General features: G+C 37.4%; 8 protein-coding genes across 16 annotated transcripts; 2 read left to right on the top strand and 6 right to left on the bottom strand.

The window, feature by feature from the left end:
• Positions 1–4,569: 4,569 nt before the first annotated feature.
• LOC306873332 (cysteine-rich hydrophobic domain-containing protein 2) lies at positions 4,570–9,479 on the bottom strand. Its single transcript, XM_079422564.1, has 6 exons — positions 9,169–9,479; positions 7,966–8,020; positions 7,457–7,612; positions 6,537–6,593; positions 6,401–6,460; positions 4,570–6,307 (listed from the first exon to the last, which is right to left on the bottom strand). Exons 1-6 carry the CDS (start codon positions 9,300–9,302, stop codon positions 6,257–6,259), a joined length of 513 nt encoding a protein of 170 aa, XP_079278690.1. The 5' UTR covers positions 9,303–9,479; the 3' UTR covers positions 4,570–6,256.
• A 595-nt stretch (positions 9,480–10,074) lies between these two features.
• Positions 10,075–21,582, bottom strand: LOC306872434 (pre-mRNA 3'-end-processing factor FIP1-like). Of its 8 annotated transcripts, none has more exons than XM_079420984.1 (17): positions 21,276–21,582; positions 20,466–20,523; positions 19,722–19,827; positions 18,881–18,987; positions 18,143–18,207; positions 17,908–18,015; positions 17,695–17,825; positions 14,873–14,988; positions 14,639–14,692; positions 13,125–13,224; positions 12,873–13,020; positions 12,631–12,657; positions 12,395–12,449; positions 11,988–12,046; positions 11,666–11,846; positions 11,311–11,457; positions 10,075–10,560 (listed from the first exon to the last, which is right to left on the bottom strand). In XM_079420984.1, the coding sequence occupies exons 1-17, from the start codon at positions 21,352–21,354 to the stop codon at positions 10,419–10,421; spliced, it is 1,683 nt and encodes a 560-aa protein (XP_079277110.1). In that variant the 5' UTR covers positions 21,355–21,582; the 3' UTR covers positions 10,075–10,418. The 8 variants fall into 8 exon arrangements, with proteins under 8 accessions (XP_079277110.1, XP_079277109.1, XP_079277112.1 ...); XM_079420983.1 differs by having other exon boundaries at positions 10,078–10,560; positions 17,908–18,018; XM_079420986.1 differs by having other exon boundaries at positions 10,078–10,557; positions 17,908–18,018; positions 21,276–21,560.
• Positions 21,583–25,531: 3,949 nt separating this feature from the next.
• LOC306872322 (D(1) dopamine receptor-like) lies at positions 25,532–26,710 on the bottom strand (the record flags this gene model as incomplete). The annotated part of the gene is made up of 1 exon (XM_079420824.1): positions 25,532–26,710. The coding sequence occupies one exon, from the start codon at positions 26,708–26,710 to the stop codon at positions 25,532–25,534; it is 1,179 nt and encodes a 392-aa protein (XP_079276950.1).
• Positions 26,711–29,088: 2,378 nt separating this feature from the next.
• LOC306872130 (dihydropyrimidinase-related protein 1-like) lies at positions 29,089–40,994 on the bottom strand. 2 transcript variants are annotated; one of them, XM_079420542.1, is made up of 14 exons: positions 39,141–39,335; positions 38,208–38,296; positions 36,662–36,846; positions 35,939–36,103; positions 35,224–35,285; positions 35,053–35,133; positions 34,909–34,977; positions 34,694–34,814; positions 33,968–34,124; positions 32,298–32,439; positions 32,046–32,216; positions 31,619–31,798; positions 30,743–30,908; positions 29,089–30,619 (listed from the first exon to the last, which is right to left on the bottom strand). In XM_079420542.1, the coding sequence occupies exons 1-14, from the start codon at positions 39,186–39,188 to the stop codon at positions 30,528–30,530; spliced, it is 1,728 nt and encodes a 575-aa protein (XP_079276668.1). In that variant the 5' UTR covers positions 39,189–39,335; the 3' UTR covers positions 29,089–30,527. The 2 variants fall into 2 exon arrangements, with proteins under 2 accessions (XP_079276668.1, XP_079276667.1); XM_079420541.1 differs by lacking the exon at positions 39,141–39,335 and adding an exon at positions 40,238–40,994 and having other exon boundaries at positions 29,090–30,619.
• LOC306872727 (wolframin-like) lies at positions 40,620–49,415 on the top strand (the record flags this gene model as incomplete). The annotated part of the gene is made up of 10 exons (XM_079421488.1): positions 40,620–40,800; positions 42,204–42,776; positions 43,355–43,431; positions 44,553–44,697; positions 44,844–45,017; positions 45,223–45,300; positions 45,488–45,642; positions 46,109–46,246; positions 46,389–47,077; positions 48,242–49,415. The coding sequence occupies 10 exons, from the start codon at positions 40,620–40,622 to the stop codon at positions 49,413–49,415; spliced, it is 3,384 nt and encodes a 1,127-aa protein (XP_079277614.1).
• Positions 49,416–54,251: 4,836 nt separating this feature from the next.
• LOC306873132 (serine/threonine-protein phosphatase 2A 55 kDa regulatory subunit B gamma isoform-like) lies at positions 54,252–62,105 on the bottom strand. The gene is made up of 8 exons (XM_079422196.1): positions 61,902–62,105; positions 60,764–60,861; positions 59,862–60,036; positions 59,395–59,507; positions 58,523–58,700; positions 57,645–57,809; positions 56,474–56,643; positions 54,252–55,562 (listed from the first exon to the last, which is right to left on the bottom strand). The coding sequence occupies exons 1-8, from the start codon at positions 61,963–61,965 to the stop codon at positions 55,467–55,469; spliced, it is 1,059 nt and encodes a 352-aa protein (XP_079278322.1). The 5' UTR covers positions 61,966–62,105; the 3' UTR covers positions 54,252–55,466.
• A 9,020-nt stretch (positions 62,106–71,125) lies between these two features.
• LOC306872248 (cGMP-specific 3',5'-cyclic phosphodiesterase-like) lies at positions 71,126–99,524 on the top strand. Its single transcript, XM_079420740.1, has 22 exons — positions 71,126–71,566; positions 72,682–73,297; positions 75,245–75,334; positions 75,500–75,574; positions 75,763–75,852; positions 76,243–76,380; positions 76,561–76,628; positions 76,809–76,893; positions 78,600–78,653; positions 85,782–85,860; positions 93,154–93,323; positions 93,570–93,620; positions 93,904–94,050; positions 94,166–94,291; positions 94,507–94,601; positions 95,029–95,116; positions 95,762–95,862; positions 95,975–96,052; positions 96,365–96,428; positions 96,579–96,653; positions 96,846–96,929; positions 97,080–99,524. The coding sequence occupies exons 1-22, from the start codon at positions 71,238–71,240 to the stop codon at positions 97,182–97,184; spliced, it is 2,808 nt and encodes a 935-aa protein (XP_079276866.1). The 5' UTR covers positions 71,126–71,237; the 3' UTR covers positions 97,185–99,524.
• Positions 99,525–102,739: 3,215 nt separating this feature from the next.
• Positions 102,740–103,807, bottom strand: LOC306872410 (permeability factor 2-like). The gene is made up of 4 exons (XM_079420942.1): positions 103,630–103,807; positions 103,377–103,509; positions 103,159–103,245; positions 102,740–103,036 (listed from the first exon to the last, which is right to left on the bottom strand). Exons 1-4 carry the CDS (start codon positions 103,691–103,693, stop codon positions 103,024–103,026), a joined length of 297 nt encoding a protein of 98 aa, XP_079277068.1. The 5' UTR covers positions 103,694–103,807; the 3' UTR covers positions 102,740–103,023.
• Positions 103,808–105,150: the final 1,343 nt, after the last annotated feature.

Here is a 105,150-nt window from a genome sequence, read left to right on the forward strand (position 1 = left end):
AAGTACTTTCACTAAGCATTGACTGTGACTTTAGATATTAGCTTAACCTACTAAAATAACTAGAAGTAAAACTGAAATAGGGTTATGATTATGGTTATGAAATGACAAAAGCACAGAACAAAATTACTTAAACTTTAACAAAAATGAAACTAAAAATATTAAAATAAAATCTAGTGCTGGGCAATGATTAATCAGATCCAAAATAAAAGTTTTTGTTTATATAATATATATATATGTGTGTGTGTGTGTGTGTATTTATTATGTATCAAGGCTATGTATAAAGAAATATATACATGCATGTGTGTGTATTTATATATAAATAATAAATATACACAGTATACACACATATATGTGACCCTGGAACACAAAACCAGTCTTACGTCGCTGGGGTATATTTATAGCAAAAGCCAAAAATACACTGTATGGGTCAAAATGATTGATTTTTCTTTTATGCCAAAAATCATTAGGATATTAAGTAAAGATCATGTTCCATTAAGATATTTTGTAAATTTCCTACCATAAATATATCAAAACTTAATTTGCAATTAAGATGCATTGCTAAGAACTTTAAAGGACAAATTTAAAGGCAATTTTCTCAATATTTAGATTTTAGTGCACCCTCAAATTCTAGATTTTCAAAGAGTTGTATCTCGACCAAATATTGTTCTATTGTACTATTCACCTGTCTCCATGATAGGTGACGATATATGCATATTTGAGTCCCAAAGGCATCAAACAAATCCTTTGCATTAAAATGAAATGAAATGATAAAATGATATAATTCGCCATATTTACAGTAAAATAATTCAATTAATGTTTCTCCACCATAAAAGGGTCTAGGAGAGGCCGTATCCCCAAAAACCAAAAAGCCCAGAATTCCCTCTTTAACCATTATTTAAAACTCTGGCATATACTTCAATACATATAAAAGCATAATGTCCTCTGCAGAGAACAAAAATGAACTGCTGGTTCTCAGGAGAGTATGTGTGTGTGTGTGTGTGTGTGTGTGTGTGTGTGTGAACCCTGAATCTAGGGCACTGATCAATACATGAACATTCCTGTTGCCCTGCATCTGCACTGGATCACATGACAATCAGTTTCTGAATGAATGAAATCATTATTATGACGGTAGGGGAAACATCTATCCATCAATTTTTCAAATTGCTTGTGGTTGTGCGGATGCTGGAGCCTATTCCAGTATCTTGGGCCATTTACGGGGAAACACCCTGAACAGATGGACAGACCATCACAGGGAAATGGGGAAAATATCTGCCCTAATATATTTATATATTAAATGTCATATTAGGAGATATAAGATAGAATATAATAAATAGTTGTAAATGAAACTTGTATTGCAGATGTATTTCTCAGTTTTATCCCCACTTCAAACCTTTGAATGAAAAGGAAGTTGACTGCAGAGTGAAACAGTGCTCTCTGCTGGTGTAAAAGCACTAGTTAAGTAAGCATCAGCTTGTTTAGTCTTTTTTCGTTTATTTTTTATTTTTTATTTAAGCTATTAAACCATAATAAATAATAAAAGAGAGTTTTGAATTTGGTGTGTGGAAGTTTTATACAAATTTATGTTATAGACTTAATTATTTAGTATGGTATACGAAACATTCCTTTAAGACAATTATAAAAATAAAAGCTATAGTCAGACATATAGATTCATTTTTAGAAATATTAGATATTTTGCATAGTTAATTTATTTTATTTACCAATACTGTATCCACAGAAAACAGTGAATTAAAACAGCTTTTCCATTGAAATGAACACTAAGACAAAGACTTGAATAAATAAATATATATATCATACGATATATTTACATATATACATTATGTAAATGTCATAATGTTTAGTATATTTTTCTAATACTGTTTGTTATGCTGATAATGTAGTCAGCCTACATAGTACAAAAAGTTGTGAATATAACAAAGATTGTTGGATTATACATATTATAAAAAAAACTGTAGTCTTTCTGTTCTTAAAATGTCACATTGTTCCATTTGTTACTTGCATTTCTTTGCAATTAACTGTGAAATTTATTAGCAGTTTCTGCACCGATTTTCCAGTCTACATACAAACAGACGGACCCTGTGACCTTAAAAGAGACAGAAGAGAAGCAATACAATTCTGATCGATCACTACACTGAATAAATGATTTGCCCAGTTTAGACTAATGGAGCCACCAACTGTTTTCAGTCCAGTTATCTTCACTTCTAAAACCACCAGTTTTAAAACCACTGATAATGAGACAGAATAGAGTACATAAACATATCTAGCTTACTTCAAGTGACATATTTCACCATAAGTAATCAATTATCTAAGATTGAACTGTGAAAACAGCATTAAGTGCTTTTTAAGTGCACTTACGTTAATCATTTGAAGTGCCTAACTTATACTCTAACTGTTATGGGCCCCCATAATAACTTTTCTGTCAGGCTATTTATGGTCTCAAGTTCTTTTGGAGCTCACAGTCACTTAAACCATATAATTTATCATCAGTGGTCTGATAATCTATAATCTCATATGCAAAATGAAGACACACTGGAAAATCAATACATACTCAACTTTAAGTCTAACACACAAAGACAAGACGTGGGTGCAGTAAACTACCTCAGATCACGCACAAAAGCCAAGGCCTATCATGCTCAACAATGATTTGCATTATGGAACACAAGGTGTCAAAGAAATAAAAGATGTAAAAGAAAAACATACTATTTGTCAGAAAACTACAATTTTCTTCACCTTTTATGGGCCTAGAAAATCACATATCGTTAATGTGAAAAATAACTATTTTTAGCAATCGTTATTCATTCAAAATCAAATGTTTGATCATGGTAGAGTAAGGGACTGTCAGAAGGTAAACGTGATATACATTACCAGTCAAGATGTTTTTATGTTTTTTTTTTTTAAAGAAGTCTCTTCTGCTCACCAAGCCTGCATTTATTTGAGCCAAAATACAGCAAAAGCAGTAATACTGTGAAATATTTTTAGTATTTAAAATAACTGCTTTCCATTTGAATATATATTTCAAATGTTATTTATTCCTGTGATCAAAGCTAAATATTCAGCAATATTACTCGAGTCTTCAATGTCACATGATGCGTCAGAAATCATTTTAATATGCTGATTTGCTGTTCAAGAAACATTTATTATTATTAATATTTAAAACAATTGCGTACATTTTTTCCAGCATTCTTTGATGAATTGAAGAAGAAGAAGAAGAAATGTTTTTGAGCAGCAAATAAGTATATTAGAATGATTTCTGAAGCATTTAAGTGACTGGTGAAATGATGCTAAAATTCAGCTTTGAAATAACAGGAATAAATTACATTTAAAAAAATCTAATTTATTTTAAATATTAAAAAATGTTTCAAAAGTTGACTGTTTTTGCTGTATTTGGCTCAAATAAATGCAGGCTTTTTGAGAAAAAGAGACTTCTTTAAAAACATAAAACAATCGTACTGTTCAAAAACGTTCGACTGGTAGAGTAAATGTGGTTTAATAAGACTGATATGTAGGCTAAAGTGTTTCATTATGATTATGAATTTGTTAGTATAAATGATAAATGAAAGAGTGATGTTGCCAGGTTATGCACTGTAATGCTGAATGCAGCTGGTCATTTTTTTTTCCATTACAACAACAAAAAGAATTGTATTGTAGCACAGGGGTTGCTTAAATGTTATTTATTCAACAATCATGATCAATAAATTTTCATTTATTGAGATTCATGTTTGGTTTTATTAGTTTGTCACTGAGAAGGCAGCAAGTAGTGATGTCTTAAGGGACACAGACTGGCTGTACAGCTTTAATTTGAGCAGAATCTTTTTACTCTGAATATTAAAAGAGTAGTTCACCCCGAAAATAAAATGTGATTTATGTCATTTTAATTGGTATTTAAACACATCCCTCTATTTCAGCAGAACCAACTTACGTTGAGGAGGATGTACAGAAGAAACACATTCTGTACGAGGAGCTACGGAGTAAGAACAGGGAAGTTACGACTCAGAAACCATAGACACTGTTGAAGCCTTCACCTGAGACCACCCCAGCCAAGAGAGGTGAGACCTGACGACCTACTAACCCATGTCCAAAACAGTTGTGATGCGATTATATATTTCTTTTTTGTAAACAAGGAAGAAGAATATATATGGAGACACATGGGAGGAATGAGAGCTGCTTCAACACTGTAACTGATGTCTTTTACAATACAGATGTCTAACTATGTCTGAGAAATGTCTGTCATTGACTGTGTACCTATATCATTTGGTTAAAGACTATTTTTATCTTTACACTGTGTACAGCTTACAACCTTCAGTTGCTGGTCCCCATTGACTTCTATAGTATGGGGGGGGGATTAATATGCAAGTCATTGGGGACTAACTGAAGAAGAACTATCCCTTTAATACATTATCTAATAATAGCAGCAAGATTTTTCTACATTCCTTGAAGACCATTTTATTGGTGCTTTCCTACTCATTCCATTAGCACCAGTTTTTAGCACATCATGAAATTGTAATTACTGTCTTCCAAACTGTATGATGTTAGTCCCTGATTGTTTGTTTTCTCAGTCATTTAATTATTACAATTGCAGGAATCATTTAGGTCAGTGGCACATTTGTCTCAAGAATGAGTTATATGCCATCTTTAATACCTGAGATTCATAACCCCCTAATTAGAAGTATGAGCAATTATTAGCAGACACAGTTTTGCTAAGACAGACTAAAGCACAATAATTGTGGTAAAATAATTTTGCATTAAATGCTTTGAATTTAAACAGTCGTCACAATATAGGCATACAACAATCAGAATCGAGGGGAAAACCCCCGCCCCCACGAAAATCAAGTTGGGAATATTTTATTTCTGTACACACATTGTACATAAATACACTGAAATTACTTTTTGAAAAATAAAAACGATGTCCCTGGGATTTGGGATGACATCAGACGAGAGATAGAGAATTGTAATATCAGTAATAATATCAGTAATCACACACACACACACACACACACTTCATAAATTTCAAGTTTTGAGATCTAATAGGACCAAGAGTATCGGGATGTAACTGTTTTATTAACCTACAATTGGATACATTTACACAAATGTAGTCCACTAAGAGAAAATGCCTGCATAGGACACCTGACCCAGTATTTAATCAATGAAGAATAAACAAAAAAAAAAAGGAATTAAGAGAAATATTAAATAAAAAGTCTTTCTGCTCTGGAGAAACTCCAATATTTGTGGGTTCATATATATATATATATATAAGAAACAAACAAAAAAAAACAGAACTTTTTAAAATTTAGTTTGACCCCCAAATAATTTGTTTTAAAGAACCGTTTAACTTTAACCACACAAACCTATAAGTGTTGATTTGTTTCGCTTGTGAACCAAATGACAAACAAAATACCTCAGGGACAGACAGAAATAATCACCCACACACACAAATCAAGAAACAAACATTTGCTGCTCTTCTTTTTAAACTGAGCAAGTAAACAAGGATAAAAAAGTACTCAAAAACAAAAACAGCAAAACAAATCTAATCTGTGCTGCATCACTACCCATAGGTGCACCTGGACCATATCAGGTCCGTGACTTCAACTAGACTCCAAAGTCCTGTCAGAGTCTAGATGGTGCATGGCACAGTCAGTGTTTGATTGTCTTTGTATATAGATGATCATTTGTGAGGAGAGATGGGAACTATGTATTGTGCATTGACCGTGTCCATTTGGCTCTCAGCTAACCGAAAATCCATATTAATCATTCCTACCATCCATCTTTTTTTAATTAATACAATAAAAGAGTTTAATACTACAGTTGTCACTTCTTCAAGCCATTCTGCACTGATCCGTTCCACAGTGTCGGCAACAGGAAGTCACTTAGCTAGTGCACACTGTGCAGCTTGTGTGATCTAATTAATGTATAGTAGACGTTCCAGTTCGGAGCTTCAGAAGTTACTTCCCGTAGCCTCCCCGCAGACGCCGTGTAGTCATGTGACATGTCTCTCTCTGTGTGTATTCAGAAACAGAACGGCACCGACGTGTGCCTTGGTCTGTGCGTATGTGTGTGTGTGTGGGTTGTAAACAGTGCTTTCTCGTGAGGAGTGCTGTGAGTGGCGCTCGGACGTGAGGTGAGTCTCTTGCTCAGAGTGTGGAGGGAAAAAGGACGAGGCCACATGATAAGACCATGACAGTACCGGAGAAAGGCACCTCAGGAAGACCAAGCCGGAGGGATGAGCTCTGGCCCGCCACTGCTAATCCGGCCTGAAGATGGGAATCTTGGGTAGAAACTCTATTAGGATGACCTAGAAATAGGACAGAGAGAAATGATGAATATGAAGTTGAATGTGAAACAGTCACTGTGCAATTAGATTAGGGTGTGTTTGTGGTTGGCTTACATATTCCATCATGTTGTTCGTTTCACACTTTCTTTTGCTGAGCCTCCAATGCAAACACAGCTAAATGAACAGAGGGCACGTAGTAAAATTAGCACCAGACAGGAAAATACAAACAGCAAACAAGCAAGCAACATACCTTGTGATACAATCTGCTGTTTTCCCACTCCAATAACTTCTCTATGGATCTGCGTGTCTATAGGTGAAAAAGACACATTATTCAATATATGATAAGTACAATCACTAGAAAAGAGCGTTTAATTCATGTCCTTTAATATACATTACTGTTCAAAAATTGGGGTCTGTAACATTTAATCTCATATGATCATGAAGGCTGCATTTATTTGATCAAAAATACTGTAAAAACAGCAATATAGTGAAATATTATTAAATTAAAATAACTTCTATATTAACTTTTTTATATAATAAAATTTACTCTTGTGATGGCAATGCTGAATTTGTAAATACAGTTTTTGTGTTGCTTGGTCCTTCAGAAATCAGTCTAATATGCTGATTTGGTGCATAAGGAACGTTTATTATTAATATCAACGTTGCATGTATACATTTAAGAAAAATAGGTTACGTTTATATATTAAATATATGTATACATAATATAAATTATATGAATATAAATATATACATGCAAATATTTTAAATATATATACTGTATGTGTGTGTATTTATATATACATAATAAATATACACAGTACACACAGATGTATTATGTAAATAAAAACATTTATTTTGGATGTGATTAATCGCAATTAATCATTTGACAGCACTAAAAAAAAAACCTGACCAGGTCTAATGTTGTCAATTATCCAAGAAAATGTTGTCCCTCATTTTGTCAAAAAAGGAAAAAAATAATAAAAAGACATACTATGTGTTTAAAATTTAACGTTTGTATTTCTATTAAAGCACTTGTTAATTCTTTTGAATTAAACAGTTATTTAAACTGCAAAACTGTCTGTATTAAATGCAAAAATGACATGATAAAGGCTAAAGCTAAACTCCTATTAAGCGAGGAGCCTTCCTCGAAGTGACTCTGAACACACTCACCCTCTTGCTCAGACAGATGACTGGCCACAGACTAAAGCCCAGGGTACAGCAACAGCACAGACAGCCACACAGCAGCCAGCGCACATTGACTGGGAGAGCCTTCCTCAGACAGCCGTTCACACGGTTTATGCTGGCTTTGAACTCCTCCGGTGCGACCTGCCAATGAACAAATGAAGCAGTATATTCTAATAACCCATATCTGACCTCAAGATTACACATGGTACTCGCCACATTGGGTAATATACACTTTTTGGAGGCTTGACAACCAGTTGCCATGAAAAAGAGTAGCTTGAACATTCTGCTAAACATCTCATTGTTAGCTCCACAAAAATTTGGGGAAAATAATTTCTTTACCCATTATATAAAGTAACAGCATTAACAGAACTATTTCCTTTCATTTCTGATTGCCTGTAACAACGCTTTTCACTTCTTCTCATAGGGATTAGTGCATAATTATGCATTTAACAGGTTTTTCTTCATACGGAAAAAAACACTAAAATTACACCTACCTTTCCTGTAAGGGCTGAGGGAAATTCAGACTCAAATTTATTGCTCAGTCCAAACCTGCAGGGAAGAAAACAACTATTTAAAATGTTTTGATTTCAATTTCTCAAACTTAAATGTCCACAAAGGCATAAGTAGATTTACTGTATATCTACTGCAATACTCTCTCTCTCTCTCTCTATATATATATATATATATATATATATATATATATATATATATATATATATATATATATATATATATATATATATATATATATATATATATATATATATATATATATATATATATATACTCTACATTTTTAATATATCAAATATATTTGTTAATTGTATTATACAAGACCAGGGGCCGCAAATAGTGCTAGGAGTGCTAGGTGTAAAAGTGTAAAAAATATAAAAATAAATACATAATATTTTATTAAAATAAATACAAATTCATAAGTGAATAAATAAGTAAATAAATGATAAATCTAACAGTGCAGTACTGCATGTAATGTAATTGTTTAGAAGGAAATATCTGGAACATATTTAGTTTCTGTTAAGCCTCATTGCTTAATATTGATTTAGACATTTTAGATGTATACATTTTTCACAGTATAGCTTAAGTCTACATGCCAGAAACTATATAGATGCCTTTTAAGTATTTTAGTATCCCTTGCATAAATCATATTTGAGGATGTGCGGCATCTAAAAGATAAAAACCCAGATACTAGACACCAACGTTTCGCTAACGTTAACGTTACAAAACTTACTTTCTTCTATGTAACTAACACACACACACACACACACACACACACACAATGACAGCCTCAGTCACCAGCTCCTACACAGCATAGAGAAAAATGTAAACGATGACTGAGGCTGTCAAAATAGAAAAGCAGAAAGTAAGTCGCAGGTTTGGAACAGCGAGGGGGTGAGAAACTGAGGGACTTTCATTTTTGGGTGAAATATCCCTTTAAATGTACAATATATAAGCTGCCCTGTCAAAACCGAGTAAACTGCCTTTTAGACAGCATTGTATGTGCAACTGAAGATTTAAAATGCTTAACTATGAGTAGTCTGAGACGACTATAAGTCTAGGACACTAACGTTACCACTATTTTCGTGGTAGTTGTAATGACACTTAGCCCGTCTCATGCGTTTCTGAACCAATAGTGGTTGATGATCTGTGTACGAATAGCTCCAGAGCTGCCGGTGTCTTACACAGTAACGTGCCCGGATCCGCGCACTACCACCGGGTCCGGAGCGTATTTGAGCAGCTGCTCCTCCGCGGCCCTGTCCTCGTCCTCTTCTTCCTCTTCCTCCTCCTCGTAAATCTCGTCAAAGTCCTCCATCATCGCCCCCCGCCTCGGCCTCTTTGCTTCCCGAAAGAAGCGCCGAGAAAGACCGTGTTTCGCTCACGTTAAGCAAATACTGGCATTAACGCAGATCGCACGGCCGAGATGAGAAACGACGGCACAGAAACCCGGAGCAAAACATCAACATCCGCCGAAAATCTCGTGCGGGTTGATCTCGGGATACATCGCGAGAGTTTGTAAATCACATTCACAATCATTGGGGCTTCCTCATCTCAGAATTTATCGGGGGGGTGATTCAGCACTTTGAAAGGATAAAGTTTAAGGAGTTAGTACCTCAATTCAAAACGTTTCCCTTTTGGTCTGCATTTGCTATTTTCAGAGGTACATATAAATATACGCAAGTACCATTTTATTATATACACTATAGTAAATATAATCTACCAAGCTTTTTAATTAAATATTTCATTAAACAAATCCTAATGTTTCTAAATATTTGCACATTTTAATATTTAGTATGTAATAACACATAACTTGCCAAGAAACGGATCATTTTATTCAGCAAGAATGCATTAAATTGATCAAAAGTGACAAAAATAACTGCTGAACTTTATCAATGCATTCTGAAAAAAGTATCACGGCCACTAAAAATATTAAGCATTTTTAAAATATTAATAAAAAAGTGTTTCACGGCCACCAAACCAACAACACATGAAGGATCATGTGACACTGAAGATTGGAGTAATGGCTGATGAAATTTTTTAAATATATTCAAATAGAAAAGTTATTTTAATTTGTAATAATATTTCACAATCTTACTGAATTTATTTATTTGAGCAAATAAATATAGGCATATCGAGTGTAAAAGGCTTTTTGTAAAAACATTTTTAAAAACTGTACATTGCTCACAATGTGAAAAACAGCTCATTTACAAGATATGAAAAGACACAACAAACATTACCAAATGCACTTTTTTTTAATCCAACAAATTAACATCTACATGGTACAACTGCACTGGGAAAAAAAACAACAACAAAAAAGGGAAACATGAAAACAAAAAGGAAGGTAAACTGGATTATAATTTCATAACGCATGATTTGCTTGACAACCAGCGCTCTGATGATAAGAAGGAAGGAGAGCGGAGAAGACAGACAGGAGTTACTCCATGGTCTCCTGGTTCTCCTGGTCAGCAGAACGCTCCTCGCTGGGCTCCTTGCCCTCTTTGCTCCTCTTGGACTTCTTGTGCTTGTGGCGCCGGTGACTGTCACCCTCCTCGCTGTCATGTCTCCGTCTGCTACTGCTGTGACAGAAGAGGAGAGGGGCAGAGAAACAAAACAGGTTCGTAAAGAGAACATCGAGAACTTCAGATCGTGTTACCCCTTTAAATTGATTTACAGAGGTATTTTTCTCTAACATATTAAACGTGTCTTACAAGAGTCATCTTACAATTGCGTAAATAATGAGATGAATGTTTTCAATTAAACATTTATTTATAAATGTGAAATTATGGGAAAAATTAAGTATACTTTTAAATATGAATATTGTCATGTGACAATAACATGATGGCTAATATTGTATGAATTTAATCCAGACATACTACATAGAACTTTTTTTTTAACACTCACAAATCAAGTCATTCATTCGGCAGATTTGTTCAAAACGGCGGAGTAGTAATGAAAGTAATGAAAGAATTTAGTAATGAAACAAGTGACTGTCTTATGAATGGGCCATTGAATCATTCACTCAACCAAATCATTCATTCTCTTGAACACAAACGATATTTTGAAGAATGGGTAACCAAACAGCTGATGGTTCCCATTGACTTCCATAATATTTTTTTCCTACGGAATTTTCATTTTTGAGTGAACTATCCCTTTATTCAGGAAACAAAACATTTCTGTGTTCGGCTATGTGCAGCTGTGGCTTTGTTTCATTGGCACTCGAGAGCAAAACATATTGCCCTATATCTTAAAATTTGTGGGCATTTTTATTCATTTTGGTGCCATTTTTTTCCCCAAGCATCCGTTAATTTCCAACCCTTGTATAGTACCTCCGTGATGACTTGTGCCTCCCTTCTTCTTTCTCTCTGTGTCTCCTCTCCCTGTGACGCTCCTCCTTCTCACGGCTCGATCGCTCCCGATGCCTCTCATACCCTCTGTCTCCGTAGTCACGGTAAGAACGATACCGTTCCTCATCACTGCAAAATACCAAGTTGAATTAATCAAGAGCTTAAAAACAGAACCTGAGAAACCAGGACTAATGATTTAAACCTTGAGAGGGTTAAAAAAATCCCCCAAAAAATCAGAGATGTCTACAGTTGTCAGTTTATCAATAATTCTACATTTTCAAACTGAAAAACAGAGTACATCTGTATAGTGAATGAGTGGGTTGGTATCATCTTTCACCTGTTATATGCCACAACGGAGGGACTATGGTCTCTCTCGTGGCCCCTTTCCCTCGGCCTGTCTCTCTCTCGCTCTTTTTCCCTCTCTTTGTCTCGCCGAGGGTAGTAGTCCCACTGTTTAGGGTTGTCCATCAAACCAGGCCAGGGGTTAACAGCTCCTTGCATGGGTGGAGGAAACCCACCTGAAACAATCCCCAGTGCGCATGCTACTTAATTGAGCTTAATAAAGCCTGGAAAGTATTTAAGCACTTGTGAGCTGTACTGAGACCTAAATTAAATGGGTTTTACAGGTGAATAGACTGGGGAGTAAGTCACACACTTACCTGTAGGAAAAGGGTATGGAGGAACAGGACGTCCATCATATCCTCCTGGGTGCCCACTGCTAAATACAACATGCAGGCAATTAATGAAGTGCCAATTAAGGGTAGAGACATAGTGTAACAGAAAATTACATTTCAAAAACTGTATTTAAATCTAAATACAGGACCCTAAAAGCAAACAATTACATTAATATACATTAATAAATATTATGACAACTTTAACAGTCTACAATATCTAATTTCTACTTTAATATATTGAAAAAAAAGTTTGTTCCTGTGATAGCAAAGATGAATTTTCAGCAGTCATTACTCCATTCTTAAGTGTTTTGTGACAGCTTAATAGTCTTAGGTCAGTGAACTATTAGTATCACTTGAAAAAACTATTAGCTGAACTCAGAAGAAACACCTACTTGTCCATAGTAGGGATAAGTGAAGGAGGAGGTCCTCCAGTAGGAGGGGGAAAATCTACAACACAAACAGAAACAAGATTTAAGAAGAGACATAGTAAAAAACACAGTAATTCTTATTAGATTTTACACACAGTCAGTATGTTTACAGTTTCAGTACAGGTGCTTTGGAAACATTTGGGAGGTTTATCATGAGTTATTTTTGCTATGTTTGTTATGTTATTGCGCACTCAACTTACTGGGTGGAGGAACAGTGATGGGCATCCCTGTTAAAAAAATATAAATAAGAAAGAGATGAAAACACTGCTTACATAACCATACAGCCAATGACAAATACATACAAATGACAACAACAACAAAAGTTAAATATGCTATAAGAAGCCACAGTTTCAATGGTGTTGAAAGTGATTTTTTTTTTCATACATTCATCATGGATTTAAAATAAGAAATAAAATAAATTCTACAGAGTCATCAGACTTACGTGGAGGTGGGATCAGAGGTGGAGCCTGACTGACAGGAGGAGGGAGGAATGGAGGAGGTGGGATGTTTGGAGGCAGTGGTCCCGGGGGAAAGAAAGGAGGAGGCATCTTGGCAGGTTCAGCCTCAGAGCTGGGATGTTCGGAGATCACCTACAAGTGTTAAAGTCACATGATTCGGTTCACAGATACGTTTCCAGCATGTCAGTTTTACAGGGGAGACTGAGGAGAGCATGTGAGCATGTCATGTGTGTAACCTGGATGTTATTCCCCTCCAGATTGTGGCGACGTCGTCCTTCCACCCTGCTAATGGTGGCAGTCTGCCCGCCAATCACATCTATGGTCCCGGGCGTCTTCCTACAACAAATACAAACATACACATACAGCTTCATGAAGGTGTACAAACATTTCTGTGTTTTTCAACTCTGGATTCCAGATGCATACATAACACACACACCTCAGTAGGGCTGGGCGATATGACTGTACAGATGATATATTTTTGCATCAAGACTGCTTTGTCATTTACACAAGAGGGCAATGAAGAAACATGTTTGAATTCAGAAATGCAGCGCAGGATGTGTCAGGACAAGCCCAAATGAGGAAGAACAGGTAATTGAGGGGTGTAATGCAAATTTAATTAGTTACAGTTGCCAGACAACCAGTGTAATTATTATAGTATCATTTATATACTATTATAGTATTTATTAATATATTGAATTTTGTTATATGCTTGGCAAGTATGTTTATTTAGTTTAATTTATATTTCAGTTTTACTTTTTATTTTGGTTTTGTTTTGTAATTTAAGTAATAAGTTTTTCATCTAATATCTGTACTTCATTTTATTTGTTTTGTTTCAATCAATTAATATATATATTTTAAGTTTTAGTTAAAAAAAAAGCACTGCAGTAAACGTTGTGACTTGCAACATTTATTTTGAATTCAACTGATGTTTAGTTATTTTGAATGTGGCTTTTTTATCATATCAAAATGTTTTCTCATTTAAAAGTGAAGTGTGTTTGTGCAACACCACTTTATTACAAATGATTTGGTTAATTAACAGAAAATAAATCAAATATATATAAATATATTTGATACTGATATACATTTAATTCCTGGCTTTGCATAGAATCATTTTTGTGATCAGAGCAAAAATAGACTGGCAATATTGTGTCTAAAATGTAAGTTACTCAATATTAGCTTTTATACATTTGTACTCATAAACTATGTTGTCATTCCGAATATCAGCACATATTTTGAAAAGCAGTTTTGTAACACGGTTATTTCAAATATAATATATATATATATATACACACACACACACACACACACACACGTATAAGCATGTATATATGTATGCATGTTATATATATATATATATATATATATATATATATATATATATATATATATATATATAGTAATTCAAAATGACATAAAATTTTGGTCATATCGCCTACCCCTACCAGCATGTTGTGCCCAACTTTATTAAAAAAAACAAAAAAAAAACAACATATGAACCCAATATAACATACCGCTCTAATGACTACACAGTTTTGCAAAGAAAAACGGTCCAGATTGCTGAGTCTGTTGTCAAAGCAGCAGATTTTTGCATTTTTCATAATGCTTTGTTAATTAAAACATCACCAACAGAAATTAACTGTGGTCATCAATAAAAAAGAAAAAGACAATAAATGAAGCCCGTTTAGTTTCATATATAAATGTCTACTCAGGCCTTGTAAAACAAACCACATCCATGTCACCTCCCACTTACGTATAATAGGACATTTCTTGAGAGGCAGGCCCTGCCCACTGTGGAGGGGATATCCTATGAGGGCATGGGTAAGGGGAGACAGGCAAAAATGAGTTACTAATCCCCTCTCCCACATGACAGATGCGGGACAAACACAGTACATGCATTCCCAAACATAAAGACTCTGAAACTGGAGTGTGGAAACTCTGAAATGAATGAACTCCCCACAGTGGATGTGTGAGAGAACATGTTTACCTCGCTGGGTTGAGACCTGCTTTATACAGGTTAGATGGAGAGGAAAAGTCTGCTTTAGCTGCATGAGCTGCAACTGTGATCTCCTTCTCACTGTTACCTGTGCGACCCTGCTGAACCTGAAAGAAGAAAGAGGTGGAAAAGGTCAAATGTTAATCATGAATATATAAACATGCACACTTGACTAATAATTACTCATTTTATTACTACTAACATGAGCAATTTTTTTTTTAATACTTCTTTCAGCAAGGATGCATTAAATTGTTCAAAAATGACAGTAAGACCCTTCATAACACAGAAGATTTGTTCTTTTAAACTTTATATTCATCAAATAATCCTGAAATGTACCACTGTTTCCACAAAAATATTAGGCAGCACGACTGTTTCCAACATTGATAATAAGAATAAATGTTTTTGAGCACCAAATCAGATTAAAATAATTTCAGAAGGATCATGAGACACTGGAGTAATGGCTGCTGAAAATTAAACATTGCCATCGCAGGAATAAATTGAATTTAAAATATAAAACAGTTACTTAAAATTGTGATAATATTTCACAATATTACAGTTTTCAAGCACGTGATCAGCTAGAGTAAAAAAAAAAGAAGGAAAATCTGACCACACCCCAGCACTTAATATTAAAAATATATATTTTAGCACATTAAAAGATATATCTTATATTGCAATAATACATACTATTTTCCTGTAAAAAATAAAAAGCAGCATTTAATAATCATGATAACAATACAATATAACATAATATAATAAAGTACTATAATATACTATAGTTAAGTATACAGAATTGTTATTAAGCACCTGAAAAAAGTTAAATTTTTCAGTTATTAAGGATTAAGAAACATTACAGTTATTAATGATTTGAAATAAATATATTCTGCTCATCAAGGTTGAATTTATTTGATCAAAATAAAGTAAAAAAACAAAACAAAAAAAACTGCAATATTGTGAAATATTATAAAAAAAAATTAAAAAGTTTTCAATTTTAATATATTATAAAATGTAATGTTATTCCTGTGATGCAATGCAGAATTTTCTTCATCATTGTCTTCACATGATCTTTTAGAAATCATAATTTATTTGACTCCCAAGAAACATTTCTGATTGTTATCAATGTTGAAAACTATTTTGCTGCTTCATATTTTGAGTGGAAATGGTGATGCGCTTTATTTTTTCAGGATTTTGTTAAATATAAAGTTTAATGAACAGCATTTATTTGCATTTATCAAATATATTAATTCAATTTGTTAATGCATTTATTAAATAGAAATCACTTAAAATGTCTTCACTTACTTTTTAATCACTTTCATGCATGATGAATAAAATGATTAATTTCTCTCTCTTTTTAAAATATTATACAAACGTTTGAGTGGTTTCCATTAAAAAAAATATTAAGCAGCAAAACTGTTTTTAACATTGATAATAATGAGAAATGTCTCTTGAGCAGCAAATCAGCATATTAAAATGATTTCTGAAGAATCGTGTGACACTTCTCCACTTCTCTTTGTAATTGATTTTACTCTCGTTTGGCGCTTTGAATCGTTTGAACACTTTTAAAAAAACAAACAATTCTTACCAACCACAAACTTTTGAATAGTATTGTAAAATTAACAAATGAAAAGTTAAGATCAGGGCCCGTATTCACGAAACATTTTATCACTAAGAGTTCTCCTAAATAACAGTAAACGTTTTTAGCTAAGAGTTCTCTCTTAAAACCTATTCACAAAGCTGCGGAGACAAACTTTTACTAAGGAATAGAGAGAAGTCTTAAGCTAAGAGTAAGGGCTGGGTTGACCTCGTTGCTGTGGATCATGTCAGCATGCTTACTAACTATGCACACAGTGATTGGCTGATAGGAGAGGGGAGGGGTCTCTGTCAGAGATTTATTCATAGAAATATTGTTGCCATATCCAAATAAAGGTTTAAAAAAATAATGTTAATTGCCACATTCAAATAAAGATTTTAACATACAGGCTGTCACTAATTAAACAAATATATGTTCAGCTAACTGTCAGTCTTTTAAACGTATGCTTCTTGTAGCGGATGCATATAAACCGCCTTTTAATTGACAGTGTAGAATAATCATGACTGATAGGATAGTAAGACATGCAAACGTAAAAGAAAACCAAACTGGAGGCAAGAACATCTGTTACTTCTTGCCCAACTGGTTAATGAAAAGTATGTAATCAAAGGATATTTGGAGTCGGGATAAGCTTCAAACCTTAAAGGTGATACCATTTTAAAGGCTCATTATCGTCAAATGTTTCTAAAATGTTTCTATTCTGGGGCAGATTGCCAGCAACAGCCATTTTAGGATAGTTGTGAGCTGGTCTTCTTAGTGACTTAGGAGTCCTCTTCAGTACTGTTAACGATTCACAGATTTAAGACCTAGTTTTAGCACTAAAATGCTATGTGAAATACTCTTAGAGTAAAAATTTAGGAGTCCTAAATTTAGGACTGACACGCCCAAGATTTTCTCCTAAATCGGCGAGTTAGGAGCTACTTTTAGCCTTAAGATGTTTTGTGAATACGGGCCCAGTTTTATTACTTTCCCCTCAATCCAAGAAACAAGTTTAGAAGAAGTAAAGTTGCCAGATCCAATAAAGCTGAAACAGTTTTAATATTGTCCAAGAAAAATCTGAAAGAAGTTGTATTTTACAATTCTGTTTAAATCTGAAATGCAAAAGAATTGTCTCCCAAATATGACAAATCCCTAAGAAATCATAAAAGGACCTGGAATAGTATAATCAGAAGCAGAATTGTACAATTCTTTACAATTTCCACCCCCAGTATCAGTTGGTTATGCTTACTGAGATCTTGCTGGTGGTGGATCCAATGTTGATAATGTCAAGGCCCATGCGTAACCGCTTCTGCTTTTCACAATATGCTTTCCACGTGTCCTCATTAAAACCATAGTTAAAATAGTCAGACAAGTCCGCACCTGTGAACACACACACACGCTAAACAATATGCAGACACCACATGCAAAACCCACAAAAGTGCCATCCTATGTTAATACACACCTGGCTTCCTCCATGGTTTCTCCTCAAAGGACTCCACGTCCACTTCCAGGACTGGAACTCCATTGATACTACCTGGAGCTTCAAGGTCTATGCCCTTGACTTTAGTGCCTACTGAACACATACTTAAATTATTACATCAGGAGCTGACAAATGGTACTTTGTATGAAAAGGCATCTGTAAGCAAACGGATGATTTAGTCAGAAAGAGCCAAGCTTTGAAACATAGTTTCACACACCTGCTCCATATGCTCTGCTGCCAGCTGACTTTATGTTTAGATTCACTGGAGTTCCCCCATATGCCCTGCACAATAAAACATCACAAATACATCAGATATACAGTATCAAAATAACAATAAATTAAAAAAATAAACATGGAAAAAATCCCTATACTACATAACAAATGGCTTATTTAAAATGTATTTATTATTTATTCTTTTTCTCTTCACATCGCTAATCACTTCAGCACACTTGGAGGACCCCGTAATGCCAGTACTGACAATGATATTTGGAAATTCAAAACATAAAAGGGATAGTACACACAAAAATTAAAATTCTGTTATCATTAACACACCCTCATATCATTCCAAACCCATAAGGCTTTGGTTAATTTAAAAAAAATATATATATATGTTTTTAAATCTTTGTTTTTGATGAAACCTTTTGGGTTTCATTAAAAATATCTCACTTTATGTTTCAAAGATTAACAGAAGTCTTAGGGATTTGGAACGACATGAGTGAGTAAATGACAGAATATTCATTTTTGGGTGCTGTCCCTTTAAAGCACATGATCCAAGTCAGTTAAACCAGAACACTCCACTGTTTGTTTGTTTGTTTTTGTCCATCATCTGATCCACTTCATCCTTCATCAATATACTTCTATCACCTTGGGTTGCAGACAGTGTCAGGTTATCTATCAAACAGCCAGTGTGAACCTTATAATCTTCATAATGTGAGCACAATCTTTGGATGCTTACGCGTACTGTGGCGCTCCTGTTTTTATATCGCCAATGGTGACGCGGACATCATCATCGTCATCATCACTATCGCTCTCACTGTCTTCATCTTCTCCAGGTGCTTCCTCCTAAGACAAACAAAACGAGTGTTGTTTTTGTTTCATTTGTAATAATTAACCATAATTAATCAACATAAATGTTACAGATGTGTAACCTGATCTCAAATTTGCCAATTTTGTATTACTTACAAGCATAGAAAAAGACAACCCAACTAAGCCATTAAAAACTCAACAAATGTCTTAAGTCGCTGGCGTATATTTGTAGCAATAGCCAAAAATACATTGTCAAAATTATGGATTTTTTTTATGCCAAAAATCATTAGGATATTAAGTAAAGATCATGTTCCATGAATATATTTTGTAAACTTCTTACCGTAAATATATCAAAACTTAATTTTTGATTAGTAATATGCATTGCTAAGAACTTCAATTGGACAACTTTAAAGGCGATTTTCTCAATATTTTGATTTTTTTTTTGCACCCTCAGATTCCAGATTATTAAATAGCTGTCTCTCGGCCAAATATTGTCTGATCCTAACAAACCATACATCAATGGAAAGCTTATTTATTCAGCTTTCATATGATGCATAAATCTCAATTTCGAAATAAATTGACACTCAAGGCTGGTTTTGTGGTCACATATCTGCAGCTTTCGCTACACAAAACTGACACACATTGCAGTCTAATGGACAGGTGTAATATTGATACACGTTTATGTGTTGAAGTACTGATGTTAAATATGTTTTAGCACAACAGCAATCAAAATTGAAATAAAATCAGTTTACAGTAGTTTTATTTGTTACCTGGCTGGCCGCACCATTTCCAGCAGTGGTGGTGATGGTGGTGGTGGTAGTGGTGTCGCCTGTGGTCGCGGTGACCTCCTCAGTAACAGGAGGAGCAGAGGTCGCACTTGTAGACAAAGATGAGAATGAAGAAAACAAATGCAGAACAATTCCTTAGTCAACTTAAAGAGGCAAATCTTAGTATTGACATGTTTTACAGGATATGCTGTAAAAAACAATGTGTTCTGCAATAAACGTGCAATCTAGAAGCCCATGTCATATAATCAAAATATTATTCAGTGAAAACACCTGGAAGTATCAAAGCAGTGTGTGATGATTCTGTAATTTTTTATATCATTAATTACTTCACATCTTCTAACAATTCAGAACACTTGTATACACCAGTGAGTCAGTGACCCCCCCAGGGGGCCCTCAAGGGAGTCCTAAAGGGTCTGTGGAAAGGTTTAGAGAAAAACAGAGCATCTAACAGTACAGTATTATAGTGAATAGAAAAAAAATATATACATAGCTTAATAGAAATTAAATATGTTTAAAATAATATTTTGACATTTTTTAATATTCAAAAATATTCATTTTTCCCAGTATAATTGGGGTCTTTATACAAGAAACTATATGTAGATGGCTTTTAAATTTTAAAAGTCCCTGTCATGAAGACCATCATATTTGGGTGTCCGTGGCATCTAAAAACATTAAAAAGCCAGTAAAAGCCACTACATCACTAACAGTAAGCATGTCATATCTCACCTGATGGCTGCTGTTAGTTTGGCCTCCTCTTCTTCAGTTTCTTTACTTTCACCTTCATCTGTAAAAAAACAAAACAAAAAAAAAAACAATGTGTGAGAAACAAAATAATTATGAACACAATGTACCCAATTTCTATTGGTATGATGTACGTTAAGAAAAGCTGCTCACAGTATACTGCAGACAAATTATTTATTTCATATTCACCCTAAAGAACCATGAACAGATTTGAAAAGTATTCTCGAAAAAAAAAACTTTCGAGTTTTTCACAAAACAATTGAGCTGCTATCTGAATTCTCTTCCAGTCCCCTCAGAAAGTGAAATAATTATCAAAGTAGATAATTCAAACGAAACAATTTCGTTAAGAAGGCAAAAAAGTGATTACAACATCCTATAGATTCAAACTGAATTCTAGACCATTTTAAACAAATTCTATTTATATATGAACATGTATCAAGCACCGAAGAATCCGGTTTCAATGTGAATCAAAGTAGAATCTCGTAGCAACAAAAAAAGAATCTTGAACAGATTCGAAATGCAGAATATTGAATGGAATCTATCAGCTACCCTCGGAACGATTTTTCTCAAGAATAACAGAATCTGAAATGAGTTCTATATCTAATTACCTCGTAAAGAGAAATATTAATTAAACCATGGAAGTTTAACCATCTAGTGACATGACAGGTATCTCCTAACACTGGCGTACAAAGGCCTCTACATTGACCATGCCTTTATATGGTGTTGTATATTAATAACCACTCTTCTCCTAGCCGTTAATAACAACAAAGTAGAACAGATTTGGCGCTCACTGACCCCCGTACAGCCATTCCTCCTCCTCGTCTCCTGCACTCCCATCAGCGGTGGTGCCTTTATCCGCCTCCTCTGCAGACATCTTCTCCTCTGGGCTGTACAATGCGCTCCAGAAGCCAAAGACGCGGTCAGATTAAAACCCACCAACCCCGACACTGCGCGCGGATATTTCGGTGGGAAAAACACACACGTTCATACGAATATAGAAAACAAACGTATTGAATGATGTTTACGGAGCAATCCACACTTCCTTCAGTCTTTCTAGGATGCTCTTGCAGACTAGAGGACATCAGTTCCGGTTCATGGGTGTACAAATTAAAAGTCTCACACGCACTAAAAGTCATAGGTTTGGACACAGTTGGCGGAAATTATGTTTCTTGTGATCTTAAAATGCATTCTTGCTTATGCTTAAATACTTGGAATTAGTTAATGTGCAGTATACACGTGTAATCCTTTAATTAATAGTTCAGACTATAACTGTATGTAACTGTATCTGTATGACTATAACTAGCCACAAGATGTCTCTAAGCAAGTTCTCTTATATTCAATTCTTGGAGTGATCAATATAACTATTGTGATTCTTAACCTGTCATGTTAATCCTGATGTACAGATTCCTAAAACAATTATCTGTAAACATGTATATAGGCCTATATTAAAGTCAGGTAATAATAATTTCATATCATTTAGTTAATTTCATATAATTTAATAATGAAAATGGCATGATACCCAACCATTAACAGTTTCAGATCAAATGCATTTTCAGCAAATAGTTTTATTTCAACAAATTTCTTATACAATTTAGGTCATGTGTTTTCCATAAACATGAATGAAATGTGCAAATTTCTCACGCTCACACACATTCTAATTGACAAATTAGAAAATATTTAACTAGTTTTTTTCCCCCACACTCTCTTGCCTCGAAATTAGCCTTTTTGTATAAATATAAAAACAAAAATAACAAACTTGAAAATGTTACACACCGGTGACACTTATTTTTAATTAGTGCAAACAGACAATCAGTTTTATTTAAACTATAATTAAGCGATATTTTTGTGATTCTCAACTCTTCTTTTAATAGGTAAAAATATTCATACAAATAATTTATTTACAAGCCTCCATCTGAACTGATTATATGATTGATTACTATTACTCTTACTTCAGTTCAATTATAATATTTAATACTTAAACATGAATTGCACACACTTCATTAATTCCTGTGTTGTTTGTGTGTTTCGTCCCTCAGTGACTGATCTCCTAACACTATGTGTGCACGTTAACCTCTTTGACCAGTTACGGGAAACTCTGTGTGCAGGCTAGCATTACTGTGAGTGTTTGATGACCAACTCCAACAGAGAGATACGCTTTCTTCTTCATTAAGTAAGCATATGCAATGGCCCCAAAAAGTATTTGGATACTGAAGCAACACTTACTTACAAAATTAAGTGACATCTCCAAACAAATAATGCCAGAGCTTTTCTCACAGCTAATCACTTTTCTGAGCCATTTTTGCAATTACCTTAACCTGTCCCAGAGTGATTTATAATGATATATGAAGTCAGTTCTCATGTCAGTGTCCTAGCAGAGAAACCACAGGCGAAGCCCATCACATTAACTATGTACATGATTCACTAGCGTTTGATAACCAGAAAGCATTCAAATACGTCTTGTCTTCATTTTGATTAGTCTATCTGTTGTGCTATTAAATAAAACATATTTAAAAATATGCAAAATATTTAAATTCTAAAAGTGTGGGATTTAGAAGTTTTTTTTTTTAAATAAACTAACACTAGTTCTTAAATTGTGGCGTGCAAAGGTGGGACATACAGAGAACAGTCAAAGCAATGCAAACATGCATACATAATGTAGGGATTGTGATGAGAGCATGAATGAATGTCTAATAAGAGCATGACAAAGCCAAAACCCAGGCATTTTAAATAATTTAATATTTCTGGTCATGACATATCTGGGAAAAATAGGACGTATGGTCACCCACTTTATTGCAATGACATTTATACATTGTAAGTGTGACTTAAGTGTCCAAATATTTTGGGACCTCTGTGAATATGGGATATACAGTTACTCAAATAAGGATTTTAAATGTTACACCTACTGGCACATTTTCCCATCAGATTCCCCAGCTGCTGTAAGACATTAAGATTAAGATCTTAAAATGAGATGAATTAGGTAAAAAGAGGCATGTACTTGTTCTTAGCAGCTCTATCATGGCTCTTTTTAACAATTTCAGTAGACACATCCCTGTGGATTCCAAAATTAAAGCAAGCCTCAGGGGCTGGATGTGATACAAGAATGAAGACATCAAGGACGGTGATGTATTTTTAGCTACAAGGGCCATCAATTTTCAACACCTTTTCATTCAGCGACAAATCTGACCAGTGATTGACTCACAAATATATTTACACCAGTTTGCAACAGCTTATAAATATTATAGTAGTTCAACACTTCATTTAAAATCAACAAAAAAAAATGCAATTGTCAAAATAACTTTTTTTTTGTTTTGTTTTGTTTTGTTTTGTTTGTATTAGGTTATTAAGGGATTAGGGATTGCCTTCCCATGTTTTATTCATTGCTGTGAGCCAGCTGAAACCTCTCATTGTGAATTAATTACATACGTAACATGCCTGTCGTGAACACACTCTAGCCCAATGTGTCCTTAAAAGACTCCCAGTGCTCAGGAAATGCTGCTGTGTACAACTTTTACAGGAAAACCTGTGTTAAATGACTTTTGGTGCTTACAATTTAGTGCTTGCAATTAATCATTTAATTTAACAAATTAAAGAATAATGAGTAGTACTGTATGTTTCATAGAAGGCGAAGACATCTAACCTAATTTAACAAGATGATCAACCTAATGAAGAGAATATACCTGATTGTTATGCACTGTTAAAAAAATGCATTTTCTTCAACTAACAGACCCTGATAAAGGTGACAAGCATCAACACGTACAACCCTATGCAGCATCATCTATAGCATGCCATACATAAATCTATAGTCCCAAAGCCCTTGAACACTGAAATGCAACATTCCTTGAGTGGAGATTGCAGCCGACCAATTATTTATGAGAGGAAGTATTCATGTGCACTCGTGCCTAATGGAAAATGATACTAGGACTCGTCGAGCTCTTTGGCATCCGGTCTATTAAAACCTCAGACCTCTTTCTGTGGCCGTGATAACCTGACCTTAGTGGTCATCTTCAAATGTATGCAAAGAAGTAAACAAAAAATTAGGCTGTGAGGAGACATTGGAAGTTGTCACAATGATTATAGCAAAGGAACTTGAAGGTTTTGGTGTCAAATCCAATTGGTACCAGGCACCTAGTTCACAATTTTCAGAACTTAGGATATTTATATGTATATGTTATTCTCCAAACTATAGATTGTGGGTAAAAATTTAACACAATAATCTCAAACTGGAATATATTATGCCGAGGGTCAAATATATCATGGAGCAAATTTGAAATGAAAACTGTATTTTCAAAAACATATGTATTTTACGTAAATGTAAGTTTGGTGAAACTTCATTTCAAGAGGTTAAACTGGTGTAAATTCACTGGCACACAAGGAACAAACAACCTTTTTAATTATTTTTTAACCATGACAAAAACAAAGATGAATAAATGTTAAAGTGATAGTTCACCCATGAACTATGTCATTCCTGTATGACTTTATGCGTAGAACACAAAAGAAGATATTTTAAATAATTTTGGTCACCAAGCAGTTGATAATCTCAAAATATCATCTTCCACGGAAGAAAGTTCCGGTTTTCATTTTGGGTGAATATCCCTTTAAATTCTTCATTTAATGTTGCTGGATTATATTCAAAAGTAGGTTAGGCCAACTTGTCATATGTGTTTTATAAAATGTTTTTTCATACAATCAGTTTAATTAAATGTGTGTCTGTTAGGTAAAAAATAATGTTTCGATTATTTTGTGGCGTATGATACATACATTTTGGATGGATTGCTTTACTGTTTAAAAATTGCTTTAAAACTAAAATATATGTTAAAAATGGCATTTTTACCTGAACAGTTTAAACTAAGACGTTCCCCTCAAATCGGCCAATAAATGTATGGATGGAACTGTATCCTGTTTCCTGGATATTTTTTAATCTTTTTTTTTTTTTTTTTTTTGAGGCAAAACGTTAAAGTATGTGCCTATACAGAAATTGACTTTCAGAAATAAAACCTGAAAAATATTAATTGTGAAAACTAGCCCTGTCTCCCCTAAGCCTAACAAAAAAGTCATTTTCTCTGACACGCATCTTCTGAGTTATGCTGAACCTCGCTCTCATCTCCAAACATATGCATCTCCACCAATGGACGCTGCATTTCGTTGTCCACCTTCTCCAAACTAACATAACCGACCTCCATGGTGTTAGCAGAGCTGCCCTGATTATTAGTGGACACCGGATCCTTGCACTGAACATCAAGAGGTGTTTTGGTGCATAGGTCATGGCAACACACAAGTCGAGCAAAAGCATCTCTGAAATCAGAGTTGAAAGCATATATGATCGGATTGAGAGATGAATTGCACCAGCCGAACCACACGAACACGTTAAATGTTGCTTCGCTGACACAGTTTGGCTTGTGGCAGAAAGGAACCGCACAGTTCAGGACGAAGAACGGAAACCAGCAGCATACAAACACCCCCATAATCACGGAAAGAGTTTTAAAGAGCTTGGTTTCTCTTATCGCGCGGTGTTGGAGAGGACAGGTGCGCGCACCTGCTCTGCAGTTCTGTGCGCGCTGAGCTGCGCGCTCCAGCGAAGAGATGCTCTTGATTTGAACCTGAGCAATGCGGTAGATGCGCGTGTATGTGACCAGCATCACTGCTACGGGAATGTAAAAACTTATTAGAGAGGATGAAATGGCGTAGGTTCTGCTCAGACTCGAGTCACATGTTTCCTTGGTGGTCCAGTTGCTTGTGGTGACCGTTCCCAGGTCTGCCCGGTGCCAGTTCAGCTGCACGGGCACGAATGATATAGCCACCGAAACGATCCACGTTACGCTCACCATAACAAGGGCGACTCTACGGTTCATCTTCCTCTCGTATTGAAACGGGTTTGAAATTGCCCAGTATCGATCCAAGCTGATTACGCACAGGTTCAGGATGGAAGCGGTGGAGCACATAATGTCAAAAGCCACCCAGCACTGGCAGAAAGAGCCAAACGCCCAGTGTCCTGTCACCTCCGTGGCTGCTTTCCACGGCATCACGAGAACTGCCACCAGCAGGTCGGACATCGCCAGAGACACGATGAAGATGTTGGTAACTTTTCCTCTCAGGTGTCGGAAGCGCAAAACCGCAGCGCAAACCGTGAAATTCCCCAATAACGTCCACAGCACGAGGAGAGAAAGTGCGAAACCTAGAAAAATACGGCCCGCTGGCTCTCCATGAGCGCTCAGGGATGTGAAGTTGTACATGTCTTTAAGTGTCACAACATAACCAAAAACACACCAAAATATATTCCGTGAGGCGGACACCGCATACTCCCCCCCAAAGCAATCCCATCTACTTCAGTGTTTGGACCGGATCTTACAGCTGACCTCATTGTTTCTTAAGACCCTCGCTGAAATGTTCACATGACTGAACGACAATCTGAAGTGTCTCGTGTCAGGTTCCTCAGGTCACATTCATACTGGTGAAGATCGCCCTCTTTTGCCCATTTTACCCATAAGATAGTCACAAAAACGTATTTAGACGCTTAATCCATCTCCATGATGAAAAATGCATGAATGTCATTTAATTAAAACAACATATAGGCTAATAAATAAATAAAATAAAATAAATTTAGCATTACATCACTTGCTCACCAATGGATCCTCAGAAGTGAATGGGTGCCGTCAGAATGAGAGTTCAAAAAGTTGATAAAACATCACAACAATCAACAGTACTCACTCCATTAATGTCTTTTGAAGCACAAACCTGTGTGTAAAACAAAGCCATTAAGACATTTTTTAATTTCAAACTGTTGCTTCCTGTTAAAATATGAGTGCTCTATTCATTGCTGTCTCCAGTAAAAAGCCATTTTGTCTGAATCAGGAGAGAAATATGTGCAGATCAAGCACTCTTTACAAGTGGAAACAGACCAAAACAGATCTAAACAAATATGTTGGTAGACAGAATGGATGGACTCTTTCAAGTGTCATAGATTATGGACTGGTATTTTGGCAAGACAGTTTAAAGTTAAAATGCCTTAATGATGGATTTGTGTCTTACAAACAGATTTTCTCTTCACGACATTAATTGATGAATTAGTGTCGTTACTGTGATGTTTTTTCCAGCTGTATTGAAATCTCATTCTGACGGCACCCATTCACTGCAGAGGATCCATTGGTGAGCAAGGGATGTAGTGCTAAATTTGTTTTTAATGTAATGCTAAATTTCAAATCTTGGATGACCTGAAGGTGAATAAATTTACATTTTTGGGTGAACTGTTTCTTTAATGACCTACAGTGCACCCCCTTAAGCTTGCGGTCACATTAGAGATATTTCAGTGACATTTTGCATAGAAAAAAGTCTATTGTCAATAGCATAGCAATATATGAAGCGCTGATCACAAATAAGTCACTTTCAATCCAAGCCTTCTGATGATCCACATAGCAACAAATTTATAGTAACCAATATAAACATGACTGAATCTACCTGAGGAAGATAAATTTAAAAAGGGGACACATGGATGGATGGATGGATGGATGGATGCAGAATTTTATAGAATTTATGAGTATTTTCATCCAAAAATAAAATGAAAATTTTAGTGACGGACCGATAAGGATTTTCATACTAATACCAATATCTGAAGCACAAATATACTGTAAGCCTACAAATAAAGGAGATAACCAATGCTGTATTAGGTATTAAAGAATAAACATCTAACAAACTGTTTATTATGAAACAGAGACCCGAGGAATGTAAAAGCTAATAAAATTAAAGAACTAAAGAATAATAGTTAAAGGGATGGTTCACCCAAAAATGTTGTCATCATTTACTCATCCTCTGGTTTTTCAAAACCTGTATGAATTTCTTACTTTTGTTGAACACTAAAGAATATATTTTGAAGAATGTTGGTAATTGCTGGTAGCCATTTTTCCCCTACTATGGAAGTCAATGGCTACCAGCAACTCTTTAATTAATATTCTTCAGATTATCTACTTTTGTGTACAACAGAAGAAAGAAATTCATATAGATTTGGAAAAACCAGAGGGTGAGTAAATGATGACCAAATTTTGGGGTGAACTGTCCCTGAAAACTAGTACTAAGTAGGACATCTAGTGGTGAACATATAAAGCAACAGATGACAATTAGTAAGTTATCTTTCTTTCTGTCCCTACTTTTGGGAAGGAACTGAAAAAGTCCCTTCACCAGCTGACTAACAGAGGACTACAGAATGATTTTGTCACTGCATTCAGATTCCTTCATCCTTTTTTCCCTTTGCTTATCTTCTGTACCTCCATTAAGAATCTCACTTGCTTGTCCTTAGGCTTTCTCTTTTTTTCTCAGATGTGTGACTTTTGCTCTGTCTGTCTCCATGCAAGCAAGCTTTCTTTTTGCAGTTGCATATTCCCTTACATGAATGGGATGTTTTTGTTGTTTTTCCTGGACAATATTGGTGGGAATGTTCAGTATTTATTTGTTGACAAGATTTTTTTGTACGTCTACAGAAACTGACTATCAAAAAATACATTATATTGTGACAGTGAAATTAATGATGAAACCCCAGTTTTCTTTGTTCATTTCAGATCAGATTTGGTAAATTCAGAAAAAGGCAATCTCACACAAGGGAAACACACAGCAGCAGCTTCAACAACATCTATTTTTGAACTTTATTTCACCATAGCAAAGTGAATATCATTATCAACAGTCAATGAGTGCATTAGTGAATATCAGCCTACAAAAACTAAAATGGCATTGGTCATAATCACTACATATACCATAGGCAATACAAAATCACAATGGGCTATGGAAAACAATACAGCAGGCTTGGCACTGGCCTTGTATTGGTCCAAAACAAGAGCGGTCACCATTTATTCCGTGGAAGTTCGGTATTAAGACTTTGAGCGTAAACACAGTGACTAGGTTTGAGCCACTTGCATGTGGAGCAATACTGAAATCTCACAAAAGAAGAAAACAGGCAGATGAAATGAAAGCATTTTCAGCTTTTTTTGAATACATGTGTGACTTGCTTTTCCAGATGTGAACATTTGCATCACAGATGAGAGTGTTACAGATAAAAAAATCTCGCAGGTTGCATATAGTTGCATTCTTTGATTTTGCATTTGTGATATGAGGTAATGTGAAAACCTTCTCTAGTCAAAATATAATTTTGCAATAAGCTAAATCTACACAGCCAAGAGCTTGGAGGAGCCAAAATGGCATGCAGCCTTTTTCACTACAGGAAAATAAAAATAAAAAGTGATAACACACAAATCTTTCTTGTAAAAAAAATTCTAATTTGATAAGATAATTGATAAAATGATACTTCGGAGTATAAAGAGTGTAAGAATCAAAAGGTCAGATGTCAATAATACCAACATTTAAAAGTGAGATCATGCAATCCATCACCATTCTTTGCCACAAATAGACTGATAACACAGAACTGAAAACATTTCAGTGCACAGAGAACATTAAAGATAAAAGTGCTTGTAAGAGCAGATCGTCACTCAGCTTTAGAATGTACTTATTAGTGGTACATCTGTGCCAAAACTGATCTCAGACCTGCGTTCTAACACTTTTATCTAGTTATCTTTAGTTCTGTAAGTTGTCCAGTATGAGGAGCACCATTTTGTAGGATGACTAGTTACCGGCTTTACAAGGCATTAAAGCAGGACATTTTCACAAACACTGGGGTCACATCAGCAGAATGAGGGTTTTCATAACTCATAACTTTAATAAATATGAGTAGTTATATTAGTATTGTTTAAATGCTACTTTTTCTGAAATTTGTTACGGATATAAAGTATTTTCTAGTGATTGTCTAGCTATCTATAGGTACTTAGCAGTGAGACTATTGTGTACAATGCACACAGTAATATTGACTGTAGATGGGACACTTACTGCACAGGTAAGGTACAGTGATATTTTGACATGCATGCATTGCACAAAAATCTTTTATAGCATGGCCCTGTGAAAGGGGAATACTGATGATTTGTCAACAGATATAACTGCAATAATACTCTCACACACAGACACGCATACACACATACACACTCTCTCAAAGTCACATGGGATCTGCAGAAGGGCTCAACCAAGGCTAGTGATGTTGGAACGACCACCAGGGGGTGCTACAATGCGGTGGCCAGATCGCCGAGGAATGTTGTCATCTGTTTGAGCCCCTAACAGTATTGAAATAATCATAATAAATTATACACTTGCTGTAAAATACTGACACATTTATAAATTATTCAAAGGAATTGAGGATATTGGGGAATATTCATTAGAAAATATAATTTCCTCACCTGATAGGCTGAAGTTAGACTGATGCAAGTTTCTGATTGGTGGAGGCTGGTGTGTAGTGGGTGAGGTCTTGGCAGAGGGTGCTGGGGTTATATATTTGGGTGTAGCTGGGATATCATATACTGGACCATCATACATCCCACGAGAAACTCCCTGCTTGCTCATCACCTTCCAAACAACAGTAAACGACAGCTTTGGTGTTACTGAGATATGAACCTAAAAGTTTGATTATACACTAATTTCTCATTCTTTGTATTTGCACTGTAAAACAAATAACACATCTAGTTCATTATTTTTATTATCACGTTATTATTTAGCAAATGTATGCTTGGAAAATACTGAACCCTTACGTTACTACACTATTGTTAAAAAGCTTGGTGTCAGTAAGTTTTTGTTAAAGAAATTATTACTTTTATTCAGCAAGGAGGCATTAAATTAATCATTTATTTATTTTGAACTTTGTATTCATCAAAAAATATGGAAAAACATACCACTGTTGCCACAAAAACATTAAGCAGTACAACTGTTTTCAGCATTGATAAGAAATGCTTTTTGAGTATTAAATAATTATCTTAGAATGATTTCTGAAGGATCGTGTGACACAAGGAATAAATTACATTTAAAAATATATTAAAATATAAAACAGTTATTTTAGCTAACAATACATTTACAATATTACTGCTTTTACTTTACTGTGCTGATAAATGCAGCCTTGCTGAGCATACTGTAAGAGCCTTCTTTTAGAAACATTAAAAATCATCCTGAACCCAAAATTTTGAATGGTAGTGTATATACAGGTATATCAATAGTTTAATATATACAACAAAACTAACTGAGACTGAGTGAAGGTCAGTGAATTAATCAAAGAGGAGTCATACCTTGTTGCGGTACTTAATGCGCTGGTAGGCAATGTCAGGGAAGGGTTTGCGAGAGATGAAACGTCCAGTCCCCTGCTGAACCTGAAGCTTCCCTTCCTCAAACACAATCCTACCCTGACTGACCACATATCCCGGACCACCACGACACTCCATCCCCTCAAAAATATTATACTCCAGAGCCTAGAAACAGAAGAAGTTTAGAAAAATCCTATTTTTACCTGTTTATCAAATATAAAATCACTATTAATATTTTGTAGGCGTTTAGAAAAAAAAAATGTAGTTTGAAAATTGATGCATTAGAGTGGAACAATTCAACATCCTATTACAGGTACATGCAATGCAGTATTAAATGTATGTATAACTGAATAACAGCCATTCAGAGTATCTTTCAATATTCCAGCATCTTGCAGAGATTTTCAGTCCTCACCGACTGCTGTGCTTTAGCTGTTATGGTCTTGATCTTGTCGGGGTCCCAAATAACAATGTCAGCATCTGAACCCACTGCTATCCGACCCTTACGGGGGTACAGGTTGAAGATTTTGGCTGCATTAGTGCTTGTAACTGCAACAAACTGGTTTTCATCCATCTTCCCCATAGCCTGTAGGGAACAAATGAAGTGGTGACTGATAAAAGCAACCTGCACCTCAATCCATATAAACATACACACAGATGCACTTACCACAGCTTTGTCCCAAACAAAACCCATTCTCTCCTCCACTCCATTGGTTCCCTCGGGTATAAGGGTAAAGTTGTCCTTACCTATGGCCTTTTGAGACGTGCTGTAAGCACAATGTCCACTGCCCACGACCTGCATATCCCCGCTGGAGAAAGATTAAGAGAAATGTAATTACAGGGGTAGCAGCTCCAAAAAGAACATGATCTGCCCTCTAGAGCTAGTTGTGATGTTCTTTGCGACCATATTTTTATTTAGAGGTTGCATAATGTGTCATGGTCCTATACTGCTAGTCCAAAGTCTGGGGTCGGTCAGATTTTTTAATGTCTCTTTCTCTTATGCTTACCAAGGCTGCATTTATTTGATCAACATTAAAAACCATAATACTGTGAAATATTTTTGCAATTTAAAATAATTCTTCTTTTTATTTTAATATATTTAAAATGCAATTTATTTCTGTGATTACAAAGCTGAATTTTCAGCATCATTACTCCAGTCCTTCAGAAATCATTCTAATATGATGATTTGGTTCCTTAAGAAACATTTCTTATAATCAGTGTTGAAAACAGTTGTGCTGCTTCATATTTTTGCGAAAACCTTTTTTCAGGATTTTTTGATGAATAGATATTTCAAATAAAACAGCATTCATTTTAAACAGAAACATTCGTAACTTAAACTGCCACTTTTAACAAATCCTTGCTGAATAAATGTTTTAATTAAACAAAATGCTTACTGCTCAAATTTAAATTCATTCCAAGCTCCATAGATATTACACTTCAAAGAACTGTGGGATGAATATAACAGCTCTTTGCTACCTCAACTATCTTTTCTATCTTTTCACCAACCAGTTTAGCTGCTATAAGAGATAGTCGACTGAGAATTAAGACAGCATAAAGACATTTCCACTAAACTAGATTTGCTTACTGAGGTAATCAGCATCAGGTAAATTTCTTCACTGAAATGTGGTCTAACCACAAAATCAGGCCGAACTACAACTGTCAGCTTCAATTAAATATTTGCAATACATGCAATACAAAAGATGCACACAATGAAATGATGAAAATCAAGACAGAGGTGATATGCTTTGAAATCCACAAAATACAAGACCACGCTACACAATACAATTAAAGTTTGTCTTCGCATCCTACATACTGTATAATGTTCAATATTTAAAAAAGAATCTTTGATGTTTTTCTAGAATTTCCTCTCATCCTTTGGACCGGACTAATGCATCTATGCTAAAAATAAATGGCCTCTTTCCAGCTGTGCCGATCTGCCTCTATGTGACAGTGTGTGTGTGAGTGTGAATCTCTGTGCCTGTGAGTGTGCGTGTGTGCATGTGAAAGTATGTGTGGCTGTGGCTGTCAACATAATGACATCTCTCTCATAGTCTAGCAGTTCTGCAAGTTATGTGTCTGTGTGGGGGGGAGGGAGGAGGAGAGTGCTGTAACCATGGCAACAGGAGATGAAAGCCTGATCTATTTTTAGAAATGGGGCCAGGAAAAGGTGTGTCTGCGGTCTGGGTGTAGTAAAGAGCCAAAGTAATGGAGAGAGTAGATTAAAAAATTGGTAGATAGGGCCACTTTGCTTACGACTCCTGTATTACACTGAATCTACACTAACTGTGCAAATGTCACAGATGTCTAAAAATGTAGAAATAATTCAAAATGATTTACCAGGCCAGTAGAGAGTGAAGGTGGTCAGGTGTTGTCGGGTCAGTGCTGAGGGGTGGAGAAGTCACATAGGCTGCTGCTTTCGCCCAGTTTTTGCTCCAATAGTGGGATCCATCTGTTGCCAAGCTGGCTGTGATTGGCTCACCAAAAACAACAGAGCCTAAAGCCAGGGCAATAAACACAATAAGTCCATAAATTGTAGGACTGGCATGTTCAAGTTTGTTTAAATTAACCATTTTTGCTAGACATTGCAATAAATAACTTTTTTTTTTAAAGTACACCTACCATTTATGCTACTACACTATAGTTTGGTGTCAATAAGATTTTTTTATTTTGGAAGAAATTCATACTTTTATTCAGCAAGCATGCATTAATTGGCCAAATGTGACTGTAAAGACTTATTATTGTCACAATAGTCTTTCAAATAAATTCTGAAAAAAAATTATATCACAAGCATATATTCAACAGTGATAATAATAAGAAATGTTTCTTGAGCAGCAAATCAGCATAACAGAATGATTTTTGAAGGATCATGTGACACTGAAGACTGAGAAAAGGCTGCTGAAAATTCTGCTTTTTAATATATTACATTTTAAAATATATTAAAATTAAAATTTGACTTTTTTACTGTATTTTTGATCAAATAAATGCAGCCAGGGTGAAAGACTTCTTTCAATAATATTAAATTGTGAATTCAGCATGCAACAGTATTTCGCAATATGCAGTCACCTTTCTTCCGTGCATTGGTCACAGTATCAGCTGCACTTTTACTCATCACTTTGGTGATGTAGACAGGGCAGTTGACTCGGTTGCCAAGTGTGATGGCGCGGAAAACAGCCTCCGCCTCCAGCTGTGAAACAGACATCCAATTACATCAAGACACTTCACTCTGCTGAAACTGACTGGATAAACTTCTAAATAGTTTGCCAATTTATTGATCCCACCTCCTCTGGACGGCTCAGTGGGTGGCCCTCCGGACCAGTGATGCCCATTCCCAAGATTTTGCTTTGTTCCTTTAACACAAATATTGAAAAAAACTGTAAGTGACAGCAAAGTGGGTTTGAATTTACTCATTAGACAACAGGTACCTGTGCTATCAGGTCTCCATTCTCTGCATGCACCAGTACCACTGCCCCCAGCTCTTTAAGAAATGAGAATGCTTCATACAACTAGATGAGAGAAAGAAAGAGTGATCAAATTAATAATTTTATTATATCACAGTACAGGATGATCTATAGATGGAAGCATGGATACCTAACCTGAGAGTCAGGCATTTGAAATAACCCTTTGTAAGCCATGTAAACTTGGAAAGAGTTGATTCCTGATAAAAGAAGAGAACATTAACATGTATTTCAGAAAGAAAAATACAGCACCGTTGTACATTTTTTGACAGAAGTCTCCTTTGCTCACCAAGGCTGTATTTGTTTGATAAAACAGTAAAATTGTAATATTGTGAAATTTTATTGCAATTTATAACTGTTCTCTATTTTAGTATATTTTAAAATGCAACATTCCTCTGATGGTAAAGCTTTTTATTTTTTTTTATTTTCAGCAGCCATTACCCCAGTCTTCAGTGTCCCTCAGCAATTATTCAAATATGCTTTTTTGCTGCTCAATAAATATTTTTTTATTATTATCAGTGTTGAAAATAGTTGATCTGCTTAATATTTTTTTGAAAACCATCATGCATTTTTTTCAGGATCCTTGATGAATAGAAAATGCAAAGGAAAACATTTATTTGAAATAAATTTTTTACAAAGATAAATGTCTTTACTATTACGTTTAATGTGTCCTTCTTTTTTTTTCAATTGATTGACCCCAAACATTTGAACAGTTGTGGATTAACAATCATCAGCATTTGGCAAATTCTAACAAGTGGCTCTGAAACATCAGAATGATCAAGATATGTGGCGTTAAAAGCACACAATACTTTTAGCTTTGCAAATATTGTCACATCTTTAAATATGTGTTCACCTTTTTCCTGTACCAGCTGTTCCAGCTCCTCCTTCACACCTTCATGCCAATGAGGGATATCCACATGAAGTGAATAATCACAGCAAGACTTTTTATCTGCCGCTTCCTGCCACTTCTCAAAGGCCTCCAAAAGACTGTCACCAGGCTGTGGAGTCACATGGTCAACTGAAACATAAAATGATGGATTCTGCTCAAAATGTGTTTGAGATTTCTATTGAAGATGCTGTTGCTTTGCTGCTTTAGTCCTAAATTATATACTCTATTGATTTCTGCATGCTCCTTGAAGACTTTTTATCATGCACAAAGACTCTTTTTTTTCTTTTTGTCATTCACAAGAGCTAATAGTTTTAATTCATTGTTTAAAGAAAAGTAGTTATTGTAACCACAACCCCCCCCCCCAAAAAAAACCCTCCTGGCTCGAACTGATAGACAATACGAAATCTGATTGGCTGTAGCTGACATGCAAGACCGAGGGCATGTCCTTGTAGCAAGCAACAACAGACATATTTGGGCCACTGCTTTGCTCTCACGGGGAGATGCAAGTGAGTCCTAGTCCAGGAAGTTGCTCAGAACATTTGGCACTGCATCCTAAATATTCAACATACTTGAACCTTTGCCACAATCCTGACATAAAATGTAATTTTAGTCCTTTTTAAAAAAAATAAAAACTTACTAAATTATTTTTTTTTTTAAATACCAGATTAACAATTCATCCAGACTTACTGATCATGGTGGTTCCTCCTGCCAGAGCAGCTTTGGTGCCCTGGTAGAAGTCATCCACAGGTGGAGTGCCCAAGTAAGGCTTATGCAGGCAGGTGTTTACATCAATACCTCCAGGAATCACCACACACCCATTAGCCTCAATCACCTTCACGCCCCCCGGTACAATCAGGTTCTCTCCAACCTGTCTTAAGTTGAGATGGAAAAAGAATACATTACAAACACATTACACAAATACATTACGTACTACACCTGCACTATATTACATGACAGACCATAATACAGGTGTGCAATTGAAACAAAAAAGTTTTTTATGGCCACTGGAAAACTTCATACGATGCCAAATTTAACATGCTATGCTATATAATGCAATTAAGCATTATTTCATTCTACAGACAGCCACAGTTTTTTAACAGAAAGAAACACAACAGAACAGAAAGAAAAACAAATCTGCATAATCTACCTCATAAGTGTTCACTCACCAGTATGAATGGGCCTTTATACATGAAAATGATAAAATTCATATTAATAATATTTGCTTGTGAATGAGCATAAATCCTATTCTTAAACGTAAATGTCAGCACACAGTACACAATTATGTCAGATTTCTAAATTTGAATTAATTGTTTTGAAATAATGTTAACATTAAGCAAACTGGACATTTTCCATTCTTGGAATACCTGTATGGAACTACATCTCTAATTAATTTCTGATATTACAATTTATAATTAAACTGTTGACCAATCCCTTACACATTAACCCACCCTTAAACCTACCCATACCACCAAACCTGTCCCTAACCTTATTCGTATCCCAACAGCACCAAAAGTGTTTTGCAATACAATATGAACACCATAAGTACTTATTTTTTGATGTAGTTAAAACCACTTAATATAAAGTGGGACCAAATAACATTCCAGTAAAAATATGAATTAATATATTTTTTGAGATGCTGCATAGAGCAATTTATTTATTTATTTTGAATGTGACTGTGATTGGTGCATAGTTTTCATGCATGCACCATTCATATTTCTGACCCTGGACAACAAAACCAGTCAAAAGTTGCTGGGGTATATTTGTAGCAATAGCCAAAAATACATTGTATGGGTCAAAATTATTGATTTTTCTTTTATGCCAAAATCCTTATAGGACATTAAGTAAAGATCATGTACCATGAAGATATTTTGTAAATTTCCTAATGTAAATATATCAAAACTTAATTTTTGATTATTAACATCCATTACTAAGAACTTAATTTGGTCAACTTTAAAGGCGATTTTCTCAATATTTAGATTTTTTTGCACCCTCAGATTCCAGATATTCAAATAGTTGTATCTCGGCCAAATATTGTCCTATCATAACAAACCATGCATCAATGGAAAGCTTATTTATTCAGCTTTCAGATAATGTATTAATCTCAATTTCAAAAAATTGACCCTTATGACTGGTTTTGTGGTCCAGGGTCACATTTACAACAATATGCAATTGCTACTGAAAAACTGCATTGTGCTTTGTAAAAGTGTGCATTTGCATATGCATGATGTCTTACTTAATAATTCCATCTTCCACATAAACGTCAGCATATAGCGACTGATCATCATTGACCACTCTTCCACCTTTAATCAGCAGCCGCTCGCTCTGAAGAAGAGATGAAAAGAAACACAGAGAGCGAGCAAGAGAATGAGTGATTCCAACAGCAGTTTAAACCTTATTTTACCTGCTATATTTGCAATTCAGTGAAGTGCTCTTACAACCACTGATAAAAGAGCCTTCTGCACAGTTTCAGCCTCACACTCTGTGAATGGGTGGGGTTCTATGAACAGAGAAGAGCAAATGTGGTAATGTGGAAAGATGTTAGGTTGCCATGGTAACCTCGCATCACCCAGTTGTCAGGAAGGCACATACCATGCCGTTTTCCTTAACAGATTCAGGCTTCATATTCAAAGCAAAAACCTCATATGCGCTATTCCTAGATGTCAGTAAGCACAGATCGCAAAGATTGCTTTAGTGAATTAGGATCATTGTAATCCATAACTGCAGGCAAAAATACAACACATGGGCTCATATTCCTATGTTCTTTGTTTTAATGTGTGCACTGGCATTTAAAAAAAAAGTGTGTGTTTATTCCAGATTTCTGCTCTTGGCGACAGACCCTGTTGCGTCTAGTCCGCTGCATATGCGCTCGCCATTTGTCAAATGAAACGCCCCCAACAAAGCTGCTGTAGATTCATGCACGATTCATTATTTATCCCGGCATCTATTGTAAATGCAATCCGGGCGTTCGTCGCTTCATGCACAGCAGGGATATTTGTATGGCTGTGCCACATTGTAGCAGCAATGGTAACCTTTCCGTTGGCTGATTTCAGTGCTCTTCTAAGCGGCCTCTGCTTTGTTGGCTCGCTAAGAATTTAATCCCTTCTCATTTCCCCCATGCGCAGGATTTACCGGGAGCAGAAGGGTCGCTTTGCAGCCGGTGTCTTACCGTCAAATGCGGGATGTTCTTCTTCCCTTGGTAGCCCGTCCCAGACATCTCTCCTTTATGATTTGAGGAGATGAACACTGAGCAGTCACCCGCTTCTTAGTGCCACCAACCCACTTAACGAACTAGCGCTCCGTTAGTGCTGCACAAGCGAGCGCCTCTCCCGAGGGGTGTGTGTGTGTGTGTGAGCGTGTATCTGTTCGCCTGAAGACTTGTTTTGTATTTGAGTGTATGTTGGAGCGCCCCCTCACATGAAACAAAGAGAGAGAGAACTGGGCGAGAATCGGTAAAGAGAATGTTATGGGTCAAAAATGGTCTAGTTTCGTAAAATTAGTTTTTGTTTTAAGCTATTTTGAATAATAAGGTTAAGTCATAAATTTAAAACGAGTCAAATACGTTTCTAATTTTTTTTTAATTATGAATAGTTTATAAATAACGTTCTATAAGGAAAGATAACACAATTGCATTCTTGGAATCTACGTTCCTAGAATGTTGAGTTATCAAGTAAAAGAATGCATGCTAACCTTAAAATATTGTTCCAATAAAACTGGCAAAAATCTTCAAAGTGACAAACGTGACGGTAAAATAACGCAACAGGCATTTGCTAAATAGAAAATGCAACTTAGAAAAAAAAGTAAACTTTTCCACTTATGGTAGCCTAGCATTACACAAAATAAGCATATATTTCTTCAAACTTAATTTTGAAGTTTTATTTTTTCTTAGGCTAGTAAAATTACAGTAGGCTATTGAATTTTATATCTTAGTATGTTTTCCAAGTAGGTTTTAATTTAGCATAATAGCCTAGGCTAAAATAGGCTCTTTTATTTTTTCTTATTATAATAAAATTCCAGCATTTGATTGTAAATGTTGTTTCTTTTTTTTTAATCATAGGCTATAAAGTATGGTAACAGTTAACTAAGGTTTTTACTTTAGCCATTTATGTCAGAACAATAGCTTCTTGGGCTATGCGTTCATTCTATATAACCTACAAAGGGATGCTATTATTCTTTTATGAGCAAAATTGAACCTTGTCTAGCCTATTTGCATGGCTTAAGGTTCAAACCCGCAGGAAAATTGTCACGCATAACATTTAAGCCCACCTTCCCGTTGTTTTGCTCATAACGACATTCCTTTTCAGTCTGTTCCGTGATTTCGACACCCGGACGCCCGTCGTCTCTCTCACCCGCGGAGCTGATGGTCCCCCCGCTGATCTCATAAGCTTCAAAGTCCCCATCCACGATGCGTTCCCTGCTACTGCTCCGTGAGCTCCTGTTCCCCTTCCTCCCTACGGCGTACTGGTCAAACTCGATAGTCTTGCTATCATACGCGCCCTCGACGGAGCTAAACATTCCGTGAGACTTGTGACGCTGGTTGGGTCCAGTCGAGATGGGTTTAGCCAGGTACACAGGGAGCTCATCCTCCCGGTTCCACTGTCGCCTACAGTCCGACATCACTTATAGGAGGGAGATGATGCTCTCAATGATGAAGCGAGACGCCGGGGTAGAAAACCAGGTCAGCCTTGGTTTGCCTGGGGATGCGGAGGTCGCAGCTTGCAGACTGATAATGATGCTGCGATCTACTTTCCAGACAGTAGGCTACACTAACGCGTATGAGCTAGTCCGAATAAAATTGCATCCTCAAATCCAGTTCTCTCTGAACATTGGTAAAATCAAATTAATTTACTTGTTTTCATTTAGACCTATATCAAAGTTTTTTTTTCTTCTGTTTATTTTGTCGAACTGAAGATTTGGGCAATGCAGTGACTGCCATCCTCCATCCGAAAGTGCGTGCAAGATGCACAAAAACACTGCAGTCATCTGCACTGACTTGCATACATCTACCAGTCTGGGTAAAGGCATGCACCTTTGGAGAGCTCTAGTGGTGTTTCGAGAACGAATCTTTCAAATGAAATAGTTTATTTACACGCTCTAGCTCTATATATTTTGACTTATGTTTTCACTGAAGTCTCTCCCGTTTCAGCACGTGACTTCTTCGGAATACATTTTTAATATGAAACAGAATAATATTCATGAACGAAATGAATACGAATATTCTCCTTCTTGAACGGACCAGATGAATGGACCAATGATTGGACCAGGCCACCAGGGCACCAGATAGCTACTCAATGTTATTTAGCTAAGCTATTTTCTTTGTATCATCCTTTTTCTATAGGTAAGTACAGTCTCAAAGTTAGACAAACAAACAAATATATATATATATATTGACAGCCAATCAGGCACTGTGCGAGCAAAAAGTTATTATTATTACTTCGTTGACATCTAGTGGCTGCCCATAGGTCTAATTCACTGAACCTCCTTCATGATTTTATCATCATAAAAAGGGTCACAATTATTATTTTACGTTATTCTAAGCTTCCCCACTAGTCTTTCGCCACAGTAAGACTGATTAAGTGCGATGATGACAATCCTTTGGGCAATGCCATTCACTGCTCGATTCCTATCCAATCAGAGAGGAACTCTTTGATTGACACTTGAATTATCCAATCGAAGCTCGTTCTCTGGAGATATGGTGGGTTTTAACTGCGATTCCTTGCAGGGCTCCGGTGTCACAGAGCTATAATGTGTGGACAGCACAGAAAACTTTAAAAGAGTTTATTTTTTTGCTGTGTTACGCCATATATTGAGGAAGACTGTTCAATGAGTAAGTTGTTTCGATTCAGTTTTCTTTTATTTTGAATAGTAAAACTTCCTTTAGTTATTCTCTAAGGTCTGTATTGTGTACACATATTTATTAGGTATATGTAGTAGATTATCAAAATGTATATAAAAATACAGTTAACATTTAAAAACCATGTTATGAATTTGGTTATTTAAAGGCTAATTAAATATGTAAGAAATGAGAGCAAGTGATTAAGTTATTCTTTGTAAGCTGGTAGCCTATATATACGCTGTATAGTGTATACATTTGTGTGGTGTATGGAGTAGAGTTTAGATGTCAAAAGCATATTACCAGTTGTGTAAGAACACATAAATATGTAAGAAATGAGCGTAAGTGGAAAAAAAAGGTGTTCTCTGTAAACAAGTCTATGCACTTTATGTCTTTTAGGTGAGAAGGATGTTAGTGCTAACCCACCACCATCTCCTGAGTCTCTCAAGGAGAAAAGTGCAACCCACAAACGTCTCAACCCTCCTGTTCCATCTACTAAATCCAGTCCAGGCACTGAGACGGCGGGTCCCCCTCTCTCCAGTTCTAGCAGCCCAGACCAGCCACCTAAATCCACCCCTTCTTCAACTCAAGATACTAAATTAAAACAAACTAATGTTAAAACTTCAAACCTTCCAGCCAGATCAACACCTGAAAAACCAGCAAAACCAAAACCTATCCCTACATCATCACATAGCTCTAAAACTACTCCAACTATGCCAGCTACAACATCTTCATCGATATCAAAATCAACATTATCTTCTCCCAATGACCCAGCCACACCCAGCATCACCATTTCTACTGATCCTACACAATCTACATCTCCTCCTGAAGGTTCTCTGTCCTCCACCAAAACACCTGCAGCGGGTTCCAGTAAACTCCCACGTCAACGGAGCTTTTTGGCTGCAGCCCAAAAGGTGATGATGCAGGAGAAAATAAGAAAGGCTGAGGAACAGGCCGAGGCTGAAGAATGTGGTAAGTGAAGCTTTGCATTACAAAGAAAGCTGAAGGACAATCTGCTAAAGAAAATAGTTTTTGTATTATCTAAATTATTTCAGATATTCACCTTGCCAAAAATCAAACAGGCTTATTATGTTTGATATGTTTCGATAGTACCATATTATTTGTAGTTTCTTGATATACATTCATTATGCATTACACCAAAGGAATGCATCCAAATGAGGGTAATCATTGAGACATGGTGGAGCTACTGACACATGCTAGTGTGTGCTAGCTTTATTTTCACCAAGAACATAAACCCTATTTTTATCACAAATAAACTATGTTCAGTAAAATGTCTGTTCAGGCATACTCAAGTTCTTGTTTCCATTCAAAAATTATTATTTAATTAAAAATAGTCATTCTTGGATTGTTCTGAAACTTTAATCAACACTGATTATGATCTAACTACCAGGATCACACGATTCACTCTATTTTTGTTTTTCAAAGATGAACACAGCTGAATTATTTAAAGGATTTGTGGATTAATTAAGTCTTCAATATTGTGTCACAATAGTGTTAACATAATTGTAAGTGATTGTTACCTTTCATAGATGATATGGATGAAGATTTGCCTTTTGAGGAACTTCTGGAGAAGGCTGAGGCTGGAGACCCTAGAGCACAGAGTAGAGTGAGTGCATGAACACACATATGTATTTGAAGTAATATTAAAATTATGAATATTGTCATATTATGAAAAAATATGACAATGTGAAACTGGTCATAACATTTTGACAATTTATTGTGAAAAAAATCTGTAGTGTATAAACTGATAACAAGCAAAGAAATGGCATCTCATAACTTAATATCTAAGTAGACTGAATTCTATTCTGCAATTGGGTTGCTTTCTTCAACAGCCTTCTTTGATTGAACATGTGTGCTGTGATTTCAGAACTTAAACCATAACTGATTCTGATTGTGATGGTATTGACACTGTGATGCTATTCTCCACTGACCTATATAAAGAACACAAGTGTTTATAACGTAGCTATAGGATTTTAAACGATCTACAGTGTATTTTCTGATACAAATTAAATTCTGTATCATTTCTGTCTGCCTTAGTCCTTTTTGGCATGGCCATGATGAGTGTGTCTATTTTCAGCTTTCTGGAAGATGAGCCCAGTCTCAATACAACTCAATTGCTCCTACGTGTACATATTCTCACACACACTTTCACAGTCAGAGCAAATGTGTCTGCATATACAGACTCAGACATACATTGAACGATGAGCCCTGACTATGCTTTGAGACCTCCACTTCCTCTATTACTCCAAAATTAATCCCACATCTATGCTTTTTTTAATTAAATTAGGCTCAAGTACATAAAGCATTATGGAGGGTGGAGATAAGCCTAGTAGATGGGCCAAACATTTGACTGTTTACTTTCTGTTAATGATTTTGCACTAATCTATGATTGTGTTGCTAAAGGTACTCTGTGAAGCGCTTACCATGGTTTAATAATCAGGGTTTAGCATTCACGCTAAGATTAGATATGTTTATATGATACTCAGTCTGGCTTTGAGCCTCTGGGATATTAGGCCAGTTATTATTGTTCATCAAAATCATGCAGGGGTTGATGGGCAATGTAGTCTAATTCTTATGTTGTGATCTAAGCAAACTACCCTAAACAAAAGAAGTTTGGTTTATTATGCCCACAATTAATGATCTTGAGGTGTTTCTATATGTCAGTTGAGAAATTAAAACATTACTGGTTAATTATTTTAATGTATATTTTTTTAATGTGTGTTGTAGCTCGGTAAATACTACCTTAAACTGGCAGAAGAAAAAGACACAGAGACAAATAACCATACAGCTGTTGAATGGTTTGTGAAGGCAGCAAAACAAGGTCGGAGGGATGCAGCCAAACTACTTCAGAAATGCTGGATTCAAAATAAAGGTGAGGAGAAGTTGAGAAAACAAGGAACATTGAGAACATGCCTTCAAGTGCAAGTTATGTCAACATAATCTGAAAAATTGTTGTGATGGTAATTGATAAATTGTTTATAATAATCCTAAATGCATTCTATACTTCTCTATTGGCAGGCATCACAGCAGAGAATGCACAGGAAGTGAGAAGGCTGTCCTCAGAGAGTAAGTTTGAACAAGCAGTGAGGAGAGCAGCCATGTCGATGTATTGGAAACTCAATCCTGACAGAAAGAAGAAAGTAGCTATGTCTGAGATGCTGGAGAATGTCAACCAGGTCAATACTATATCAGGTAATTGGCAGATTTCTTTCTTTCTTTTTTCAACAGCATTTTCCATCCTTGTGTACCTTCAATCTGAAACAGGTGGCATTTTTGACCAAATTTTGAATTTTGGGATGCTTATATTGTTAAATAAACACCTGATTGTGATTAAGAAATACATTTTTAACATGTCTTGCTAGTAGTAACTCTTATTTTAATCCATTCTTCGTAATAGGTGAACCTGCTGTATGTGGTGTAACACCCAGCATTCATAGTCAGAGGAAAATCCTGGAGACCATGGTGTCTAATGAATGTAAGTGTACGTATTTCTGTGTACACAAATGCAATAAATTGAATCTTTTTTTTATTTTTTAAGAACAGTAAAGGATGGTTGGTTAAGGAACTGAATGGTTGGTAAACCAACCTGAAGTGTAATTTTCTAAATATTAGCCAGAGATACTCATAACTCATCACAAATATGCATCTTTGACCTTCTACAGCTAGCTCTAAGTATGTGGATGTAGAAGATTTTGTGGAGATGACGAAAAAGTTCACAGAAGGCATTGCGTGCACTCCCACACTGAGAACCTCAGGTGTAGATGCAAAGGGAGAGGAGAAGACATTAATGAAAAGTGATGTAGCTACATTTGAAATGGTGAGGTGATATTGGAGAAGATAGAGATAATGATGTTTTCACATAACAGCAAATAAAAAAAAAATAATTAAAATGGGAGGTGTTTGATGAATAGCTATCTTCATATATTTGTTCTTGAGAAAGGTGCTTCAATTCTCTTATAATTTCCTCACCTTCATGTTGTTCCTGTGTGACTTTCTGTCTTTTGTGGAAAACCGTTTTTGTCTATAAACCCAGTGAGATCCAAAACAAAACTGGATGCCAGTGACTTTCACTGTAAGGAAATAAAAATCACTGAGACATTTTTTCTAAATATATTTTGTATTTTGTTTGGAATGACATGAGGTTGAGTAAATGATGCCAGATTTTTAATTTTGGGTGAACTTTCCCTTTAACTTAAATGTCCACCAATGAGCCTGTAATGTAAGTTGATAAAACCAGCTTTATACTTGCTAATACATCAAAAAATGCTGCTATTTTCATACAGGAAAAAAATGAATTAGCCCCCGTCACTCATAAGCGTCATCGAAAGTCCAGTTGGGGAATGTCGGGCAGTGGGATGATATTGGCTACCAGACGCAGTGGTGCGATGAAGAGAGCCCTGGACATAAAATCCCACTTCTTGGTGAAAAACAAATTGACAAAAATTATGTATAAAAGTTTGCTTGGCATAGTAACTGTTGATGTAACTATTGATACAACTTTTGTTTGACAGTATTCTTGTAAAATGCAAATGTTGTATCTCATTGTCTTTCCTCACCCTGTAGGGTCTGCAGTACCCTCTCCATGCGATTATTGAGATGAAGGAACTTTTAATTGACTGGGCATCTCGCGCTGGTGTCCAGTGGCTGAGCACCATCATCCCAACGCAACACGTCAATGCCCTTATCTTCTTCTTCATCATCTCCAATCTCACCATTGATCTGTTTGCCTTCGTCATCCCGCTCCTCATCTTCTACCTCTCCTTTATCTCCATGGCCATCTGCACACTGAGAGTCTTCAAGAGCAGCAAAGGATGGGAGAACTTCAGTGCCTTAACTGCCCTCCTCACACCCTTCGAGCCCAGCCTGGACGTGGAGCAAGCAGAGTCCAACTTTGGCTGGAACAACTTGGAGCAGTACCTCTACTTCATGATATCAGTGTTCTTTATGATCTTCACCTTCCCAGTAGCAGATAAAGGCTGGATCCCATGCTCGGAGCTTTCCACAGTGGCCATCTTCTTCATGGCAATGAGCTACATGAGCCTGAGCCCATCTGTGGCAGCTTATGCACGGAGGGCACTCATCTTCGAGGTGGCTTCATCTTTGTGTGCCTTGACCAGCAGGTTGCCGAAGGAAATGGCGATGGCCAGGATGCTGGGACATATTTTCACAATTATCCCTCTAGGAGAATCACTGGTGCTGGAGCTCAGTGTACCCTGTGTGCTCTACATCTACCTTTTCTACTTGTTCTTCAGGTAAAAGAACATTTTTACTGTACCTATTTAAGGCAATGTACATCCAATCCACTGGATTGGACCAGAGTTATTTTATGTAAACTAAAACCAAATTTAAACTAAAACCTTTTTTTTTTTTTTGCTACACCACCGCCCCCCTCCCCCCAAACAAAAACAAAAAAATTTCTGCTATTTGAAATACAGCTGAAATAAATATAACATGAAAAAAACTAAATATTGAATATTGACTAATTAGACAATAATATGTTTAAAATTATAAATTTATATTAATACATTTATTTTATTTTCATGTTACAGCCAGTGCAAATGTGGGTTTTGTGTTATTCCCCTGCATCTAATTCTGTTATTTTAGAATCATTTATATACCATTATAGCGTATATTTTTATTCTGAATTAATTTTTTCCTTTGTAATATATATATATATTTACAAAGAAAACTTGCAATAGCTGAAAATTATAAAAAATATTATCTATGATTATACATTTCACACACACATTTTTCATCACGTTACATTTTCTGTACAAAGAAAATTTGCCAAAAAATGTATTAGTTTAAATTTATAATTTGTTATTTACATGAACATTTTTAATGTCCAATTATTCAATATTCAATATTGATGAATTTTTCACATGTAAATGTTTTTTTTTTCATGAAATGTAAATTTTTCACAAAGAAAACTTGCAATAATAGCAGAAGATTATTAAAAATATTATTTATGATTATACATTTCAAACACACATTTATTCATAAAATTTTTCATTTTCTGTACAAAGAAAAATTGCCCAAAAATTACAAAGGAAATAAATTAAACACTTTTGCTGGAAAATAAAGACATAATGACAAAACACTGCTAACTGATTAGTAATTTTTAAACCATTATTATGCTATCAAGAATATAACAATTAAGTCTTGCAATTTTTTAAATGACTATTCATTTATGCTAGCCAGCTAGATAATTTTACCTAGAACAAACCAATATCACAACCAGTGTCACGGTTATTTTAAAATAAATAAAGTAAAATATAGCACTGACCCAATAGGGCAAGTAACAGTTTCCTCAATTAAATAATATAATAAGTTAGTATAATATATATTGATACAGTGTTTAAATATCATGACCATACAGTACCTAACCAGACCTATTTTTTTTTTTAAATATATAGTATGGCACGCATGAGAGGATTCAGAGGGACGTACTGCTTCCTGGTGCCGTACCTGGTTTGCTTCGTGTGGTGCGAGTTCTCTGTGGTCCTGCTGCGGAACTCCACCACCATTGGACTTATCCGCACTTGTGTGGCCTACTTCCTCTTCCTGTTTGCCTTACCAGTTTTGTCTTTGGGTCTGATGGCGATGCTGCTGATTCAGATGGTTAAGTGGTTCCTGGAGTTGGAGTTGACTAAAATGCTGGTGACGCTGGCAGTGTGCGCCGTCCCTGTGATCCTGCGGCTTTGGACTAGATTCAGCCTGTCCATCCTAAATGTCTTCCGTTCCATCACCCACAGAGGTCCGGTCAAACTGATCCTCCTGTGCATCACTATGGTGATTTTACTCTGCGGCATCTATGTCTATAATGCTGAAGGTCTGAAGGTGTATAACTCCACAATCACTTGGCAGGAATATGGTACACTGTGCGGCCCACGTGCCTGGCAGGATCGCGGGATGGCGCAAACACAGCTCTTCTGCAGCCATCTGGAGGGTCATCATGTCACCTGGACAGGAATATTCCGTCGTGTTCGAGTAGCCGAGATGGAAAACGGAGCTCAGTCTGTTATAAACTTGCTACCGGTGTTTATGGGAGACTGGTTGCGGTGTCTCTATGGTGAGGTTTATCCGAAGTGCGAACCACAGAATAATACGTCTCCGCTTGCGAATGTCACGGGGGTCGAGCCTGTCAATGCCACAATGCTGTTCCTCCAGCAGGAAGAGGAGGAGCTCTGTCGGATAAAGGCCTTTGCTAAACACAAATGCCACGTTAAACGCTTCAACAGTCACCGTTTTGAGGTGACGGTCGGCATGCCGGTGGATGGAGTCACGCAACTTGACGATCCGACAGGTGACATCCTCCTAATGGCGAGTCACGAGTTTAAACAGGTAATACTGAACCTCGATCCAGGCAGCAAGGTAGAGTTCAGCACAAAGCTGGAAGGGAAGTTGGGTACCAAATTACCTGCATTTGAACTGAAAGCCATACACTGTCTGGACTGCAGCTCGTCATTGGTGCCTGAGGGACGACAGGTAAAGATTGAACGGAACTGGAGGAAAACGGTGCTTAAAGCCATTAAATTTGCATTTGACTTCTTCTTTGCTCCCTTTCTCTGTGCTAGGATCAATATGTAAAGAAGTAGAAGAAAAAATGACAGAGATAAAGCCATCTCAATCACAGTCAAAATATTTTGAGTTTTTTCCTATTCAAAGTCGGAGGAATTTGCACATTTTTCTGGAAACATTTTTTTAAATAAATTATTAATTCTTGTGTTATGTTAGATATCATGAGTTATTGTTGTGGCATTGGGAAAATTGATCAATTTCTTTAATATTAGCTTGATTCTTTTCCATAGCTATTATAAAATGTGACCCTGGTCCAAAAAACCAGTCTTAAGTGTCAATTTTATTAAGTGAATAAATAAGCTTTCCATTGACGTATGGTTTGTTAGGCTTTGACAATATTTGGCTAAGATACAACTATTTGAAAATCTGGAATCTGAGAGTGCAAAAAAATCAAAATTTTGAGAAAATCGCCTTTAAAGTTGTCCAAATGAAGTTCCTAGCAATGCATATTACTAATCAAAAATAAAGTTTTGATATGTTTACAGTACGAAATTGACAAAATATCTTCATGGAACATGATCTTTACTTAATATCCTAATGATTTTCGGCATAAAAGAAAAATGGATAATTTTGACCCATGCAATGTATTTTTGGCTTTTGCTATAAATATACCCCAGCAACTTAAGACCACAGATTGTTAATTCTTTGATTCTTCACCACCAGTCAAAAGTTTGGAACATGATTTTTGAAAGCTTTTTTTTTTTTTTTAACTCTCTTATGCTCACCTAGGCTGCTTTTGTTTGATTGAAAAATACAGTAAAAACAGTTATATTGTAAAATATTATTACAGTTTACAATATCTGAATTATTGTCACATGATTCAGGTCAAATATTATCATGTGACACTGAAGACTTGAGTAATGGCTGCTGAAAATTTAGCTTCACAGGAATAAATGATGTCTTAAATAGAAAACGGTTATTTTAAATTTGATTAATATTTCACAATATTACTGTTTTACTGTATATTTGATCAAATAAATGCAGCTTTAGTAAATGCTTTTTTAACAACATAAAAAACATCATTATTCTACACCTTTGACTGGTAGTGTATAAGTTTAATGACAGTTCTATTATAAAGTGCTAAAAGTTCATGTAATCTGTCTACAAAAAAAATTGCTCACCCAAAATTAAATTTACTCATTATTTACAAGTGTTGCAAATTAAGAATTTAAGTTATCCATTGAGTGTTTTTTTCAACTGCCCTCATTCCACAGATTAACCATGTTTTTCAGCAAGTTTTGCGCAAATTAGCATTCTCTGCATTCATAGCATTCTATTCAATTGCAGAACATATGTAAAAAAGCAGCGATGGTCAAAGATTTCTAATGCACGTTTACATACAAAAATGTTTAAAACGCAGATTTGCAAATCAAATTTGATCTATGAACCAATGTTTCTGACCTTCAGAAATTCAGCCTGACCTTTATAACTCATTTATGATTATGATCTAATGTGCAACGGATCTTTGCTCACATATTTGTATGATTTTGTTTAATTTTTCTTTTGTCATGAATAAGAATGCATGGAATACTTGTCTAGTATTAGAGTATTTATCAAATGAAGTATTTCTGTGAACATAAGCCTTAGTTATTATTTGTTAGTTCAAATAACTTTTTTCTCTTTTTTTGTCTTTTAAATAACATTTGAGTCTACATCATTGATAAAAATATGCACACACTCATACAGCTCATACTTTGTCGCACTCTGATGATGTTACTGTTTGTTAAATGGAAAAACCATCTCCACACAGATGTTTTCCTTAAAGGTTCTATGACAAGTGGATGTAAAACCTGTTTACATTATGTTTGGAATTAGGTTTTTATTTTTGTGAAAATTTAAAAATTAATTAAAGATTCAGGTCTTGTCCTTCTAAGGTTTGATGTTAGCTCACTATAAGCATATTGTGTGAGTGTGTGTGTGTGGGCGTGCATGCATGTGTGTTTGTGTTAAATACCCAGAAGTAGACAGATAGACTGAGAAACAGCACTATGACAAAAAAAAAAAAAAACTGTATAATCTAAGTAGGTATACAGAGGTCATATTAATTTAATCACATTTCTCCATTTGCCTCTTTTATTTTTTCCATTACGTGTCAATAGAATATGTTTAGGCATCATAGATATACACATTAGTAACACTGGATAATGATAAACATGCGTTTTTGTGTGTATGCTTGCATGTATAGGCGTATTTGTGTGTGTGTGAGAGAGAGTGTGTGTGCCCTGAAAAACTCAAGCTATTATTCCCTGGTTGCATTGTGAATGTGAGTGTGTGTTTCACTGCATGTCTGAGAGGAAAGCATGAGAGAATGCATAATGGCAGAAGGCCTATCGCCATGGTAACAGGATGTAAGAGAATGAAAGTGTGCGAGAGAAAGAGAGGAACAGAGTGAAAAAAGCAGAGAGTCATTGTCTCAGGGTACAAAAATGATGTGAATGAACTACACATGTAAAAAATAAGAGTAGAGGGACAGATTGTAAGAGGCACAGCCTCAGTATATGTAGAGCAAAGAGTACTAGAAAAATGGGCAGACAAACACGTGAACACAAGAAAAGACAAAAAAGTAAAAGAAAATGAAAAAGCAAGCAAGCAAGCTCGCTCGTCAGTTTGAGAGCACCCCGTTAACATCATAACACTTTAAAAATGGATTCATTAAAAGCATGTTACATTCATTCAGCCTTGTTCATATAGTAAAAACAATCACTGACCTCTGTCTCATAGTCTACACAGACACCCAACAATTCATTACCACATCTACACCAAACAAACAGTCATCCAGAAGGTGAATGGCACCTTAAACGAAAGAGAACTCGCCGTGTTCTTTCTACAGTGGATAGCGAGTTACATGTACACCTGTGTGGTCATAGAACATTCACATTTACACATGGTGTATCCACTTACTAGCTGCTACATATTGGAACGTTCCAAATTCAATACAAAAGCTATGTTAGATATTTTTTTCAAAGATAAGCTATTTGGCATGTTGCCACAAAACACAATTTTGACATGTCCTCGACTATGTTAATGCACTTATAATGGAAGTCCAGGGAGCAAGGAATTAGCATAATAATAGGGGGAATAAAAATTAAATGCCTTTTGAAAGTATAGCCTCAAAACATCAATATTCTAGATATTAAAATAAATCTAATAAATCTGATCAAATCAATAACTGACCTGGTCTGTGCAATCATAAATCATATTCCCCAAAAGGGACAGGAATTACATTAGTAATGCATAATCAGAAGTTCATTAGTCTAGACCAGTGTCCCAAAACTAAAAGAAGGATTTTGACAACTTTGTAGCTGACATATAATCTTTGGACAAAAGAATTAAATATAAGCCAGTGGCTCTCCACCAGGGAATGGGGCCCACTAGGGGGCCTCAACAAAGATGACTTAAAATTAGACAAAACAAGCATTAACATAAACAAATGTTTTTTTCCCCTCTCTTTTAAATAACAGCATTCCTATGATTTTTGAAAAAAAAAAAAAAAAAAAGCGTACATAAGTAAGCCTAATTTTAAAGGTTTGTTGATCAGCTTTTTTCAAAGGCTTGATTGTGTTTATGGGGTGCAGTGTTCATGCTTTGTTTTGTTTTTTTAAAATGCATTATTTTCACGTATTTTACCTTTATTCTACACCGCTGATTCTGTTCTCATCAAAACTGAGTTCCTGGTTCTATGAAGCCCCTCACTAAGAAACACGCAATCGGCTCAGATTGGTTAGCTGGCCCAGTATGTTGTGATTCGCTGACGCCTAGTGCAAGTTGTCCAGAAACGTCACGTCCCCTTACCATTACGGGTGGCTGCATGTTCTCGGGGGGCAGGGTTTATGTAAACATCGGGGTTAGTGATGTCACAAACCTGGGAAGAATCTCATTGTAGTTCCTACCAGCCTTTTTTGTATTTCTTAGGGTTTTCTAAAAAAAAAAAATTTAACTTTGAGTCTCATAACTTTGCAGACATTTTGTCCTAACAGCAACATTATACACTAACTAAAGTTAAAAAAGTGAAATCATAATCAACCACCCCTTCAAAATAAACTGATTCAATGTTTTTTTTTCTCTCTTTAAAGAACCAGCATTCCTACAATTTTTGTAAAACCTGTATATATGAGGAAGCTTAATTTTAAAAGGTGTGATTCCTAGACCTGCAAAAGTAATATTAATAAAATCTTAAAACTCTGATATACATTATGATGAATATATATTATTTTCTAACCATGCAAAGCTGTGAAATATTTTATTGAGTATAAATTGTGAGTAAAAAAATGATAAAATCCTTACCCAGTAAATCACAAACAACTGTAAAAGTAATGGGGTCTTCAGATATTTTTGTGGACAATGAGACAATGAGAAGCTTTGGAGTCAAAAAGGTTGGTAAGCACTCATATAAGCATTTCAACAAAAATACAAGTTGCACATTTTGTTTTTAAACCCTTCAGAATGTCCCACAGACTTCCACTGAAAGTGCATTACTCTACTTTTTTTTTTTAATAAAACAGAGTAATGTCAAAATTATTGTTTGTGGTAAAGCATTTACCGGAATATTCTTTAAATTAAAAAGCTGATTTTTCATGCTTTCTGCACTGTTTTGTAGCCCGTGTCAGTATTTTCATCTGTATTTCCAGCACGGCTGTTTAAATTTCCTTTTGAGGATTCAGTAGAGTAGCTACAATCATAAATAAAAAAGGCAGTGCTTCACTGTGAGAGCCCAGAAATCTGTGTAACCAGAGAGAGATCAGAGCTTGACCCTAACGCATGTCAGTTACGTGCACAAATCTGCAGGAGTCTTTTTTGAAAGCGTGTTAGTGGTGTGATATACCCTCGTTCTTTTTTTTTTTTCTTACCATACAGGTGTAAATGTAACCCATCTTGAGGTGTAACCAGGTTAAGACAGTGTTCTGATGAAGTAGTGGATCAATCCTTCCGTTAAGATGCATGAGACAAGTACTGGAATTTACTAAACCTCCTCCAAGTGCGTGATTGGGTCGTATAGGCATCCATGTTCTGATGTAAAGTAAAATGAGTGCTCGTGTAGTAGATGCATTGTGGGACAGTTTTTGGGAAGCACGTGATAAGAAGACTGCTCAGAGCACTCTCATTACCATGACAACTGAGTAACCTGTCTCCATGGCAACCTGGCACAGAGGAGTGGAGCGGTCTCATTCCTGGTCTTCAGCCCAAATTAGCTGTCAATCACAGATCAGCGCAGTCAGGGATTGGCCGACAACACCATCCATCACATATCAAAGCAGTCCGGGATTGGCTAAATGTGATGTCGATCGTAAATTCCACATATCGTAGCTCATCGACAACATTCTTGGCGGTGTAATTAACCAACAGTTATCAGATAAAGTCACTGGCTATACATAACTGCTCTCCTGGAACGGCTTAACTGCAAAGCCCATCTGTTTACTTTCAGAATCTGGCAACTACGTCCATCTCCACAGGACCAAGAATCTGTGTTTTAAAGTATAATTTTGATTTATGTGCATGTTGGTTTGTATGTGGCCCTGTGAAGAACATTACACAGGTTCGTCACAGGTTTTCTGCATTGACCCTGTCCTGAAAGATATAGAGGTTGTTAGAGGCTGCAATGGCAATGATGTTTTCAGCTGGGTGCCAAGCCATGTGCAGAATCTTTTTTGTGAAGTCCATACTGTCCACACCCACGTCACCCCGTCGACGCCGGCCCTCGGTGTAAACGCGGCGAGTCCGTAGCACAGCACGTGGTTTACTGCTTTCACGCCATGCCTCGAGGGTTACACCGCGACCAGTTTCGCGATCGAACATCCGGAAAAAACTGTTATACGCTCCTGTCATGATTACACTTGGAGGGGGAACGGTGAGGTGAGAGACAGCAAAGCATGATGGGTATAAAACAGAACGGGTATGTGGAGTAAACAAGAGTTTGGAAGAGGAACAAATGAGCAAATCAATAGGAAACAGACCATAATGGAAATACGAGAAAGATAGAAGGGAGAAAAAGAGGGTATGAGTACAAACCATGAAATAAGTCTACATTGCATAAAATATGATTATTCAAAGCCTCAGAAGTGGTTACCTGTCTGTGCTGTTCCAGACGCACTCAAACTTATCAAAGATGCAGTCGTTTTCATACAAAGAGCAGAGTTTGCTTCTTAGGTACTCATGAACCTGACACACAAGGAAAAGTTCATATATATTTAAAGACATTCTAAAATTCGATCATGTTTAATTCTAAAATGCATTGCAAAATAATTTCTGGGATGATACGTGTTGGGGACATACTTTGAAACTGTTGATGAATCATTTAGGGTGAGAACATCAGACAAAAACATAAATTCATAATAAATACAACTAAAAACAAGAATGTACTCTAAATTATATAACAGAGTTAAAGACAGAGATGAACAGCAGATTTTGACTAAATATTCCAATATAAATGTAAACGTCCGAAAATGGAGCACAGGGACTCAAACCAGTCAATTGTTTATTAAATCTATTCATTTACATAAATTGTCAATTAGAATGGATTCAATTAGCATTGTTATTGATAACTAAAACTAAAAATCATTCAATTAATTTCTGTTAACTGAAATAAAGCTGAAATAAAATAAAATATAAATATTTTATGCAAAACTTAGAAATGTTGCATTGGCAACTAACAGAAATAAAACAAGTTTGAGTTAAAGTTGAACTAAAACTGAAATAAAAATAAAGCTAAATACAAATATTATAAATTATAAATAAAAATGAAAAAACAAACAAACAGAAAAATACTAAACTATAAACTTGAAAATGAAAATATAATATCAAAATTGTACAACTATACTATAATATATAAATATACTACTGTTTAAAATACTATAATAGTACATAAATAACACTAACTTCCCAACAACAGGAGAGGACCATTTAGGATTAACTGATTTACTAGAATAGAAATGTAAAAAGTGTCTTACTGCACATGAAAAAACAAAAACAAATAAAACATCTTCATAAACCAGAAATAGTTTAGCTTAGTATATGTGCTGCAAATATCATGTGTTTTTGGTGACATGTACCAAGACCTGCATGTTACCCACCTGGTAGGTCTCTACTGGGCCCTTCTCCATGTTGAGGTCCCATACTTTGACAGTCAAGTAGTCTCTGGTGAGCAGATAACGTCCACTATGGCTAAACTTAACGTCAGAAACCGACGAGATGATCTCAGAGAAGAAAGATCGATTGCCGGGGTCCTCTGGCTCCTCAAAGACTGAGGTGAAGAGAAGTAACAGATTCTGTTTTTCTACAGATTCAGAGTTCAGAGTCACTTGAAATAGTTAGGATGGGGCGGCTTTAATCAGCACGATGAGCCTCCATACAATTTAGCTCAACTTTTTAACGCTTTAGCTATCAATCACCAGGCATTTTGTGTCTGTCAGAGGCTGCTGCATGGGGAACAATGGTTTTACACTTAATGACAGCAATAAAACAGCTTTAAAACTGTGGTCTGCTTATCTTGTAATGCAGCTATAAGTCTAAATCTCACTACATCTGTGTGAATTTCCCCAGCAACTAGCACAGCTGTTCTTCTTTTTAAACTAAGCTACTTCCCACAAGTCCTGCTAAGTGAAGAATTTCTGAAATTAAAGATTTTAGAGGCATAAAGAAATGAAAGGTTAAAGGCAATGTTTGGGCATAGTTATATGAGATTCATCTGTCACAAGAGGCATTGTCTTCTTTTTTAATAATTAAATAACAAAATTAAGCATATATTTTGATATAATTTTAAGTTTTTTAAGATTAAAGTTTAAGACTGGTAAGATTGAAAGAAGTCTCTTATGCTCACCAAGGCTGCATTTATTTGATTCAAAATACAATAAAGCAGTGCTATTGTGAAATATTATTACAATTAAAAATAACTTTTCTATTTTATTTCAATTCTATTATATTCTATTTTAAAAATATCACATGGTGCTTCAGAAATAATTCCAATATGCTGATTTGGTGCTCAAGAAACATTTCTTATTATTATCAATGTTGAAAACAGTTGTGCTGCTTAAGATTTTTGTGGACACTGTGATGTATTATTTTTCAAGATTTTTTTGACAAATAAAAGGTAAGCATTTATTAGAAATAGAAGAGTATAAGTCTTAACTTTTGATCAGTTTAATGCATCCTTGCTGTATAAAAGCATTTATTTCTTATTGGACCCAAACGTTTGAACGGAATGGCAATTAATGTATTCTATGCTCTTAAGAAGCGCATACTCACTTTTGGAGTGCTTGTCACAGAGTGCCGAGTCTCTCATGTCACAGAGGCGTAGCGTGCCTTTACTGCTGCTGTATACAAACAGGTGGCAGTGCTGTGGGTGGAACTCTGCAGCTGTTATCACCTCCGTCAGGTCCTCCATATTGGCTGGCTTAATGTCCACAATGTCTGAGAGGGGAAGGGGTCAAGGAAAGCTTCTGATTTACAGCTCTGAAAGCTGCTCTTCTCTGTTTGAGATTCCTAATTGTTTCATGAACTCTGATGAATGCAGATTTTCAGTGAATAATGGCTTAAATTTTGGTCTGTTTGGTCATAAAACAGTCATATTGACCACTTTTATGATATTTTTGTTTTGGTGTTTCAGTTCCCTTTGAGATCTACAACCGCAAGCACATTCTGACAGTCATGGCTTATAAACTGTGTATCATCAGCCGATACATCCGATTGGTGTAAATCTCTACAGTTGCGTGATTATTATTCTGAGCACTCACACACACACATACATGCAAGCACAAGCACACAACCTACAATTTTCCTGAAGGCAGCCATTATGTGTTTTAGAGGAGAGTGTTTCCTTGGTGAATTATTTAAATGTTTCCATTGATATTTTATTTCTAGGTCAGAGTCCTGCTCAAAAGAAGAGGAGCTACGCAATCTGGAACACAAAACCCTCTGCCTTCGGTCCAGTCACAGGAACACAAAGAAATGAAAGCAATCCAGTTCAGGAACAGAACAATTTTATACCATATTCACTCAACTGATGCAACGTTTTGGGTTTATATACAAGTCAAGTTTAAAGTGTCATAACGACTGGCTGCATTTTGTTAGATCTTTTATTTTTTCTGTGAGTGAATAGACAGGAGAATAGACATGAAGGATACTGAAGCTTCGATCGGTGATATCCAGGTGCCACATGTTGATCCTGAGATCATCAGCAGACAGATATGTCTCGCCATCGCTATTGACTGAGATGGAGTTGACGTGGTAGGTGTGGCCGTTGGCAAAGATTCTCCTCGGCCGTACCTCAACCATCAGGTCAGTGGGCTTCAGGACCGGCACCTTGAAGGAAATGGATTTTTAGCATCTTTCTTAGATTATCTACTCAAAATTTGGGTAACACTATATAACCTATATTACATAGCAACTAATACTATACCTATAATAAATTGTTAACAAACATTATATTGTAGAATTGTACATATTCCATTCATTTAATTTCAATCTGTTCGATTATATAAAAATTTGTGATTTTCTTAGGTTGCATAATGTAATGTAATGTTAAATGTCATTAATTATGTGTTAATGCACAGTCAGACGGTCATCATCAAAGGGAGATCAGGACCCCAATCACATCTCATGTCACTCTAAAGGAATTCAATTTTGCGATAATGACCGGCTGACTGTAAATGATCCATTTTATTACATGACTACTTAACAAAAAAATATAAAATTGGACTTCAAATATTGATTTGAGTTATTATTATCATCATGTGAGAAGAAAAAGACCACAGAGTAATATGAGAAACTAGCAAAGATAGGAAACAGACACTGTACGCAGATTGATAATGTCAGTTGTCAATTATAAATTTAGTGATCATTATACAAAAAATATTTAATCAAAGAATGCATTGATTGACCAATTAGAAATAGCTGTGTATTATAGAGCATGACAAATATCAGTGACCAAAACAAATGCTAAATCAAACCAGTCCATCCTTCTGCACTGGATTGAATATGTCAGCTGTGAAAATACCCGTAATGAGGTCACGGTGGAGATGTCCTTTATTCGCCCTTCTTCGTCCTTCAGATTGTAGCCCTCTGGCCGCTTGTCTCTCTCACTCACCTTCCATAGCTTTATCGTTTTATCTGTGTGAACATACCTGAGAAATTATCAGCCGTTCATTTTCATAACGGAGACTTTCTAAACCAAAACATCAATACATATTTATTTGCCATTTTCTAATGCGAGTGGCCTTGAAAGGCATTGTTCATGCTTATGATACTTTTAATAATATCTTATGATTCAATGGTACTTACAGATGATAGAAATGTGTAATGTAATTAAACCCAACTATATCAATCTGATATCTGGTATCAATTTCTTGCACAGAATAATCACAGTGCCTCTTATAATGAATGGGTTATATTCTAATTAGGAGGATTACATGGACAAATATGAGGCTAGATTAACTCTTGATGGACAGGAAGTGGTGTGATTACCGTTGGTAGAGAGGAGAAAGTGGGCAGCATTTTGCTGTGGCAGCCAGCGGATCTTATTGATCTTCTCCTCAATCTCCAAACTCTTCAGATAGTCGAAATCCGGTTCGTGACTCTGGAACGTACTGTAGACATTATACTCACCAGATTCTCCCAGCTCCTCAGGTTCACCTTTTGACTGCAAATACAAATACAATGCATATATGCTTACGCATAATAATAGTAAAATTTTATGTTTAAAGTATTTCTGAATTATAATTTTACTTTCATAAAAATAGCTTCTAATATTCTAATAAACAGTTTGGTTTATGCAACATATATGACAATATGACATTCCCTTTTTCAGTTAAATCTGTTATTGGTTGTCAATTTAGACTTATTATTGCTAGTATTGCTTGTTTTAAATGTCCTTTATAAGAGCAAATAAACAGTGGATCTCTTTACTGTCTGACTTTTCAGTGTGAGTTATTTTAAAAAACAGTGTGTTTTGTTCAGTATCTAGGTTAAAATCTGGGTTAATACATTAAAAAGATTCAACGCTCTTAGAAGACCTTACAGTGATCTGTGAACCAGACTGCTCTATATCAAAGTCAATATCTGATACTATGTCTTTAAGAAGTATTTTAAACCTGATCTATTTCAATTCTGTCATGAGGCTCTTTGGGCAATGGAAATTAAAATCACCTCATACATATTCAGCATCCTTTGCTACAGAGCTACAAAATGTGTGTTAAAAGTGTATGTAATATTTTTGGCAGCACAGCATTTTTTAAACATTATGACCTTTGCTCTTTTCCTCCCCCAGAGTCAAACTGTTCTAATTCAGTCCACTGCTTAAAAAAACACTGCTTTATTCCCCAATCATCAATCCCCTCCTGCAGTGCTATGCTCACAGTCTGACCTACCTCTGTCTCTCTCTGGAAGATGACCACTCGCCCCCCTTTATCCCCTGTGGCCAGCAGATCCCCCGTCTGGTTAAACTCCACTGTAGAAATGACATCAGCTACAAAGGAATAAAGAAGATGGTGTTAAAATTATCAGTGAAAAAAAAAAATATATATATATATATATATATATATACATATACATACATACACACACACACACACACAATACATTATTATTAATAATAATAAAGCAATGTATTTTTATATAAAATTAAATAATTATTATTGTCATTATTATTATTAAATATTTGTATTATATATGCATTATTATTACCATTCTTATTATCTTCGGAAAACAAATAATACAAAATATTTTTAAAAATGTTCCCTGCCATTTTACTTTCCATAATAGAAAATTCGCTGATTTAACTGCAGCTGGCAGGTCCCAGCCAAAAAATCTTTTACGGTACAAATTACCTAAAGTAATAGAAGTTCATGGGCATGTGCTAGCACAGCACAACTGTGGTTTTGTCTACACAAACACTTTTACTCAAGAGCTTCGTCTGGATATATGGCTTCACATTGTACAGCCTAATAGTTGATGAACAGCATGTCATGCTCCTACTTCTGCTACTACTATGACGATGCCACTAAATAAAACAGCCTGGCCTGCTCCTGATGAAGCATTCTGCTCTGTAACATGATTACGGTAAGGCCTGCAAAAGACACAAACGACTGCCAGACAATTTTAGGAATAATATGCAATTGCTTGGACGAAAAATTCTAAATACATGTTTTAATCACATTCAATTGCATGAAATGTAAGACTATCTTGGTTCTGTTTGCACATGCTTTATTCTGGCAGGCTTACAGTGCCCAATAATTGAATGAAAACAGTCTCACTAATGCATGCTGTAACCCAATAACAGGTGTGTGGTGGGACCAGGTGACCAAAGTCTGATGAGTCAGCTGAATTAAAAGACCTTACCGTACAGCTGCTGAGATCAAGGTTATATTCAGGACTTCAGAGAGGTGAACAGGATCAAATTACGGTTGAGTATGTGTGTGTGTGTGTGTGTGAGTGTGTGTAATGGGAAGGGAATGTGCTTTTTTCTTCTATGCGAAGAGGGAGGATCATGCAAGTGTGTGCACATACCTTCTGTGACATAGTCTCGGAGGAAGCTGTGATTGATTTTGGTGCTCTCGCCGTCCTCACCCATCGGAAGCGGCGGAGTGCGTAAGCGCGCCCGTCCGGAACAGAGCCGTCCAATCCGTGCTGTCCCACCCCCCCGGTGCTTTGCCCATGCTGCTGCGGCCTAGCAGAGTGGCCTGCCGCACGGCATCCTGGGATACGGTCCGGCTTTGTCAGGATGAAGACAAGCGGCGAGCGACAAGGATGCCACGGGGAAAAGGGAGGAAGAAACGGGATGAATAAACCACAGTTCAGTCAGCTGGAGAAAAGCACCTTGTCATACACACACATGCTCGAGCGCACGTCCTGACGCTCAGCCAACACTGCCTGGCAACAAGAAACGCAGAGGGAAAGAAAGAGGATGTAGGTGTGTGAGTGATCCGTAGATCCGTCGTGCTGCAGGAGGTCCTTTTCCAGGCGCTTCCTGGGTGCGGTAGTCCTTGAAGGAAACCAGAGGATAGCGGAGGAGAGAGAGACAGGTTGCCTGATGAGGAGGAAGAGGAGAGGCCTTCACGGTGTGTCCTCTCCCTTCTGCTGCAGTGTGACGGAGTGTGCGTGTGTATGCGTGCTTGTGCGTGAAGGGAAAGGAAAGATGAAAAAGAGGGGGGAGGGAGAGAAGAGAGAGAGAGAGAGAGAGAGAGAGAGAGAGAGAGAGAGAGAGAGAGAGAGAGGATACTGCCAGCCTGTCTTTCTCGACTACCACTGCTGCTGAGCATCTGCACAGCATCACGATGTCACAGAAGCCTCCTCCCTGCTCGGCCAATCAGAGCCCAGCTCCCCTCGGCCACACCTCCCACTGCAGGTGACAAGAGGAATGAGCCTGGAAAGGAGAGGAGATGGGGAAATCAGAGAGATGGGGCAAGAGAATCCAGGATGTGGTGGTGCCAGAGTCACTGGAGTGAGACGTGTGGCACGAGGAGACTGATGGGAAATGGAGCAAGATGACATCAAAAAAGGGAGGGATGGAAGACAGAAAACAGATGAAAGGAATTGACAGAAGGACAAAAATACACTTTGGAGGTAAGCAAAAGGAGATGCAATGTACATGAATGCGAAAAGAGGTTTAACTGAATGAAAGGAAATAGTATGAGAAAATAAGGAAGACATGATGCTATGAAATCTTGTTGAGTTGCTCCCTCTAGTGTTTGTACATATTAATACACAGGAGGAGGATGGGAAAGTTTAGGATTGCACAACTAAACTGTCAAAAGTAAAAAAGGAAATAGATCTACAAGCATAAGTATTTCTTGTTTGAGTTTGGTATTTCTGTAAGGACACAATTAATGAAAAAAGAGGTAACTAAAGCTGTGACAGTTTAGTAATACAAATAATAGACTTTTAATGTCATGCATAAGTGCAAATAAATAAATAATAAAATAAGGCACAATTAAGCGGGGATAGAAAGAAAAAAAACGTACAAATTAATAAATACAATTAAGCAAATTAATTGGTCACTCGTTTTATTTATTTTTTAGAATGGTGGTTTTCATTTAATGAGTAAAATAAGTTAACCCCGTTTGAGAGAGGATTGGATTCACCAGCGAAATTTCACTAAGGTAACGTTAGGCTAAATGTGACCGAGCGTTTATGGCTATTAAAACAAGTTTGAGGGGTATGATTGTCAGTAATTTATGATGCATTAATATGATCCTAAACCGTGTTTGGAAACGGTTTTTATTTTTTAACCATTTTATTTGGTGCCATGGCACAGTAAAAACAGCAAAAACATGTTAGCCTATAAAACAGTACAATAAAGTTAGTGTACTAATGAAGTTAATGTACTAATGTACTTACCACTTGTACTTATGTAGGCCGATGAACTGGATGCAGAACCAGCTGACCGAAATTTCTTAAGTCACTTCCTCCAGGTAAAGTATGCCTTGGCTTTATTTTTATTTCTTGAGAGTAACTTACCAGTAGAGGCCGCTAATATCACATCAATCTTCAAAGAGATGCTTTGGCAGTTTTACAAGAAAAATAAAATAAAATATACAGCAAGACATTTGTATTATACTTGTGTGTATTATACTTTACATAATTATTTATTAGAACTACTGTACTTGGTGTAGTTTAGTGGACTTTAGAAGTGTTGCATCACTTTAACTTAAGGACTTTTGGAATCTCCTTCAAACGAGTTAATATATAACCTGTTGCACAATAGTAGTTTGCAATTGTTAAACTTATGGGAAAGGGAAGTGCTTTCTAGAAAAAGGAATGTGGTTAAAGATTTTCTGTGTGCATCTGCATTTTTTGTTGAAACAAACACCACATGCTTGGAAATTCCTGCTAATGACATCTTTAATGCGAATGAAAAATATTAAGCAAATAATATACAGAATATTATAAGGCTTTAATTTTTCCTAGACAAAGCTTTTCGTTTTTAGCACTCACTATTTAGTATTTTTTAGTGCTATTTGTTTGTTTATTTCTGTATTTATTTGTTCACTTATTTATTGTTTTATTTCTAAAATTAGGCTATTTCACAAAAAAGTCACACCTTATTAAACAACACTGAATTTGTCATTTTGTGTGATTTTGTGGTAGTAAATACTACGGAAAAGCAAATGTAATTTCTACAATAATTTAGTTCAGGCAATAATTAAAAAAAGCGTAAATTCTATATCAATAGTCACATTTATTGTTAAAATCACTTAACAGTATCAAATTAGAGGATAGAGTGTCAGTAATCCATAAAAATAAGATTAAACACTCAATTTTCAGTTAAAGGCATTTCGTTATTGAATTCAGAGATTTCATTGTCTAGCTCAGTTTAGTTTAAACAGTATCTGCGAAATCAAATTGACGATAATCACTAGAAATTAAGTGTCCCCAACTGAGCAAGCCAGTGGCGACAGCGGCAAGGAACCAAAACTCCCTCTGAGACAGAAAGGAGAAAACAAAACCTTGGGAGAAACCAGGCTCAGTTGGGGGGCCAGTTCTCCTCTGGCCAGGAAATTGTTTATTTATTGTTTACTTAAATGTATAAATGTATTATATTTCTATTTTATATTGTTGCAATTTCTAACAATAATACTATTATGTAGTTAGGTATTTTATTATATTTTTATTTATTTATTTATAAAAAAATTTAAATTGTATTTAAGTCGAGGTCTTCACTGGGGATATGTCCCCGGGGCTCATCCAGGCGCCGATCCACCATCTGATCCGGACACGGACTGAGAAAAAGAATCAGAAATAAACAGACAAATATTAGCGTAGATGCCTTTTCTTCTTACGATGTAACGAGCACATTGTATGTTATGGGGAGTGTTCCCGGTTCCAGTTGATCTAATTAATGCAGCCTAACAATCCTTTAATGGATTTGAATAATAAAAGCATATTAGTGTGTTATGTGTAAGCCAGGTTAAATAAATGTGTCTTTAATCTAGATTTAAACTGACAGAGTGTGTCTGCCTCCCGAACAGTGTTAGGTAGATTGTTCCAGAGTTTGGGTGCTAAATAGGAAAAGGATCTGCCGCCCGCAGTCGATTTTGATATTCTAGGTATTATCAAACAGCCAGAGTTTTGAGAACGCAGTGGACGTGGAGGACTATAATGTGGTAAGAGCTCACTCAGGTGAGAAGCTAAGCCATTCAGAGCTTCCTATCTATACGATGTTTGATAGGGAGCCAGTGCAGTGTTGAGAGAACCGGGCTAATATGGTCATACTTCCTGGTTCTAGTAAGAACTCTAGCTGCTGCATTTTGGACCAGCTGTTTATTGATCAATCGTGCAGAACAACCACCCAATAAAGCATTACAATAGTCTAACCTTGAGGTCATAAACACATGAATTAGCATTTCTGCATTTGACGTTGAAAGCATAGCTCGCAATTTATATATGTTTTTGAGAAAAATGCAGTTTTACAGATGCTAGAAACATGGCTTTCCAATGAAAGATTGCGATCAAACAGCACACCTAGGTTCTTAACTGATGAAGAAGAAATGACAGAGCAGCCATCAAGTGTTAGATAGTGTTCTAGGTTATTACATGTGGGGTTTTTCGGTTCGATAATTAACACCTGTTTTTTTCAGATTTTAGAAGTAAGAAGTTACTCGTCATCCGGTTTTTTATATCGACTATGCATATTTCCGTTAGTTTCTCAATTTGGTGTGTTTCACCTGGCTGCGAAGAAATATAGAGCTGAGTATCATCAGCATAACAGTGAAACACCATGTTTCCTGATAATATCTCCCAAGGGTAACATGTAAAGCGTGAAAAGTAACAACCCTAGTACTGAGCCTTGAGGTACTCCATACTGCACTTGTGATCGATATGATACCTCTTCATTCACTGCTACGAACTGATGGCGTTCAGATAAGTACGATTTGAACCATGCTAAGGCACTTCCACTAATGCCAACAAAGTGTTCTAGTCTATTTAAAAGAATGTTGTGGTCGATAGTGTCGAACGCAGCGCTAAGATCCAGTAGCACTAATAAAGTGATACAACCACGATCAGATGATAGAAGCAGGTCATTCGTAACTCTAATGAGAGCAGTCTCAGTAAAATTATACAGTCTAAATCCTGACTGGAATTCCTCACAGATACCATTTTTCTCTAAGAAGGAATATAATTGTGAGGATACTACCTTTTCTAGTATCTTTGACAGAAAAGGGAGATTTGAGATCGGTCTTTAATTAACTAGATCTTTGGGGTCAAGTTGTGTTTTTTTAATGAGAGGCTTAATAACAGCCAATTTGAAGGTTTTGGGGACATATCCTAATGACAATGATGAATTAATAATAGCCAAAAGAGGATCTATGACTTCTGAAAGCAGCTCTTTTAGTAATTTAGATGGAATAGGGTCTAACATACATGTTGTTGGTTTAGATAATTTAACAAGTTTATACAATTCTTCCTCTCCTATAGTAGAGAATGAGTGGAATTGTTCCTCAGGGGATCTGATGTGATACTGTAGATGACGGCTGCATGATTACAATACTATATTTAAGATTGTAGAAATTAAAGTTTGAACTTATTAGTATATTTTACTTGGAATTGTTTTCTTATATTTACAAGGATTCTTTAAGTAAATATCAAAGTTATGATCCTATTGTTTCCATCATGCACTGGGGCATAAATAATTAATAAGTTTACCTTTTTTTACTGTTTTTGAGTTGTATTTTGGCCATTCTACAGAAGTGGTGCAAACTGCTGTCCCACAACGAAAAATAATAAATAAAATTTAAGACTTCAAATCTTGTTTACTAAGATCCTTCAATTATATATTGAAACCCACAATAATATCTAAAATATCAGTAAGCTTAATAAAATCATAATTTATTGGGTACTTTCAATTAGGAAGTGGCTGTCTCGAACCCTGACCATGTCAGCTTATGAAAACAATATTGAAAAAAAAAATAGCATTTTATTCCATTGTTGTTTTTAAAAAAACAAATTTGATTTTTTTTTTTTTTAGTTAAAAATAAATTATATTTTCTTTGTAAATCATGAAACTTTATGTAAAAAAATGTGTCCCGTATTTTCATGTCATTACCGAAACAGTATGTGTCACGAATCTGGTTCGTGGTCTTCCGTCCACTCGCCATCAGAGGTCGCTCTTCCATCATATTGACTTTCACACCACACAGACTGTTGCACTTCACACTAGACTGCATTTCCCATCATCCATTGCATTGATCACACAGCTATCACCAATCACACATTGCACTGATTACAAAGCTGAATCCCATCAGACAGGCTTTATAAACCTTGGACTTCCTCTCTGTCATCGCCGAGTATTGTAAGCACATATCGCTACTCTAGCTGATAGCTATCTTACGGAGCCTATAGTCATAGTCATAGTCATAGTCATAGTCATAGTCATAGTCATAGTCATAGTCATAGTCATAGTCATGTCATAGTCATAGTCATAGTAATAGGCATAGTCATAGTCATGTCTTGCCTGTTTTGATTCTAGCCTATGTATCTTGGTTTAACCCTTTGCCTTGCTGTTTCGGATTGTGTTTGCCCCTGCCTGGATTATTGTTTGTGTACCTGCATTATCTCTCTTTGCCTTGCCCTGTTGGATATTGTTCACCGATTGAAGACCCACGCTTGTCCTAGGAATACTCTTTGTCTTGCCTCGTCTATGTCTGTTTGCTGTGTGTTAACCAATGTTTGTTTCATGACCACGCCTTTCTATAAAGCTCTGCAGATGCATCCGCACGCCTCACTCTTCTGTCACTCTGTTACAATATGTTTTAGTCCATTGACTGAGACTGATTTTAACTACACCCCTAAATTTATTATTGGAAAATATTCCTGTGTCCCCCTCTCTCTTAGCTATAAGGTGTGAGTAGATAGGTCCGAAGGTCTGAAAATCTGTGCGTAACCTTCAAGGAATGTCACTACCGAACACCTTTTTTCTGCAACTAAGCACACTTTTTTGGGCGTTATTCAATAACATTTAGTTTGTATTTGTGTTCAGAACTATGCTAGGTATCCATGTGTTGATTTGCATCTTTGAGGTAGGCTCAAAAGTATCTAAAATTGTCACTACCAAAACAGTCATGTCCAAAACATTTAGTGACATTTCGGTTGTCTCATCATTGTTTCTTTGAGTGTTATTCCATAAAATTGTCACTACTGAATCAGTTCACTACTGAAACATGTCATCATTATTTCAGTAGTGACAAAAAGGAACATATAATTCATTATTTCGTGGAAATAAACAAAATTTTAGTACAGTTATGCAAATTTGTAGTATTTTAGTATGTTTTATTTAGGGTAAACGTACCTATTAAGCTCACCAAAATCTACCTTGAGACATTTTTAGTACACAAGATATTGGTTTCAGTACAAATAGTTAAAATAAATTATTAATCTCTCAAAATATTTAATTTTATTTTTAAATGACAAAAACATTTCAATTAAGATATACATCATTAAATTAAAAAAGTCTGGTTGTGCTTAATGGGTACATTTATGTACCCTTTAAGCACACCCCTGTTCCCATTAAGCTCACATCATGCTCTATTAAAAATTCTTGCTTATTTTAAGGAAATTTTTTAAAGTACAAAGTCAATCACAAAAAAACAGAACACTAAAATCAAGCAACAAGGCATTCAAGTCGATCAGTTATATATTCATATTGAAGTGTCATCTAAGCACATTGCAACATCTAGACTAGTCCACATTTACATTCAGTAACACATATTCAAAAATCAAATAAAACAAACCAATAAAACATTTCATTCATGGGGATTAACACAGAAACTAGCCTCATTATGAAACCTCTTGTTAAATGGATGTCAGCTTATCTATAGTCTCTTAAGGCTGGAATACACTACACGATTTTACACCGATTTACAGTCTGGAGAAGTTGATGCTAGTTGCCAGATCAGAGCCAGTCTGCAGACTGAGTTGACAGAATCCATAGAAAATCAATTAACTTAACTTAAAGTGATAACCATCAGTTTATACAAGTCTGTTTGTGAAGTATTTACATAGACGTTCAATGTGCAAGAGCTTAAAGAGAGCTCACTGAGTTTAATTGGAACAGCAACAGCTTTTAATAAATTTCATGTAATATTTATTAAAATGACAGGATTTTATCTTTTGGATCTAATGTAATTATTTCCCACATCCAAATTCCAGGTTATAATATGCAAAAGTCTGAACATTAATCTCTTAATTTTACAATAGGTAGTGAAACTAACCCAAAATAAAGGCTTAAACATCTAAAAAACGCACATTTAAGGGGCTCCTCTTTTGGTGAAAGTTTTTTAGACAGTTTTTAGACCGCCAGGCAGTGTGAACACATGGAGACTCATATCTCAGTGTGCAATGATCTGACTGACTTGAAATTACAGGAGGTATATAGTAACAAACATATCAATTGGTTAAGACGTCAAGTAGGAGAATAATTTTTTTTTTTTCTTTTTATAAACTGATCTCAAAAATGGAAGTGTGCTTAATGGGTACCTGAGCTTACGTTTATCCTAGTATGTTTTAGTAACATATTCCAAAACTTTCCTAAAATACAATACGAGAATTAACTTAACAATTAGTATGTGTACCTTGGATATTATACAGTTTGCATACATACAATTTGTGGAATATTTTTTTTTTTTTCAAGATGTTTCCAACTCTGACTTTGCACCAATTCTGTAGAATGGCCAATTTACACTGTTTTATGGTCGCTGTTGTTGTTAGGTTTAGTAACTTGCTGTTTTTTGACATCTGGAGTTCATTTTCTACTCAATGACCCATTCATACTCAAACACTATCCACTGATTGTTACTGTCATTGTGTATTGTGTACCAACACTGTAAAAAAATGTTTCAACTTAAAATAATTTGTTACCCTGCTGACTTAAATTTTTTAGTTTATTCAACTAAAATATTCCAGTTGTCCCTTAAATTAACATTGAGTAACTTAAAATTTCAAGTTGACTAATCTAAAAATTTTAAGTCAGCGGGGTAACAAATTATTTTAAGTTGAAACAACTTTTTTGGAACAATTTTTTTTTTTTTTTTTTACAGTGAAGTACCGAGGTCTCTGTGTTCATTTGGGTAATAACTATTGAGTTGACACATCATCTTGAAAAGGATAACAAGCTGTCCACTTCCTTACACATGCTTCAATAGCATGTTTTTTTTGTTTGAGTAAAGTTTACAAACCATGATTGAAATGTACTTGAGTATTGCAGAGTAAACTTAAAATAATTAAGTAGAAATTACTCATCAAATTCTAAACTCTTAAATTTTCTTATTCCCCTTTGCTAATTTTACGTGACTTAGTTAAGTACTTCTTAATTCAATACTTAAATTTTACTTTTAAATTTTAAAAATATGTGTGCAAAAACTTGCAAAGGAAAAATTATGCAAATTTTACTCATTGTTTTTTTCAGTGAAACTCTGTCATGTTCAGTAATCACTGTGTCCTCATGCTTTGTTCCAGTTTTTAATCAGTTTGCTTATTTATCTAGGTTTGGATCATGTGGGGTTTGTCTATTTATGTCCACTTGACATTTTCTAATTGGTGTTTGGCAGGTAGAAGCAGTTAAAGACAAGAGTGCAAAGTCATTAATAGTTGTCTGGGACACTAATCCTCTTGCCTGAATGGACATAACAGAACCTCTTGGTGTTATCTCACAGATTAGTTTTATGTAACAGATTACCCCCCACCTCCACTGTGAGGTTAGTGTAGCTGGTGACAGCAAAGCTTAATTCTCTGACCTTCCTTGGATACAGACAGTGCATCAGTGTTTTTCATATCTCTCTTCATCGCTCCTTCAGGAAGGTCCAGCAACTTCTGCATCTTCATTTGGAGAGCAGAAAGGCGAGAGAAAACATGCCATGTCTGCACACGGAGTCCCTGCCCTCTTTGCCTGTTGAAGGGAGGTATGGAGTCACCTCAGCCCGCAGGGGGTCTCAAGGGTCTAGATCCAAGTCTGGTAAAAAGGAGAAGAATGGAGAGAAGGGTTCATTTGTGGAGAGGAATGACAGCGAGAAAGAACAGAATGTCATAACCAGTGCTGGTTGGTTCTACTCACCTCTCTGGACCCCAGGGGCCAAAACCCAGAGACTGGGATTCAGGATGGGAAAGGAAAGTGAGAAAGTGAAGGCATGGCTGGATGATCATTCAGATTCTGCCCGATCTTACTTTAGCAGATCCTCAAGGTGAGCAGTGTAGCTGTATCTGTTCTGAGACAGTATGAAAAAGTTACATTTTGGGATGTGATGCATTTTTAATCATGTTTATTCATTCTTCATGTCATAAGTTTAAACATTGCATACAGTAGTTATACACTCTTAAGAAAAATAGTTGTTAATAGCATGAGATTAGAGTTCTTTGTGGTAAAGGATAGAACAGCAGACAATGACATAGTTGCAGTGCTTTATATAATGACTGTGGGAAGTCTTGACTTTCAGTACTTTCAGTTATACATTAAAGTTTTGAAAGAAGTCTCTTAGCTCACCCAGGCTGTATTTATTTAATCAAAACTACAGTTGAAACAGTAATATTGTGAGATATTAAGACAATTTCAGATAAGCGTTTTATCTTTCAATATGCTTATAATTTATTTCAGTGATGGCAAAACTGAAGCAGCCATTACTCCAGTCTTCAGTGTCACATGATCCTTCAAAAATCCTCATGATAATCTGATTTTCTGCTCAAGAAACAATTATTATACCAATGTGAAAAAAAACAAGGTTGCTTTAAAAAAAGCTGTTTAATATTTTTGTGGAATTTTTTTGTATTGACACATTTCATTGTTAATTTGTTTACTTAATATGTGTGGATATATATATATATATATATATATATATATATATATATATATATATATATATATATATATATATATATATATATATATATATATATATATATATATAAAACTAATATTTTATTTAATATATTGAACACTTTTTAATGAAAAAATTGTTTATTAATATGGTACATACCAATCTTTTGCTTTTTAATTTCAATTAAGGAACTTTGTGCAAGAGTGGACAAATAACTACTTCCCCATATCAGGGTTTCACTGTAAAAATTATTTTAAATTTAAGGAAACAACACAAATGATCTCACAGACAGCAAGAAGTCTGTCTTAATTTAGTAGGAATTTCTATTTAAATTTGGTCTGGCGGATCAACAATGTAAGATATACTGGTGACCACCCATGCTGGTCGTTTTTTAACAGGGATGCCTTTATATTATATACTTTAGACATAGTTCCCAAAGTGTTACATTGCCATTTGACCTGCTGTTTTGTCTCTTCTCTTTTCAGACATTGGATGCATGGCTGTGTAGAAAGAGCCCAAGCTGCCCAAACCCTCATAACTGAGCCAAGAACTAGGTTGACTATTCTTGGCAGACGCAGGGTTTCCCACCCCCTGTGTGGGCCCTCTCGAGGACATGTGCACCCTGCCACAATGGAAAGACCACGCTCCTGCCTATCTGTCCATCAGATTGAAGATCCTATGTGTTTGGATCAGGCCGGAGGTCGTTCTCCTCGATCACTGCAGTCTACATACTTTCCATTTTCACCTTGTGTGTCAAGGTCAAAGTGTTTGCCACATTCTCTGAGCTCCCCAAGACCAGCGGGACGGTGTAAAATAGGCGAGTCCTGTAACTTGATGATGCAGCTCTTTGGTGGTCTGATTAGACCGCTACAGAACAAAATCATCTGTCAGATCATACAGCACCTTTCTGAGATCACTCAGGCCCAGCGCTGCTGTCTCTCCATGACAACGGTGGACAAAACAGGTGTAGAGTGTTTGGGTCCTATATTCCAATCAGATGAAGAGTCTGTCTACGGTTACAGACAGGCAGAGTGGGACAAGTGCATTATGGGATATGTGGTCAGCACTGGGAGGCCACTTAACATCAGGGATTCCCGTGAGGTAATAAATGAGGGGTGTTCCGTGTCAAGTCTAACCTGGCCTCAGAATCATTTTAGGTCACTGGTGGACTCTGGTCCAGGATTCCCCTTGTAACAGAAACACTAAGATTACTCAGGCTTTCCAGGACTGGCCTGAACTAATTATTTGTTCTGAAAACAGATTGAGTTTTAATCCAAGGTGCTTTAAATTTGCTATAATGTGCCAAGTTATTCAGAGCTTATCTAGGGTTTTAACAGCTTGATCTGAGGCGACTTCAGAGATCTTACTGCACTATTCAAAAGTGGCAAATGTGTAAACAAATATTTATGATAATATAATTCCAATAATGAAAACAGAAATCAATGTGTTAATTGAACGTGTTTGAAAAAGAAGATGAGGATGAGTGTGGTCTTGCTTAGATAAAGTAGCTGAATATCTTAAATATAGTTATAGTTTTTTTAATGGATGCACTGATATTAATAAACAGCCAATACTGATATACAAATGAACCGATGGCCCATAAATGACATATATAGTACATTTCTATGCGGTTTTGTCTAATTAAATAAAAAAAAATAATAATTTTAAATGCTACAGTTGAATTCATGCATCACAAAATATTACAATACAATATGAAGTAAGCAATAAGTGTCATGGTGCACACACGAGGAGGACACAGGAACACGCAGACGAGGATGTAAACTCAAATAATAGTCTTTAATGTAGACATCTAGACATGGCAAGGCTTACAGACAGGAAACACCGGGGGTAACGAGTAGACCAGAATCCATCTAACTGAACAGACAGGACTAATATACAAGGGATAATCATAGACAATTAGACAAACACGGCTGGACAAGAATTAACTAATAATCACATCAGACAAGGACAGGAAACAAACCAAATATGGACACAAAAGGCAGGAACACATGACACACAACAGAGGACTGACAATAAGCAGATAAACTGATGAATGTCAAATATTACATTTCTAAATAAATTAAATATTAAAACACTGTATACTAAAATATTAAACCCCAAATAAATTACTATTAAATGTTAAAAACCAAAATAAATAATTTGAAATGCTATACTGAAAAACATTTGATGTTAGATTTACTTTGAAACCATTTTCACTCAGAAATTGCTAGTGAATTACAAAGAAACAGCAAGTAACACATTTAATTTAATATGAAATTTTAAAGTAGACAGATTGAAATAGTATTTTCTTGTAAAACATACTCCAATAATCTTTGTTTTATTTACAGCTATTATTATTATTATTTACAGTGCCCAATTGAATTTAGGCCTTGCTACATATTGCAGTATAATGTGAAAATGGAACATCATTATGAGGTTTGATGAAGATTACATTTAACGGTGTTATATATTAAACATTACTTTTAATTGGGCATTACATGATGCCAAAGGTAATCTCAGTTTATAAATGGGAAATAGGCATGTGTAATTAAATATTTAATGTTGACATACCAATAAATTAAAAAAGAATAGCGTATATGATACCGATATATCATGCATATTTTTATTGGCGATGAGTACGCGTGGGAATAAGGGATGAGATTGTGTGTGCTTCCGAGTCTTTATACGCTTTGGGACATGTGCGTGGGAAGGGAAATCCTTCCCTTATCTAAGCTTTAAACCATGATTTGGCATTGTGACAGCTGACAGAATGTGAGCAGAGAAGAGAGAGACAGAATGAATAGCAAAGATAGTAATATGTGCTTAACTGGAATTTCTCTCTCAGAAGCCACTTAATTCTTATCTTTAGGCCTCTCTAGGGTTCCAACTTCCAACCCTGTTACACCTCTGAATATCACATTTGCCTGTGCAGACAGCCATAAAACAACTTATGCCGATCACCTCAGAGATAACTTAGTGAAGCAAGGTTTTAAATTGATGTGGTTTGCTAAATCACCTGAATGATTGATTTTAACTGTGCTTTTATAGGATCCAAGATTTCAGATTGAACTAAGCGAGAGGGAAGAGGACAGACCCAAGAGTATTCTCAGTGTGCCTATCCTGAACCACAAAAAGGAGGTTGGACAATCCTAGATTATCCATTAATATATTGTCATTACGTTATATGTCCAGATTAGCATTAGTACCATCAACAAGACAGATTGCATATCTTTTTTCCATCATATTTATATTTGTGATATGACATATTGTCTGTTAAAGAACTGGTCCATTGTATATTGGCAGGTTATAGGTGTTGTCTTGGCTGTGAACAAAAGCAGGCCAGGCGTAGGCAGGTTTTTCTCAGAACAAGATGAGAAAGTGAGTATTTGTCAGAAATAAAGATGGCAAACATCACAGAGCACATATACTGTTTTCATCAATAGGCATAGTGCATTGAGTATGAATTATAGAAGAATTGTATGTGGCAAGCCACATATCTATAATAAATGCAATTTTTTTAATGTGACTTGAATGAGTCAAAGAATGAGCCATCTTTTTGTCTCTAGGTGCTGTCGTCACACATGCTGTTGTTCGGACTGATCCTGGAAAACAGTCAGCTGTGTGAAAGTTCTGAACAAGAGAGCAAACGCAACCAGGTGTCACGCAGACTTTCATTTAGACACTTTATCTAAAGTGATTTACTTATTTAAAATGATTCTTCTGAAGAACGCATAACATGCTTATCACAAAGAACTTTTTCTCTCTAGCTTGAAATAAGATACTTTAACAATATTCTGTTAAAACAGAAAAGACACAATTTGCAATACATCAACATAGAAAAAACACATCATTTGCAACTTTATCCTTAAAAATTACTGTATTAGGAAAGTGATGATATCAGATCTATGGAGTAGTAATATGGTACTATAAACATACACCATAATGAATGATTAACTTACACCCTACATTGTACACTACTTTAGGGATTAATCTTAAATTCACTTTTTATAATTCACTGTGGTTATAATTGTGCATTTGATTGACAGGTACTTTTGGAATTGGCCCAACTGGTGTCACATGACTACCCCTCTGTGGATGATATGCTCAGCAAACTGGCTGCTGTCATCCTGCCAGTTACAAAAGCACAATTCTGTACTGTTTTCATCTCAGAAGACAGCCCCATGGTAGTACAATAATTACTACAATTTATGGACAACGATTCATTGTTAAAACAAAAAAGATGCTGTATTTGTTTATTGGTAACTGTAAAGCATGAAGCTCATAAAATTCTTTTAATACCGACCTACTAAAAAACATCTGAACTTGATACTGAGAGATCTGTGTTTCTTGTTGATGTCTTGCAGGGTCCTTTCTCAAAGATGGTCCATATAGAGCATAAAGAAATCAATTGCTCTGTCCAGAGTTCTACAAGGTAAATAAATGCATGTTTATAATTTGATTATGATATACACAAAATAACAAGTACCTAGTTTTTTTTAAGCCAATGATGTTGAAAATCAGATAATAATAGTGTTCAGTATTGCACTTTAATACTACCAAACAAAACATTCTGTATTCATGAGTTAGTTAAATGTGTAACTGTAATCTTTAGGGATTATGACAGCAGTGATATCAGCTACATGTATGCCGTGCATGTGCGAAACTCAATGGAGACGCTGAACATTATCAACAGACCTGTAAGTTTATCTGATTAATTCACTTTGTCACTTTGCTAATTAATGTGTATTACCTATAACACATAGTGCCGGTTAAATATTTTTGCTAATGAATTGACTGGGATCATATGTCTACATGGAAATCAATGACATTTTCATAGTTTTTCTTCCTTTTTATATATATATATAGTATATAGGGAAAACCATATCATCATATGACCAAAAAGTACCTCTTATCTGGGATTTTCGGTTTCTATTTCAGTGACGCTTTAGTTCGGGGACCAAATCCTCACTATTAATTAACTATTAACTATGACTTTTTCCTCAATAAACACCTAGTTTGCTGCTTATTAATAGTTAGTAAGGTAGTTGATAAGTTTAGGTATTGGGTAGGATCAGGGGCGTAGATTACGCGGGGGACGTGTCCCCCCCACTTTTTATAAAAAGTAAATTTGTCCCCCGCACTTTTCCATTGGACAGTTGTGTTCTCGACATGTTGAGGTTTTAATGGAGCAATGTATATAAATGCAGAATGATTTAAAATTCAAAGAGACAAGATATGCATGACGTTTACGTTTCCATGGCAATCAGTCACTTAGTTTGTGACGTTACGACATGCCCAGGCTCGCGCCCGCGGTCCCGCGCTGTATCCATCATTCATTAGAGGTCGAGATGAGTTCAAAGCGGCAGGAAACTCTTCACTCCTTTTTTACGAAGTAGTCAAGCAGCGTAAGTTGGCATGTGGGATCCGAATAGTGTTGCACAATGTAGAGTGACTCTGCCTATTGCTCTTGTTGAATAATTAGCAAGTTTGGATGTTCATTATATGGAGAAATAGAAAAGCTGCCTGGACAAACATGCACTTATTTATTTTCAGTGTATTTTTCCGTAACTCTTTTGTAACGTCTTTTATTTTAACACGTATGTATGTTATCAGAACCCTTCAAATAAGAATAAAGATAACGTTGAATGAGATTTTACAGCGTTTGCAGCATTGTGACACTCTGACAATTCTACATGATGTATTTCAATCAAACATGCAAGCACTGATCTGATACAGGACTGATCTTCATTTAGGGGTGCTCTGTCATTATTGCACTAATTTGACGTTTTTATGTGTTGTCAAGAATAAACAAGAAACAGTCAGCCTAGGTTTGTTAGGACAGAATCAGGACGACACACAAGAAAAACAAAATTCACAGCTGAGAAGAACTGATAGAGTGGCTTTTAACACCTGGCTGTTTTTATATTGTATAAAATCTATTAATACACAAGCGTTTGTAGGATTATATATGGACCAATCATAGAAAACACATAATTAGTCAAATATAGAAAAATAAAAAATAACATTAGTATGATGAACAACTTCTCAGCTATCATTTTTAACTACAGTAGGTAATTATTAGCTTGCATATTGGTTGTTTATTAGCACTTAAGCACATATTAATTCTGTATTCTTCATGACCATATTCTGCATCCCATAATCCTAAACTTAACAACTACAACGACTACCTTACAAGCTATTAATAAGCAGTAAATGAAGCGTTTATTGAGGCAAAAGTCATAGTTAACAGTGAATATGTGTTTATCATTCTAACGTGTGTAAATAATAATTTAGGATACAAATGATTGGTTATTGTCCAGCAGTGTACTTAATTAGTTATTTTCTTCTGTATGTCACTATTCCCTGTATGTACATGTTTCAAACACAGCTTTATTTGCTATAGACAGAGGCAGAAGTGAGAGTGAATGAGGCAGAAAGTTTCAGTGAGGCTTCAGAGGTAAGATTATTTACAGAATTGTCTATGATAAGATATGTCTTATACCTTTTAACATAGACTAATCAGACTAATGTATAATAGAACAGAACAGAATAAAGAAGTATGTGAATGTGCAAGTATCCATTACTGTGTGCCATGTGCTGTACATACAACACACACAAAATACAATCTGAAATATAGCTGCGAGCAGCGATGACGGGCCCAAGCCGTCAGCATACGCCACCCCGGTGGCATCGATAAAACGGTGCCCAGCGAGCACAAGCATTACAGTAACCCTCTGGCAGTTTGGTTTTAAGGGATACGGCAATTAAAGGGTTAATCCAAACCATCAACTCTGTGAAACACACACACACACAGAACAACATATAAAACTTTAAATTCTGTGAAAATATATTTTTCATTGGTAGTTGATGTTAGTTAATGCATTTACTAATGCTAACAAATGAGAAATTATTATAGTTACCAAAGGTTTTAATGATTTATTTTTCCATTAACTAACATGAATATTTTTTTCTAACACAAATGAATAAAGTAAAAAATATATTGTTAATATTTAATGTTATTTGTGAATTAACCAATGTTAAAAAACAACATTATTTAACTGTTGTTAATTTACATCATTAATAAATATATACCATTTAATGTTGATCAAAATCAATTCCAAAATGTGTTAATATATTATTACATTTTAAAGTTTTATCTTTTGAACATGACTATTTTTCTAATATTAAAAATATTTTGTTCATTGTTAGTTCGTTGTAAGTTCATACTATCAATGAAGAATTAACATGCTGTAAAATATATATTTTTCATTGTTAGTTCATGTTAATTAATGCATTCCCTACTGTTAACAAATGAGACTTAATTATAAAGTGTTATCAAAACCTTTAATGCTTTATAAGCATTTTTTAAGGATTTTATTGAGAAGTTTAAACAGACCCTCTCTCTCTCTCTCTCTCTCTCTCTCTCTCTCTCTCCCCCTCCACACTCACTGAACTCACACAGTCAGTCACCCACCCAGTCACCCACCGCACACATTAGAAGCAGTGACAGGAGATCTCTGATAGTTTTTAAATTTTCTCCTCTCCATAGTGTATTGTAAATTCATGAAATTAATCACATATCCTCAGACTGTATTGTTCTGTGTATGTAATTTTTTATGAAGTGTTTGGAAGCTGCTCTTAAAAGATAAAAAAAAAAAAGTTCTCTTTTTTCTGTAACTTTAATAAATTGCCATTAAATCATCGTTCAAGATATCCTAAATCCGTCCACAATTTAGCATCTTCAGTATTTTGGCATCATGAGAAAAAATGTTTGGTGTGATTTCTGTGTTTCTGCTTGAAGGAGTATGAATTTGTTTACAGCCTGTTTAAAAAAAACCCACATTAAAATAAATATAGCCGACTTCCTGTTGGTCGTAGCTAATGACTGTAAATTAGAAAGTTGTCCGGATTAATAAGAACAATTTATGTACCGAGTTTGGTGTCTGTAGCTATCATTATATATATATATATATATATATATATATATATATATATATATATATATATATATAATCATTAATAATTATATACCATTTAATGTTGATCAATATTAATTCCAAAATGTGTTAATATATTATTAAATTTTAAAGTTTATCTTTTGAACATGACTATTTTTCTAACATTAAAAACATTAATAAATGCTTTTAAAAAAAATGTTCTTTGTTAGTTCATACTATCATGGAAGAATTAACATGCTGTAAAAATATATTTTTCATTGTTAGTTCATGTTAAATAATGCATTTCCTAATGTTAAGAAATGAGACCTTATTATAAAGTGTTATCAAAATCTTTATTGATTTATAAGCATTTTTTTAAGATTTTAAAAAACAGACCCTCTCTCTCTCTTTCTCTCTCTCACCCACTGGCTCAATCCACACAGTCACTCACACAGTCACTGACAGCCCACCCCGCCCCCACCCCTCACTCAGCTGCAGTGACAGGGAGATCTCACTCAGAAGCAGCTCTGATAGTTTTAAAATTTTCTCCTCTGCATAGTGTATTGTAAATTCATGAAATTAATCACATATCGTCAGACTGTATTGTTCTGTGTATGTAATTTTTTATGAAGTGTTTGGAAGCTGCTCTTAAAAAAAAAAAAAAAAAAAAAGAATTCTCTTTTTTACTGTAACTTTAATAAATTGCCATTAAATCATCGTTCAAGATATCCTAAATCCGTCCGCAATTTAGCATCTTCAGTATTTTGGCATCATGAGAAAAAATGTTTGGTGTGATTTCCGTGTTTCTGTTTGGAGGAGTATGAATTTGTTTACAGCCTGTTTTTTAAAAAAACCCACATTAAAATAAATATAGCCGACTTCCTGTTGGTCGTAGCTAATGACTGTAAATTAGAAAGTTGTCCGGATTAATAAGAACAATTTATGTACCGAGTTTGGTGTCTGTAGCTAAAACTAACCCCCCCATTTTTGACAAAAGGTGGCGCTATAGAGTGCCTCTTCCACGCCCGTTTATGAGCTTTTTCCAGTGTCTAACTATCATTAATACTCATATGTGTGTTGAGTTTCATGACATTCTAAACATGTTATCTGCCTCAAAATCACCAGAAGCGAATTTTCAACTTTGACACGTTGCCATGGTAACATAATTTTAGATATCAATATTCCCTTCACAGTTTTACATCGGCCGTGTTTTGACATTATTCTGGTGAAGTTTGAAGCAAATCGAGTAAAAATAAGATGCTGAATTCAAAGCATTTTGAAAACGACACACTTCCTGCAGCCAGTTGGTGGCGCTATAACTTTCAGTCATAATAGTCACATCTATCCGATCGGCATCATACAACGAACAAATCACTGAAGTTTGATCTACATCATACAATGTATGTGGACGTTATTAGGCATTTCCTGGGTCTCATTTTTCGCCATAACTTCATCGCCTCGCCACGGGCAAACCGTTCGACATATCAAAAATATCTTCGCAATTTAGCGTCCCCAATGTCTTGAGATCATGTTCACCTAGTTTGGTGGCAATCGTATGGAAATCCTCAGAGGAGTATATCAAATTCCAGAGCATGCGCTTTTTAAACAGCCCTGAATAGCCGACTTCCTGTTGGGCGGAGCCTAAGACATGCAGCGTGAAAGTTGTTCAGCTCAATGAGTTCTATATGTGTACCGAGTTTCATATGAATACGTGCAAGTATGTGTGAGCTATACATCAAGTTTTCTGACAATTTTCCAGGGGGCGCCGTAGAGCCCCTGTGCCACGCCCGGGTCCCAGCCTCAGCGGCGTCCTAATGGCCGCAGGTTCCAATGTGCGTGCCGATTTTCGAGAGTTTTCGGGCACGTTAAGGCCCCCAAAAGTGCCCGGATGATTGAAATAAAAAAAAAAAAAAAAAAAAATATAGCTGCGAGCAGCGATGACGGGCCCAAGCCGTCAGCATACGCCACCCCGGTGGCATCGATAAAACGGTGCCCAGCGAGCACAAGCATCACAGTAACCCTCTGGCAGTTTGGTTTTAAGGGATACGGCAATTAAAGGGTTAATCCAAACCATCAACTCTGTGAAACACACACACACAGAACAACATATAAAACTTTAAATTCTATGAAAATATATTTTTCATTGGTAGTTGATGTTAGTTAATGCATTTACTAATGCTAACAAATGAGAAATTATTATAGTTACCAAAGGTTTTAATGATTTATAAGCATTTTTTAATGATTTATTTTTCCATTAACTAAAATGAATAATTTTTTCTAACACAAATGAATAAAGTAAAAAATATATTGTTAATATTTAATGTTATTTGTGAATTAACCAATGTTAAAAAACAACATTATTTAACTGTTGTTAATTTACATCATTAATAAATATATACCATTTAATGTTGAAATCAATGTTTTAATGTTTAAAATCAATTCCAAAATGTGTTAATATATTAAATTTTAAAGTTTTATCTTTTGAACATGACTATTTTTCTAATATTAAAAATATTATGTTCATTGTTAGCTCATTGTAAGTTCATACTATCAATGAAGAATTAACATGCTTTAAAAAATATATTTTTCATTGTTAGTTCATGTTAATTAATGCATTCCCTACTGTTAACAAATGAGACTCAATTATAAAGTGTTATCAAAACCTTTAATGCTTTAAGCATTTTTTAAGGATTTTATTGAGAAGTTTAAACAGACTCTCTCTCTCTCTCTCTCTCTTTCTCTCTCTCTCTCTCTCTCTCTCCCCCTCCACACTCACTGAACTCACACAGTCAGTCACTCACCCAGTCACCTACCGCACACATTAGAAGCACAGTGACAGGATATCTCTGATAAGTTTTAAAATTTTCTTCTCGCCATAGTGTACTGTAAATTCATGGAATTAATCACATATCCTCAGACTGTCTTGTTCTGTGTTTGGTGTGAATTTGTGGTTTCTGCTTGGAGGTGTATGAATTTGTTTACAGCCCGTTTTGAAAAAAAAAAACACATAAAAAAAAAAAAGCCGACTTCCTGTTGGTCGTAGCTAATGTCTGTAAATTAGAAAGTTGTCCGGCTTAATGTGAACAATTTATGTACCAAGTTTGGTGTCTGTAGCTATCATTATATATATATAATCATTAATAATTATATTCCATTTAATGTTGATCAATATTAATTCCAAAATGTGTTAATATATTATTAAATTTTAAAGTTTCTCTTTTGAACATGACTATTTTTCTAACATTAAAAATATTTTGTTCATTGTTAGTTCATTGTAAGTTCATACTATCAATGAAGAATTAACATGCTGTAAAAAATTATATTTTTCATTGTTAGTTCATGTTAATTAATGCATTCCCTACTGTTAACAATTGAGACTTAATTATAAAGTGTTATGAAAACCTTTAATGCTTTATAAGCATTTTTTAAAGATTTAAAAAAAACAGACCCTCTCTCTCTTTCTCTCTCTCACCCAGCTCCTCAATCCACACAGTCACTCACACAGTCACTCACACCCCACCCCCACCCCCTCACTCAGCTGCAGGCTGACAGGGAACTCTCACTCATAGAAGCATTGTAACAACTGTCTGATAGTTTTTAAATTTTCTCCTCTGCATAGTGTATTGTAAATTCATGAAATTAATCACATATCCTCAGACTGTATTGTTCTGTGTATGTAATTTTTTATGAAGTGTTTGGAAGCTGCTCTTAAAAGATAAAAAAAAAAAAAAAATCTCTTTTTTACTGTAACTTTAATAAATTGCCATTAAATCATCGTTCAAGATATCCTAAATCCGTCCGCAATTTAGCATCTTCAGTATTTTGGCATCATGAGAAAAAATGTTTGGTGTGATTTACGTGTTTCTGCTTTGAGGAGTATGAATTTGTTTACAGCCCGTTTTAAAAAAAAACCCACATTAAAATAAATATAGCCGACGTCCTGTTGGTCGTAGCTAATGACTGTAAATTAGAAAGTTGTCCGGATTAATAAGAACAATTTATGTACCGAGTTTGGTGTCTGTAGCTAAAACTAACCCCCCCATTTTTGACAAAAGGTGGCGCTATAGAGTGCCTCTTCCACGCCCGTTTATGAGGTTTTTCCAGTGTCTAACTATCATTAAAATGGATATGTGTGTTGAGTTTCATGACATTCTAAACATGTTATCTGCCTCAAAATCACCAGAAACGAATTTTCAACTTTGACACGTTGCCATGGCAACATAATTTTAGATATCAATATTCCCTTCACAGTTTTACATCGGCCGTGTTTTGACATTATTCTGGTGAAGTTTGAAGCAAATCGAGTAAAAATAAGATGCTGAATTCAAATAATTTTGAAAACGACACACTTCCTGCAGCCAGTTGGTGGCGCTATAACTTTCAGTCATAATAGTCACATCTATCCGATCGGCATCATACAACGAACAAACCACTGGAGTTTGATCAACATCATACAATGTATGTGGACGTTATTAGGCATTTCCTGGGTCTCATTTTTCGCCATAACTTCATCGCCTCGCCACGGGCAAACCGTTCGACATATCAAAAATATCTTCGCAATTTAGCGTCCCCAATGTCTTGAGATCATGTTCACCGAGTTTGGTGGCAATCGTATGGAAATCCTCAGAGGAGTATATCAAATTCCAGAGCATGCGCTTTTTAAACAGCCCTGAATAGCCGACTTCCTGTTGGGCGGAGCCTATGACATGCTGCGCGAAAGTTGTTCGGCTCAATGAGTTCTATATGTGTACCGAGTTTCATATGAATACGTGCAAGTATGTGTGAGCTATACATCAAGCTTTCTGACAATTTTCCAGGGGGCGCCGTAGAGCCCCTGTGCCACGCCCGGGTCCCAGCCTCAGCGGCGTCCTAATGGCCGCAGGTTCCAACGTGCGTGCCAATTTTCGAGAGTTTTCGGGCACGTTAAGGCCCCCAAAAGTGCCCGGATGATTGAAATAAAAAAAAAAAAAAAAAAAAAAAATAATAATAATCCTTAGAAGAACAATAGGGCCCTGCGCCTTACTGGCTTGGGCCCTAAAAAAAAATAATAATCCTTAGAAGAACAATAGGGCCCTGCGCCTTACTGGCTTGGGCCCTAAATATGTAAACAATAGTACCCTTATAAGGACATCTTTGTAACTTTTACTCAAAAAGGTGCACATATAGAGTACCAATATGTACCGTAATGTACAACTATGAAACTTTTTGGGGTAAACAAGGTACAAAGATGTGCTTTTAAGGGTACTGTCCCAGTGACAAGCTGTTGTATTTCTTTCTTTCTTTTTCTTTTTTCTCTCTTTCTTTCATTCTGTTTTATAATCATATATAACAATATAATCATAAAGCATATTAAGCAAAAAGGTATGATTAAAAATAAAACCTGTCAATTAGACAAGGGTTAACTGAAAAAAAAGAACAGGTATAACACTAGACATTCCGTCCCCCCCACTTTTGAAATGATGGCTACGCCCCTGGGTAGGATTAAGGGATCTAAAATATGGTCATACAGAATAAGGCATTATAAGTATCAATAAACAACCAATATGCTAGTAATATGCATGCTAATAAGCAACTAGTGAGAAATGGTCCCTTAACTAAAGGGTTACCTCTTTTTATGACATGCACTGTTTTTGTGTGCATTTCCCAAGGCCCAGATTTCTAAGGTCTCTCAGATCAGGAGTTTGATCGGCACACCTCTGAGAGGCAAACAGACAGATAACATCATAGGTAAATATCCACAGTCAAGTATTTATCCAACAAACCATAGCTCCCAGTCATCATCTTTCCCAGAGGATTTTTTTGTTTGTTTTTGTTTCAGACTTTTCTCTTTTATATACTGTAGCTCATATTATAATATATTGCATACAATAAGAGTAGTGCTATGCATTTAACATAGTTCAGATCATTGGGTTTTTAAAGAATTTGAGAAATTTCATACTGACTGTCGATCTTAGAAAACATTTCTTAGTCTCCATTTGCTCTCTTTTTAATCTCACTGATGCAAACAGATCGTCTCGGTTACGTACGTAACCCTCGTTCCCTGATGGAGGGAACGGAGACGTTATGTCGTGACGACATTAGGGGATTTACTTGGAAGCCCCGACTGCCTCTGATAAGAGAAAACGCCAATGAAATTTGGCTAGTGGATTTTGCATACCTGAGCCACTCCCCGTGCATACGGGTATAAAAGGGCGACAGGTGCATCCACTCATCAGGTTTTCCGCTGAGGAGCCGAGAACGTGTCCCTGGCAACCAGCGATGGTTCAAGATTGTGGCATGGGGACATAACGTCTCCGTTCCCTCCATCAGGGAATGAGGGTTACGTACGTAACCGAGACGTTCCCTATCTGTCGGTCACTACGAGTTATGTCGTGACGACATTAGGGGTCTATGGAAAGCGCCACAACCTGAACCCCGTCACGACCTTGTGGCATGCAGATGTTGACAAGCTAGCGCGTGACAGACAAATGCGATGCGAAGATCGCAACCTTCCCGTCGCCCCAGTGCAAATTCGCTAACCTTGGCGCCCGCAGGGACCACTGAGTACATTGCTGCTGGAGATAGCCAAGCCGCTGTTCCTTTCCCCTGAAATCGGAAGGGATTTCGACCTTCTATGAAAGAATGCTTCAAGTCTTTCCTGTTTGTTGTTACAGCCCGGCAGTAACGACGGGGAAGCGAGCCTTCCGGAGAAGGGCGCTACGGAGGCCACACCCTGCCCGAAGGGAGGTAACGTGTGGAGACACTGGTATGGACTGGCCCAAGCCTGGGGCAGTGCTACATACGCCTGGACCCCGGGGCAGATCCTACCTAGGAGAAGGGAGGAGGGCTGCCAGCAGGGTCTGACAGAGCTCTGTCAAAAGGAAGACACGGGTTTACCGTGAGGGAAACCGTACCGTGGATGAATACACATGTGGGATCACCCGAAGGGAATCAGGCCACACGGGCACCTAGCCGAGTACAGGGGCTGACCGGAGACCCGGGCAAGCTAACACCGGTACTGGGCCTGGCGTCAGACTGCTCCGCCCAGCCTGACTGCCGGGGGTGCTGGAGGAACTCCGCCAGGGTTCACCGTCCGGGGAACTAACTGGAGGAGAGAATAGGCGCTCATATCCCCGGGTAAGGGGGAATGGTGCAGCAAGCGTGACACCGGCCAACTCTTCCCGCCACTTACCTGTTACCCAACACACGGGAAGAGACTGGCTCAACGCGGAGACTGTAAAATCTCGCGAAGGTGTTCGGTGTCGCCCAGCCCGCAGCTCTACAGATGTCTGCCAAAGAGGCGCCGTGCGCCAGCGCATAGGAGGAGGCAACACTCCGTGTGGAGTGAGCCCTCACCCCGAGGGGGCACGGCTCACCTTGGGATTGGTACGCCAAGGCTATGGCATCCACTATCCAGTGAGCCAACCTCTGCTTGGAGACAGCCTTCCCTTTCTGCTGACCTCCGTGGCAGACAAAGAGCTGCTCAGAGCTTCTGAAGCTCCGGGTGCAGTCCACGTATATGCGCAGCGCTCTTACGGGACACAGCAACGCCAAGGCTGGGTCTGCCTCCTCCGAGGGCAGTGCTTGCAGGTTCACCACCTGATCGCGGAAGGGCGTGGTGGGAACCTTAGGCACGTATCCAGGCCGGGGTCTCAGGACAACGTGAGAGTAGGCCGGCCCAAACACAAGGCACTCTTCGCTTACCGAAAATGCTTGGAGGTCCCCGACCCTCTTGATGGAAGTGAGCGCGGTCAGGAGCGCTGTCTTAGCCGACAGGAATTTCAGCTCGACTGAGTCCAGCGGCTCGAAGGGACCCCTCTGAAGTCCAGCCAGGACAATAGAGAGATCCCAGGAGGGCATCAGGGGTGGCCTAGGAGGATTTAACCTTCTGGCACCCCTCAGGAACCTCACGATGAGATCGTGCTTCCCCAGGGACCGGCCGTCCACTGCATCGTGATGGGCCGCAATAGCAGCCATGTACACTTTCAAGGTGGAGGGCGACAGCCTGCGCTCCAACCTCTCTTGCAGGAAAGAAAGCACCACTCCAATCGTGCATCTTCGGGGGTCCTCCCGTCGAGAAGAACACCAGTCCGCGAACAGACTCCACTTCAGTGCATAGGCTTGCCTAGTTGAAGGGGCCCTAGCCTGAGTGATGGTGTCCACCACAGCCTGTGGCAGGCCACTCAAGTCTGCCGCGTCCCATCCAGGAGCCACACATGGAGGTTCCACAGATCTGGACGCGGGTGCCATATGGTGCCGAGCCCCTGAGAAAGAAGGTCCTTCCTCAGAGGGATGCGCCAGGGAGGGGCTGTCGCGAGGAGGGTGAGTTCCGGAAACCAGGTCCGGGTGGGCCAATATGGCGCAACCAACAAGACCTGCTCCTTGTCCTCCCTGACCTTGCACAGTGTCTGTGCGATCAGGCTCACTGGGGGAAACGCATACTTGCGCAGAGCCCGAGGCCAGATGTGTGCCAGTGCGTCCGTGCCGAGGGGGCCTCGGCCAGGGAGAAATACAGCTGGCAGTGGGAGGACTCGCGGGAAGCAAACAGGTCTACCTGAGCTTCCCCGAATCGACTCCAAATCAGCCGGATCGTCTCGGGATGGAGTCGCCATTCTCCGGGGAACGTGAGCTGTCGTGAGAGCGCGTCGGCTGCACGATTGAGCTCCCCCGGAATGTGGACGGCGCGCAGCGATTTGAGCTGTGACTGACTCCGGAGGAGGAGATGGCGGGCGAGCTGTGACATGCGGCGTGATCGTAGACCTCCCTGCCGGTTGATGTACGAAACAGCCGCAGTGTTATCCGTGCGGACCAACACGTGCTGGCCTAGGAGCAGTGGCCGGAACTGCTTTAAGGCCAGATGCACTGCCAACAGCTCTAGGCAGTTGATGTGCCAAAGCAGTCGAGGCCCCGTCCAGAGCCCCGAGGCTGCCTGCCCGTTGCATGTAGCGCCCCAGCCCATGCTGGAGGCATCTGTTGTGACAACAACATGCCGGGACACTTGTCCTAAGGGCACCCCGGCCCGTAGGAAGGCAAGGTCCGACCAGGGGCTGAAAGAGCGGCGACACAATTGCGTGATGGTCACACAACGTGTCCCGCGGCGCCATGCCCATCTCGGGACCCGTGAGTGTAACCAGTGCTGAAGTGGTCTCATATGAAGCAACCCGAGCGGCGTGACTGCGGCTACGGATGCCATATGCCCCAGGAGCTGCTGAAACTGTTTCAGCGGAACCACTGTCCTGCCTCTGAAGGAACTCAGGCAGTTCAGCACTGATTGGGCACGCTCGTCCGTGAGATGTGCCGTCATACTCACGGAGTCTAACTCCACACCGAGAAAAGAGATTCTCTGCACAGGGGAGAGCTTGCTCTTTTCCCAGTTGACCCGAAGCCCCAACTGGCTGAGGTGCCGGAGCACCAGGTCCCTGTGACCACACAACTGTTCTCGCGACCGGGCCAGGATGAGCCAATCGTCGAGATAGTTGAGGATCCTGACGCCCACTTCCCGTAACGGGGCAAGGGCGCCCTCCGCCACCTTCGTGAAGGCACGGGGAGACAGGGAGAGCCCGAAGGGGAGGACCCTGTACTGCCATGCCCGCCCCTCGAACGCAAACCGTAGGAACGGCCTGTGTCGAGGGAGAATCGAGACATGAAAGTAAGCGTCCTTCAGGTCGATCGCTGCAAACCAATCCGCGGACTGAACGCATTTAACGATGCGCTTCTGTGTCAACATCTTGAACGGGAGCTTGTGTAGGGCCCGATTCAAGACTCGCAGGTCCAGGATTGGCCGGAGGCCACCGTCTTTCTTGGGCACGATGAAGTAGGGGCTGTAAAACCCCTGCCTCATCTCGGCTGGAGGGACCGGCTCGATTGCACCCTTTGCCAGAAGGACAGCAATCTCCTCGCGCAGGACAGGTGCATCTCGGACTGCCACCGAAGTCTCGAGGATGCCACTGAACCTGTGAGGCCGCCTGGCGAACTGAATCGCATAGCCGAGTCGAACTGTGCGAATGAGCCAGCGAGACGGGCTGGGTAGCGCAAGCCACGCCCCCAGATACCGTGCAAGTGGCACCAAAAGCACAATCGACGTGCCCGCAGTGGTGCAGCGAGGGGGAGTAAGGTTGGATGGAACAGAAGGCGGTGCGTTCTGACTCATCCCCACAAAACTCCCTAAGTCCCCGGGGGGACTGGCTAGAGGTGCGCGGGGAGGCATCGCGTCCCCAGACCGCACTCTCTTGGCCACTGGCAATATGGGTCTCGGGTGAGAGTGAGGAGGCAGTGCGTCGCACACTGTAAGCCCGCAGACCTGGGAACCCAGAGGAAAGGGAAATTGCTCTTTCTTTGACAATGTGGGTACCACTGGCCCTTGAGCCAGTGGCGGAACAGAAACAAAAGAAAACACAAGATTCTCCACCCGGCCCTCCTCCGGGGGAAGGAGCGACGCTAGCCTCGTCGTCTCCTGGGAAAGAGCAAATTCCTCCATCTCCGGGTTGTGCGCGTCAGGGCCGCTTTGTCGTCTTCCTGGAGGACTTGGCGGCCGGCTGAGGCGCAGGGGGCGCCGCACTCCTGCGAGAGGCTCGACGCACCGGCCTAGGTGACGACTCAGCACGGGGCGGAGCAGCTCTGGAGGACGCAGGAGGGCGCCCACGGCGACCAGCAGACTGGGGCCTGGCCCTTGGGCCAGCGGTGGCAGCTGGAGCATCCCGCTGTTTAGGGAGGATGTGCTGAATTGCCTCCGTCTGCTTTTGTACTGCCGAGAATTGCTGGGCAAAACCCTCGACAGTGTCGCCAAATAGCCCCGTCTGGGAGATGGAGGCGTCGAGAAAGCGTACTTTGTCGACGTCCTTCATCTCGGCCAGATAGAGCCAGAGATGGCGCTCTTGGACCACTAACGTGGACATCACCTTCCCGAGGGACCGCGCCGTGACTTTCGTCGCCCGGAGAGCGAAGTCAGTCGCCGTGCGCAGCTCCTGCATCAACCCCGGGTCGGGACTACCCTCGTGCATTTGTTTCAGTGCCTTGGCCTGGTGAACTTGCAGGATGGCCATGGCATGCAGGGCAGAGGCGGCCTGGCCCGCAGCGCTGTAAGCCTTGGCGGCAAGTGCGGCCATCAGCTTACAGGCTTTGGACGGGAGACGCGGACGATTCCTCCAGGTGGCGGCGTTTTGCGGGCACAGGTGCACCGCAACCGCTCTCTCCACCTGGGGAATATCCACGTACCCCCTGGCCGCCCCGCCATCGAGGGTAGTGAGGACGGAGGAGGGAGACGAGCAGCTTCTGGCCGAGAAAGGGGCCGTCCACGACTTCGTCAGCTCCTCATGCACCTCCGGGAAGGAAGGCACCGGGGCAAAGTGCGGCCGCTGGTCGCGTTTTGCTCCGATGAACCAATCATCCAGCCACGAAGGCTCGGGACTGGGCGGTCTGTTGACCTCCAGCCCGATACTCACGGCTGCCCGGGCAAGCATGGCCGTCAGCTCTGGGTCCGGATCGGCAGTGGCGACAACACCCGAGGGGGGCAGCCCCGCCAATCGTTCATCCTCAGAGGACGAAAGCCCATCCCCCGATGCCGCGATCGACATCTGTTCCTCGGGCTGCGCACCGAATGAAATGCTGGCGGCCCCGTGGGGCGAATCAGCGAAATCACTCGGGAACCGGACGGAACAAGCGCTGCGAGAGGAGTAAGAGGTCCGCGGGGACGTGCCCGGCGGAGAAGCGCTTACTGTCACCCTCAGATCTCCCAGAGCGCCAGCCGGCGGTCCTCTGCTCGAGCCAGAGAGACCGGGACGGGTGGCGGCAGAGGGTGCCAATCCTTTCAGAAAGGAAAGGCGAGATCGCAGCGTTGCCATGTTCATACGCCCACAACAGGCGCATGACTCATCCACAAACGCATCTTCAGCGTGCTGGATGCCCAGACACTGAAGACAACGCTCGTGACCGTCATCCGAGGACAGGAAGCGACCGCAACCAAGAGAACACGGACGGAACGGCATCTTTAAAAAGACGCGAACCGCCCAGTGTTTTAGAAATTTGATCTTTCAGGTGAAGTGCCCAGGGGAATCGCTGCTGCAGGGACACCGCTGTCTCCACCGTGACGCCACCCAGGAACAAATCTGGAACAAACAGGAACAGCCCTCCTCCCTTCTCCTAGGTAGGATCTGCCCCGGGGTCCAGGCGTATGTAGCACTGCCCCAGGCTTGGGCCAGTCCATACCAGTGTCTCCACACGTTACCTCCCTTCGGGCAGGGTGTGGCCTCCGTAGCGCCCTTCTCCGGAAGGCTCGCTTCCCCGTCGTTACTGCCGGGCTGTAACAACAAACAGGAAAGACTTGAAGCAGTCTTTCATAGAAGGTCGAAATCCCTTCCGATTTCTGGGGAAAGGAACAGCGGCTTGGCTATCTCCAGCAGCAATGTACTCAGTGGTCCCTGCGGGCGCCAAGGTTAGCGAATTTGCGCTGGGGCGACGGGAAGGTTGCGACCTTCGCATCGCATTTGTCTGTCACGCGCTAGCTTGTCAACATCTGCATGCCACAAGGTCGTGACGGGGTTCAGGTTGTGGCGCTTTCCATAGACCCCTAATGTCGTCACGACATAACTCGTAGTGACCGACAGATAGGGAACGTCTCGGTTACGTACGTAACCCTCGTTCCCTGATGGAGGGAACGGAGACGTTATGTCCCCATGCCACAATCTTGAACCATCGCTGGTTGCCAGGGACACGTTCACGGCTCCTCAGCGGAAAACCTGATGAGTGGATGCACCTGTCGCCCTTTTATACCCGTATGCACGGGGAGTGGCTCAGGTATGCAAAATCCACTAGCCAAATTTCATTGGCGTTTTCTCTTATCAGAGGCAGTCGGGGCTTCCAAGTAAATCCCCTAATGTCGTCACGACATAACTCGTAGTGACCGACAGATAGGGAACTAATTTGTTATTTTACTTGGTTTAGATACAAAAGGCCACAGGGATTTAGAGGGTTGATAATGACATTGGTATGAAAATAGTTTGTATAGACAGCATACACATTCTTTTTTATGTTTTCTTCGTATAGGTGTGTGCCAGCTAGCCAATAAAATTGCTTTCACTGAGACAGAAGTTTTTAGTCGAGCTGATGAGCAACTTCTGGAGGATTTTGCAGTGTACTGTGCTCTAGGATTACAAAAATTCAACGCTCAGCAGAGGGCAGATAAAACCAGAGCAAAGCTGGCTGTGACTAAAGAGGTAGGAAATGCCATCACATTAATTTTGAGTCACTGGAAATCACTTCATATTGTAAGATTAGTGAGCAAGTGATCTGAATGCTGACTCAGCAATCACACAATACCAGGATTGATTTACACAGGAAAATCTAATATTTAAAAGATCTACAGATTTTAGCAATAAACATACATTGTTTTTCTTTTTCTATTCACACTGTGTATGTTTATGGGTGTGTGTGTGTGTGTGTGTGTATGTTTGTACCCACAGGTCTTATCTTATCAAATCTCTGCTTCACAAGAGGAAATTGATGCACTGGAGGTAACCATTCAAAAACTCGTACTTCCTTTTATTTTTCTTTAAAAAGTACCTCCAAACGTTCTACATCAGTACATGACTGAATTAACTCAGTCAAACTGTTGTGCAACTGCATTAAAGCCTGCAAATGTTGATGTGATAGACAGAACTTGCAACTTCCTGTGGTTAGAGCACAATTTCTTGTGTATGTTTGTGGTTTTGTCAGTTGCACTTGAACAAAGGACTTTTTTTTTTTCAATGTGTCATTAAAATGTTTCCCATTTCCATTCACTTTCCTCTCCTCTAGGAGGCTGTCATCCCATCAGCAGATGTCCTCCGTTTACTGGATTTTCACTTCAGTGATTTTGATATGTCCCACACTGCCATGACTCAGGCTGTTGTGCGCATGTTCCTGGATCTCAATTTGCCCCAGGAGTTCAGCGTTGACTACAAGGTTTCTGGTTTAATCCTGCTCGGCTCTTCTAGCTAACGTCACTAACAATCAAGCTTTGAGTAATACTTTTGTGTAAGCTGTGGATCTAGAATTGGTATTTCCTTTTCTTCTTCAGACCCTGTGTCAGTGGGTTTTGAGTGTACAGAAGTGCTACAGAAGCAATGTAGTCTATCATAACTGGAGTCACGCATTGCGCACAGCCCAGTGTATGTTTGCCATGCTGCAGACAGAGGAACTAAAGGTTAGAATTATAATCTGTAGATAAAGAACTTGTCCTAATCTTTTAAACTCAGTGGTGCACACTGGGTTAATAAATTAAAAGGTTTATTCTGAGGAAACTGGATTAAGCAAATTATTAGTTAATTAATCCCTGTCCTGCCAAATCTCTGATATTTCACTGCCCTCACATTCGGTGCCATTCCAAGCTTGTTTAATCTCTCATGTTCTTTAATCCAGAGTAATTTTAGTAGTCTGGAGGTTCTTGCTCTCATGATTGCCAGTCTGTGCCATGATCTGGACCACAGAGGAGTAAATAACTCTTACATAGAGAGGTAAACTACACTACTCCAACCGCCACTGTGTTATTATAAACATCTGTCTAAAGTATAGCGTTACATTGGCCTAACAAGTATTTGAACATGTTTAAACATGTGTGGATTCCATTGTTATTTATACAAGGCCATTTATTCTTTTTAAAGTGTGGCAAGCACTTTTTGGGGCCACTCTGTAGCACTGTGTCAGTATTTGAGATGCCACACTATGAATTCTAATTAAAAACTTCTTGAATAACTATTTAAGAACATAATACCTATACATATTTAAACACTGTTTCTTTGTAAATTGCCTTAATATTTTGTCCTGGTAGACTGAATAAATATTTGATAAATAGATGCAATATTACAGTCTCTTGTGAATGTTTGATCCCCTATTTTATTCTCTTTCTCTCTTTTCCTCTTTTTTCCTCTCTCTGTGTCTTAGGAGTTACCAGCCACTGGCACAACTGTATGGTCATTCGTCCCTGGAGCACCATCATTATGACATGTGCCTTCTCATTCTCAACAATGCTGTAAGATCCATCCATCCATCCATCCATCTATCCATAACATCCATTCAATTCATCCATCCATCTTGCTGTTCATTCTTCCAGCCATAGTATCCATCCATCCATCCATCTATCCATCCATCTTGTTGTCCAACCATCCATCCATCCTTCCATCATTCACCCATTCATCTATCCATCCATCCATAACATACATCCATCCTCCATCTGTCCATAACATCATCCATGTGTTTATAGCATCCATCCATCATTCACCTATTCATCTATCCATTCATCCATAACATCCATCCATCCATCCATCATCTGTCCATAACATCATCCATCTATTTATAGCATCCATCCATCCACCTATCCATCCATAACGTCCATTCATAAATCCATTCATCTTGTTGACCAGTCATCTGCCCATTGCATCCATCGATCCATCCATCCATTTATAGCATCCGTCCATCCATAGCATCAATCGTTAACACTCATCCATAGTATTCATCCATTCAAAGCACCCATCCATCCTTAATATCCATCCATAGCATCCTTAGAATTTGTCCGTCCATCCATCTATCTGCCGTCCATTTATCTCAATATTCATAAGTTTATGAATCCATGTCCATGCACAACTATTTTAAACCCCTCGACGTTCTTCTCTCTCAGGGCAGTCAGATTCTCAGCTCACTCTCATTGAAGGAACACAGGGCCTGTGTGGAGATGATTGAGAAGAACATAATGGCAACAGACCTTGCTATCTATATAGAGTAAGCATTAATCCTTTTCCAGTTCAAGCTGTAAACACAGCTGTTCACATAAAATACGTTAAAACTGAATTATCTAAATTTGATGTGTCTGTATGTGTTTGTTTATCTATAGGAAGAGAACTAAGTTCTTTAAACTTGCTCAGAGTAACAGCTGTCTTTGGACAGATGAAGGACACAGAGAACTGCTTAGGTAAAAATATACAAACATCTTTTTGAAGAATATGCACATTATTGCATGATATTCACACATTTATATATAAAAAGTGTATTAATTTTTTTTTATTTCACTTGACACATTCTCACTCAAACCAACAAATATGATATATTTCTTATACTGTCTTCTTGTAACAACACATACACTCTATACAATTTTTTCTCTACTTTTATCTGCTCTCGTTAGATCTAACTGTAACGCAGTGCAGGAACAGGAAACTTTCATCACATTTGTTTGCTTATGACCACTTCCTGTCTCTATATTAACTGATGTTCTTGATCTAAATAGGTCAATGCTAATGACAGCAAGTGACATATGTGCAATAACCAAACCATGGCCAGTTCAGAAGCGGGTGAGCATCTCCCACACACACATTGACATGCATGCATGCAGATACACCACAACCACACATGCATTAAAGCACACACACACACACACACAGAGAGAAACACACTTATACGCACATACACAAATTTCTCTTTCTTTCTCCTCACACTGACAGATTGCTGAACTTGTAGCAACAGAATTTTATGCACAAGGAGACAGAGAAAAGTATGAATTAAATATTCAGCCAATGGTAAGTCTGTAAGTCTATACCCTAAAGAGCTATATCTTTCTCTGCTTGTTTACTTTATTGCTTTTTTGTACAGGAAGACATTATATTTAAGAGGGAAGGAGACATATTTTGTAGTCCTTTTTTTTTTTACAAAATGTTACAGGTGTATCGTTTAATCAGGAGTTTGAATCAAAGCTTGAATCTCTTTCACAGCATGTGATGGACCGTGAAAACTCCACTCGTTTACCTCACATGCAGGTTGACTATATTGATGGGATTTGCTCTCCGCTCTATGAGGTGAGGGCTTGCCTGCACACATCCTGTTAGAAATGTGTGACAGTATGTGTGTTTAAGTGAGTAAGAGATATTTCTGCTGAAATGCCTTTGTGTTGCAAAAGAAGCATTCAGTTTGTACCTACTGTTTCTGTCTTTTTCCTTCTTTCCCAGGCCCTGGCCAGCATTTGTGAGTCCTCTTCACCTCTAAAAGAAGGCTGCAGAAGGAACAGAAAACATTGGCAACATCTGGCAGATGGCGGAGAGGAAGAAGGATAAAAATGAAATGAAAAACAGATGGAGAAAGGGAAGAAGCAAGTTAAATCTATGTAAACTCTTGGTGAGCCACTCATAGAGTGGACCAGCAAGACTCAAAGTCGTATCTGATATTCAGATGTTTACTTTATATGATAAAATTAAAACCATTAAGCATGATAGCAAGATATGATTTATAGACCTCACTATCTGGCTGCCAGTCAACATTTAAGCAAAGAAAACAAGGAAAAAGATGAAGAATTGAACTAAATAGTTCAATAATATGAAAGACATGCAATTAAATACACACTGTATTTACTTAAATTGTTGGTTTACCTACATCGACACTGGTATACTTTAGTCCAAAACAACCAGTCATGCCCATCTTGCCATTCTTGATTTTCAAATGAGCCATAGAATTTATGTGGGAAATATCACAACTTACTCAAGAGTAGTTCCTGGTTGGCTTTGTCACACTAGTGAATCATTACTAAATCATTTTATAGTTAGTGAATTTTAAATCAAAACATGTCAACTTTTTGTGTTAAAGGGACAATTCACCCAAAAATTAAAATTCTGTCATTAATTACTCACTCGCATATTGTTCCAAACCCATAAGAACTTTGTTCATCTTTGAAACACAAATTAGGATATTTTTTTATGAAATCCGAGAGCTTTCTGACCCTTCATAGACAGCAATGTAACTGACATGTTCCCAAGCCCAGAAACTTTAATTTTTGGGTGAACTATCCCTTGAAGTTGTTTAGATAAGGAAGCACAACTTTTAATTTATTTTATGGAATAATGTTCATGTTCATTCCTCAAAAAAGGATTAATTTTAATTAAGTTCATGTGCCGGTAAAACTGAAAAGCTAGAAACATGTAGGATATCAGAGACTGAATCAGACAATTAAGATTCGATCAGAACATCGAAACATGAGGAGCCGAAATTCCAGAGACGCCCCAAGGCCCAACATAAATCGGATCCCTAGCTTCAACCCGTCTGAAGAAAGCCTAACCAGCAAGCCTCTTTCACAGAACAACTTGCAACATTAAGACAAAAGAATACTTATTGATAAGTCCAACTCAGGAAGGAGACTGTCAAATTTGGGGCAAGTAATCAAGACTGATGGTCAAAGAGATGACCATCACATGTGTTCCACGATAGAAATCACGAGCTTCCTTAGACTGACTTTTCCTCCACATAGAAAACAGACCAGACCGAAATTCCTTTGTCCAAAGAACATGTCTTTCGTTCTCCATAGAACTACACAGAGACTTTGTTTTTCATATGCACCTAAAATCATCCTAAAAGGACATTTCCATGCACAACCCCATATTATGTATGTAACCCACACATTAGACTATCATGTTTTAAGCACATATTATGTATGTCTTTTTAATAACTATTGAATGATTTTAAGGATTTATAATCGTGTTTGGTATGTATGAGTTTGAAAAATCATGCTTTAAACGTTTCTTCCAATCAATTCTTTGTCAAATGTATCATAGTCTTATTATAAAAATCATGTCCAAAATTATATTCTACAAGAGCGTGTAAAATTCGGACAATGTGACTGACTACGACATGTTGATTTATTGATTGGGTGGAGATACAAAGCAATACCCCGAGCCAGGATAGGATCTAATTGGTCAAGACAACCATTGGGAGGTGTCAAAAAGCAGAGTTTAAAAACTCAGGACACCTTCTTCTCACTCTCTCCTTTTTTTGCTTCAACTTTTGCCACTGCGTTTTGACGCTGCTTTTTAGCACTCTCTGAGCATGCTCTGGCCTACATGCCAGCTGCTACCACAATGAGAAGAAAAACCACCCAGTCTCTTTTTCTCATTTTACTTTAATTGTTGTTCTTTCCGTTGAGTTTTGTGTGCTAATTTAAGCTTGCTAATGCCGTGTCACCGACCTCGAGTGCCCGTCTAAAACTTCAACCAGCCCACAACTCCACAACTTCAGCCAAGAGCCAATGCCCAAGACTTCACTACAAACGATTACTGAACTGTCAGCCAATCAGCAACCTCAGGAAACCCCCTTTCTGCAAAGACACAAGGGAATCCCGTAACACAGAAGCAACGCAAGCAAGTACAACTCCAGATTTTTTCTGAGCTGGTGCATTTAATATAAATTTTAGCCTCATTGAGAAACTCAGTACGAGGGTTAAATAAGTGATTGGTGGTTCTTGTCTATGCAATTGCACATATTGCTGTAAACTTGGGATTTCTCATTATCATTCTCTTAAACTCATCCTTTCCTCACTTTCTGTCTTTCTGCAATGTGTGAATGTGTGTGTTCATGTGTTAGATTAGTTTATGTCTTAGGTTTATATAAATAAAATCTTATTTATATTGAAAAAAGAAGTATCTTGTGTTTTGTATTTACAAGTTAATGTCTTAATCTGCCGATCTTGTTACTGTGCTGTTTAATAGCGTTTTCACTATATTTTGGATTTTAATATCCAGTGCAGAGTTGGTTAATACGGCTTGTTCAATGAATCGCTGCCGCCTCAGTGATCAGCCGTAAAACAGTGAGTCTGTTCAAATTCCCTATAAAATCAAAAAAATATTCCCTTTGAGCTAAATTAAACTATTTCCCTTTAAATTACATATTACCCTTACAAACATATTGTTAATGTTTTATTATAAAACAAAATTAATGTCTGTTATGTTTTTTAGAGCAAACTAATATTGTTGTCTTGGTAACACTTTAGATTATGGAACACTATTCACTATCAACTATTTGCTTATTAGCATGCATATTACTAGCATAAATGCTAATAACAAACTCTACTCAATATCTAAACATAACTATTACAACAGCTACCTTTCTTGCTACCAATAAGCAGCAAATTAGAAGTTTATTGAGGGAAAACTCTTAGATAATAGTGAGTGTGTTCCCTAATCTAAAGTGTTACCATTGTTTTTATTTGATTTATTGCTATCCACATTGTTTATTGTTAATCAAAAATCACATCCATGAATGCTGAAATGTTTGTCATCGTTAAGCGTGCAATGAAATTAGCAGCAGATAACGGGGGTGTGCCTGACGGTGCAACAGAATGGTGTTTTCCCTTGATGTGGTCACAAGTCTTCACGTGACCTGTGGCAACATGTGCAGTCTTGTGCATATACATGTTTGCCAGATCTACCTTTCAAACCTACTCAGTACACGCAGGGCAATGCTCTGGGAGACTGACAGCAAAATGAGTTGCTTGCACACAGACTTTCACTTTTTATAGAACCTTTAAATCCACTTCACCATTACCAGGAAAGTTGAACTAAGTTCTAAACATAATTTGCATTTGTAATCATTTTTCATAACTTATGGAATGAATGTTTTTATAAAGTAAAAGACACATTATATATGAAAGGCATTAAACAGTGCCCAAGATAAAGTCAAGTCAAGTCACCTTTATTTATATAGGGTTTTTTACAATGCAAATTGTGTCAAAGCAGCTTTACAGCGCCAAACAGGATAGTAATTTGTCAGTAATGCGAGAGGACAATAATAAAGAGTAATTTTTCCAGTTAAATTCAATTCAGTGATGTCAACATCAGTTCAGCTCTGATGTGTGTGTGTGTGTTTGTGTGTGTGTGTGTGTGTGTGTGTGTGTTTGTGTGTGTGTGTGTGTGTGTGTGTGTGTGTGTGTGTGTGTGTGTGTCCGCTCGTTGGGCTTGTCAGCGTTGTCTAATTACAGCGCACCTGACGAGGTAATCAGAGCGGTCACAGGTGTAGCTCGTCTGCACTGCCTTTATCTGGCTAGCGTTTCTGGGTGCGTGTTGTCAGATTAGAGAGCAACAAGGTGCTCATGTCCTGTCTTGCTCTCTGTCAGTCCTTCTAGCTCCCCGACTCTGTTTTGCCTGCTTGCTGGTTCTTGATTCCCTGGAGGGTGAGGACTGGTCAGAGTTTTTCTCTGCCTGTGCTGGAGACTCTGCACTGCCGGATTATTTTGCACTTCTACGATGGCTGTGTTTTGGAGTTGTCTAATAAAGACTTTCTATTAAACTCGCAATTGGATCTTGAGTTTCTATTTCATGACACCATCGATGACAAAAATAGGCTAGAGAAAAAACCTTTGGAGAAACCAGGCTCAGTCAGGGGGCCAATTCTTCTCTGACCAGACGAAACCAACGTGGTTTAATTCCAGGCAGCAACACAGGTCAGACTAAACAAAGGACTCATCTGTTTCCTGTGGTCTTGTCCCGATGACGTCTAGTTGACGCGGTCTTCCCAGGGGATCTGTCTCTGAGGCGCATCTAGTTGACATTGTCTCTGCTGACACTCAGGGCTGTCGAGGTCATCTCTAGGTGCTGATCCACCATCTGGTCTGGATCTAGAATGGATCTCGATGGCTACGGTGACCTCGAAATAAGAATGAAAGAAACTAATATTAGCGTAGATGCCATTCTTAAGATTTAGGGAGTGCATCGGGTGTTATGGGTGTTATTGTTCCCAGTTCTGGTTGACCTCATTAATGCAGCCTAACAATCCTTTAACGGATTTGAATTATAGAAATGTGATTGTGTAAGCCAGTTTAAAGAGATGGGTCTTTAATCTAGATTTAAACTGACAGAGTGTGTCTGCCTCCCGAACAACGCTAGGTAGATTGTTCCAGAGTTTGGGCACTAGGAAAAGGATCTGCCACCCGCAGTTGATTTTGACATTCTAGGTATTATCAAATTGCCAGAGTTTTGAGCTCACCGCAGACGTGAAGGACTACAATGCGATATTAGCTCACTCAAGTATTGACAAGCTAAACCATTCAGGGGTTTATAAGTAATTTAGCAAGATTTTAAAATGTGTTTCATGTTCAATAGGGAGGCAGTGTAGAGTTGACAGAACTGGGCTAATATGGTCAAACGTCTTGGTTCTAATAAGAACTCTAGCTGCTGCATTTTGGACCATTTCGCTCAGAGCAACCATCCAATAAAGCATTACAATAATCTAACCTTGAGGTCATGAACGCATTAATTAACCTTTCTGCATTTGACATTGAGAGCATAGATTGTAATTTAGATATATTTTTTTTTTTTAAGATGAAAAAAATAAGTTTTACAAGTGCTAGAATGGTTTTCAAAGGAAAGATTGCTATCAAATGGCACACCTAGGTTCCTAACTGATGACGAAGAAGTAGCAGAGCAGCCATCACGTGTTAGACAGTGTTTTAGGTTATTACATGCAGAGGTTTTTGGTCCAATAATTAAAACCTCTGTTTTTTTTCAGAATTCAGGAGTAGGAAATTACTAGTCATCCAGTTTTCTATATCAACTGTGAATTTGTCTGTTTCATCGAGTCGCTAAGAAATATAGAGCTGAGTATCATCATCATAACAGTGAAAGCTAACACCATGTTTCCTGATGATATCTCCCAAGGGCAACATGTAAAACTTGAAAAGCAGCAGTCCTAGTACTGAGCCTTGTAGTACTCCATACTGAGGAAATCCTGTTTACAACAGTTAAACCTTATTTGGTAAAAAGAAGTGAAGTTAACTTTTTTTTGTTTGTTTTGTTCCAGTGAAACATGAAGTAAAATATAGTAAAAATTAATCATGAGGTTTTGTGGAAGTGGTGGAAGAAGAGCGGTTTTATTTTTCTTGTAATAAAAAATAAACAGACAAAATAAGTAAATATGTTAAATATAAAAACAAATGCTGAAAATTAATACAAAACATTTTATTTAAAAATATAATAAATAAATACATAAATATAAATACAACACTCAATATTGAACAAACTGTTTTGAACATAACCAAACAGTAGGACTGTTCCCATCGGTACAGTTTCATATGTCAGATGTGGCCATATTATTCATATCTTCATATATTCATAACTTCACAGATGACCCAGACATTCATGGGGCTTTGCTGCAAAACAAAAAGGTATTTATTTAATATCATGGTTTTATATATGATGAGAACTGATAATTGTTGTACTTTTTATAGCTTTAGACATCTCAAACACATGGTGAGGATTTACTGACACTTACTTGGCAATGATCTTCTCAATGACCTTCTTAATCCAGGATGCAGTAGGGTCCAGACAGATCTCTTTCCCAGATCCCTTCAGGGTGGCACTGTGTTAAAAATAAGGATTAAAACCAGTAAGAACCTTATTTTTGATGTTACTACATTAATCTGGATCATTATGTATTCATTCTGAGTTTGTAATCAGTAAGTGTTATAGCATTATTAGTGTGAAACTCACATGATCTCTGTGTCTTTACAGTGTGAGTTTGGAGGGAAGAGCTCCACACTCTCTATGTATTTTCCAATGCGTCGACTCTCAGTTTCAATGCAGCGACACCGTGGATCTACACCCAGACCTCTAAGACTCATTCCTGGAAGCAAAATAATAAGTTAATATTTGATCACATACATGCATGACTTAAAAAGGGCATTTGCACTAACTATGGTTAATGATTACCAAGAAATATGACCAAATATTGCAATTCATTTACCTTCACCAATGTTCAGGAATCCGAGGAAAACAATAACAGAGACTAAAAAGATTTTGTAGTGCATTCTGCCAAAGTGAAACTTTGATTTACAAATGGAAACTAACAAAAAGTAAAAGTAAATCTAGAGTTTGGATGCTATAGATGCTTGAGGCTTTCAGATCTGTTGGTGAATTCTGTCCACACTGTGGACCTTGCAGCTCTTTTAAAGCTTCATCCTGGATATGAGTCAGAGAGAATTGCGCAATATTTCAGGCCGGGAAAGTTTGTGCTGATGTCACGAGTGTGTGAGCCTCATCATGTCATTCATATGATTAAGAAAGTGTCAGTGATCTTCCGGAGTTTTAGAAGTTATTCACATTGGCATGTCGGGTAATTCACATTTCATGAAAAAAAGTGAAACATTTGATCACACACTTACAAATCAATAATTTTGCAAGACATTACAAGTAATGTTGTTTATGCAGGTGGAAGTTTCATTCACTCACAAAAACTGGAACAAATAAATAAACAAACTGAGCCACAAAGTTTTCAAACTGACAAAATATTTCAAAAATTTGTAACCATGTATTTATTATTTATTGTATTTATTTGTAAAGATTTATTTTTTTATTTTCTGAATATTTATTTATTTACTTATGTTTTGCCTTATTTATTTACTGTATTTGGTTAAAAAAACAAAACAAAACAACAAAAACACTGAGGAATTTCCAGAGGAAGTGGACATGGAAGCTAACACGTTTGATTAGTTTGCACAATCCTATTCCTATCGCAAAAAAAAAAAAGATGTGGTAGATTTGTTTTCGTTATACTGCTACTTATTGGGAAAGTAGCATATTCCTGCAAAGCTACTGTTATATAAAAAGCTGCACTTCTGAAATTGAGTTCACTATGTCGCTACTTTCAGTTACTCCCCCACAACATTTTCCCAAGGTGATGTCCTCAGTGACAACCAATTTCCTGTTTTTAGGGATTTCTATTATGCACCTTCCACCAATATTCCTTTCTTTTCCCTCACCATCTTCTTCATATCCGCTAATTTGAACATTAGCTTAGCATGCCTCCAAAGCAAATAATGAACTCACCTGCACATCCCGAGGTTGTGACCCCATCAGTTTTTTTTAATTAGTGTTCACATTGTGATTGATGATTGTTTATGACTGCATTTTCTGAAGAATCCTTGGTTATTGATTTAAAAAGTTACAGTATATGCAACAAAAATGGGCTCATTACCAAAATTTACTTGCTTAAAAAAAAATACAGACTGCTGCCAAACCACAAATATGTCTCCCATGGGAAAGAATTTATCCAGTATTGCAAAATGTTTGCAAAAACAATTAAACAGTCTCATTGTGGTTTCAAAATATTCTTTTAAAAGCACAATAGAAAAGTTGCAATGTAAAAAAAAATTATCCCGGCAAAGCCATCAAATAGCTACAGTTTGGCTTTAGGATTCGTTTGCTGTGCAAGCTGCTAAAAGTTACCTGATTGTCAAATAATTTTCACATTTATTGTAATGGCACT

The sequence above is a fragment of the Barbus barbus genome (genome assembly GCF_936440315.1).
Source record: "Barbus barbus genome assembly, chromosome: 7".
NCBI lineage: Eukaryota > Metazoa > Chordata > Actinopteri > Cypriniformes > Cyprinidae > Barbus > Barbus barbus.

Bases quoted from the DNA above. Each gene is read 5' to 3' on its own strand.
- LOC306873332 (XM_079422564.1), bottom strand. From the start codon at position 9,302: ATGATGGAGGACTTTGACGAGATTTACGAGGAGGAGGAAGAGGAAGAA. The intron at 7,613-7,965 runs GTAGGTGTAATT...GTTCATTGGCAG, and splicing joins CCTCAGCCCTTACAGGAAAG to GTCGCACCGGAGGAGTTCAA. The intron at 6,461-6,536 runs GTATGTTGCTTG...CTGTTCATTTAG, and splicing joins ACAGCAGATTGTATCACAAG to CTGTGTTTGCATTGGAGGCT.
- LOC306872434 (XM_079420983.1), bottom strand. From the start codon at position 21,354: ATGTCTGCAGAGGAGGCGGATAAAGGCACCACCGCTGATGGGAGTGCA. The intron at 18,988-19,721 runs GTAACAAATAAA...TGTTTGTCTTAG, and splicing joins GAAATGGTGCGGCCAGCCAG to GAGGAAGCACCTGGAGAAGA. The intron at 12,658-12,872 runs GTAAGTCTGATG...TTTTTTTAACAG, and splicing joins ACCTCTGATCCCACCTCCAC to GGATGCCCATCACTGTTCCT.
- LOC306872130 (XM_079420541.1), bottom strand. From the start codon at position 40,588: ATGTCGGACTGTAGGCGACAGTGGAACCGGGAGGATGAGCTCCCTGTG. The intron at 36,847-38,207 runs GTAAGACATCAT...TCTCAACTTAAG, and splicing joins GTGGAAGATGGAATTATTAA to ACAGGTTGGAGAGAACCTGA. The intron at 36,104-36,661 runs GTAAGTCTGGAT...TTTATGTTTCAG, and splicing joins AGGAGGAACCACCATGATCA to TTGACCATGTGACTCCACAG.
- LOC306873132 (XM_079422196.1), bottom strand. From the start codon at position 61,965: ATGGGTGAGGACGGCGAGAGCACCAAAATCAATCACAGCTTCCTCCGA. The intron at 60,037-60,763 runs GTAGGTCAGACT...TTGTATTTGCAG, and splicing joins TCTTCCAGAGAGAGACAGAG to TCAAAAGGTGAACCTGAGGA. The intron at 58,701-59,394 runs GTATTTTCACAG...ATTTCCTTCAAG, and splicing joins CCACCGTGACCTCATTACGG to GTGCCGGTCCTGAAGCCCAC.
- LOC306872248 (XM_079420740.1), top strand. From the start codon at position 71,238: ATGCCATGTCTGCACACGGAGTCCCTGCCCTCTTTGCCTGTTGAAGGG. The intron at 76,629-76,808 runs GTAAATAAATGC...TGTAATCTTTAG, and splicing joins TCTGTCCAGAGTTCTACAAG to GGATTATGACAGCAGTGATA. The intron at 94,602-95,028 runs GTAAACTACACT...TCTGTGTCTTAG, and splicing joins AATAACTCTTACATAGAGAG to GAGTTACCAGCCACTGGCAC.
- LOC306872410 (XM_079420942.1), bottom strand. From the start codon at position 103,693: ATGCACTACAAAATCTTTTTAGTCTCTGTTATTGTTTTCCTCGGATTC. The intron at 103,510-103,629 runs GTAAATGAATTG...TTTTGCTTCCAG, and splicing joins ATTCCTGAACATTGGTGAAG to GAATGAGTCTTAGAGGTCTG. The intron at 103,246-103,376 runs GTGAGTTTCACA...TTTTTAACACAG, and splicing joins TGTAAAGACACAGAGATCAT to TGCCACCCTGAAGGGATCTG.